This window comes from Lutjanus erythropterus, chromosome 15 (assembly GCF_056507025.1).
Source record: "Lutjanus erythropterus isolate fLutEry1 chromosome 15, fLutEry1.hap2, whole genome shotgun sequence".
Taxonomy (NCBI): domain Eukaryota; kingdom Metazoa; phylum Chordata; class Actinopteri; order Lutjaniformes; family Lutjanidae; genus Lutjanus; species Lutjanus erythropterus.
The window spans coordinates 29,872,427-30,009,607 of NC_139331.1; the positions used below are offsets into that span (position 1 = coordinate 29,872,427).

Sequence of the window (137,181 nt, forward strand, 5' to 3'; positions counted from 1 at the left end):
GGAATTATAAAAATAATTTTAATGAAATATTAATCTCTCAAGAAATTAATTTTAGCCATTAAAACATGAAACAATCAAAATCAAAGTATATCATGTAAAATGCAGTAATGAATATGTCCATTAATAATTTTAAAATCTATTGTTGAAAATGCAGTCAAGATTTCAGTCAGATGGAGACTGGAGATTATACTGTGTCATTTAGAAAAATCCTGCATAGTGGACCTTTAAAAAGTCAACTTCCAAGTGTTAGTTTTCGGTTTTCCCACAGACCATGAATGCAGCATCAGTCACCGTCATGAGTGTCATGTGATGCGGTGTCATGTGGGGCAGCCACTTCCTACTGATTTGGTCCAGAGCGGATAGAGTCTGCTGTATCATGTCGTCTTAGTCAGGCTCCTCAGACAGTCTCCACCACAGTAAACATGTTATTTCAGTATAAATCTCACAGTTTCTCTCCTCTGGAGCTGCTTGTCTGGTCGGTGTTGTGTCTGGGATGTTTGCTGGTCCGGTCCGGAGCGCAGGAGGACACCAGCAGCCTGTGGTACCAGGACCTCTGCGGGTAACAAACACACACACACACACACACACACACATACACACCTCCTCCTGCGTGTGGCCGAAAGGCACTGCAGCCACAAACACAACAAATAACGTTACATTTAACCGCATCTCATCCTGTCATGTGCAGAAATATTCGGGCTGAATTTAATGCAGAAATATGTCATTTGACGATTTATTAGCTTATATCCAGACATGCTCACCCGGTATCACACCACCCTTGACATTATGAGAAGGTCTGCTGTTAAATTTAGCTCATAAACAATCAGTCAGTCAGCTCTTTGTTAAAGCTACAATATCAACTTTTAGATTCAGTTTGCTTGCTAACAGTAACCGGTTTAAGCTAGCTAACATCGGTGAAAACAGTTGTTTTGTTTGGGGAAAAAAAAACGTGTTGCCTCATAAGTTTAAGTCAGCTAGCTAGTTAGCTAACTTACTGTTAAATTAAACGAGCTCGATAACTCATTTAAAGTGTCTCGAGCCCAGCCAGTTAACAGTTACAAAGCTAAAGTGTAGCTTAGCCAACTGCTAACGTTACATATTAGCTCTGTCATGTAACAGCTAACAGCTAATTGTTAGCAACGTCAAATGACATGTCAATGAAAGAGACAATGGCATGACAGTTTTCCATAACATTACCGTCACAAGAGAGAGCAACTTTAACGTTTTAAATATTGTAGTTTAAGTTAGGAGGTTTAACTACAAACTGAGCGACCTGATGTGTATTAAAAAAAACTGTGTTTTTCTCTTAAACTCGATCTCTGTTTAGGCAGCAGTTGTTCAAATATTGACACAGCAATAAGGCAGAAATGATATCTGGGTTAGTTAACTCCTGGTCAGGCGGGTTGCAGACTTGTTTTGGCAGCAGGTCACATTCATTGCAAGGCAGCAGAGCTGTTATAGTTTTGTACTTTTGCTTTGTTTTTGTTTTTTTGTTTTTTTTTAAATTATTTTTGTTTTCAATTCAGTTTAGTTTCAGTTTAGCTTTCAGAGCGAGTTTAACTGTTTCAGTTTAGATTTATTGTTGAAACATGTCCTAGATTTGGATGAGTTTTTATTAGTTTCAATATTAGTTGTAGTTTTTCGAGTTTCAGGGATAAGATTCAAGAGGGTCAGAATAGGGCTGGGTGAGATGACTCTTAAATAATATCTCTATTTTTAATGTCTTCCACTATGTATTAGAGCTGCAACCATAAATCAAGTAATCAATCATTAATTGATAATTAAATTAATCGCCAACTATTTTGATAATTCATTAATTGGTTTGAGTAATTTTTTAACAAAAGAAAAATCAGATTTTAGCTTCTTGAATGTGAGTCTTTTTTGGTTTCTTTACTCCTCTGTGACAGTAAACTGAATATCTTTGGTTTTGTCATTTTGGGCTTTGGTAAACACTGATCAACATTTTTCACCATTTTCTGATGTTTAATGGCAAACAACAATTGATTAACTGAGAAAATAATTGACGATTAATTGACAATGAAAATAATCATTAGTTGCAGCCCTAATATGAAATAGCTAAAATTAGCTAAAGCTTAAACATTTATAGCAGTGAAATGCTACATACCCATTAATACAGCAGTGATATTAATCCAAAAACATCAGATATAATAGTAAAATGCTGACAAGGACCATTTACTACACAATGAGTACTTTTTTTTGTTTATTTATTAAGGTTTAAAATGCAGAACTTTTACTTGTAGTGTAGTCAAGGCTGAGCAATATGGACAAAATTAAATGCCTCAATATTGTTGATATCCATATTGTGGAAATGTTGTAGGAATGACTATGCTTTCACAATATATTAACACAATGATGTTTTTTCAATAATGTGGATAGAACTAAGTGGATAAGTTCAGAAAATTACATAATATTACTGTATTGTAGCCTTTAAAACCAGGAAAAGGCAATATCATATAGTGTTATCTCATATTACAATATCAATACATCACCCAGCCCAGTTCAGATAGGTATTATAATACAAACAAAACACTGAAGGCACATGATTCACAGTCATGTTGACCAGGGAATTTGAAACTGTTGTCTGGGGACCAGCAGGCATCCTTGAGTGGCTTTTTGGAAGTTAGAACAGCAAGGGAAGAAATAAGGTTGGCTGCTTTGATTGATTGGAATTAATAGTGATCCTAGTTTGACTGTTGATAGAATATGAAGACTTTATTGTCTTCAAACCTTAAAATAAAACTCACTCAGAGGGGATTTGTTGAGGTAAAACCCTCTCAGATTGTACCTCTTTTATGAGGGTCATTGACATGAAAAGGTTTGGGCACCCCTGATGTAGACATCCTCATCTTAAACATATGCACCAGTGTCTCCTCATGCTTGTTGTGTTGACAATTTTGTCCAAATTGAGCAGATTATTATAAGATTATACAAACATTTCCTGAATATTTTTAGATTTGTGGCTTTTTTCTTTATTACATTACTCTATACTGAGAAAATAAGCAATCTGAAGACTCCTCTTTGGTATCAGGAAAATTGTGAGACATTTATTATTTAAAAAAAAAAGATGTAAATAGTTACTGATAAGGAAATAATCATGCAGCAGTCATAGGTTTCACTGACACCATTGTCGACAGCCCTGCTAATCAGAAGATCAACAAGAAGGAAAAAGTGTCTTGACTGAAATTGATCTGATGCTGCAGGGCTGAGACATGATGTGTGTGTGTTGCCTAGAAGTTTTTTCCTATCTCTACTCTTCTTTACTTCATTTCAAGTACTCCTTATGTTGCAGTTATGCATGGAAGGCCATAGACAAGGATAATAAAGTGAGCTACACGCTGAGACTCTGTGACTCTTCACCATCAACCAGCTGTGGCCCCAGCACTGCTGTCTGCGCGCGGGACCTCACCACCAACACAGAGCAGTCTGTCGGTGAGTACAGTCTACTGGTGCACACTGGGACACAGTTAAGGTTTTGCAATTATGTACGATACCTCTTATCTGCCAGGTGTGGTGACATCATGGCACTCTTTTTGAGAGATAATGGCTAAACATAATAAAGAAGCTAAATGTGGAGATAAGAAAGTTTGAATAAGATTTTGTCAGGTTCTCATGTTTGAATGTAGTCTTTACAATAATATAATGGATTTACTGTTATTTTATAACTGTTAATGTGTCTAGAAATGTTGGCTCATGCAGTGAACTAAGGACTGTTGCGGTGCTGTTTATTTTTCCTGCCTAAGTCTTAGCTTTTTTTTTTTTTTTTACTGTTCTGGGTTTGGCTTTGTACCTGTGTACTTATAAAAACGGTCAACATCTTGTCATCTTCTTCCTGAGAAACATTACAGTAGTTTTACTCTGGTTTTTGGCACACTTTACGATTTGTTTAAGCCTCAGATTTAGAGTTTGCCATCTTTGCTATAATTTTACCATCATTTCCTCTTATACAAGGATGAGAATTTATTGACACCAGTGACATTATCGTTTCTGTGTATCAGTCTGATTCTTTATTGACTCCTAATCAATTTTAGTAAAGCTGACTGTAGCCTGAGAGCTAGCTGTCTAAGAGCTAACAGTCTGTCAGTTTTTCTAAAATCTATTGGGATGCACGTTAAGTATCAGGGCCAATATTGGCCTATCGAGGTATATCAGACTATATTGATATTGCTGTATATAAGTCAATGAATATCAACTATACTGATTCCTGATTTAACAGATCATGTCAAGGCATTTGTTTTTTCTTAGGCACAATGCTCTCTAAAAGGTAGTTTGGTTTGGTTGTCATAGTGATGTCAGTTAGATTTGGTTCAGTCACAGCTGTGGAATATTGACCCATTGATTTTTGCTCACTTCATCTTAGTGTTTCACCTTCATGTGGATAAACTACAGGTTATATTAAATGAGGCAATATTTGTACAGTGTTCATTTTCATATCGGTTTTCTTAGTCAAAGAAAAAAAACAAAACAGTTCTTGATTCCCATCCCTACTGTTGTAGCTCCACAGGACAACAACCTGTGCTTGCAGATTAATTTTGCAGGAGTTATCAACAAGTCATCCAGCCCACTATTCTGCTTTGTTCAAATTTTGATTACTGTATGTAACTTAGGTTTATGTTTTTGAGTAGCAAGGTGCATGTGAGCCGACATACTGTTAGCACTCTTTGACTCTAATGTGTCCCATGTGTCTTATGACAACCACACAGCAGAACATTTCACAGCTCTTTAGTGGCACTGCAGGGAGAAATCTACATTCAAGAGCCTGTTGTGTTTATATAACTGTGGCGTCTTTGTTTTGGTCACAGTTTGGTAATTTTTGCTACACACCCCATCCAGTCTGTTTATCTGAATTATGTGGCTGAATGTTGGTAGCGGGTCTGTGATCGTGGGTGTTTTCAACTGTCAAGTGATCTAATTTGACCACTTTTCACTGGCTGCTCAGAGGAAAATGTCTGCCTTTTTTCAAAAGGAGCTGTCCTCGTCCCAAAAATACACGGACGAACAGAAAAATACGATGTGTTTGTGTGGAGATTTTCAAGTGAAATCTGTTTTTAATGCTTTTTGTCATGAATATTTAAATTCAAATAACGTGATAATTTTAATACATTTGATTCATTGTATTGCTCTGCACTCCTCCTGTTTGGGATAGATGCACTTTTAAATTATGTTTGAAATGTGTTTTGACTTTTTAGGGATTTTTTAGGGGCTTGAGGTGTTTATCACCGTGGGGCAGTGACATCCAATACACCCATGAAATATCAGACAATTGTGAAAAACGCCTGCTGTCATTTTCAACAACTCAAGATGATGTCCTCAGATGTCTTGTTTTGTCTGACCACTCCAAACCCCAGAAATATACAATTTTCTATCATTTTTGACAACAGAAAAACATCAAATCCTCACATTTGAGAAGCTGGAGCCATCAAATGTTTGAAATTGTTGCTTATAATGAATAACAAAAATGATTATACAATCATCAAAAGAGTTGCCGATTGACTAATTGATTAGTCAGCTAATAATTTTATCAAAGAGCCTTAAAGTCTGTCGTTGTAGTTGTGTAAGATGTGATGGAAAAGATCCAACTGGAAAGCAAATGTTATTCTTCTAAATAAATTTGTCATCCATGAAGGGAATACAACCGCCAGTATAAAATAAATGTCAATTATATTTATAGAAAAGCATAAATTAATGTAACTTTAGCCTGTTTTGAGTTACATGTAGTTTAAACAGATATAAATCAGCCTTTAAACAGTGATAAGCTATTTTGAGATTACTTATCATAGGTCCCTGCTGTATGTCTGAGGATAAACACTATCATTACTGTTGATTTTTTTACTGAAAGTCGGCATCAAACCTGCGCAGAACTCAGTCCTGTTGCCGACTGAATGCTAAGTGAAGTGATGCGGTATGGATCAGTCTTTCAGAGCTTTATCAGTACATTAGCAGATCTGATCTCTGTGCTGATGAGGCTGAATTTGCTGCTGGTGCTGCTGCTGCTGCTGTGTGTCAGCAAGATCCACATCTCAGTAACCCCTCACTGCAAGATGGGAGACCAGAAGGAGCTATACTTTAAGCACCACCCACCATTCATATTCATATTGTCAAACTGTGTTGAACCAGCGAGAACCCCAGTGAACAAGTATGGACATTACAATTACCAAATACCAAATAAAAATTACCAAATAAAGGCCAAGATTACTGCACAGGAAGTAAAATTTCAAAGTACCTTCATTGTGTTTGCTCACACCATTACAGCTTTGAGGATTTTTGACTTCTTGTAGACCAAATAGCCTATATGTTATATATTTCGTTAGTTATTTTCATAATTTAATTATAACCACACCAACAATAAACATGTTTTTTTTTTCTTTGGCAGGCCAGTGAGCAGTGTGAAAAGATAAGGGCATGTGTGAGTTTTGTTGCAACCTGAATTGACAGATAAGTTCTACTTCTTGAGATATTTCTAAGGAGGAAGTAGGTTGTAATGCCCTCAATGTGGTTTTTAGAGCTAAGGTCTGAGTCAAACATAACCACTAGACTTTTTACTACTGGCTTGACTTGTGAGGTGAGATTACCTAGATGATTTTCCTGTCATATCAGATTGTTTTAGAAGATTCTCAGCTTTATCTTTTTTCAACTTGGAGTTGTTGTTCATCAGGGTTATGACAGTCCGCAAACAGCTGGTTGGTAGTTTCAGGCAATGAGTCATCTGGCTGAAGGGAAATGTATAACTAGATGTCATCTGCATGATGACAGAAATTGATTTTATGTTTTCTGATGAGTGGCAGCACGTACAATGAGAATAGCAAAGGACACAGTAAAGAGCCCTGTGATACACCATACATTATCATATTTTTAGGAGGCATACTTCCCGATGCAAACAAAGAATATTATCACTTTTTTTTTTTTTTACATCTATGGTGTCTCAAAAAGGGGTTAGGGTAGATTTTAGCTAAATTTTGGGGTGGGTAAAGTACATCCAGTGCATAAATGTGTGATTCTGTTTAGTTATTTTATTACAAGACCATAAACTGAAGACGTTCTGACACATAATGTCACAGCTCATCACTAAAACTGATGTTCTAACAGAGCAGGTGAGATTCAACTAAACTACCTACCTAGCACTTAGCTGCTGACTGCCTTTACTCAAGACAGACAAGAATCATGGTTCCTAATTTCACTTGAACGTAAATTTATGATGCTTTCATTTTTTTGGGAAGAACTGTCTCTGTTAGGTTGCGAACCGTTTCACCACAGTATAAAACATGCAGGTGTTTGCTTATCTATTCTCATGTTTGTGTAACTTCTGTTGTACTGCTTCTTTTTTGAGTGATAAGCCAAACCACAGAGTCATGCTGTTCAGTTGTGGTGAACTTGCAAAGCTTTGACTCCCTGCCTCTCATTCAGACCTGACCTTCAGTGAACAGAGACGTCACTGATCTCTATTCAATCACACCAGGATAAATTGATTATTCTGAGGCAGCGGCTGTCATGTCATTTTGTCCTCTGTTTGGAAGCAGAAAAACAGTCTTACCCCTCTTCTTCTTCCTCCCCTGTAAACCAATTTAAATGTAATAATAATGGGAAAATGAACCGAGCTGAATCAATTAGTCAATCAACACAAAGTAATCTATATCAAATTTGTTTTATCTACTAAAATGCCAAATATTTGCTTCTTCGACCTTCTTTAATAGTTTTTTTTAATCTGTGTTTTATATCATTTTGAATTAAATACATTTGGATTGTGTTAATCAGACAAGACAAGATGTCAGCTTTGGCTATCAGAACTTGTGTTGGGATGATTAATCAAAAATATATAAATAGATTAATCAATAATGAAAATAATTGTTAGTTGCAGCTGTAAAAATGTATTCACCTTTACATGTGTTAACATTGTACAAATTAGTGCTGCAATGATTAGTTGACTGAAAGAATAATTATTTTGCTAATCAATTAGTCTAATCGTTTCAGGTATTTTTCAAGTGAAGTTGCCAACCATTTTCCTCTTGTAGCTCTTCAGATGTTGCTTCTTTTCTTTTTCTAATGATTAGGGATGTAATAATAGCAAAAAACGTAAGGTGTGACAATTACCATGATAAAATATATATATAGTGATATTACAAAACAAAGAAAATGACAACTTGAAAAAAGGTATTTTCTATTAACTTAAAGTGCTTCTGCTTTTCCTCTTTAATGTTAAATAAAGGTATCTATGACTTAAGTGTGTGCAAAAAAGTGGCATGAATTGTCTTTGGCAATGAATGCTTGAGTTATATTTGTACAATTACAAAAGAAAAACAATGCAACTGTCTGTAAAAGAAACCTGTTAACCATATCATGTCATGGAATATATATATACAAACATCAAGGCTTCTTGTCTGAAGGTTCTCTGTATATATTTACAGTCAACCCAAGAGTAAGATGGATTTTGTCTCAATTTCTTGACTTCATGCTTAACTGATCTGTCTTCACAATGATCATCGCCTGTTTTTTTTCTCTCTTCCTTGTCAAAAACCTTTTTCATTTTGCTGTCAGAATGAAACTTGCTAACTTCCCTTGCAAGCATGAAAGCACTCTGGCACGGTTCATTGTGCCCACATCAGTCAGATTCATTCAACTTTAGTTTTGCTCCATATTTTTCCACCCCAGGTCACAAGCACCCCCAGGCAATGGGCCCCCTGTGGGGAGGAACCCACAGTTTAAAAAATGTTAATTTAAGTTTTGGACCAGTGTGCTGCTTCTATTATCATTCATGAACAAACACATTTGTGATGAATCACCTGAAACTGTACTGTATCAGAATTAAAGCCTCTACCAGTATGACTTTGTTGAATCCAATACTCATTGTAGGGGAGAAAAATTCACTGTTTGCTGATATGGTGGCCGATATAGTGAATTTTTGACTATGTAAAAACACACAAAAGGCCTTTTTGTCTTAAACAAACTGTATTAAAGAAGATTACACATTTTATTTTCACTTTAAATAATTTAATACATTAACCAATTGGAGGGATGAGCACTAAGAAAATAAATAATCAATAAAAAGAAAATAAATAGCTTAATAAACATAAGCGCTGTTTAGTATCAGTCAGTATGTTAATAATGTCACTCAATTCGGGGCAGACTGTAGCGCCTCAGCATTTAGGGCTCCTCTCGTCCTCATATGTCCCCCATTGTGCAAAATCTAAATCAACCCTAGCACTGTTTTCTGCATGGTAGCTTCTGTAAAAATGCTTTCATATTGGTGCATATTGGTAAACATGTACGTCAGCAATATATTTGTAATAGGCATGTATCAGGCTGACGGACATATTGGCTGGGGTGTAATCATAGTCACACACTTCGTACACTGCAGCTGTATTAAACAGATAAATTTTACCTAACGATCTCATAAATATTGACACAGACTTTCTGTGACTATTTTGGGCTGTTCCTCAGTTTTAGTTACATTCAGTGTCTCCGATTCTGCCCATGACCTTTCTGAAGAAGACAGGCTGTCAGACAGAGTTATTTCAGAGTCCCACAACAACAACTTGTCCTGCAGTCTGAGGTCATGACCTTCCCCTTGTGACAAGTCTGTGTTTGATAGCTCTCAGCGAGCTCTCAGAGCATCGTCCGACTCGGATTTCTGAGGTTGACAAAGAGCCGTGTTGCTCACCAAAGCCCCTGGACCGAAGACTGCAGACTCATGTTGTTGTGAATTTATGTTGCCATCTTACGTTATTAAGATACCCTCTAGTTATTTTTCTAGAGGAAGATCAGGTATGGAAAGTGAAAGAGGTGAGAGGTAGTAAGCAAGAAGAAGTTTGGTCAGATGACTTGCAGTTAAATCATTCATGCTGACTAATCAATCACATGACCCAGGATCACATCATCGAGCATAAATGTCCTCCAACACAAATAGACGCACATCTCATGCTCTGCTCTCTCTCTCTCTCTCTGTCTGTTTGCTTGCCTCAGGCTTTATTCATGCTGTCTGGTTGCACTGAAACCACACAGGATCTATCCTCACGCTGTGACATTCACGTCTCTTGTGCTTCCTCAAATCAAAATCTTTGGAGGAACAAACCCTCACCTCACAGAAGAATTGAAAATTGCCTGTCAAAAGTTTGTTGTTGGCTGTTTCATGGAGATAAGAGGTTGTAGTCCGCTTGGATTCATGTCATGTACAATGGATCACATTTGTTCCCACTTTTTGTAGAGATGTAGTTTCTGTCAGTTCTGATCCGATTCCAGTACCTGAATTTGGATATCTGCTAGTACTGATACCATCATTCTTTTTTTCTTGATGTTATAATTATTAAGGATTGTTTCTTCTTCTTCTTATTATTATTAATAATAGCCGTAAAAGATTACATCAGCAGAAACTGAGCTTCACCCAGGAAAGCTTGTGTAGTTTGTGTAATGTAACTTTTATCATGCATCAGCTTCAACCATTGTGGGGCGCTGTAGGATTCTGGCTTGTGACATTCACATGTGCAGTTTATAGGCTGACAGCTCTCATTTGCATAATTATCCCATGATGCATTGCTGACAATTTTTGTGTAATGTAATGTATTTTGTGCTGGTGGTAGTACATTTCTACATTTCTGTTTCTAGAAAACATATTTCTTTTGGTACAGATCCTTGCAAAAAATCACACCGTGATCATTTTAATGTACTTTTCAATGAAAATGAAAATAATGATCCAAAAAAATGATAATTCCCTTTAATATTGTGCAATTGCAATATCAGTCAAAATAAATATAATTTCAAATCTTTCAACCTTAATTTAAATTAGAGGTACAACTAACAATTATTTTGTGTCATCTATAGTTTCCTGATTGCTTTTCAGACATAGCATCTTTCTGTTAACTGTTTGAAAATAGTTTAAAGTATCATAACAAAGTCCAAGGTGATGTCTTCAAATCGCTTGTTTTGTCTGACCACCAGTTCTAAACAGATAATCCCAACGGGAATCAATATCTACTATCAGTTAAGACAAAGGAAATAATCAAATCCTCATTTACAAGCTGACACTAGGAAATGTTTGCAGTGAACACTTTTTTCTTGTTAATTAACTTGATGGTTAATATGATTAAATATTTAAACAATTAAAGAAATCCTTCTGCATAATGAGTACTCTTACTATTAATACTTAAAGCTGGGGTAGATGGTTTTGTTTTAGGCTTCATCGGGGTGTTCAAATTAGATAATAATAGAAGAGGAAGCGAGAGAAAGCATGAGGCATGCTTTATCGATCCCCCTTGGGGAAATTACATATTTAGGCTTTGTTGTTATATTTATACACACAGTAACAAATAAGACCTATAGACATGCATCAGTGTCTGAGTGAAAGAGCACCTGAAGGGGGGTTTGGTGCCCTCCATATTATGGTCCGTGCTGGACTTGAACTGGCCACCCTCCAGTTCCCACTGCTGAGCCACTACCACCCAAAAGACTCACTGGAGATGCCGGGGATTGAACCCGGGGCCTCATACATGCAAAGCATGCGCTCTACCACTGAGCTACATCCCCATCTACGACCTTTGAGTGTGATGTAATTCAAGTGGTCTGAGTGACAACCAGACTTCTGCTCCTCCTTTTAGCTGTTAGTATTTGACGACTGAATGGAATAAGACTCAACAAGCCAAATAAATTTTGACGATAATACTTATGTACTTCTATTTAGGTACGCATGAAGTACACATTTGGCTTACAATTGCAAAATGACAAAGAAAAACAGTAAATCCTGAGTTGTGAGCTAGCCAAGAAATGTTACAGAAAATACTGATTATGAAAACAGGTAATCGTTTCAGCTTTATCTAATCAAAATGTCCAGAAGAATGTCTGTCAGTGAAACCACGCATCCTGCATAATCAACTTCTCAACTCCTTATCTGCTCTGCTCAGTGAAACAGTCATAACACTGCCACAATATGACAAATAAAAACTGTAGCTGAAAATTACAGGACAAGTTGAAGCAGTGCAACAGGCTGCCACATGAGCCGTGTTTCATCTGTGTGATACACAGTCATGCCTACAGTTGTTGTGTAATGGTGTTAGTAGGTCACACTGTTGTTCAGTTGCATTCCTTTATGGTCTCTTTGTGATAACAGGCCTGCCATAATCAGAGGGGCCAGAGAGCACTCACAGACACAAACACACTACAAAACCTCATGCAAGTTTCTCTCAGACTGACTACAGGAAGATCAGAAGAAAAGAAACTGAAATACAAAAACCAGAGGGTTAGGAAAAGGTCATCAACTAAACAAAGATAGATGCAAAAGTACAGTTCATTATAAATCGAATTGTAGTTTTAATGCTTCACTGAAAACAGTGTCAGTGTTTGTTCTATGTTCTACAAGTTTCTGTTCAGGCTAAATATCTGTTGGACTGTTTTCTGATTGTTGGACCTCCAGGAAGAAGGAAACTGATTATTCATTGACATTTTTTGTTTATATTCGATGCAGCAAAGACAGGTTTAGCTTGTCGTGGCTCTAAATTTGGTTATACATCCACAGACATCAGCTACTCTCTCAGTAACTCAGTTAAATTGAGTGCTGTGAGTTTAACTGCCCCAGTCTTAAAGGAATAGTTCAGATTATTTGAAGTGGGGTTATATGAGGTACTGTAGTCAGTGTATTAAGCACAGTAGATGGCGTTTTACCCGTCTGTAGTTTGGAGAAGCAGCAGGAGAACAGGGGTAGGAAGCTAAGCAATGTACTGCTGTGGACAGGGTCAGCAGGAAAACATATTCTAGCCACCTCAACAAAAGGCCCATCTAAAAATAACAATACAAATTTAAGTCCACACTATATTTTAGGGATGTCATGATTCTTTAAATCCAATCCATTTAAATCCATTTGATTTGACTTTCAAGGTCAGGATTTAATTAATATTTTTGTCTGTCATTGTTAGACTTAATGATTTTCGTATGATATGATTTGTAAGGATTGATTGATCCTGGCTTTATGTTCTGACAACTCTAATTTACACTTTCAAGTTCTTTAAAAAGACATTCTCTATGGTGTTAAGTGTGATATAAGCTGATAAACTGCGTTGTGTTATCCTTGAAGTGTTGCGTTTCTCTGGACATGTGCCGGATGCCACAAGTAAGCAGGAGTGGAGAGAAAAAAAAAATCCTAATGCTGCCTCGATTAGTCCATTTGTTTGTGTTACTGCATGACTTTGGTGAACTAACACTTTAAAATGCAGAATTTTCTCAAACTGGGTGAGTGCCGACTGCCATCTACTGTGGTTAATTCACTGACTATGGATAAGCACCTCATATTACCCCACTTCATAAAATCCAAACTCTCCTTTTAAAAGTTCGTCATGTGCAGAACGTTTCCCACTGCTGTCTGTTTCTGTTCACATGATAAATGAAGACTGCACTGACAGCAGGGTCAAGATATTGTGGTACAGAGGTTTATCTCGTGTTTACAGAACATTGGGTCAGTAAAGGTTGGTCAGTTAAGACATTATTCTGCCAGACACACTAACCTAGTCTGAGAATGTGTGTGTTGCACAAACTTTCATGATTCATTCATGCATACACTTTCCATTTCTGATACTTCAGAGCTCCACAAGAAGAGTGGTAGTGCATAAAACAAAAAGACAAGGATGGAATGTGAAGTCAGTATTTTCACCCTTTTGTGTTGTTATAGTCATTCTTGTTGACATATTTAAACAAAAAGTAACCGTAACTGACTGTGTCTTTACTGTGCAGGTGATCTGTCACTACGGAGGCTCTCTGGCACGGTGCTGGATTTCAACAACACGCAAAAATGTCCAGAAAGCAACAACAACATTCAGACCAGCATCAGCTTCCAGTGTGGGAAAACAATGGTAAGACTCAAACACACAAGGACGTGTATTTAAATGGATGATTTATGCTTTCCCAGTTGCTGTATTTAGTTTAGGGCAGTGGTGGCCTGAAGGTTAGAGAGGCAGACTTCAGATTCAGACAGGACCTTGAGATTAAAGGGGGAAGCGTCATGTTTTTCAACCTGGTCCAGTAATGAGTGAAACTGCTGCAGCCATGAAACAGGCTGCAATGCAGTCCTTATATGGGCAAGTGCAGCTGTCAAAGTACATTCACTAAAAGTGCTTGTTTTGCCATTGACAGCCTCTGATTGTTATAGTAAGTGTCTAGTCTGACTCACTGGCTGCACACTGCGGGTATAAATCCTATTGGTCGCTTGCTTCAAGTGGCATTGCAGCGTCCGCTAGGTATGTTTTCAAAGTCCCCGGGAAACTAGAACAACCTCCTAGTTGAAACCTACATGCTGAAAATGGCAAATATATGCCTGGGATGCTAATCGTACAAACGTAAACAAGCTAACAGCTTGTCTTTCCACTGTCACCAACTCTGGTTGTTTGATTGAAATAAACCCTTAATTCACCAAGGTAAATGTGAAAATATTCAGGCTTTACACACCGTTTCTTCCCGCTGCATTTCTGATGTCCAACCTCCCACTTACTCCTCTCCCAATATTTTCACATCTAACACCAAGAATTAAGAGTTTATTTTGACCAAACCAGAGCTGCTGATTGTTGGAACAGTGGGAAGATAAATCAGGATGGTTTTGGTGAGTTTTAGTTACAGTTACAGATATGAAATGACTCTTTCTGTAAATGGAGTCTGTTGGGTTTGGCAAGAATGACAAAACAGCTGTTTTTGGTCAAACAAAGGATCTTACACTTCATCTGTAGGGACACTTTCACCCTTAGAACAACAATCTTAGCCTGTCAGTGACAAAACAAGCACTTTTAGTGGACCTACACTAGACACAAAAACATGGGAAAATAGGGTGCAGGTTGAAAGTACCAAAGTTATCATTTAATGAATATTGGAATAAATGATGAGTTCTTGGTATTTGTGGCTTTTTTTCTGATATGCTAGTTAACACCTGGTCTTCTGAGTCCATTCTTCACATCAGAAGCTTGTGGAAAAAATTATTAGTTTATTTTTCAGTTTGTAACTGGAAGATCAGTACAAGCCAAAATCGGTTTTGGCCTGTTCAGAAACCTTTTTAATGATACATATGGCCATGTTATCATGTTTCAACTGCATAAATTCAGGTGTTTTGAGTTGTACTCTAGATGTAGTTTATTGCATGTCATCAGTGACCCTTATTTGAATGTGCTACAGAGGTGCAAACATTTCCACCATGAACACTTTGACTGTTGTGCAATATTGAGGAAATGTTAATGTGCCTTGCTTCTTTCTTGTCAGTTATTTCTTTTCAACATGTTATGACTTGCTCATGTGTTGGACTGATACAAAGATTATACCCCTCCCTATATTTTTGAGCTTTCACTTCATTCGTATTTCAGTGAGTTTAAATTAACATTAGTGTTCTTTTCCCTGAAACTCATAGAAAAAAGCTAAATGATATTTTTTGGATGTCAGACACATCTATCTGCTGTCAGCTGCAATGAAAGGAAGTGAATCTGTGACTGGAAATGATGCAGAACAATGACAGTCAGCTGCTAGGCTATATGTTTCTGCTCACTGAGTCAATAGTGTGTGTTTGTGGTTTCGGGACGGCTGAGTGGTGGGTTGACATTAATGTGTGTCATTTCCTGTCACAAAGACGAATTTTCCATTTCGACAGAAGTTGATTGATGCTTAATTTTCGGTTTAGAGAGTGTGAACTGGATAAATGAAAGTGGCTTTTCTGAAAAAGTCTATCAAATTGTGAAAAGAGAAAGTGCCAAATTTATATAATAGAATTGTAAAAACAATTCGACTCAGCAGAACTGTGCCACTGATGCCACTGAAGATTTAAAGTTTGTTTAGTTAGTTATTTTCAAGACTTTCAGACATGATTTATTTTTTGCTATAAATTGCTTATGTAAAAATGGTTTCACTCTTTGTCTTGGAGTGTTGTACCAATCAAACACAGACAGTTTTGAGGGAGTTGAAGTGGACAAACAAATTAATATGACTATATCAATTTAAAAGCTTTTTTATTTATGTTATTTACTAAAATATAGGCCGAACACTCTCAAATTGACTTTGATAGAGTAACCCAGTGGCTGTGGTATATTCTTTGTCTTTTTCTTAAAATGACTCTCTGTCAGTGGTAAGATTAACTACCAGACTTTCAGAGCTGAATAGTAAGGTTTAAAGTACGGTGATATTAGGTGTGGAAATCTGTTGGCACCTCATGATTTGATTGGATTCAGAGGCTTATGATGTGGTCATGAAACGATTATTGATGCATCTTGGTGTACCAGAATTAGATTTCTATATAGGATTTATTTTTTCTCACTTTGCAACTACTTGCTACTTTTAAAACGCAGAATATTTGTAATGGACCATTATTAGTTTAGTTACACACAACTTGCATACAGTGTGGCTCCTGTCCAGGTCACATTATTGCACAACTTCATAGAATCCAAAATGCTTCTGTACACTTGCTTTTTAACCAAGGGGTGCCGGTCAGATTGTATCCAACTGCAGTTGCTCACTCTCTGCCATCCTCACCAAAACTAAAGAAGTAGCCCAGTTAAGAATGTAAACATAATGTATATGTTAACATCTGTTATGATTCATCAACTAATTGTTTCATCCATAATGAACGTAAAGACAGGTCTTATATCTGTGACGTAATCTTTCAAGACAGAATTGTGATGCGTCTTAAGAATTGTTTTTCCACCCTCGGTGATATTATGGAAAACTGTGGCTTAATTTCATCAGTGATTTGTCTCAATATTTGATTTTAATTAGCCCATATCATTGCTTTTTGCTACATTTAGGGCTACTAATAAAGATTATTGGGCCAGAAATTAATCTGTCAGGTTTTTTGATTACTGAGTAGTTGTTGTTGTTTGCAAAGGTGAATTTTCTTAAAGGATTGCAGTGTTAGCATCAGGGTGTGAGACTTCAGGCCTTCCTGCAGGAAAAACTTGGATAAAGATACCTCATTTATTTAACTTGCTTAGTTTTGCTCAATTCATGGATGTCAATGAGACCTCATAGACATTTTTTAGATAACTTCAGACTACATCAAAAAAAAGGTCTGTTTTAATGCATTTATTTGTTTCTGACTCTGGGAAAGTGTGAAAAACCAATACCAAATCACATGCATTTAGGCTATTCTATGTGATCTTATAATGTTGCAAATATTACTAACATAATGTTTTTCAATTCCACTCACTGAGCGTTCTCTGAAATTCCCCGGGGAGGCCCACCTCCCACTTTGAAAACCTCTTTATGTTTATATATAGTAGCTTGTAGTTTTCTTTTTTGCCTTTGTTGATGCTTTTAGCTTGTCTTGGCGCATTACAATAACCACGTGTCGATCAGAGGAACAGAGTGAAACCGATGACAGAGATGTCAATGTCAAACCATTGCTTCATAGTGATACTAGGTTCAAAGGCTTCCTTCAATATATTTTATAACTTTCATCCTCTTAGTCTTGACAGCACTAAGTAAAAAGACCGAAACTCAAAATTCAGTTTGTCAGAAATAATAGTTCTGTTGTTCCTTCATAGTGTAGATCAGTGACACGCTTCAGCTGAATCGAAACACCCAGAATCACTGAACTTGGGTAAAAAGGTATATTATGACAGATGAACAGTAAAAGAGGTCTGTGACGAAGAAGTTGCTAGTTTCACTACCTGGAACAGCCAATAAAATGTGGACAAAGAGTGAGAATTAAAAAAAAAACACTCCTCTCTGTCAACAAGTGTTCTGGAGAAGCTCTTGAGGAAGCACTGAACCTTCAACGTGAACCTCCAGCAGCAGCAGACTGTGGTTGTAAATATGGGCCCTAATTACAAAGTTAAACATTTATATACATTTTAACTTCTCCTGACAATTTAAAAGAAACCCCCGCATCATTTGAGTACAAACAAAATAAGTGCTATATATTCTGTATTACAACAGAAACACTGACACGTAGCATAAAGCAGCACATACTAAACCCTTGCTCTTGTTTCTCTCTTTAGTGCAGAGCTGCTTGTTACACAGCTCTATAAAGTGTTAGTCACACATATAATCATGAAACTGTCTTACTCATATTCCTGTGTTTGTGTGCCGCAGGGGACCCCAGAGTTTGTTGCTGTGTCTCAGTGTGTGCATTACTTTGAGTGGAGGACATACGCCGCCTGCAAGAAGGATAAATTCAAGCCACACAAAGAGGTACGTGGTGGAACGTCTCATGGGGCGTCTGACTCACTGACAAGACGGTTTTAGATGTGGGAAGGAACAAAAGTGACAGCGTACCTGTCAAGGTGTGATATGCAAGAAACAATGAGGCAGAGAGGCGTTTCAGAGGAACAAAAAGTTGTCTTCCTACACTCATAAGGCTGTGCAGAGTTTACAGCATGTATTTATCAGTGCAGAGGACATGTCACATGAACTAAACATTGAATAATTCAAAGAATGCATGAAATTAATTAAACTTGCTCTTTTAGCAACAGATATCTGTTGCAAAAGAGCAACAGACCTGTATGTTTGTTGATCAGATGGAAATCAAACAAAATAATATAGTTTATCAACATTTTTTACTAATTTATGAATTAACAGATTGGGAAATCTTTTATACTTTTGTGCTTCTGTGAATCAGTTGTTGATTAAATTAACCAAAGACTGCACATTTATTAAAATGTTGTTGTATTGTTTAGAAATGTTCTAAATTCAAGCCCTGCAATAGTACGAATGACTTATGACACTTAGAAGTTAAAAGAAGGGTTGTACCAACAAGGATTCATTTTTAAACCAGATTAAATCATGGTTCAGCTTTAAATTATGTTTCACCAAACTATCTTAAAATGAATAAAGATTAACAAAATTCTCTTTAAACCCCAGTTTAGCTTTTAGTTGAAGCCTTGACTAAATTCAAACATTGTAGCACTAAAACTTTAAGCTGCAATTCAAACTGATTCAGTATTAAATTGAAACTTACACTTGAGTAAGCTTAACTTTTAAAATAGCTGCCTTTTTGAGACGGAGTGAGAAAAATCATTCTCTGCCTGAGACATTAGTAGGGTTACTAGATCAACCAACTTTTTAGCTAGCTAGTAAACGCTCTAACTTTTTTTGTTTACTTTTTTGGTAGTGAGTGAACTTTTTTTTAGCTAGCTAGCAAACAATGTGATGTTATATAGGTTTTTAGCCAGCTAGCTAACAATATAGCTTAACAAAAAAACCAAACAAACTCAAATGTACTTTTTATTTATCTATTTATTTTTATTTGGGTAAGTAAGCATGTCCATTTTTAACTCAATTTTTAACTAACATTTAATTTCACTGGAGCCTACATCACTAACCTTGGATTGGATTAACTAAACTGAGATTAGTTTTTAATCAACCCAGTAACCTAGTTTCAACCTAGTTTTGCTGAACTCTGACTAGAACTAATCTTAGGCTAAATTAATCTTTGTTGGTGCCACCCAATCTAACTGTGAGTTTATTACACTGACAGATAAATCAGTTTAGTGGAGATTTTTGTTGCATGTGGGCACATTAATAAGTTACAGTCATTATACTGTCAGATGCTTCAGACCTATACAATGATGTATAGAACCATGTTCACAATCAGGATGTCCAAACAAGCTGTTTCAAGGAGGGCTTTCTTTATTTTCAATGGCCTCTATAATTTAATTTTCCTCTATAAATGGAACTTCATGCAATTATGAAAAAATGTTGGTGCTGTAACATGAACCTGCCTTCTCTGTCTCCAGGTGCCGTGTTACGTGTTCGACTCGGACGGTAAGAAGCACGACCTCAGCCCTCTGATCAAAGTGAGCGATGGCTATCTCGTGGACGACGGTGACGACAGCATCGACTTTTACATCAACATCTGCAGAAGTCTCAGTGAGTATCTGAGGGAGGGTGGAGGGAGTATATAGTAATACTGAGCAAATTCTGTGTTTTTTTTTTTTTAATTAAGTTGCGAGAAATTCTTGAATTTGTTTCCTGATTGACTGCTATGAATAAATTCTAAATTGTACCCACCATGCCTATGAGCCTATCACTGCTGCAGTACTGTAGCTTGGACATTACTGCTAGTATCTGTATATTCTAAATTGATATTTGTTCAGTTTTTAATATTTCCAAACTTCCTTTTCTTTCCCATCATCTTCTGTCATTCCTCATAATCTCTCAGACCGTCCAAGCAGTCCCTGTCCAGAGGGCTCTGCAGCCTGTCTGGTCACCAGTCAGGGCTCCTTCAACATGGGTTCTCCCAAGAAAGAACTGGAGCTGCTGTCCAACGACAGGTATCTTCTTACTGTCATCTCATGTTGCGTCTGTTTGAGTTGCAGCCCCCCACATTTTAATTAAGAAATGAGCCTGTTTTCATGTTGTTTCTTGTCTCTTCTCCTCTAAAGACTGAGGTTACAGTATGAAGTCAGTGCTGATGTGACTCCTCCAGCCATGTGCAACGGACACATTCCTGGTGTCACCATCACTTTCATCTGTCCATCAAAAAGACATTCGGTAGGTTACACACACACAAACACACACACACACACACACACACTCAAAAGTTAGTGTTGACACATTTAGACATTTCAATCAATTAGAGTCAGACTTGATTCATACAACACTTTTCCTATAAAAAAAACATAAAATAAGAAGAGCGCTCATTAAAAACAGGAAGTAAAGAATCACTGTCATCAGAGAAGAAATACCAGAGGCAGGATAAAGACTCAAAATAACAAGATAAGGTAAATAATGTAAAATTAAAAATCAACAGTAGATAATTAATGCATGAAAGTATATAAAGAATAATAATACAGTGAATAAAATTATAGAAAAAGTAAGAATTTATATAGAGATTAATAAAACCCAAAATAAAAGGTCAAGTGGTGAAGGATAAACAATCCAAAAAATAAAAATAAATAAATAAGTAAATAATAATAAATAGATAGAATAAAACTAACAGCAAACAGACTTAAACGTATAAATAAACAGACAATAAATAAGTAGATGAAAAAATAAATGAAGTTTAAGGTCTTCAGGCAAGATGCCTCACCTTAAAATCGATTTAACGTGTGCTCTCTTTCTGTCCTTGTCAGCACACGTGCAGCTGAGTTTTGTAGTAACTGTAGTTGAGCTATTTTTTTCTCAGGGAGACCACAGAGTTGCACTCAAGCGATGTTCTTAAGATAATAAAATGCAGTTTTAGTTACATTTCTAATATGTGGTTCAAGACTAAGATCAGAATCAAAGATCTGATTTTTCACTTGTTGAGTTTTAGTGTCAGTGCTTCCAGTTTTGCATTGAGTTTCTCTCTGTGAGCCTCAGAACCAATAACTAAGGCTTCAGTTTTGCCCTGGTTGAGTTGTAGAGGTAGGTTTTCTGCATGACCACACTTAATCTAGAATGCAAAAAAAAAAAGCATCAGTTGCACCCGAGTCATCAGGAGACATGACAATGTACAGCTGTGTATCATCAGTATAACTGTGGACATTTATGCTGCGCCTCCTGATGACATTTACAACTGCCAGCACGTGGAGATAAAAAAAAACTCTGACCTAAAATTGAACTCTGAAACACCACAGTCCATTTTACGGCTTTTTGATGGCATGTTCTTTCATGCTTAAATAAAATTCTTCATCAGTAAGACATGGTTTAAAACACTTGGAAATAATTTGTTGCTTCTGTTTGTTTTATTTGATCCTGCTTTTCTTCTTCTAATGTACTTGGTAGAATTCTTGCTTCTCTAAAAGTGTGTTTTGGCCTCACAGGGCAGCCCTCCTAAGATGACCGCAGAGCTGAACTGTCGTTACGAGGTGGACTGGGTGACTGAATACGCCTGTCACAGAGACTATCTGGAGAGCCACACCTGCAAACTCACCAGTGAACAGCATGACATGTCCATAGACTTAACACCTCTCACTTTGAGCTGTAAGTAGTTCTTCCTCTAAACCACCATGGATCTCAAATTACCACCCCAGAGGGCAGTGCCCAGTTGCATAAACCACTTTAAGTTTCAAATCCTTATGCAAAATATTTCCCTAAGCTGAGGGGCTCATTTAGGAGCATTGCATAAAGTTTCTTTTGTCATCTCCTAGACTAAGGCTTTAATGGCAGTTAGTCTCACTGTAGTTCAGTTTCACTTTAATCATCATCCATTAATGGTAGGACTTGACAGCATTACTGTCAGTGTTAGCTAGCTTTTCCAAAGTGGCTACCGAAGAGAAAACAGCCAAACTGGACAGAAGAATAAGCAAAGCACAAGCACAAAATCCAAAGTAAATGCATCCCAGCCATAACACATACACACAAGTAGCAAAGAAATATGAAAAAAACTACTACGACAGCAAGAAACATCGACAGGAGTCGACTTCAGTAAAAACGATATAGCTAACGTTAATATATAAGAGAGTTACGTGAAACTCTTCATGTTAGTTAAATGTGACTGCTTCCTGTCTCAGTGTTGGGAATAGCTGCATACCATCTCAGCAGTGTTCCTGGAGAGCAGTAATGGAGGGAGAGTAGAGGGAGAGATGCTTTATCAAGCTTCAGAGTGTATGTACATTATGAAATTAATTATGTGAAAAAAAAAAGCAGAGGCATTTTGTCCTCCAGGAGAGAATAACCTGACCAGTGTGCTCTAAGTAATATGAATGTTAGAGCCATGCTCCAACCACATATTTTTATACAGTAATTAAATCCCTTAAGGAAGTGATTAAATGCTCAGTGAACTCAGTGAACATGTCTTCATTCCTTAAACTGGTTCTTACAAGGCAGAACTACAAGAGTGAACACACAGGCACAGAAAGTATTTCTGCCTCATGTAGGCATGAAAGTAACACGCTCGAAACTTCATTCCATCTCTCTTGAATTATCCACGATTGCTAATTTGACCTCTATGAATTACTGGCTGGTAGTGCTTTTTTAAAAATCCCAGATAGAGGAAGTAGCTTCATGAGCAAACTGTACTGACCTTCCTGTTTTTTTGCCAGCTCATTGTTAGAAATAGAAAAAGATTATTTCCACTTATTGTCACGCTTCATGCATGAGCTGTGTGCCATGATGTAGGCCACAGTTTACGGTCAAACTGGAAGTATCTCCTGACGTTAACACACGTGGTTGTATGACTTTTTAAAATCAGGTAAAACTTCTACTTGAAGCCATTTGCTGTCAGGGTTTTCCATATTCATTATCTCCAAGCAATAGTCCCTTTTTAGCACCTACTTCCCGAGACCTGGATAATAAGATTAATTAAAAAAAAAAAATACTCAACTTACTAGTAATGTTACGTCTGTGATATTAGTCGTAGTTTACTTAATCTTATGCTTAACCTAACACGGTTCATTAAAACTTACAGTAAGTATGATGTAGTATGATGATAATAATCAGTCATATTTGTCGGTTTAAACCCTCTCTGCCTTTTTGTGTGTTTAGCCACAGATTATCCATATTACGCACATTCTGGGCCCAGTGACGGAGATGAAAGCTACATCTACTACCTGAATGTTTGCGGAGAAATCCCCACCAAAGAATGTGGCGATGATAAGTTCATATCGTCCTGCCAGGTGAAGAAGACTGGAGACGTGAAGAAGGTGGCTGGGAAATATCACAACCAGACGCTACGGTAATGTGTGAATCAATGTCAGTGTGAGGAAAAAAAGAATTTGCAATAACGAATGAGCCCTTAAAATTTAAAGGCTTTGTTGCATTTGCAAGATTTCTTTTTTTTTGAAAGTATAATAAACGTTTTGAAATGCCTTGTAGATTATAGCTTAAGTGTAAACACAAAATTGCATTAAAGATCCTAATTTTAAAATAGTGATCAAAATTTGAGTTTAACCCAAGTTATAAACAGGAACCAAAAGATTTCATGATTTAAAAAATAACACTTTTCAAGCACTCACAACTCATTTGCCCACTCAGGGGTTTTGCTGCTACAGATTTACTTGGACTGGTGTGACCAGTAGCTTATGGTGGCTAACATTAGCTGATGTTAGGAAAGCTGTGTAACTGATATTACTGAGTCAGATCACTGACTTTATGAGTAATTTTTTATCAGTTCGCAGATCAACATTTGAATGGTTTTATCACAAAAGCAGTACGAGAAATAAAACCTTAATAAGACCTTTCCTCATCAGAAGGGATGTTCATCACTTCCTGTTTGTGATCTTGTTTCACTTGCTCTCAGTCACTAATGATGCTTGATATTTATATGTTATAACTGATGCAGAAGAATCTTGAGAAATGATCAGAAATTCAATGGGCCATTTTCCTATAATTATGATGTTGAGAGTTTTATAAATCCTAATTAATTGATGGATGCCATAAACCTTGAATCTGAAAATTTAAAGTCTAATGTGTCAGGTTTCTGGGGATGTATTTGCAGAATATGGCAAAAATTGAATATAATATTCATAAGATATTCATATTTTTTTCATGCGTCTATTATCGCCTCCATCAAAGTGGATTCAGGCAGCTAATGTTGAACCAGACTCCAGTCTAAAAGCAGATGTTTTATGGTAGGACCAAATTTTTTTCGCAGGAACTTTAGTTCCACCATCGCTGAGGCTCTTTTCTGTCTCACTTCAATCTACAGACACAATCAGCACACAGTGATGCCACTTACTAACGTCATTAACTAACCTGTGATAAAGGGTTTGCCACAGACACACATGCTGACAGGCCACTTTCACAGTGCTTCTTTTCACCCGAATGGGGGACATGGTTATGGGATGTGACGTGGCTTCTCATCCATCAGTTCTCCTCCACACAAGGTTTTTGCACTGCTAGATGCCACTAAATCCTAAATCCTAGTCCTTTAATTGACAGTTCCTTCATTGATTGTGACAATGTTACAATGTTTGGTTAACTGTCAACCAAATTTAAGTTTCTTTTTTTATCTGTTTGCCACCATGCTAAACGTTTTGTGCTGGTTTGATCACACAAGGATGTTGATTTAAGAAGTGCTGCTATGGCACGTTAAGTTGGGCAGACACTGTATGGATCTGGTCACCCCCAAATTTTAGAATCGGTCCAAATTTTGTCCAGATTTATTGTTGTTTTACTGATTGTCCACGAGCCAGATTGTTGCTTGTTCAGGCAATTAATCAGGCATTAGTCAGGTGGATTTCTGGCACAAATTTTGGCCAGATGTCCTACAATTTCCCTCATATCTGCTGTAAAAAAATCTATTTTAAACTGTAGTGAGCTTGTTTTAATATTTTTTGAGTGGTACTTCAAATGTTGTAGCTAACACTACAGACGTAAAACTGAACTTTGCTGCATAATAGACAGTTTCAACACGCGTGGCTGCCTGGCTCTAGAGAGTTCAACTCACTGGCAGCCAACCCCGCTCATTTGTGAGGCATCCAAAATTTTCTGTTTGGCCATTATCGTGCCAGGATGTTGAACAGCTTGTCTGTGTGTTGGCGCATGTAATGAAATCCACAAACAAACAGAAACAAGGACAAATGCGATCAGATGAATTCACAATACAACCTGCCACACGAACACTTGCAGAAACAACCTTCATGTGACTTTTGCAGAAACTTTTTCACAATTCCTCCAAATTTCAGGTTGCACAGGGTTAGTTCAGGTTAAACATATTAAACACTGGCTCATTGATGAAATGTCAAACGTTGGCAGTATATCAGTATTTTCTTAACTTTGTTCTTCTTCTCCCCCTGTGTTTATTTTTTCATCTTCAGTTATTCAGATGGAGATCTGACTCTGATCTACCCAGATGGTGCCAAATGCTCCACAGGCTTCCAGAGAATGACCATCATCAACTTTGAGTGCAACAAGAATGCATGTGAGACGGACAAGTCCCAACTTTTTTGCAATCATTTTATTTTTTCTCTTTGGCACCATCCAGTGGTAGTATCAAGAATTACACAGTGAGACCATGAGGCACACTGCTACCATGACATGGTCTTCCCGCTGTAAAGTCTGTACACACAATTTGTTCTATACCTGCACAATAGCTCAGTAAAATTAAGATTAATCACAAGGATATGTTTCAATTCGAACACAGGTCAAAATGCAGTGTGATTTATTATATTCTTCCTGTGCAAATTTTCCTCATTAATCTAATTTTACTGTCACCGTCTTATTGAGAATTGTTAAACATGTGGAATCATGTTAAATCTTTAACTTTATTTCTCCTTAATTCATGATTTGCCTTGTTTTTTGCAGCCAACGGTGGGCGAGGGGCTCCAGTTTTTACGGGGGAGACAGACTGCACTTATTACTTTGACTGGGAGACGGCCTTTGCCTGCGTCAAGGAGAAGGAGGATCTACTGTGTCAAGTTAGAGATGGACACAAACATTTTGACCTTACACCCCTCACAAGATACCCTGGTGAGTTTAAAAGCATAGTTTAAAAGCTATCACATCTGTCTGACTGGAGGACACAAACTTTTATTTTTTTGGTATCATATTTAATTTTATTTAGCTCAGTTTTATTTAAATTAAATTTTAAATTAAATTTAGGTGCTTAGTGGCCTGTGTGGCCAGTGCTTAAAAACATTTGTGTCTGTGCCTGAATGTCTGTATTTGTCTCTAAAAAGCAGCTGGTTGTGGCCATGTTCCCTCAATAAGAAACCTTTTCATGTTGTCTGTCATTACTGTGTATTTGCTGCTGAATTGTCACCATTCTCTTTGTCCCTCTATGTCGCTTCAGGGTCAGATAGCAGCGGGAACTGGGAAGTGGTGGATGCTCAATCTCCAAAGTCGGACTCACGTTTCTACCTGAATGTCTGTCACAAGGTCATCCAGTCGGGAGCTGCTGCTGGCTGCCCGCAGAGCGCCTCCATCTGTGGCGTGGGTAAGAGTCTCCCCAAGGATGTGGGTTTCCAAGGATGAAAGGAATGAGACTATTTCAGATCTTTTTCTGCTTGAATTTTGGATAAAGTGCTTGAAAACATAATTGCATTACTTTCATAATAAATTGACCTCTAACCAAAAAGTTCAGTTTTTAGATAAAGAAATGAAACAAATCTGAGAGGGTTAACTGCCAATTGCTTTTGCCTTTTGCTCAAAGTAAAGCTCTGTGAGCCCTCTGATAGAACAGTGAGTGACAACAGACGACAACATGCCAGGAGGTTACCTTTTCAATGAGTGTTGGTTTGAAAAATACAAAAAGCAAACAAATCAATGAAGAATCTGTATAGTCTGCAAAAAGCATGTGCATCTTTTCACCATGGGAAATTCTGCACATAAGTCACATTAGGGAATTTTAAATTAGCCTAACGTTATACTATAGCTGGCTAAAAGTTTGTGTCGCTGGCAATATCTACAGACCAAATGCCAGTCGATTTTTAGGAAGGACTGAGGATGATACAGTATGGTAGTACGAGTATTGTTTGTCAGTTGCAGTACATTCATTTATGGAATATGCAGCATAACAGCTAATATTACCTTTTAATTGACATAGCTCCCAATGTTAACATTAGTTCCTTTAAATGCATAGGTAGCGAGCTAGTGGCAACTTTGACTAAGCTAACGGATAGTTTGGAAATGTAAACCACAGACTGTGCTTCATTTCCCCCTGCACAATCATTCATTGACCGTGATGTGGGTGTTTTGGTTTCATCTCTGTGTGCATCATCTACTTACAGAAAACATTTTGAGACATGAAACTTTCTTGTGTTTTCCTTTAATTTGTCACCCCTCTGTAGAATTGTATCATGAATAAGTAAATAAATAATGATGAGTATATATACAGTATGAATATAAATTTGTAAGGTGCTAGAAAATGCTTGAAGAGTCCTTTTGACATGTAGGAACACTGATTCAAGGAAGTTATAAAAACCTTACATTTATTATTATTCAACTTGAGAGCCATATGTTTGCAAAGAATGACTTATTCCTTTGTTACAGCGAACAGGACCAGTGCAGGTTATTGATTGTGTCTCTCTGCTTCAGATAAGGATAATAAGGCCGTCAGTCTGGGCAGCTTCCTCTCGTCCCCTCAGAAGACTAAAATAGGAAATGACATCAGACTGGTGTATACAGATGGAGATTTCTGCATCGGTAAAAAGACGAGGATCCAAACTACGTTAACCCTGAAGTGCAAACCAGGTAGGCTGAAGAGAGAAAAGTAGTAATTAAATATATGTCTTGTTAACATTTTATTGCTTTTCTCCCTCATTTCCGTGTGGTTGTGATGTTGTTTCTACTCCTCTTACACTTTTCTTTTTGTCCCTTTGCTGTAGGAGATCTGGAGAGCGCTCCAATCCTTCGTCGAATTTCTTCTGATGGATGTGTGTATGAGTTGGAGTGGTACACTGCCGCCGCCTGCGTCCTCTCAAAGACGCAGGGGAGCGACTGCAAGGTGGAGGACCCTCAGGCTGGTACGACACAAACACACAAGTTGGATCAGTGTGGTTTCTGACTGATCGATATTTCACTCGAGTAGGAAGAACACAGCTGTGAAGGAAAGACGAGGAAAAAAGCAACAGGGCTCATGAGGACATGTATCAATGGGAGAAAAGGGATTTTAACACAATACAAACTGCTGGTTAAACCTTGAGAGCAGACAGGGAGAGATTCATCAATATTTAGTGTGTTCAGTCCTGATTTTGAATTCTGCTTGGAGATTTTTTCCAGCTGGTTTCTGAGATCTTCATTATGAAAGGGCTTTATTGTAAGTCTGCAACTTTCAATTATTTTTCAATTAACCCTATAATTGTCTCATAATTGTCTGGAATGGATAAATTGTTTGGCATTAGAAATGCCAGAAATTTTTTTTTTCCTAAAACCCATGGTGGCGTCAGCTGTCTGTATAATCTGACCATCAGTGCAAAATCCAGATATGTTGAACTGACTATCATATGCAACAGAGACAGGCAGCAAATTCCTCACATTTGTGAAGCTGGAACCAAAGGATGTTTGCCATTTTTACTTGAAAAAAAGTATGTAAACTATCAAATTAATGATCAAGGTAGTAAATAAAGGCACCCCTTATTTCATGTAGGGGTCACCCTGCCTTGCCTGAAGTGCCTCCGCTAACCTCTGAATAAGTTACGCTTTTATCAGATGTTTTTCAGGGAAAACAAACAGGAGCACAAACTCACATGGTAAAGGTCAGATATTGAACCAGAGTCTGCATAGAGTTGAAGGCAGTGCCGATGCATTGTTTCAGCTCCACTTTCTAGGTACCAAACTTCAATATGACACACCCACACTGGGTGTTAACCTGGTATAATGACTTTTTGACAGGGTTTGTATAAAGTCTTGAAAGTCTGGAAACAGTTTAAATTTAATTGTTACATTAGAAATGTGCTCGAATTCGAATATACTCCTTGAGAAATGATTGATTTTGAACATAATGTGGTGTTTCATCAAGACAGTCACTTACGTAAACCAAAAATTCTTGAATATTTGAAGTGAAGCCCTCTGTTGATCCCTTCCTCTGGAAATTAGCAGGCATGAAATAATTCTGATAAAAACATACAATCAAACTTGAGATGAACAGCAAAGTGACAATATACATTGATTGTTGTGGTCATAAAGAATTTACAGTTGGATTTATAGTAAGCATTTAGAATGGGGATGATAAATGCTTCCAGAGTCTGAAATTTTGTGGGTTACTTTCCTTAAAAGTGCTTGAAATTTTCTCTTTAAGATATGTACAAACCTGCAGTTGAAAAATCTCAGAGACCACGTTCAGAGTAGCCTGATGTGACCTTCATCAGGGGGATACAGGGTGCCAAAACTTAAAGCAAGAAACTTGCATGCTGCTCGCTTAAATTTATCAATTCCTCTTTTGCTTCTAAAAACATTCAGTACATTCAAAGAAAGTTCAGTCAACTGACCAAACCAGGGTTCCTCAGCTCCACCACCTGGTGGGGATTTCCAGGCATGTTAACCTCCACACCTTTGTGTCACATGAGAGTTGTTGAGCTCACATGAGAATCATTAAAAAGGCCGCTTGTGCTGCCATCTAGCTGCAGCCGCATGATCTGTCCTACCACAACAAACACTGCTTCCCTGAAATCCTTCTCCTTAACCAGCCTCTGTCGCCCCACAGATATCTCTTTCGACTTGTCGCCTCTCTCCAAAGCCAACGGGAGCTTCTACAACCTGACCAGCGGCAGGTACAACTACTACATCAACGTCTGTGGACCTGTCAGTGTTGGCACTTGTCCTGAAAAGGCCGGTGCGTGTCAGGTGGAAACAAGGTAAACAGGAGCCACACTCATTACTGTTGAATCAATATTATATATCTGTCTGCCATTATATAGTGACACGTGTGTTTAACCTGATGTTTTGATTGAAAAAAGACACCAAGATTCCTGGAAGAGTGCATTATTAAATAAAACAGAGAGCCAAGACTGTTTGGTATTTGAGACTTTGCACTATGTTGACCTATGATTGGAATCTTACCAGAATTTAGCTGCAGGATATTTTGTGACATCCACTTGTGTTATGCTCTGTCTCATGGAAATTTAAGACTCTGATCAAGTGAGAGGAAAGAGTAACTAACTGACACAAAAACAAAAGTATTTCAGGTCTGAATCTTTGAACCAGGAGGTCAGATTGTTGCAGTTTTATGAGCGTCACCTCAAGTTAAATGTGTACGCTGTGAAATGAGTGAAGGGATACGTGATGTGAATTGAGACCAACCACACGGATGATATGATGACTTGGGCCTTATTTTAATTTTATACCCTCCTTCGCTTCAGTTCTTGGAGTCTCGGGGAAGCGAACTCCCGTCTGTCGTACTACGACGGCCTGCTCCAGCTCACCTACAGTGACGGCTCCCAGTACAACAACAAGCAACACACTCTCAGATCCACACTCATCTCCTTCCTCTGTGACCCAGAAGCCGGAGCTGGCAACCCCGAATTCCAGGTCAACTCCTCCCTTCCTCTTTCCTTTCATTGTTTAAATTGTCTCTCTGCCTATTTTTTTATTTTTACAGTAAATGTCTACACTTTTGGACGTTTTTTTAATGTGTTCTGTTGACTTTTATTTAAGCCTGCATTCATCTCTACATTTTAATCTCTTCATTTTATGAATCCAGGCTGAGGACAATTACACCTACATCTTCCGCTGGTATACATCCTACGCATGTCCTGAAAGGCCTCATGAGTGTTTGGTGACAGATCCCAAAACTCTTGACCAGTACGACTTATCCAGGTAATGCATGGATACACGTTGTGCCACATTGTCTTAATCCATCAAGCAACCAGGATGTCGTAAAACAACATTTCATACTGTACATAAACAAATTCAGATTCACTCCAGCATGAGATGTGACTTTTGACCTTCTTCTGCCTCCAGCTTGTCACGCTCCACCTCCAGCAGCAACTGGCAGGCCATGGATTTGACAGACACCGCAAACCTGAAGAAGTACTACATCAACATATGTCGGCCTATCAACGCTGTACCAGGCTGCGACCGCCATGCGTCCGTCTGCCAGATGAAGTACATCACCGATAAGGTCTGTCATAGCGAGAAACACGATATGAAAAGCATAGTTGTAATTTTATTTTATTTCTGTAACCTTACTATGGTGTATTTTAATGTTGAAATGTTACACATTATAGTTTTAAATCTGCAAAAACTGTCGAGACTTTTCTCAAAGCTTGTACCTATGCTTCAATTTAAAGCTAGTATACAAAAATGTTTGAAAACCTGGACGCCTTAACAACTGTTTGTCCACCTCTTGAATATTCTCCAGTCGTACTCATTAAAAAAACAAATTTTAACAATTGTTAGCAGGCTGTTTTGTCTCTTAATTGATATTCAGGAGCTGTTTCTTCCTCTCTGTCCTCAGGGCTCTCCAAAGGAGGTTGTGTCAGTCAGTAACATGGGCATTTCCAAACGAGGGCCGATCATCGAAGGCCGCGACCGCCTGCTGCTGGAGTTCACAGACGGCTCTGTCTGTGAGTCGGACGGCCAGAAGCTCACGTACACAACGCGCATCCACCTGGTCTGCTCCAGAGGATCTGTGGTGAGTCGGGTGTGCAGTTCAGACTGTAAAGAGGAGTGCGGCACCGAGCGTTTTGCATGTGTCTGAGAGGTGACTCTGTTTGTGTTCCTGTGCAGTCAATGAGCCTGCGCTTCCTGATATACCAGAACTGCACTGCCAACTTCATTTGGGAGACTGCAGCAGCCTGTGCCATCACCACCATCAAGAACAATGTGAGTTCACGTACATACATTCATCTCACCCTATTTTTAGCTTATTAATGCACACTAAGGAGACAATTCAGAAGGTCATACAGCAGGAAATTGGTATGATTAAAGATATTATAAGGAGCTTTTAACTGTAATGAACGAGTCTCAATTTAATACTAATGCCTCCGTATGACCTACATAAACAAACGAGACCATCAGCGACAAGATTGACTATTCCTATATACCGGTAGTTATTCTTAATGCCTGTCATCACGAGTCTGTTTGAAATCAGATGAAATGAGTCTGCGTTTACATTTTTCGAGGCAAAGTCACAGTGACTAGTATGTTAGGCACTTAAAATCAAGCAGGAGGAGATTTCCATACTTTAATTTTTTACATTTTGTGATTATGGTGGTGGAAACATGACCACTTTTGTGCGTAGGTGCCTTTAAAATCAACAGAATAGACAAGTTCCTCGTAGTAAATTGAAGACGATAGAATATTTGGAAATACTGACAGCCTGAGTTGATGTCTTTGTGTCTCAGAGCTGTGCTGTGGTGGACCCCAACTCTGGCTTTGAGTTCAACCTACAGCCTTTGGCCTCTAAGATTGGATACAGAACAACTGCAAATGGAAAGGACTTCCTGGTAAGTGATGTAGCCAACACATCCATAAAGCCCAAGCTGATATCTTCTAATTGGTTCACACTTGTCATGTAAGATGAGCCAAAGCAACAAATATTTACATTTTAGAAACATTTTGATGTTGTTCTTGAAAAATGACTTGAAATATTACTTGAGTATCAAAATACTTGCTGAAAAGTATAACAATCCATCTTACTCACTGCCCTGCAGGTGAATATCTGCTCAGACGTGGCAGAATGTGGACAGGGCATGGCTGGCTGTGAGCTGGAAGACGGTCACCCCGTGAGCCCAGTGGGGGTAGAGAAGACCCTCCAGTTCACCGATGGCCTGCTCAAACTAACATATAAGGGACCCCTGGACAATCCCACAGGTACCAAAGATAGAAAAATCTGTTTTATGTTTACGGTAACTGAGTGTCATGTTTGATTAACTGTAGTGTGTTTGCATTTACTGTATTTAGAAGCATGTGCTGCAGCTGTAGGGTTTAAACAGGAAGTGATCGGTCGGTGTCCTGACTGTTTCACTGTTACAAGATTATATAGGGAAGTTACATGTGCAAATTAAGTTTGCATCATTTGATGCGAAATAGTTCAGCCCTGATGTCAGTAAAATGGTTGACTTAAATGTAGTGTCCTAATGATTGTACAATGCCAGCCTAACGGTAAGCAAAGCCGTGATTTTTACGTTTACAACACTTTATTAGATTTTTCTGCATGTTTTTGTGAAGAGAGATATACACATAATACAACATACACATGATGCTTTTTATTTTTTGCCGGAGGCATTATATTTTCTGGTTGTCCATCTGTACGTCCCTTTCTTTGTAGCAAGATATCGTAGGGATGCTTTGACAGAATTTGTTCAAACTTGGTATAAATGTCCACTTGGGCTCAAGGATGAACTGATTTGATGTTGATGGTCAAAGGACACTGAGGCAGAGAACCATGATGGGGTGGTTCTAGTTGCTTTTTGCAAATTTGACCAAAGAAGTACGCAAGTCAAAACAAACACAGGACACTGATGTCTAAGTAAAAATAGACTGTAATTTCGGTCGGATTTTCTGCACTGTTTCCCATCTTTTCCTTGAAAATCTCCTTTTTCTTCAGCAACACGGGACACATTCACCATTAATTTCGTGTGTGATCCAAACTCCCACCCTGGCTCAATAAAACTGTTGCGAGAGGACATGAGCTCTTTACCCAGCCATGTGGTCCACGACGCCTTCTTTGAGTTCTCCACTGCTCTGGCCTGCATCCCTGCTCCAGTTGACTGTCAGATTATTGGTATGAACACAAACACAATGAAATAATTTCTAAAAGTCCAGTCCAGTTCAAGGACCCTTACATGCCTCTTCTTTTTCTCATGTGTGTAAATACACTTTTCTCGTACCTTTAGATGCCCACGGTAACGAGTACGACCTGAGGCACCTGATCAGGGATGCGGACGACAGCCCCTGGATCCCCATAGATACAGATATGGTCAAGTCACGCAGCTTTTATATCAACGTCTGCAAACCCCTCCCCCCTGTTAAGGACTGTCCAGGTCAGTACGTTCATCCAAGTTTTTTCACACAATCCACCTTCAGATACACGCAGTAAACAACAGGCTTCAACTGAAATATGGGGACTTTCATATTAAAATGAAATATGGGACATTAAACACCAGTGGAGTAAGAGTTTGGCCTTTTCTTCTTTACATAACAGAAGTAGAACTCCTGGTACCTGTTTGACTCAATTTAACTACAGTTCGATCTTCCATTATATCTGTCATACTTTTGCCAATATTCCCATGAAATTGGCGATTAAATTTTATTATAAGTGGTATTAAAAAGGTCTTAAAAAGTCTTGAATTCAACTTGGAGAACCCTGGAGTAATGATTAAATACAGAGACATTTAAGTTTTAATTTTACACACGTAGAGCTGCAGTGGTTGGTTAAAGGGAAATAAATCAGTAACTATTTGGTCATTTTTCAAGCAAAAATGACAGATATTTGCTGGTTGTGGCTTCTCAAACATGAGGATTTGCTGCTTGGTTTTATCATATATGATAATAAATTAAAAACTTTTTGGTTTTAGACAGCTGGTCAGATAAAACAAGGAATTTAAGGACATCACTTAAGGCTCTGTTATGTTATGATGGATGTTTTTACTACATGATGGACTAATTAATTGTTTAATAATTGACAGATTTATCCATCCTGAAAAAAAGTTGCAGCCGTGATGTTGTGATGTTGCATACGCCGTAATGTGATGTTTCAATATCAGAATCTACTAATTTTGACTTATTTTTTAGTTCAGTTTACAAGGCTTCTACATTTAGGAATCATAGTGGGAACAATGAGGACACTTCGTAATACAACATCAAACATTATATTAAATCATAAAGTCAGATTGCAATTAAAATAAAAGTGAAATTGTCAAGATGTCACATTCTTCCTGTCAGTCTGTAGTTGAACACGTTCTTTTTGTCTTTCCAGTGGGTCCTTTGGGTGCTTGTGGCACAATTGATGGAAAGAGTTACAACCTGGGATACATCCAGTCCAGCCCGCAGGCGGCAGAGGACGGCTCCATCAGCATCGTGTACCAGAACGGAGACAGGTGTGGTGATGCATCCCGCTACTCGACGCGCATCATTCTCCAGTGTAATGACAACCCAGTGAGTATTAGAGCTCTGCTGTGACCGCCCACTCTGAGCCATTTGCCACTGTTAACAGGAGTAAATTATTTTCAGGAGAGTTTTGCTGCAGTGACTGATCAAGTCAAACTTTTGTATTTTTCATTAGTTTTTATTCTTTTTTTTTTTTTTTTAATTTCTGGTTTTTGATTCAGTTTAGTTTCAGTTAATTTCCAGACGACAAGGGTTTTCTCATCCACTTAGTTTTTATTGTTTACAAATGCTTAGATTTAATTGAGTTTTTTATTAGTTTCAGTATTAGTTTTAGTTTTTTATTTTAAATTATAATATGAGGGGTAATTCACAGTGGCAAGACTAAAGAAGTTCAAAATAGGTATTACAATACAAACACTCACTCCCACTTTCAATAAACTCTCCCACTTTCTGCACACAAAAGGAAGCATACACCTGCACTAAAGGAGCAGTCTAGTGGTAGTCATGCAGTGCTATAAATTATTTTTATGCCAACAAAAGTGAGTTGAATTAATTTAAAATTGACATTTTATCTTAAATTCATGCAGTGTTTGCATATATTGGTATTTAAGAGGGCAAGTAAGCACAGGGACTAATAGCCTGAACAAGTTGCACAACACGTACAAGTAACCGGGAGAATCACTGATAACGTGGCGCTTTAATTTTGTTTGTGTTTCTGCGTGCCTCTCTGTTTCTAGGGTTCGCCCATGTTTGACCGTCAAGATGGCTGTGAATATGTCTTCATCTGGAGGACATCTGAGGCCTGCCCTATCAGGAAGTCTCAAGGTAAAAACGTGCCTGTGTGTGTGACAAAGTGTGGAAGTCAATATTTTAAGATTAAAGCTGCTGCTACTGAATAATTTGTGCAGATAACAAATACTGATGTTTGGAATTTGATCAAAATACTGTGGTGATGATGTTCAGTCAGTCTGTAAGGAGTAATGGATTGGAAGGGATTGACCCCAACAGAGGCCATAATCAAGTTTCAATTGAACAATAGCACTGACATCCAATAATGATTAAACCTTTGAGAAGGGGAGATGAGAAAATGTGCCTCACTATTCGTCCAAACTTGACCTTCCAGGTGACAACTGTCGGGTTCGTGACCCCAGGAGTGGCTACGAGTTCAACCTGAGCTCTCTGAAGGGCAGAGACTATCCGGTCAGGAATGGGAAGTACACCTACCACCTGTCGGTCTGCGAGGGGCTCAAGAGAGGCATCTGCACCCACGTCGGCACCGGCCCCGACACCGTCGCCTCCTGCCAGGTGGATGGAACCAACCAGAAGATCGGAGGTACGGAAAACCCAACCAAAACCAGCTGAATATTCTGATATTTGATTCAACACTGCATGTATGAATGCATGTCATTATTCTTGTGTGTGTGTGTGTGTGTGCAGGACTGTCAAACCAGCTACTGAGTTACGTGGGAGACCAGCTCATCCTGAACTACACTAATGGAGAGACCTGTCATAAGATATACAAGAGATCCACAGAGATCTACTTCTCCTGTGACCCTACCAGGCATCCTGTGAGTTTGACACGTACAAAGACAGAAAAGAACTGATCTAAAATGATGCATGCAGTGCATCTAAAATGCATGTTTATTGCTTTCACTAATGCACTAATGCGGACATTAGAATGTTGCAATGTTGAGTATCATTGTTTGGTCCACGAATAGCGTGGAGTCTGAGATAATTCAGGCTGAGTTAGTCCCACTGGCAGTGAGATATCACTGTTGTGCTGTTTATCAAAGACATTAGCAAAATAACACACTACACACTTTGAAGGAGAGAATGAGGTGAGTGGCAGTTTGTTGCAACTTAAAACCTCACCATTAGATGCCAGTAAAACCTACACCGATCCTTTAAAAAACATAAATGACCCCATGCAATAAGTTCTGGCAAGGTTTATTTGTGACATGGACCTTTAGGAAAAAATTGCTTATTGAAGAAATCAATACACAGAAAAAGTTATGTTTTTGTTTGTTTCCACGTAAACACATCAGATGCTGCAAAGCCCAGTCAGCACTGTGCAGTTGTTTTGTTTGCTTTGAAAACAAAAAAACACACATTCTACCAGTATCAGTGTAATTTTTGGAGCTTTTGTGCTCTGGAGCTAATGGGGATGATTATTGGTGACTAACTTGATAACAAACAAGACAAAACATGTAAAGTAGACGGTTTTATGTGAAGCTGGAACCAGACTAGGAAAAAAGTGTCAGCATCAATATGCATCTTTTCTTCTGATTCTGATTTTGACAGCACATTTGAATTGAAAGAAATCCACCCCAGCTTGTTAGCAATGGTGACTAACTGTGTGTTGTGTTATTTCACTTTTTTAAGGGAGCACCAGAGTTTATCAAGGAGACTCCAGAATGCACCTACCTGTTCAGCTGGCCCACCGCTCTGGCCTGCATCCCAGTGAAAACAACCAGCTGTTCCTACAAGTAACAATCCTCTACCGCTTTCTATATGTGTCCTCTTCTTTTCTCCCTCTTCCTCCTTTTTATATACACTTTTACGCCTAAGTAGTGAGGAAGCACTATGCAGAATAGCTAAATTAATTCCCTAGATTAATCAAAATACTATGAGCAACATGTTATGAACAGTACAAGCACAGTAATAGGGCAAAGACATCGGTTATAAGCAGAGATGCTGTGTCTTTTTAAATGCGGCAATAACCGTTTAATTTTGAAAGAATAATGCTGCTTTCACACTCATATTCATATATGGGATACATCCAGTTCAGCCTGCAGGATTCAAACGGCAGGCGGCAAAGCAGGTAGTATCATTTTAGTGGACTGGTAACTGTAACAGTACACAGCATTGCTCTCCAAAGTTAAAATATTTGTAACCTTTTGCGGGCCTCTGCAACAGAATTTACACTTTATTTTTATACCTCCCACACACAAGGAGAGAACATGGACAACAAGAAGCAAATAGTCTGTTGGGTTTTTTTGTTGTCATCTCATTTTCAGGCATTTTCAGCAGTGCATTTCTCCTTTACATGTTGAAAATAATGAATGACCTCACGCTTTGGAGAGAATTTAACATTAATTTTAAATGTATAATGGAATATTAAGAGAAATCTGCATTTTGTAGCTGCAAAAATGACTAGAGTAATTATATACAGTAATAGACAGAAAATATTTTTATTTTATATATTTTATTCTATTGTTTCTAAACAATTTAACATTACCATAGCAACACATTGTCGTGTGTGTTGTTATGCCATCCTGCTGTTCTGCTGGATGATGACAGTTTGATTTTCCCGTGGCGTCCAGAAGCTGTGGTCCATCTGCCTCAATCCATATGAATGCAGCATAAATTCGATATTTTTGTGTGTATTTGTGAAAAAGTTTGTTATAAATGGAGGTCACAGATTTTCCCAGTTCTTACATCTGTGTGTGTTTTTCTCTGAGCGTGACTGACAGTTAAAATCCTTAAATCCTTAAAGGAGGTTTTTAAGAATCCGTTGACTAAAGAAAGAAACTCAGGAACAAAAAAAGCTTACGGAGTTCTACCAAAATAAATGCTTCCTGCTTTTGATTAGAAGTTATTTCTGCTCATCTCCTCGAGTGATTGCAGGCCCTTGGAAAAAGTGTAGTGTTGAGTAATAAATAGGACAAGTACTCGTAGGTCTGTGTTTTTTAGATGTCTTTATCTGCACCCAGCATCACGGTCACAGTACCATCTAAAGTAATTACTTTCCAACACTGCTGACCAGACGTCACTGACAATGTAATGACCAACCATAAAACTCAGCTCAGTTACTATAATATAATTAGCAGCTGTTCAAAATCTGCACAGACCTCAAACACACATGAAACTGAATTTTTACCCTCTGTTTGTCTGTTCTGTCCTCAGTGATGGTCAGGGCCTCTCGTACGACCTCTCCCCTCTGGCTATGGACTCTAGGAACTGGGAGGTGGAGCCCTCTACAGACGACACAACGAAACAATATTATATCAACGTCTGCAGGTCACTGGTGCAGCAGGGAGGTCAGTGAGTGTGCTTGTGAAACACAGCAGTCATACTGAAGCACCCAAAACTGAACTTTCTTTAGTAATTCCTCTGATTTAACTGCATATTACTCCTGTTGATGGTACACTGAAATTCAATTTTGATAGGAATTTACATCTTTGAAAATAAATACACTGAAAATCTAAAACTGTCCCTCTGCTCACCGTGCGACAGGTTCATGGAAGTGTCCCTCCAATGCTGCATCCTGTCTGAAGGTTGGAGATGAATACATCAGCCTGGGCCAGGTGGCATCCGGTCCTACATGGGACAAAAGTGTCTTGAAGCTTGAATACACCAGCGGACAGGCCTGTCCTAACGATAGAAGCCGGAACAGGAGCAGCATCATCCGCTTCAAGTGTGAGAAGGACCAAGTGGTGAGGAATATACTACACTACAACACTACAAATGATGATGTATATGATGCAAACATCCCTGAACCTCTTCAGACTGTATGGATGTCAGTCTGTAAAACATGCAGTTAAACCTGCCTCACACTGCAGAATAATCACAATAGTGCAGGTCTAAATGACATAAGTATGAAATATAATGTCACTAAGTTGCTCACCAGGTTTGATTGCCTGTCTGTGGTGTTTTTGTGTAATTGTACACACACAAGAAAAAGTCATATAACAGGTCTCCCTTTTGAGGAACTCAGGAACTAAATCTGAATTTTGAGAGGAGCAACTAGGGATTAAATTAAGTTCTTGTACGATGGTTCTGGATGACAAAAAATAAAAAGTAAATAAGTGGACGAAAGAGAGAAATCAGAAAAAGAGAACAAATCAAGTGAAGGAGAGAAATTAAAACTCTTTTTTATTCATAGTTTCATGACTGTTACAGTGAAAAAGCAGGAAAAAACATTGAACAGATCACAGATTGTATAATTTGAAGAGGGGCGCTCTGGAGTTTTCAGTCAGTTTCCTCATCCATTCATTAAATTTAACTCAGACATCAGAGTCATGCAACAAAAGAAGAACACAGATAAAAGCCACTCTGTTTTTCATCATGCATAAAAATCACATTTCAAATGCTGATGCTGTCATTCTTTATTCTGTCATGCATCTAATTTGCCTAATTTTCACAGTACAAAAAGGACTCTCAAGCCGTCTTTCCACTCAAAGTACCCAAAACTTTTTGAACAGTGAGCACACAAACTAGTTCGCTGGGCAGATTTGTAAAAATGGTGGCTGAAATAAAATGCTGCAAGCTCAGTGCTGCAAGCCCCACCCCCAAAGTTCCTGTACTTCTGTCAGGGGAGGTGGGGTAAAATAAAGTTCCTGAAACTTGGTTTAGACCCTGGTCCCTGCAGTGGACCTCCAAAGGTACGTAGTCCCTGGGGAAAGTTCTTGTAGTGGAAATGTGGCAAGCTTTTTTTAGTTGTTAATTAGGTTGTACTGCAAAAATGTCTGGCCAGTGCCAACTTTTAGCAGCGTATGCGCTGTTTTTTTTCTTTATTTGTGTTAAGAACACCAGGTAAATATAGTAAAGAAGAAGCAGGTGTTTATTCCAAATAAAAATATAAATAGCAAAACATATGTGTTCTTATCTCCCATCCAGGACTTACGGCCGACTCTAATCTCTGCCATTGAGGACTGTGTGTACACTTTCCTCTGGTTAACAGCTGCTGCCTGCCCTCTAAACAGCATCCAACACGACGACTGCAGGGTCACCAACCCTGCTACAGGTCAGACACCCACACAAATCAACAGTTCTCTACACATTGTGCATATGTACAGACCGGTTAGTAGTATGTCCTTATCATTTTATTGACTGGTAACAATAGAAACTGGAAAAATGTGTAAGTGTAGAAATGGCATGAAAGTTTACATAATAACCCACTTCTTCTTTACCAAACCTTGTTAATCCCCTCTGCTGCAGGTCATTTGTTTGATCTCAACTCCCTGACAAAGGAAGGAGGTTACACCGTGTACGATCATCAGGAACACAGGAAGATGTTCCGCATGAACATCTGTGGAAACGTGACCAACACTGGATGCAGCCCTGGAACTGGTACGTAGATCCGTCCAGTGACCGGGTCCAGTGACCGCTCTATTGTTTTTACACAGTATGGAGGTTATTGCAATGGGCCAAAAATCATTTGGCATATTTAATTGTTTAAACTGTGCATCACAGTTGCAAAGTCAGCATTGGAATTAGCTTATATCCTGTATGCTACGATGCACTTTATATCCTCTTTATTAAATATCTTATTAAAGGCGTTCTCAGTGGGAAACGATGGATTTGCAAAACCTGCAGACAGTTTCTCTCCATCACTGAAAGACTCAAAGGTCACTTGCTTATGTCATAAGCATCACCAGTGTGCGCACATAAAAATCCCTTAGCAGGCAATAAGATCATCCTTTAACCAGATTATAACTTTTTAGTTTTCAGAATGGGGCGCTGGGATGGAAACAACTATTACTTGACCTGACGTTACCATCTAAACTCCTTTCTCCTGTAGTTCATTGATAAGTCTCGGCCTGCAGCTCAGTTGATTTTCGGACACAGTTTCACAGACATCATAGTGACAACTCATGAGATTCAGGCCGTAAAATAAATCACTCCTGTATACGCATGCAGTGACATGTCATTCTTTTTCTATGAGTTACTTGATTTGGATGCAAATGAGCAGAAATATGTAAATATATTTAATTATTTTAAAGTTATCTAGTAGACTGAACATGAACTTATTCTACTTGTACAAAACTGATGAAAAGCATAAAGTTGAAAAAATAAGTTTTTGTGCACATAACAAACTTCCTAAACAAAATAAATACTTAAACTTGAGAGAAAGCTGCCTGAAAGAAGACAAAGAAAACAAAAGAGGTCTCCGGGTTTTGCAGCTCCTGCAGGCTGCACAATAATAGTGTAAGAAGTTGAACACTGAAACACCAGAGCTAAGCAAAAAAAAAAAGAGCTCTTTTCACTTTTATTAAACTGCATTTGCTTTGCAGATTCAAATAAACTGATTTATCCTGATTAAATCTGTTGTAACAACAAATGAAGAGAGAGACTGATCAAGAATTCATTCACCGCTCTCCTGGTTACTGTTTAGTCCCGCTCAGACGTCCGTATGGTTTATGTAACACTGAGAACATGCTGCGAGCGTAATAAGAGACCTGAAATTCCAGCACTTCTCAAATTATTGACTGATCTTTCACCAGGGGTTATAGTAAATACTCCACAGAGAGAGAACGCATGCCTCTGCCAGTGGGTCTGAAATGTTTAATCTGCATCAAAATACGTCATGATCGACAATTATGGGACTGTGTGCCAGATGTTTTTTCTTAAAGTGCGTGCAGTAGTTCATGAGAAAATATCAAAACTTCTCAATCATTAAAAAATAAATCATAATGACTTTTTCACGGCTTCTCGGTCTGAACTTCCACCAAATGTCACTGAAATTTGTGAGAAACTAAAAAAACAGCTGCTAAAAGAGAATTTATTGGACAATATAATAAAGCAAGCGGTTGGACAAATTAAGCGCTCATGTTGTCATTTTAAAACACTGCGATCCACCTAAAATAACTATCATTAGTGTATGTTTTTTCCATATGCATCTTTGGGACTAATAAAACTCTATGTATGCACTTAGGTACTAATTTGAAGTATCCTGCGCATATTGTGTTGCAGCTGTGTGTATTAAGGATCCCAGTACGGCAGTGAGCGGCGGTCAGGTGAGCAGAAAACTCTCATACAAGGATCAAGTTCTGGAGCTGACGTATGAAGGAGGAAGTTCCTGCGCAGCAAACCCCGAACTCAAACACAAAACCATCATCCACTTCATCTGCAGGTACTGCCCCCGTATTCTATGAGTTAGTCTTACAGGTGGAGCTTGAACTGGACCGTGAACCCGCTGTAACGCAACATCAGACAGTCTGCTAGCTCAACATGTCCTTTGATTCGATTTTAGTCTCAAGACACAGAAAAACAACACAACAAACTGTAATGTGTGTAAAGCCAAGATCCCAAGGGTTGAAAATTGTTTTATTGGTTATCAGCAGACATCGAAATTAAGGTGTCAGAATCTGATTGGAACTGAAAAAGTGTCTTGCTTTGGAAAGATCAGCAGGTCATTGGTTTTATGCCCTGACAACTGTCATTTACATTTTCAAATTCTTCTATAAAAAGATGTGTGATAGTGTGATGTGTGATATAGCGGCACATAAGCTACACTGCGTTGTCTTTCAAATGCCACAAGGCAAAGGAGAAGTGTTGAGAGCAGTATTGGGAGAACTGGAGAAATACTGCACAGTCCAGATTATTGCACTTGAAGGGCAATACATGGAGAAAATGTGAATATATTTTGTTTGCTGTGCTCTGAATATTTGCATTGCGTTTTTGTAGGCCACCTAACATGGGCTCGGCCCCTCCAGAGCCAGTTCTCATCGACTCAGTCGCTGAGACCTGCACGCACTTCTTCTCTTTCCACACACCCCTCGTCTGTGAACAGCCAGTAAGTATTGTTTTAGGGTGATAAATCAGAGCGCTGTGACTCTCAGTAAGCCTGGCCTGGTTCACAGAGTAAATATTTATCTGTTTCAAATTTCAGTAAACTTTTGTCTGAGAAGATTGTCCCGTCCATCACAGTAAAAAAAAATACAGGATGTGCAAAATCCTCAGTAGTGTTTCAGTAAACTAACTGTGTGGTCAGAAACGATTGAATCGTGCATCTAAACGCAGTCATACAGATGTGATTTTCAGTGCACAAGCTATTTCAACATATTGAAGTGAAAGAATATGGATGATTCCCCTACAAAATAAAACTAAATTGGCCTTTTTACAGAACAAATTGAATATCAGTTGAATGTAGTCTGCTGATGGCTTCTTCAGAGACCTCTCAAGGATAATCAAGTAGGCAAGAATGTAGCCTTAAATTCTGTGGTGCAGAATAACTCATGGGATTGTCTCCAACTCGCTTCTTCCAAAATAATTGTTAAAACTCAGGTGCATTCAAAAGACCAAAAGAATATTGTAAGAAAACTTTCTATAGACTTTGTAGAGTAGAATGGTTATTGGATTTTGGCTCTCTATGCTCTATAAAGCTGTAAAGTTGTACCACAAACAAGGTGAAGCAGCCTTTAGTTTCTATGCTCCCCACCTGTGGAACAAACTTCCAGAACACCTGAGGTCAGCTGAAACTGTCAGTTTATTTAAATCAGGTCTTAAAACATTACTGTTTACTGCAGCCTACCAGTGAAGTGGATACGTTACATATTTTTAGGATAATCTGTAGCTATTGTTTTCATATTTGTCTGCTGTCGCTTTTGTTTCATGTTTGCTTCTCTCTTTATATGCATTTCTGTAATGTTTTAAACTATTTATTGTCCTGCTTTTAGCTTTTGTTTTTAATTATCTCAAATGCAATTTTAATGCTCTTTTATTGTTTCTAATTTAATGCATTTTCAAGTTCTGTAAAGCACCTTGAATTGCCTTGTGTATGAATGGTGCTATACAAATAAAATTGCCTTGCCTTGCCTTGCCACTGACACCTTTTTTTCCTTTTTATTTAATTTTTCAGGTTAAGTGTTCAGTCCAGAATGGCTCTGGTCTCATTGATCTAACTCCTCTGATTCATGTCAGTGGATACTACACAGCCACAGGTACACGTGTCAGATGTCTGGCAGTATGCATCATGTCAAAGTATATTTTCAGTCATGTGCATCATTTCTGGGGCGCAACATTCGTCCATATTCACCATATGTCTGTTTCTATCCTCCAATGCTGTCCTCTCAGATGATGCAGTGGACCAAAGTGACGAGTCTCCAGACTTCTACATCAACATCTGTCAGCCTCTGAACCCCATCCCCGGGGTCACCTGCCCTCCTGGAGCTGCAGTCTGTATGGATCCTGATCATGGGCCTCCTGTGGTAAGATACGCAACACAATCATCCCAAACACAGACACACAGATTCTCAGATGGCACCTTTGATGCAACAGCATGATTTTAGCTATACAAAGTTTATAATAGTCTTGTAACTCTAACAGTTTGGGGAAACATCACTATTGAAGTGACTAATCCTCTCAGGTGCATAATAAATCTTGTGAAGGATTTTTTTAAGATTTAAATTTATTTTATTTGACATGGCCATAGCAACAGCATTGGATGTACAATTATGCACAAGCACCAGATGCTTTATTGAGTGTTTGTTGCGAAATGCAAATATACAACACCTGTCTGCAGGAGGCTTTTTCTAAAGTTAAAATAAAAAGAAGAAAAAAATGTCTGATGTTCATCAAATTGTTTGCTGTGACATTTGGAATCTCAGTCGAAATTCCAAGTCAAAGAATGCTGGATTCATACTTTGTCCAAAACACTTTCCTGAGTAAAAATATTGGCCGAAATGGCGACACATGACAACAAAGTTCAAGCTGCATGCACAGTTTATATCATGTTCATTCTGATACACATTAATGGCGTTCTTCTTCCTCAATAATTGTTGATATCTACACTAAAGCGGTCATATTACGGAGGTTCTCTTTGCATTTAGTGTTGCCGAAAATATGACTGGTGTGTTTTGACTGTAGCTGTGAGTTTTACATAAAAACCCAGCGCATTTCCCTGAATTATCCTCCAGGAAGGTCTGCTTCTGTTACTGGGATAGAAAATATTAATCCCAAGGACCAGCGTTCTGGTCTAATTTGAGTTAAATCTTTCCTTAATTTTTTTCTTTAGGGTCATTTTGATTCTCAGGATGAAAACTTGTGTATGGAGTTTCACTTAATAAAAACAGTGTGTTATGATGAGTGAGTTAGAGTGTTTATTGTCCAATCAGAAACAAGTGACCCACTCGGAGCTGCTGTTTCAAATTGGAGGAAAATCATGGTGGAAACACAACTGTATTAAAAAAAAAAGCTTCTTGTCTGTCTTTTTTTTCTTTATCTGATTTATTTTTCTTCCTGTCTCTTTCAATAATTTTGCCTTCATCCTGTTATCTCTTTTTAATTTTCCCCTGTTCTGTCTCTTGAAGGACATCGGGCGGACGACCAGCGGCCCGCAGATCAATCCTGCAACTGGGGAAGTGTCCATCACTTACAGCAGCTCCACAAAGTGCGCGTCTGATCCTGCACAGAACTACACTTCGACCATCATCTTTACCTGCCAGAGAGGCCTGGAGCTGGTCAGTCAGTGATGACAATACTGTTATTTTTTCTTAAAGAAACCTGAAATAAGATAAACTTTATTGATCCCACACTGGAGACGTTTACAGCAGCTCATGGATCGAAGGTAGACATGGGAAAAATAACTGATAAATAGAAATACAAATAATCAAGAATAAAAATAAAATAAAGTATAAAAAATAACAATGAATAATATAGAATAAAAATAAAAAACTCTATGCAAGAAGTATATAGATTATATATACCTTTCATGTTTTTTTTTTTTTTTTACAGATATCTAAATAATTGTACAGTATAATAGCATGTTGTAATACACGTTGTATAGTATTTTACTAAGAGAAAAATATAATATTGCCTTGTAAAATGGATAATTGCATATAGATGCAAATTGACAGGATGGTTTCATGCATAAATAGATTTATTTCATAGTGTAAATATAAATATACAGTATTTTTTGCAGGATAATTGCAAGTTAAAGATATGAAGGATATATGGTATGTACACTTAGACACTGATATGTGTTAAAAAGTATATAGTGTACAATATGATACAAATATAAAAAAGGATAATTGCACAGTATACATATGAATGAATAATATGAATAAATTTGAAATGCACAGCATGAAAATGTATAACATATATAATAATTTGCATGTATTGTGAGTGTACACAGTAGTGTGGTAGCATAATGTGCATAATGTCTGTATATCCAGGGTTCTCCACAAATGCTGAAGCTGCAGGGATGTGTCTATTTGTTTGAGTGGGCGACCCCTGTAGTCTGTTCAGACACCACCCACACCTTCGGCTGCAATCTCACCGACTCCAAGCTCCAGTTCACCTTTGACCTGTCGACCCTGTCCGGCGAAGTCCAGGTGAGCTCCGTAAGACAACAACATCTCGTCTTACAGATACTGAACACTTTTAAATATTGTGGTTTGTTTTACATTTCACCACAGCTGCAATGTTTTTGTCTAAAGTGAAGTTTCTGTCTGTCAGGTTCCAGCGGGAACCAGCACGTACCACATCAATGTCTGTGGCTCAGTGGCCGAGCCGATCTGTAAGAAGAGCGCAGTGTGCCGGGTGTCTGGTTCTGGTTCAGAGAAGTCAGCGTCATCGTTTGGCATCAACAGTGCTATGACAATGGACTTCAAACATGATGAGCAGGCCGTGCTGATGCAGTATGGTGGAGGAGATCCCTGCCCACCAGGTATCTCAGCTACAATGAGCTTAACTTATTTACAACCTCCTCAAGAGACTTATAATCAGGCTTTGGCTTAAAGGGACTGTTCACCCCAAAGTCAATATGGCATATTTTCCCTCTGGCCTTTAATGGTATCTATCTATCTAGATAGTTTTGGAGATATCGGCCATAGAGATGTCTGCCTTCTCTTGAATACAATAGGTCTGAATTACACTCGGCTTCTGATGCTCAAAGCACCAAATAATACATTTGAAAAATTCAACACTAGTGTCTCTTTCCAGAAATCATGACACAGTCACTTAAGATAATTCACAGACCTTGTTGTGAGCAGTTTCATGTAAGAATTATTTTCTTTCTAGTAAAAAGAGAATAGTTCTGGTAGGTTCTGTTCCTGAAAGAAAACAGTTCCTGCATGAAAGTGTGAATTATCTTGAGATTTGTAGAGGGGAAAGTTGGTCAAAAATCTACTTGCCAAGTAGTAGTAGGCAAGCGAGAAATTCAAAACAAAAAGTTGAACCCAGAATAATGTTTATTTGGGTATAATCACCTGAAAATGTGTTTTCATCACCTTAGAAAGTGTCATTTATATGTACAGAAGAAGTGGATCCTCTTCCACAGAGTCTGAGAGGTTCTTTTTAGTCTTTCACAACCTTCATACCCACTGTAGTTTCTCCTACATGCTTGGAAGGGGAGGGTGAGGTGAGTGGTATTCAGTTGGTTTCAATCAGACTCACCTATAGATGCCACTAAATGTTACACACTGGTCCTTTAAAAACAAGGGCTCGTTCTCCATACTTTAGCAGCTCAAGTCAGTTGGATTTAATTCTTTGACAAACACCTGGATTTTTAAGTTCTTTAAAAGCTTTTAATACAAAACCTGCAAAGTGCAGCTTATTCAGAGTTAGCTGGAGATTTCTTAGGTTTGACCCCATTTATAAACTAATTTTTACATTCAAACGAATTATTTTCTCAAAGGTAAGATAAAATATTGGGAGAGTTATTTTAAATGAGATGAAACCCAATTCACTCAACTAAAAGTTTTTATTAATAGGCCAGTGGAGCCAAAAACCACATGAGTTCAGGTCAGGGTTTAGGGTTTTCACAAGTTACACAAAGTAACTTCATCAAAAATAAAAATGAGAATTACCAGGAACATTTTAGATTATTTAGCAATATTTAAGTGTGGATTACTGAGGTCACACTTGAGGATCAGAGCCCAGGATACCTCCTGCTTTTAATTCACCCTGAAATGTCTGACTGGACCTTTTATTTAAGAAGAAAAGGTTAAAGTCTGATTCTGTATTTGATTGTATTTGTGAGTTAGCATAAATGTGTTTTTCTGATTACATTTACTGTTTTGCAATCATGTAGACATTAGCAGTCTTGATTCCCAGGAGGAAACTGGAGCATCATAATTAGCAAAGATCATTATTTTTTGGAAAGCAAGTAGTTCATGTGTTTGTTTGTGTGTTTTTTAGTGACAGATAAGGGTGAGGCGTGTGTGTTCCCCTTCACTCACATGAAGAAGACGTACACAGAGTGCACAAATGTGGGGATGACAGATGGCAGGAAGTGGTGCTCCACCACTGGTGACTACGATACAGACAGACAGTGGGGATTCTGCACTGAAGGTGACAGCTTTTCTGCAGGAAAGATGAAGCACATGAACAGACAGGCAGGAGATGTGATGTCCGGTCACTGAGATCACAACTGTTACAGACTGAAGCTGTGAGATCTGAAGCAGGCAGACAGAAAAGTAGACAGAAGAAATGGCTTTTTCAGAAATAAGCTAAGTTGAAAAATGTTGAATATCCAAGCAAATATCTATTTAAAACCAAAAAAAAGTATGTTACCTCCACTCAGAGTTGTTAAACTGTTTAGGAGGATTTGAGGAAAATGTATTTTTGTTGTTTATTTCTCTTGTGTTGATTCTGGAACCGCTGCAAGTGGGTGTGCATTTACTTTTAAAAATTCACATGAAACACTCTTCACTTCAGCATAAATTACATCAATGCAATCAGAAAAAAAGTTAAATCTAAGTAAATGGTGATTTACTTAGTTTGAAAAAAAAATTGTGTTGCATTTTATTACCAGCCATTGTTTCTCTCTTTTCTGAAAACAACCCCCCCCCCCCATGTCTTTTTTTCTCTCTTCCAGCCTCTGGTAAGCGTCAGTCCTCCATATTGTTCACCTGCGACCAGTCCGCGGGCCACGGCTCTCCACAGCTGCTCTCAGAGACGGCGGGTTGTTCGGCCACGTTTCAGTGGCGGACCAACGCCGTCTGTCCCCCGAGGAAGATGGAGTGTAAGCTGGTCAGCCGGCATCAGACCTTCGACCTCCGAACCCTGTCCTCCCTCACAGAGCCGTGGAAGTTCAGCCACCGAGGAGATTCGTAAGTCAGGCTTCAGTCCTTGTTTGCATGTCGAACACATTCTTATAATGTAAATGATAAAGTGGGTCTGTTATGCTTTCCCAGCTACAGTTGGCAGCAGTTAACAGTTACTTTGGCAACAAAATATGTATATGTGCATCAAGAAACTCTGAGTTATTTTATCCAGAAAATATGATCCAGTTTATCTAAAATAAGTGAATAAACTTGACCGTAGCTTAGCTGTCAGTACACCGCTCACATGCAGTGGGTGCTGCCCCTCGTAGGCCTCGGGAAGTTGGCCAATCAGAAGACAGTTTGCTTTTAGGGAGCCTCCTCTCGATTATCACGGCTTCTTTCCGTCAGAGGATGAACAGAGGGGGGCTGCATAAATAAGGAATTTCTTGAACTGAATTTGAAACGTTGCCATTTTTAAAACAGCTTTTACAGCTTTTATGAGCCAAATTCCATCACATCGATGTGTATGAGCCAGCTGTTGTGCCTAATTGAGCTAGAAATGTAATAAATAAATAGTCCAGTGCTCATGATGATTTTATCTGGAGGTGGTATCATGTTGGCTGTGCTCCACCTTTAGTTGAAGAATTAAGGGGACTGGCAGGTCTAAATCTATGCAGGATAAAATGAAATAATTTCCTCTGCTTCACAGTAGATACAAGAAAAAGAAGAAATACTTCTTTGCATAAGTCGTATTGGTGAAAGAATTCGCAAATATTTCTGCAAGGCCACCTGAAGCACTTCAGCCTTCATTTAATAAGTCTTGAGTTCATTCATACTGTTTTTTTTTATCTCCTCAGGTATTTCATCAACCTGTGTCAGAGCATCCACGGTGGATTACCAGGTTGTCCAGAAGGAGCAACTGTGTGCCGACGCTCAGCAGCAGGAAAGACTCAGGTCCTCGGCCGAGTTTACACTCAGAAAATGAGCTACACCGGTGGGTCATCAAGTCTTATACATCTCAGCGTGCTTTGCTTTTTGAGAACCAATGATATCTGCATTTTTTTTTTTTTCATTATTGTTCCACAGTGAAGTAATTAAAAATGGACACAGAATTAAAGTGAAAACAGTGCTGTCTTTGAGGCAAACGGAATCAGATAAAAATCAGTTTGCTGTTACCGGTGACTCTCATTCTCACTGGTGTGTGTTGAATTTGTGCATTATAGGTGTAAAGATCAGTGTCACTTACTCAGCGGGAGACAACGTCTGTGGTAACGGTGTGGAGGCCACGACTGAGATCCAGCTGAGCTGTGGCTCCACCGTGGGACATCCAGCGCTCATCAGGTAACACGCACACCCCAATAAAATCATCTGGTTTTAAAAAAGATCTTTTTTTTTCAATAAGTTTTAAATGTTTTGCTCCGCAAGAAATTAAATAAAAGCTTAGAGATAGTATTTTCACATGAAGACAAATTGAATAGTAAACCAAATGAGGCCAACAGTTCATGTGAGGAAGAATAAGTTAAACAAAGCAAACAACAGACTGAATTATTCTACATTGTTAAAATCTGCAGGTTTGCATCTGCTGTTGTGTCACAAACGTGATGCTGCCAATAACACTCATTTACTCTTACGTTCAGCGTGACTAACTGCTGGTTAATGACAGAACAGAGTGTTTGTATTTATAGTTAAACTTTTCCTGGTTACAACATCATTTGAGGAGTATTGTAAAACATTTCTTATTTCTCAGCAGACTTAAAGGGTTTTGATTATTTGTAGTGGGGTTATGTGAGATACTCATCCATAGTCGGTGTTTTACTTACAGTAGATGATGGTCAGGTTTCTGTAAAATATGCTTTTTTTAAAGGTTATTTACTTTACTAAACACGATAGAACTCATTTTGTTTTGTCCCTTAATCTTTAATTTGTCATCTGAGATAATTTGACTTAATCTGCACAAAAGATTCAGTAGTAAATCCTGTTCTCTGTTCTCCCCTCCATAACATAGAACCATATTTGGGACATGAGATCTTTTGGGATAGAAAGCAGGTTCAACAGTAGTGAAAGTCCACGTGAAAGTGGTATACATCCCCTGAAAACTGTATGTGACGGGTCTGGCATCATCACACATGAATGCAGTTGGGCTCACTAGAGTCTCAGCTTCCCAGTCATACCTAATTTATTACATTCCAATACTGTTTAGGGACCCCAGTATGCAGAAATATTCAAATAAAATGAAAATAACACATTTGTACTCAAAACAGTGTGGGATTAGCACAAGTGGGCATCCCTGTAAAGGTGAGACACTTCGGTACTCATAGAACCCATTTTCATTCAGATATCTTGAGACGTAAAGGGACTCCTTTAAAACTGGTCCTGCCACTTTTTCCCTCACCAAAATTTAGCCTAGTTTCCTAAAATGCGACAGCCTCTGAAAGAGAGTTATGTCTACAGGGATGTGAACGTTCTTGTGGAGTTGAAGAGGGTTTAAATTGGTCCTAGCAGTCTTAAATGTGGCTTTCTGAAATATTCAGTCTGCAACCAAAGACTTGACATGTCTGTCTGTGTCTGTGTGTGTGGGCAGTGTTGATCAGGCTTCATGCAAGTTTGTGATTGGCTGGGAGACTCGGTCGGCGTGTGCGGTGAAGCAGCGTGAGGTTGTAATAAACAATGGGACGATAGAGGTCCCTGACACCGGAGTCAGCCTCAGTCTGGGAGAGGTCTACTTCAGGTAACACAAGCACACTGTGCCTTAATCCCGCCTCCACTACACACTAATTCATGTTGCTTTGTTGCAAAAACATGATTAATTTAACTACAGAAGTCTGAAGAACTTGTATTTTCTACCTCTGATTGTTTGTCTGTTTAACATTTGCTTTTACCCTCCTTCTCCTCTCAGCCACCATCAGGCATCTGGAGACATCCGTCCCAACGGCGACCGCTACATCTACCACATCCAGCTGTCCGGCATCACCGACAACTCCCTGTCCAGCTGTGTCGGTGCCAACATCTGCCAGGTCAAACTGAACGCGACCTACAGACGCCAGATTGGCTACTCCAGCAAAGCCAAGTACTACATTAAAGGTAATTCACTACTAGATCTAGTGCACCATAATATGATTTGTTGGTCAGAACATCTCTGCTGAACAGTAATCTTTAATTTAAAATGGTATTTTGACACATTTCACCTGTAGCAAATATTGCACCTGTGATTTGAAAATTACAGTAGACCATATTGCAGTTTCAATAAAATTTCAAATAAATTTTCATCCTGCAACCACTGTGCTTTTCCATCAGGAGGAAACCTGGATGTGATGGTGCCCTCTCAGTCAACATGTGGGCGGGAAAAGTCCAAAATGGTGTCATCCACCATCATGTTCCACTGTAACCCCACAGCAGGCGTTGGCATCCCCGAGTTTATGCTGGAGACAGATGAATGCCAGTATCTGTTTGTGTGGCACACCGACGCTGTGTGTGGTCTCACGTGAGGAAACACTTTTACACTTCTCTCGTGGCCATAAGCCACCTGGAGCTCAATTTTTACTCCAGAAAAGTAGATTTAAGACACATCTAATATGTGAAATAAAGCTTTCTTCTAAATTGCCTTGCAGAACTGTTAAGACAAAGTCAGTCGATGATGACAGCAGTGAGAGTCTTTCCAGGCGGAGCCAGATGGTGGGAGTGATGCTGACTGTCCTATTGGTGGGTTTGACCCTCTGTCTGCTGGGGCTTCTGCTCCACAAGAGAGAGAGGAGGTGAGACCACGACCGTCCAACAAATGCAGAAGAAACTTTTATATATATATGTATTTTAGCAGGACATTTTTCTTGACTTGTTGATAGAACCTTGTTGAATTTTTATGCACGCTTTTCTGTCTTGCTCTCGTCTCTAAACAGAGAGCTGGTGATCCAGAAAGTTGCTGGCTGCTGCAGGAGAGGAAACCAAGTCTCCTATAAATATTCCAAGGTAGGCTGTTAGTTCTAATGAATGAATTGCAGTCAACAAAAAACATAAAATGAGAAGTGCTCACTGACACAGTTTGTAACATTTGAGAGAAATGTGCTTTTTGTGTGCACTGAAAAAGTCTTAGCTCTTTTACTTCAACTTGAGAAAAATGAGAACGAAAATTAAAGTCTTTCATTTATATATTTTTGTTGATATAATTTTAAATTTTTTGGAGACTCAGAATTCAGTCCTCCAGCTAATCGCCCTTTTCCAGCCAACTACTTTATTAATTGGAATTTTTACTTTTAAAGGAAGCTGCCTCTGATTCCAGTGGGACATATTGCCTCTCTGTATCTTTTCATCCAATCTTAGACCAACATTATGAAAGTAAAAGGGAAAGTTTCACTCCAGACACTGCAGAATTTATGCAGCTGTTTAGTTCATGTCGTCATTCGCATGGTTTTGATTTGTCTCGTGCATCTGCACACCTTTGTAATTATGTCATACAGGTGGCTCATAGATTTGTCTCTCAAAATTTGAAATATGGCAGTGAGTCAATCACTTCTTCAGCTACTTTTAAAAACACGTATTTGTAAATATCTGGTGAGGCACAGAATAGAAATACAGACCAAGTTATGTGTCCTTCATACAGTAAAACAGACTCACAAAGTATAATTTCAGTTTAAACTTGCTTAAAATCCTCAGGTCAACATGGATGAAGAAGGGGGTGAAGAGGAGATGGAGTGGCTGATGGAGGAGCTCGAAGCCCCTCCCACATCCTCCTCCTCATCCTCCCACCGGGGCAGAAGTAACCATGGCAATGGTCACATCACGACCAAGCCGGTGAACACAGACGGCCTGCGCTCGTTCTCGTTGGATGACCAGGACGACGACAGCGAGGACGAGGTGCTGAGCGTGCCGGGGGTGCGAGTGGTCAAATCCTCCGGACTCTCCAGGCAGTCTGTGGCCCATCGCAGCGCCTTCCTTCAGGTTAGTGTCAGTGTCTCCAACATCTGTCCAGGTGTTACTGTTACCTGTGCCTGAAGCCTCATGGACGTCTTTGATTTCAGGAGGAGAGTGACGAGGACCTGGTCGGCCTCCTGGAAGACTCAGACAGGAAGAGGAAGAGCAGCAGACCTCGCTCCTCAGGCCTTAACCACGGTAACAACACGGCAGCCAACAGGAAACGGGACGAGGATGACAGTGACGAGGACCTCCTCAGGGTGTGATGTCACTTCCTCCCTCCCGCTCCCTCCAATCTGAACTCTACTCTCTCAGTGAATGTCTCCATCATAGCAACAACGATGAAATACCAACAACATGAAAGCAGAAACCGTTCCTCTGTTTTGGGATCATTTTGTTTTTGTTGGACTGCACCTTTACTTGGCCTACTCAGACTCTATCCAGTCCACTGTCTACAGATGTTAGCACATGATTTCTTATTTATTGATAGCTGATTATTTAAAGTGTTCTGCAGAGTGTTTTTTGATCTGCGTCCTATTTTCTCAGATTTTCTGTCATAATAATGAAATTAAATAATGAAATTGCTTCACTAAAGTTACTTCAGTCTTGCCACATTTATCTAATACAGGCCAAACAGGCCAGTTGAGACTGTTTGCACCTGGTATTAACATGCGTCCTTGGTGATCCAATCACACGTGGGCAGCTCTGAGCGAATCAATTCACACCTCTCGACCGGTGTCCACTGGTGATCTCATCTCGCCTCCTTGCTTTATATGTAATTTCCACTTGCAAAGCCCAGATGCCTTCTTTTTTGGGATCCAACCAATACTGGATTTTTGGGGCTGATGTCCACAACGAAATCAGGGGGTAAAAAAATTCCAATATTAATGTATTGGCCAATAAGTCAACAATCCCTCAAATGTGGTCATCAAAAAGCAGGACATTTTACAGTTTAACAGTAAACTTTATTTCCCAACATGACATCAGGTCACTAAAACAGTAAACTTAAACTGTTATTTTTAATAATTATAAATAACTATAGATTAAAAAAAACACAGATACAAAATAAATAAATATATTTTCATGTAAACTCGTGCTGTGCAACAGATTTCTCTGAGGGGACAATAAAGAAACCTAATTAACCTTAAATTAAGAAAAATAGCCAAATATATTTAAAATGCTGCCTACAAAACTAAAAAAGCCAAAAAACTGCCAAAAAAAAGTTTGCATATCGGACAGTATGTATCCCAATACCGATATCGGCCGATACAGCTGCGCTTGGCCAGTATTGCATGACCAAATGTAAGTGTGTGTTCATCCCAGCAGAAGTAGCCAACACACTGGGACAAAAGGACACGTTTTTTTTGCACAAAGGAAGTAACAATTTAATGTGCAACATTTGCCATATTTAAAAGAAGACAAACGATAAATGACAAGAATTAGCTGTAGCCATTTTGCAAAGGTTATGAAGTTTCTCCGCGTTCAATGAAATAGTAGAATTTCTCCATGGAATCATTCTGCAGTTACTAGTTCACAAACATCTGTGAGGTAAGAGAGACCAAACACCTAATTTGCGTTACAGTAAACCAAATGTTGTATTTACCCTCCCTTGCATGCCTCCCAGGACACGTTCTTGCACGCACTCCTGAAAAAATGTGGTCTGAGCGATCGGATCTCAATCCATCTCGGGTGCGTTCGAACGTTTACTTAAAGCTGTCCGCTTGGATCAACCAAGACGAATGTTAATACCAGGAGTGAACAGGGCCTCAAAATCAACCCCAGAGGCACAGAAAGCGTCTTTTTCTCAGCGTGTTGTCTCTGCAATAAGGCATGTCAGTGAAAAGATGTAAATTTAAATTATATGATGTCTTTCTTTTCTTCTAGAGTTTTGAAATTAAGCTGTGCCATTGCTTTAGCACTTTATTGTAGCATCGATTAACGGACATCTGCATGCCTTATTGCAGACAGTGAGAGGAAAGACTTTGGTTGCCTTTAGAGTTGATTCTTTTTCTTGTCCACTGGCTCATTAGGACTGTATTTGATAGCTGTGGTGAGATGTGCATTTACGTAGCTGAAAGTGAAACAATTCAGCAGATTTTTTTGAGAGAAAAACAGCAGCTATCAAAGAAAGTAAAGGGGAGCCTGGTTCAGTCCCCTGGATGTAGACAGTGAAGGTGTCGGCTTGTTGTTTCTAAAGGGAATGAAGTCTTTTCTTGCTGTTTACAGTTGCTAATAAGAGCAGATCTTTTCTCTTTCTTTCCCCTTGAAAAGAAAGCGTGATGCCTTCCTGATGATGAAATTACTTTGCATTTTCATCGATGAATCATGTCCGGCGACAGATTTGATTTTTGTCTTGTTTTGATCAGAGACATTGTACATAGATGATAATGGTCTATAATATGGACGTTTTGTTTGTTTGTTTGTTTGTTTGTTGTCCTCACCGGTGAATTGCTCACACATTTGTTTTTATGATTATTTAAATGGTTGTCTGAGCTGATTATCTGTACGAATCTTTGTTCTGTGCGAAAAAAGAGGTGGCCTTACGTGTGAATGGACGGTCAACGAGGACGCGGGTTGAAAGCGATATGTTAGTTTAGGTTGTGTTGAAGCCCCCCCCCTCCCCCTCCCCCTCCCGCCAAAGCCATATTTCTACAGCCACTGGCACTAATGTATGGAAAGTTGGGAATTGGTTTTCCGCTTGCACGCTCTCTTACATTGAAGGCTCAGTTTTGGTATTCAGGTCTGTGATTGTCAATGTTGCTGCATCAAAAGTGAGATTTTATCTCGGCAAAGCCAAGTTTTTTGTGGTGCCGAAGTCAGCCCTTTTTCGCCAAATGCATGTAAGAAAGAAGTGAAGCATAAACGTCTGAAGAACGCAGGCAGTTGACTTACTTTTAACATATTTTCTGCTTAACAATGAAAGTAGTGTTTTCACAAAGGATGTCAGTAACGATGAGATACAGGGCAGACGTATTTCAGTTTAAAAAATGTTCACACTCCGACTGCAGTGTTCCCATATAATAGGGATATGAGAAAGCCCACACAGTATGAACAGAAGTATTTGGATGCCGTCCCACATTCAAGCTCCTTTCTTTGATTCTAGCCAAACAAGTTGTTGTGTAGTTGGTGGTGATTTTTTTTTTTATTTTTTATTTTTTATCATTTTATTCTTTTGGGTTTACTGAATTAGTTTGCAGACTTTAGGAATTTGCAAACTCACAAATAGCTGATTTTTTTACACAATATAATTCTCCATGGTTTCCTGAAACTTTCACCAAACATGGTGGACCCGTCTGTGTTCAGAATATTATGTTTTTTAAATCTGCAACTAACAGTTATTTTCATTACAGTGTAGAACGTCAGAAAGAATTTGAAAAGTGCCCATCACAAGTTTCCTTCACTCCAAGGTAACGACTGAACATCAGTCCAAAACCCAACTTAAAGCTGCCATATGAAACATATCCACATTAAAATATCTAAAAACACTAGACATATGTTATTTATTTTGTTAAGCTGTGTTTGTATATTATCCCAAATGTGTCCAGCAGCGTTCAAACAGAGGAAATCATAATTTTTTTCAAGTTAACTGTGCGTGTCCTGCTAACTGTAGCTAGCCAGCTGCTAATTGCTTCAGAGAATGTGAGAGACCCTCTTAGCGGCTGAATTTACATATTGTTCATTTAAACTGAGTTGGAAATTTATTTTGTCATGATTAAGTAACTGATTTTCCAATAGTTTAGCAATTTAAAATAGAGGTAGTGAAAATAATCTTAACTGAAGGTCCCTTTTCTGAAGTTTTTAACTTCTTCTGACAGCAGATTCGGCTTCTGACAATTGTTGTCAATTCGTTTTTTTGACAACTAAACCGTGTCTATCTGCTGATGACGGCTGTGAGATGAGGTTGAACGCTCGGGAAAACTGTAATAAGTCGGCCTCGCGTTCAGAGTTTCCTTTGTTAAAGTATTCGGTTCAGTTTTGAGGAGCTGCTGTCATTCAAGCTGAAACGTTTAGTCAGTTATCATGTTAGTCAGCAACAGCTTTTTATTGACAGTTAATCTTTTGAGTTGATTATCAAGAAAAAAAATCCAAATATTCTTTAGTTTCTTTACTTTGAACTGTAGCCTGTTGTTTGGTCAAAACAAGCAGTTTGAAAACATCACCTTGGTCTCCGGGAATCTGTGAGAGTTTTTCACTATTTGTTCTTCTAGACATATCTGATTAATGAAAGAAGTAATCAATAGATCAAGTAATAATGAAAATAATTATTAGTTGCAGACCTGCTACTAATACTTACTACGGGTGTTATTCTCACATGGTCAAACAAACTGAAAGAAGAAACAGATGGATTAAACCACTCCAAATAAACTTCCAGTGAACGCATCACCTTTGGAGAGCACTTGTAGGTTTGTTTCTTGTTTGTTTGTTTTTTAATATATATTTTGTATTGATTTGCAATCACAAGTATAGTGCACTTACACAGATTGTGAGTATTTATTGCAGTATGTACACTGATTACATGGTCTGCAGTATGAAGGGAAATGACGGTAGAAGAGCTTTTGGGATTTCTCAGTATTCAGTCCACAGAAACTAAAGTTATCAACAAAACAGGTGATGTCCTTGCTAAACTCTCTTATCAATCATTAAAGAAGTTTCACCATTCAGGGTATTTCTAAGACTTTGTACACTGCATTTGTTAAAGACGTTTTTGTAAGATGCCACCAAAAAAAAAAAATCACAAAAGGATTTCAAAAAAAAAAAACACCTTGAGCTGGAATTAGCATCAGAAACATCGGTATTTTATATGGAGGAGTTTAGGATGTGCCCTCATAATTAAGAAATAGAAAACATCTCCCTTTGCTGTGGGTTCTCAGTAACTCATTTTCCTGTGTTATTATCTCTCAGATCACGACTTAAAATGTAACTTTTCAGAAACATTTTTTGACATTTTTTGAGTGAAACTGTTAAGAAGAATTGAAAGTTTGTTCATATCTTGCTCTAAAATCTCACTTGTTATGCAAACTGTTAATTTTGGAAAGTTTTTGTTGGATAACCATATCATTAAATTACTGATCTGAAATTAAAGGTAGACAAAAACTTTGTTGAGAGCATAAAAATAGAGGTGATAGTACATAGTAGATGGGGCAAGTTTCCAAAGAACAATTACACATGGGTCCAGTGAAATGTCTAAAATCCATCTTTATTATTGAAATATCATTTCAGAAGCAGAAGTTCTGAAATCGAGCCTGTTGTTGGCAGACTTTACACACTTTGTTACGTTTAATTTGTTCTTGTGGACCTCAGCTGTTTACTTTAGATTCCTGACCCTGTTAGGAGGAGGTTTGAGCCGGGATAAAAAAAAATAAGCATCTTTGTACTCGACTCATCTCTGCTGAGGAGACGTAGCAGCTCTCCTCATTTCAGAGAAGCAGATGGAACCGTTCGGTATGTGAAGTCCTTTTCCATCGTCGCATTAATGTCTGTTTCTGCTGTATTTAGCACCAAAGTTTGTGTGTGGCTCATCTGCATGGTACTGTACTGAACCTTCTCTTTCCTGTGAAGATAATGACTGGACGTTCTTGTGCTTTTTTCGTCTACGCTCGAGCAGAGAACCGCTTTGGGGTTAAACGAAACTAATTCAGCCTACGAAATCAGACAAACAAGCTTGGAGAACATTGTGACTAAAAGAAGCACAAGAAATTTTCTGTGATGATTCGGTACTATGGGGGATCATTATTATGTTTTAGTTGGTGTAAGTTATGTTGTCTGATATGTTTTTCAGCTCTTTGCCTGTTTTCCTATTTAAAAAAAACATTGATGTAAAAAATATTGCATTATTTGAATAAATAAGATCCGCTGTTTATCAACGTTGTGGTTTAATCAGAAACATAAATCAAAAAAATGAAGACCTGACTTTGACTTAAAAGTACAGTTGAATGATGAGACATGACTTGGACTTGTGTGGAATGAACTGGACTTGTTCCTAATGACTTGAGACTTGACTTGTCTCGAGAGATATGACTTCAACTTATATTGAAGGGTGATACTTTGATCTGACCTGCTTTGAAGGATTTAAGACTTAAGTTGGACGTATTTTGGACTACTTGAAAATTGCCTTTGTCTGGAGTGACTTGAGACTAGACTTAGACTTGTCTCAAAGGACTTGAGACATGACTTGGATGCATCTTGAAGACTTCAGATTTGATTTGGACTTTTATGAAATTACTTGCAACTTGACTTGGATCTTTCTCAACAACTTTAGACTGTCTAAAAGTACTCGTGGCTTGTTGGACTTATTGAACAACACAAAAGTTGACCTCTCTTGAATGACACACAGTTTAGCTGGCTTGACTTAAATGACTTGAATTGGACCTGAGACTAGACTTGGACTTATTTAAATGACTTTCTGAGCCTTAAATTTAGTTTGACTTGTTCGGAATGACTCAACTCACTCCAAAAGACTCAAAGACGGACCAGGATCAAGACCAGATCCCATGAAGACAGCCAGCCAGCCAGTACGGACTGTACCTGGGACTTCAATGGACTTGTCTTTACCGTGTTCACGAGTCCATGTGAACAACGTCTGAAGTGGAAATTCTCTGGAATCTCCCAGGTTCACCTGTTATGACCAGTTTGGTGGGTTTTCCACAAATGGAGTTAATTTTTTGGAGGATAGGAAGTTAATGTATTGCCATTTCAGTTTTTCCCAACGGCCTCGTCTTTTCATCATGCTTTCCCCAAGTCATGTTCCACACCCGCTAGCTTGCTAAATTGTTAGCCTTGGTCTCTTCTAGATCAACCATTCTCACCCATTGGGGCTCAGAGCGCCGCCTTGTGGGCCCCGGAGGCAGTGGTGCAGCCAAATATTTGGATTAAAATTACATTTTCTTTTTGTAATTTTGCAAAAATAGTTATTTTGATATCAAAATATTGTCAATAATTCACACAAATAAAAAACACCAAATTAAAATGACTGGTTTCAATGACAGGAAGAGACAAATAGCTAGCTAACATTCATGACAGAAGATGGATCACTTGTGAAAGGAAAACGTGATGTGAGAGACCAGCTCCAAAGCGTGTTATAAGGACATATGACCCTGAATACATTAAATTTGGATTCATAATGTTAGCTAGTGATGCTGAGCCAAAAGCACATTGTGTTGAATGTGGTAAAATCCCGTCACAGCCCAGTTTGTTTTTTCTCCTTTTTTGTCATGTTGTATTTTTTCTCAGTTAATTAAAATGGTGGTCCTAGAATTTTTTTAAGAACTACAAGTGGGCCTTCAGTTACAAAAGGCTGAGTAACCTTGCTCTACATGGTTGTCTAGAAGAAGACTTGTTTCTTCAATGTCCACATTGTACAAACACGCAAAAAAAAGTGTTTTATTATGTGGCAATGCTTTGGTTGAATATGTTCTTGCATTTATATAATTTAAAAACCCATTCAACCACTCGCACATCGATGGAACAGCGATCGAGGGCAGTTTGGGGTTCAATATCTTGCCAAAGGCCACTTCGACATGTGGACTGAAGGAGCCGAGGATTGAGCTGCCAATCTTCTGACTGGTGGACGACCTCCAGAGACAAATGCAGAGACAAAAAAACACTAATCTAAGGTGAAAGAAAGATCACGGTTTGGGTTGAAATGATTACTCTCGCAAAATCTTCCATGGGTCTGCGGTCTGGGCTTCCCACCTCGTGCGTATCGTGTTCAGGACTTCTCATGTCGTGACCACAAGCTCACGAGTTCCAGTTAAAGGCAGCGTGCATGTGCTTCATATTATACACATGTTTGGTTAATAAAGCAGTGATGGTGGCTCCACTTCCTCTAAAAGGAAAAGTCCCCCAACTTTCTGACACTAAAAGTTTGAAGAAATACAAACCTGAGCAAAACTTATTACATACTGATCACAAACTACCTTCTACCTTCTAATTTAAGTGATTATATTGCATCTGTTGACTGATGTTTTTTTTTAAAACAGGTGCTGTGTTTATGTTTTTCTGTCAGATCTTTATGTCTAACTGACTTCCCGTAGCTATGATTAAATGTTAACTGATTGACAGCGATACTGTCTGTGTGCACATGTGCATGAGCTGCAGAAACAGGCTGCACACTCAGGCCCATGTGTCCATGTTGATGCATTTATGATAATAAACCCATGTGCAGCCCATGGAGGATTTCGGCCAGGTTAAAGTGGCACACGCTCGGTCTGACGTCTGAAAAATGTGATAGCAAACGTGTTGTTGTGCTTCACTGCACCAGCGTAAAGCATCGACGTCTTTCTGGGGACCTTTGCTCCTGCTGGTTCTCTTAAAAAGCCAAAGCACAGATGTCTCAGTGGTCAGTCTGCAGAGGGAGGATCAGCAGACACAGTGGAAAGGCTGTAGACACTGAGATTTAAATTTGTCAGTAGTTTTTTGCAGTTGTGAGGGAAAAAAAAAACAACACCTCTACAACCATGACCACTTTTGACGACATCCTCGAAGAAGCCGGGAAGTTCGGCCGCAGTCAGAAGAGAATCTTCGCCCTGCTGTGTATGGTGTCCATGCCCTGGGCCGGTGTGTACGTTGGCATTGTGTTCCAGGGTTTCACCCCAGATCACTGGTGTCGGGACTCCGCGGTGGTGGACAGGAGGCAGGCGTGCGGCTGGAGCCTGGTGGACAGTCGCAGGCTGACGGTGCCGCTGGTCAACAGCTCTGGAGTTGTGCAGCAGAGCACCTGTGAGCAGTACGAGGTGGACTGGAACGCCACATCGCTCACCTGTGACACTCAGGAACTGGACCTCAGCAGAATCCCCACAACTGGCTGCAAAGAGGGCTGGGAATACGACTACGAGGGAAGACAGTCCTTTGTTACCGAGGTGAGTAACGGGGAAAGAGTAAAATACAATCTTATCTATTTGGGGGCTACTGAAACTCAAGAAGTCAGAAATAAAATTCAATAAGATGCAGCTTGGAAAAACATGAATAAAAAAATATAGCAACAGGCCGTTATTAAAGGGATAGTTTGCATTACTCACAGTAGATGATGGTCAACACTCCTCCAGTTTGGAGAGGCAGCAGAAGTACAGGAAGCAAAGCATAATATGCAACATTTTCTTAAAAACAAAAACATAGTATAGACTCATATAAACATAGTCCCTTGTGTGGTGTCGGCTGTATCTGCAGAGACTCTGCCTGCTGCCTGTACTTCCTTATTTTCTCATTATTTTTGCTGAGCTCGGGACATTTTACCGACCCAAAACGTCTACATTTGATGTCCATGGAATGAGACTCAATAATCAAATATCTTTCTGGGGCGTTAACACTTCATAAATAATCATCATTAACAGACAGTGCTGGGAAAATTGCTCAACAAGTATAATTAGTTACTTTTTATTATTACTCCTTTAAAAAGGAATAATTTTAATTTACTTATTACTTGGTATTAAAACTAATTTCTTGTTATATGACTTTTGTGCCGATGTCGTTTGCGCCCCAGAGTTGAACTGCTGATCCAGTGAACTGTTAACACTCGGACAGCTTTTTTTTTCTTTTGTTGTTGTTGCTGTCCAGATGTTGGCTGTCGACCTCTCTGAGTGTGGCCTTCAAATTAGATTAATCACCACAGATTCTCTCCTGTGGAGGAGACAAACAAACTCAAAATAATGACAATACTTGTGGGAAGCAATGCCTCTCTCCATCTCTCTCGTCGTTCATTCAGCTTTTTGGCGAGCAGCCGACGTGACGTGACCCACCCTGACCTGCTGCACGCACATGTCATTATAAGATACTGTAGCTTACAGGTGAAAAAAGTTACCTAGATTAGTAACTGTAATATTATTACTGTTTCTGTCACCCCCTTACACTACTCTTTGCTTGAAAAAGTTAATTTTACAGTAATATACTACTGAGTATTTTTTATTTATTTTATTGTTTGTTATCAATGAAATAACTATTAACTAAAGTTTAATTAACTATCACTAAACCAGTGGTTAAAGATGGTTGTTATAAAGTGTTACCTCATTTGGAGAAAGTTTTACCATCTTTTTTTTTTTTTTTTTTTTTGAGGTTCAGAAATAATATAATAAGAGAAATGAATGTTATGATTGATTTGTTTGTGTGTTGGTCCAGTTTGACCTGGTGTGTCAAGATGCGTGGCTGGTGGACATGTACCAAGCCACTCTGAACGTCGGCTTCCTGGTTGGAAGTATCGCCATTGGCTACCTGGCTGACAGGTAAGTCTGTGATTGACTGGTTAGTCTGGTTTTATTGCTGGCGTGATGACAGTGCAGATTCACCGTTTTATTTGGTTAAACTGATTACTGACTGATGTTGTCTCTGTCTGCCTTGGGTCTTCTTCTGTCTTCAGGTTTGGCAGGAAAATGAGCTTCCTGATGTCCAACCTGCTGAACGGGATCGCAGGAATCCTGGTGGCCGTGGCTCCAAACTACGTGTCTTTACTGGTTTTCAGGACGCTCTACGGGTTCGGAGTGAAGGGAGGCTGGGTGGCCGGATACGTGCTGAGTAAGAACAACATTTCATCTCACAGCTGCGATTTAGAGAAACACCCCCCCCCCCCCCTTTGTCCTGTCACATCTGGAGCATTAATCGACATATTGAACTTCTCTCTCAGTCACAGAGATCGTGGGGGTGGAGTTCAGACGCACAGTGGGAGTCATCTATCAGATGTTCTTCAGTGTCGGCATCCTCATCCTCCCTCTGCTCGCCTACTTCATCACAGACTGGCGTTGGCTGCAGGTCGTCATCACCGTCCCCTACATCCTCTTCCTGTCCTACTACTGGTGAGAGACGCTGGTTACGCTTTGATTTTTATGCTTTGCTGAAGTATTTTTCTGCTGCTTTTATTTAAGTAGGAGAGCTTCATGAAAGTTTTGTATTTGCAGGTTTATCCCAGAATCTCCAAGATGGCTCCTTTCTCAGAACAAGAAGGCCAAGGCCGTGGAGATCACTGAGAACATGGCCAAAGAGAACAAGATGACTCTGTCCAAGAACATCGAGGTACAGCCGCTGGTTTGACACGAAGTATTAGAGGTAATACACCTTTTTGTATGTTAGCAACATTACTCAGAGTGTATGTTTGGTCCTGCAGACTCTGACAGATGATAACGCAGACTCCAGCACCGCCTCCTTCATGGACCTGATCAGAACTCCAAAAATGAGAAAACACACTTTCATTCTCAGCTACAACTGGTGAGTATGACTTCTTTTTTGTTATTAGAAGTGATTATTTATATGCTACTTGGATTGTTTTTTGTTTTTTTTTGTATAAGTAGCACACGTACAACTCTCCCTCTGTCTCGTCCAGGTTCACCAGCGCTGTGGTCTACCAGGGTCTGATCATGAGGCTGGGAATTCTGGGAGGAAATGTCTACATCGACTTCCTCATCTCTGGCCTGGTGGAGTTCCCCGCCGCCTTCCTCATCCTCTTCACCATCGAACGCATCGGCCGACGCATTCCCTTCGCCTCCGCCAACATCGTAGCTGGAGCCTCCTGCTTCATCACCGCCTTCATTCCTGACAGTGAGTCTGCAGACGTGGACCAAGCCACTCAGATGTCATCAGATATTATAATTTCTTGATTCTCTAAAACAAACATTTTCTTTGTACGCTCTTCTCTGCCCTTGCAGGCATGTTCTGGTTTAAGACGGTGGTGGCCTGCATCGGTCGGCTGGGTATCACCATGGCCTTTGAGATGGTGGTGTTCGTGAACACTGAGCTCTACCCAACATTTGTCAGGTAAAATGGACAAACGCTCTTAGCTGTTTGTTTGGGAGGGATGCACTCGCAATTTGCTGCTATCATGCAACATTCATGCTAAAAGTTAGCAAGTTAAAAAAAAAACATTTCTGCAACAAGCTATTTTAGCTACTGTACTACTTGGTATTTTAGCATGTGTACATCAGCATGTTAATGTTGGCGTTTAGTTCAAAGAAAATCTGAGTAATGAGTTGAACTTTCCAAACTGAGATTTCCTGAAAAGGCCCTGTCCACTGGTTACACCCTCAGGCCAACCTTTAAACTTTTTGCTGCACTAGAATAGGAAAGTTTTAAGTTTTCTCTGCAAGCATACGAGTTGGGATGACTTTAAGTTTATTCAATAGAATAATAAAAATGATAAATGCATCTCTTGAGTGTCAGAGGAGCTACCTGAGACTGTATGTGTGCAAGATTTGCAAGGATTTCTTGGCAAAACATGGCGGAAATGCAATATATTTATTCATAAGTATGTTTTCCTAAGTATATAGTCACCTGAAAATAAGAATAGCGTTTTTGTTATCTTAGAATAAGCTGTTTATGTCTACAGAGGGCGCAGGTCCTCTTGTGTTGAGGCCGCCACGTTGCATCGTCATGTTTTATCAGAGTTTCGTGGCCAGTGCAGGTTCTCCTACATGCTTGGAGAGCAGGATGAAGCAAGCAGTATTACTTTTGTTGCAATCTAGAACCTCTAAAGTATACAGAGAGAAATAAAGTATAAATAGTAATCAGTTGTTCTTCTCTGTACAGGAACCTGGGAGTGTCGGTGTGTTCGACTCTGTGTGACGTTGGAGGAATCGTAGCTCCGTTCCTGCTCTACAGACTGGCCGTCATCTGGCTGGAGCTGCCACTCATCATCTTTGGTGGGTTTGACATGAAACACGTTGATGTTATTCAGTGTGATTTACACTTCCTGAGGATGATATCATCTCCCATGTCCATCTTAAAGAAATACCAATAAATCCACTTAAAAGCATAGAGAATCATCACATTACAGTGACAATGTTTTATTCATCCATGAGTAGACTGCAGACAGGAACGACTAGTAGCTGATTCGGCATATTTTGAAAGGCACCGGTTCCCAAAATGTAACTAAATATGAGCCAGAAAAACACAGACTCATAAAAGGATACCAGTTCTGTTATTAACATGTTCCCAGATAAGCCAAAACATTTTTACTTACTCCATTTTCAAACAAAAGCCAAATTTTACACCGGGCTCATTAAAAGAGCTAATGTGTTATTGAAGTTAAGAAAATGTCGGACTGTGTGTTTTAGGCTCTCTGGCTTTCCTGGCTGGTGGTTTGGTGCTGCTGCTTCCTGAGACCAGGGGGGTGCCGCTGCCCGACACCATCGACGACATCGAGTTCCCAGAAAAGTGAGTTTCTGAATCCAGGCAGCATATAAAGAAATTAAAAGGTTCTTCATTAGACACATTTTGGCACAATCCATGCTGTGTATTTGTCTTTCTGTCTAGTGTAAGTATATATTTGTGTGTATATACACATTCTGGGTGCAGTTTCTTACATATTATGTTGATGATGCTGTCATATTTTTCTTAAAGATATATATGTTCAATCTGGGATGCAACTAAGGATTATTTTCATTATTGACTAACATACAGGTTATTTTCTTGATTAACTGTATTGTCGACAAAATGTAATATTGAAAAATGCCTGAATCTTTTTTGTAACAGAACAAAATTCAAACATATTCCGTTTATTATCATGTTCGACAAAGAAAAGCAGCAAATCCTCACATTTGAGCAGCGAGAACCAACAACATTTGTTCTTAAAAATGAATGAAATGATACTTCAATGTGCATCATGTCATTTTTTGTGTGTTTTCAGGGCAAAGGAGAAAGTTGCACTGAAGAACCAGCAGATGATCAATCTGCTGCCCGACAAAGACGTATCGACCAACAAAGAACCGGCGATGGTTTGATCTCGTTCTGTGGCCAAAGTATTTATTTATGTTGTTTAACAGTGCTGCTTGTGGATATATCAGGTACCTCTTTTGATTTTTGTTTTTGACTGTGAAGACAGCTCTGTCAAACGTCTCTCTGTTTGTCTGAAACTCTTATCACCTACAAAGAATTTAGTGATTAGATTAAACTGCTGTTTGTTTGTTTGTTAAGCTCTGGTGTTAGAATTTAAATATGTTTTGATTAAAACGGTTAGTTGAAAGAGAGTGGTGCGGGAACTCATGTGCCATGAGTTATTATATTGTTATAAATATTATAGAATTATATTATTAAATTATTAAAGAATTTTCTTTTAACACAACTTGGACTCTGTGTTTTTGTTAAAAATCCCTGGTTTAACATCAGACACTTTTCAAGCAGCTACTTTGTCAGAAAGAGCAAACAAACCCTTATCTCCAGCAGTGTGTGTGTGTGTGTGTGTGTGTGTGTGTGTGTGTGTGTGTGTGTGTGTGTGTGTGTGTGTCCGCAGCAAATCTCTCACACTGGTGCACGCATTAGCCTAATATCTTTTGTGCACATTTATGACTGTGTGCTCAAGAATCTCTGGTGGTTGCAGTGATTCACAATTTTCAAAAAACCTTGCAAATAACATTTTATTGACTGTTCTGTTCTTTTAATTATGCTAAACTGCTATGCTAAAAAACAAGGCTGACTTGGTCTGTCGCAGGCCACCTTCATGCCTCAAAAACTAACCTTGATAGAAAAATTGTTTCATCTTAAAACGGAGCATCTGTAGATTAATTCCATACCCAATATGTTATGATCGTCCATGTATTAAATTAAGGGTTTTTGTAGGTAACTGGACTTGTTTAGGTTCTTTAAGATGTTTCGCCACTGATCTAAGAGGCTTTTTTCAATTCTAACTGACCATTTTTGTTAAACTGGAACGACCATCCTTCTTCTTATAGGCTGGAATATTTCCAATTAGTACAAATCAAAATATGGATGAGAGGCTCTGATCGGTTATGAACTGAAGACAAGATTGTATGCCATAACATGTTTACCCACATGAAGGCGCTATTACACAAGGAAACTACATTATACAAGTGAAAATCTAACCTGTACTTCACTTGAGTGAGCCTTTTTTCCGAGCTCGCTGCTGCCAGGCTCTGAAACTCCTTCAATAACAAACCAGGTTACACAAACACTCTGATATGCAACAGGTCTGCTGCCTGTCTTACGTTCATGTTCCTGAATACGCTTAATGTCTAATCGTCCATGCTGCATGTTTTAGATCTTGGAACAGTTATTGACTGACTGAAGCAAACTGTGAAACTGTGTTTGAAGAAACCTGTTGCCACATTGACAAAACCATGATGTAACACATTTTTCATCTACAGTAACTACATCTGCATTTTTAACAGCATAATGGTAAAGAAGGTTCTGAGGGTAGTTTGTGGCTGAGGCAGGACCTCTCTGTGCAGAATTTCATGTTCTCTTTGTGTCCATGTGGGTTTTCTACAGGTACTCCAGCCCCCCCCCCCCCCAGTCCAAAGACATGCAGCATAGCTGCGATGGGCTCCAGCCCCCCCGTGACCCCGCAAGGATAAGCCGTTACGGATGATGGATGGACGGATGAAAATAAAAGTGGACATAAGCAACTCCCTTGTGGAACACCGTCAGATGTTCTGCCATATTCTTTTGGAATATCCAGGAAAATGTCTTTTCTAATTTGTGAGAATTTGAAAAAAAATCTGCGTAACTAGGTTGATTTTTTCAGTTAGTTGTTGGAAGTTGGCAAATGTATTATTAATGTATAAATCAGCATCTGGTCTGCTGGAGGGCACATATTGTGCATTATGATTTATATTGTATTCTAAGCAGCAGTATCAAAATAAAAGTACTGCATACAGTCTGAGAGCTAAATCTGCGTGTCTGTGCTGGGGGAACTCAGGGAGGTAGGAAAACAGCTACAGTGGCACTTGGCCATATTGTGATTTTGATGATATTTTGATTAATTGTCCAGGCCTACTCTGCACTATTTACTTGTCCACAGCAGCATCTCAGATTCTTTAAATTTACTTAGTGCTGTGTGATTACAGCTTCTATGATAAGTTGAAGTGATAAGTTCACTGCAGCGCTGCAGAGTTTTTCAAATGTTACACACATCTACTAAAAACCAAAAGATAACTGTCTGTGTCTCAGTCACATAGCGATTGCACATAAATTTGTGTTGTTTTGTAACTCTAGTAGCACACTTCAGGCATACTAAGAGAATTTGTTTTGGCTCGAGCTCAGCTCAGGTCCATTCAATGATTACATAATTGCTCTGCCATTCTGTTGAACTCCATTAAACAGTAACATGTCTGCTGCAGATTTAATGTTTTTAACAGGCTTTTTGGACTTTAGCTCCAGATCCAACTGGTCAGAGAGCAGGAGTGGAAGTCTGTCAATGTCTCCAAAGCAGACAACTGGGATTTGCAACTGATCTGTGTTGCATTCACCAGTGCTAAATATAACTTGTTCTTATAGTTCAACCACAGAGAACTTGGCTCGCAGCCGTGATGGCGACATTTGATGACCTCCTGGAAGAAGCTGGGAGCTTTGGCCGCTATCAGAAGCGTCTCTTCGCCCTGCTCTGTCTGTTGTCGATACCTTTTTCAGGTGTGTACGTCGGCATCGTCTACCAGGGCTTCACCCCAGATCACTGGTGTCGGGACTCTGCGGTGGTGGAGAGGAGGCAGGCGTGCGGCTGGAGCCCGACGGACGGTCGCAGGCTGACGGCGCCGCTGGTCAACAGCTCTGGAGTTCTGCAAAGGAGCAGCTGTGAGCAGTACGAGGTGGACTGGAACGCCACATCGCTCACCTGTGACACTCAGGAACTGAACCTGACTGACGTTCCAGTCACCACGTGTAAGGTGAGATCTCTGACAGTGATCCAAGCAGATGCTGTGGGATTATTTGGTTCTACAGTAAAGCTGCGGCGTGTTTCCGTGGTTGGTTTCGTCCTAATTTATGTTTCCCAGGATGAGAGTTCAGATAAGATGCTGATCATGATTACAGTTTTCTAGACCAAATGTGTCGGATTTAGGGGGAAAATTGTAAGTATAATGCTTTCCTTGGTGTATAATCACCTGAAAATAAGATTTTTTGTGTTTTTGTTACTTGAATGAGCCACTTCTCTCTTCTTACATGGAGGCCACCATGTTTCTACTGTAGCTCAGAGTGGACAAACCAAACACTGGCTCTGGATACAGCCTTTCACGTTTTTGCGGCCACTGTAGCCTCTCTTACTCACTGGGCACAGGAATAGTCTATATTTATTTATATTTATCATATTTTGGGAAATACTTAGGGCTGCCCCCTGATAGTCGAAGAATCGAATCATTAGTTGGAAAACCTTCAGTCGACTGAGATTCTTCCGGTCGATGATTTGTTTTATTTTTTCCTTTTTCAATCAGTGTACATTACAGTTACGGGATAAGAGTAGCTCACAAAAACGCACAGGGAATGTTTTAATGAGGAATTTAGGGGAATCACAATTATATTTTTATATTAGATTGCACACTTATTAAAAAAAATCATGTCAACATGTTCTGTTTGTTAGCTGATGAGAGAAAGAGAGATGAACTGCCAGTAAATAAGTTTTTTAGCTGCAATATTGTACACAGGGCATTGCATGACAGCATGACGCTGGCTCGCTTTTTCCACCGACGGACTCAGATTGTTATTCTAAGTGTCTGACAACATTAAGGATCCACACCGTGAGAGACCTTTTGTTACAGAGTAAGATACGTTTTCTCATCTGAAACTCATCCAAACTCCCTTTACAGAAACTAATTTTAACTTTGTTAACATAAAACACACGTCATTTAAATTACACACGGCAAGTTTTTGTATAGCACATTTCAACAACAGGGCAGTTCAAAGTGCTTGAAATAAAACAGAAATCATCAAGATAGACTGTCAAAGGAACATAAGGTAATATAAACAGAAAATTAAAATAAAGACAGGAACAAAATAAAACTTACCAAAGACGTCAGAGGAGAGTGTCTTAGCAAAACAAACATTAAATTCACCTTTTTATATTAAAGACAGTGAACAAATCTGATTGGTTCTCCGCCCAAAGGACTCTCAGCCTATCATGAAGAGCCATTTAGAAAGCATGATCTTGTTCATACTCCGACATACCCTCATATGTCCTACATAAACCTCACTGTGTAACTTTGTTATACAACCTTGAACACCTGCTTATCACTGAACATTTCCACAGCCTTCACATCACATGAACTTCAACAGCAGATTTACTTTTAAAGGGACAGTTTACCCCAAAATCAAAACTACATATCTCAGAGTTTTGGAGATACTAGCCAAAGAGATATCTGCCTTCTTTCTTTTTCTTCTTCTTCTTCTTTTTTTTTTACATATTAAGCAATTTTTATTACATTATACACAAAGTCAGATATAGTTACAAAAGTTGTAAACACTATTGCTACAACAACAGCGCCATAGGCTTTCAGGATAGCAAATTTTCACAAGATCTTTTTGGATTCATATTAAAGTTCATGGTATCTCTTATGTTTGTTCTTGTTTTTCTTTTCACTTCTTTAAGAGTAATGTCTATTCCAGCGACCCTGAAGTTATGTTAAGATGTGCTTGTTGCCATGTAGCCCTTTCAAGTGGTAAAATACTGTATTTGTTGGCCCTGAGAGACGTACAGAGCTGTCAGGCAGTGGTGCGCACAGACTCTCAGGGGCAAACAGCGCATAAATCAATAGGGGACCTCTTTAGTTTACAGAGTTAAGTTTTTTGTTTTGTTTTTAATAAATGAGTCACAGCAGCGAAGGAGTGTTAAGTATGATTAGAAGAGCTCCTTTCTGTGCCTGATGTGTTTGGATGAGCAAAGTTTGGTCCTTTTACCACCTGTATTAAATTAAATGATTTGTTTTTGTCTGTAAGGATGGCTGGGAGTATGACTATGAGGGCAGGAGGTCATTTGTCACAGAGGTGAGAACAGAAATTTCAACATAGGATTTTTTTTTGTTTTGTTTTTTGTTACTAAATAAATCACTAAGCATTTCTCCTCATTTAAGTCAAATTGTACACATATTGTTGGTCAAATCACAGCATCTACAGAAATTGCAACCAAAGTAACTTTTTCCTTTTGGTCTCAGTTCAACCTGGTGTGTTCAGATGCATGGTTGGTGGACATGTACCAGTCCACTCTCAATGCGGGCTTCCTCATCGGCAGCTTTGCTTTTGGTTACTTTGCTGACAGGTGAGGCCTCGAACTGTTTTTGTAACTAACCGTTTCGTCCTCAAACTTCGCCACAATTAGACCTTCCTCACAAGCAGTGGTGGAAAGAGTTCTGAAAATCTGCACTCAAATACTGTTACATTGCTAAAAAGTTTACTCAATTACAAGTAGAAGTACTGGTGCTAGAAAAATACTTAAAAGTAAAAGTAAAAAGTATTAGTTTCAAAAATTACTCAGAGTATTAGTTACTTTTTATGCACTGATCTATAATGCATTATGAAGCGTTTGCAAATTTTGTGTATTTTCCTTAACCAATAGTTGTAAACACTAACAAGTGATTTATAAGATACAAAACATGTTTTGTTTTGTTTTTTCTCATTTTAAGTTTAAGTTTCCTCATTCAACAAATGACTCTGCCAGAAAAAACAACATCAAATAAGGTGCAATTACAGCCACAACTATTGATTAAATATTGATTAATAAATTTTTAATTGGTTAAGTTCTTAACAACAATTAATTGATTAATGATTAGTCATCAACATCCTTACTCCAGCCCTGTGCTGTTGCAGCATTTTATCTTGTTTTCTGTTTGTATGTTCTGGATTTCATTGCCTTGTTTGTGATCAGATCATCTTATTGGCTACCGAAGTAAAGATGGAATTTTCAGAAATTAATTTAAATTGCACTCAGTACTCAACAATGCATACTTAAGTACAAGTAAAAGTACAGACTTGAAAATCTACTCAAAAGCACAAGTATCTCAAAAGACTACTTAATTACAGTAACTTGAGCGTTTGTAGTGAGTTACTTCCACCTCTGCTCACAAGTAATATGAAAGGGGTTGTTCGCATGTTTTGAAGTGGGGTTGTGTGAGGTGCTCATCTAAAGTCAGTGTGTTACCTGCAGTAGATGGCGGTCAACACGCCTCAAATTTGGAGAAGTTGTAGCGGTCAAAAGAAAAACGTATTTTAGCAACCTGAAAAAATCACTATCAGTTGAAATATATGCTACATTTTGAATATGTTCACCACTTCACCTTACCACAATGAAAAACTGCCATTATAAAAGAAAAATATAGCTCTCTCACTCAACCAGACTCCTTAAAGAAAAATAGTAATTTTAACATATACTGCCTCAGTCGGTTAGTTTGTTTGTGTGGCTTCAGTGTTTCATTTCAGATTCACCAAAGTCACACAATAACACAAACAAATGCAAATGATTGAGGCAGCAGGAGATCAGCAACTCAATGTTCTGATTGTTTTCCTTAAGGAATCTGGTTGCTTTGGAGAGGGTGATATTTGGCTTATGTGACAGCCGTTTGCCATCGGAAAAGGCTGTCTGATATCGAGATAAAGCGGTGAAAATGTTCTGAATATAGTGCTACAACTTAGTCAAGACTAGGGGTTTTACTTAAAGGTGTGTAGTCCTAACCTGGAGTGTGTCGAAGAGAGAAAGTGGACTGGTTCTAAAGAGCAGAGAAGCAGCCGGGGTCTGGGTTAGCTGACCAAGAAGCAGGCTGGTAGTTAGCAGGTGCCTCGGCCCAGGCTTCACCAGCGCTGGTCTCTGCTCCTGTGAGCAGTGTTGGATGGATCCCAAAATTAAAGAGCTGCTTTTCAAACAAAAGTCTTTGAGTTGAAAGGTGGTGAAGCTGTAGCGTGTCCTTTTCCACTGGTTTCTATAACACACATGTCTGAATAAAAAACAGTTCAGAAAGTTTTACTCATATCAGTAGAGTGCAGTTAAACTGATGTTAATTTTTTTAGGTGGCTAACATATGAATTTGATGCTGATCCTGTCCATAGCTTACGTTCCTATGTCTGCTGCCTCTTCAAACTGTGGGCACGTCGACCGCCAGCTACTGTAGGTTATACACTGACTTTCGATAAGTACCTCTTACATTTTTCAAGAAAAAGCATAAACATCCCTGACATTCCTCTTCTTTCTGTTTCGTATAAAAGCATCATATATTAGAAAGAAATCTAATGCAAAACAGCAAGAAGTTACCACAGTAGAATGTGACAACATGAGTCGTGACCCGCTGTAATGATTAATGTCTAACGTTCCCTGCAGGTTTGGCAGGAGGATCAGTTTCCTGATGTCCAACCTGATGAATCTGATCGGAGGGATCGTGCTGGCTGTGGCTCCAAACTACATCGCCATCCTGGTGGTCAGGAGCATCTTTGGCTTCGGAATCAAAGGAGGCTGGATGTCCGCATATGTGCTGCGTAATGACGACTTTCCATGTTTACTGAGAAAGGTGATCAGCGATTACCAGTGTTGGAATGTCATTAAGTACATTTACACAAGCACTGTACTGTATAACTTTGAGGTACTTGTACACTACTTGGGTACTTGCACCTACTTTTTGCTCCCACCAAACTCGCCAGACTCCATTTACAGAAACAGAAATTTTATCATTGTGAAACATTGACTTCAGACACGGCAGAAACAAAATAAAACTAACCAAAGCCATACCTGTCATGCTGTAAGTAAAACACAGTCAAATGGTCAAAAAATGCTCCTGCTTTCCTGTCTTTTTGTCAGTCACAGAGATCGTTGGGGTGGAGTACAGACGGACGGTGGGCATATTGTACCAGATGTTCTTCAGTGTCGGCAACCTCCTCCTGCCTCTGATCGCCTACTTCATCACTGACTGGCGCTGGATACAGGTCGTTTTCACCGCACCTTACCTGTTCTTCCTGTCCTATTACTGGTGAGAAACTTGAAATTTTTGTTAATCATCCTTTCGTCTTTAATGTCTGTAGATTGTAAGACCACCATCTTCGGTCTTGTGTCAGCAATAATTGAGAAAAGAAGATTCTGTTCTTTGTTATACCACACAAACTAAAAAAAATTGGATTACTACTTGTAATTAAACAGGTTTCCTGGCCACACTTGTCCCTGAAGCACAGAACAAAATATCAAATGTCTGTTTGTCCTTTACAGCAAGTACAATGTCCCTGGTTGCACATCTGCTAGTGACTTTTGTTGCATGTTATTTCCCATCTCCTTCCATCTCCTTGTTAAATGAAAATACCCAACAGATTTCTTGATGCTTGTTTAGCATCAAGAAAGACAGAGAACAGGTTCAGATTGTCCATTACAAGCAGGTGTATTTCTGGATAGCCGCTGTAATTTTTGTGTGCGTAAAATTGTTTGTGTCACAGGTTTGTCCCAGAGTCTCCGAGGTGGCTCATCTCTCAGAAGAATCCTTCAAAAGCTTTAGAGATCACTGAAGCCATAGCAAAGGAGAACAAGATGAAACTCTCCAAGAACTTTGAGGTAAACTGACTCGGCAGTTTACTCATCGAGTACTCAAAGAGCCTAACTTAATGTCACAACTGTATCATGATAACTTGTTTCAGACACTGACTGAAGATGAGGGTGACTCCCCCTCTGCCTCTTTGCTGGACCTGGTCAGAACCCCAAATATGAGAAAACACACTTTCATCCTCATGTTCAACTGGTGAGACTTTACCTAAAGTCACAGATTAGTAGGCTAAACAAGCCCCTAAACGTTCTTGTTTCCACCCCTGCAGGTTCACCAGTGCTGTGGTCTATCAGGGCCTCATCATGCGGGTGGGGATTGCAGGAGGAAACATCTACATCGACTTTTTCATCGCTGGCCTGGTGGAGTTTCCTGCTGTCTTCTTCATCCTCTTCACCATTGAACACATTGGTCGACGCCTTCCCTTTGCCACTGCCAACATCGTAGCTGGAGCCTCCTGCTTGATCACTGCCTTCATTCCTGACAGTAAGAAGAACTTCTTATCCCCAGACCGTATTAGGCGTTGACGCTGGCCCCATACTAGAGGATAACTGACCTACCCCCACACCTTTTGTGGTCCAGTAACAGTTGAGCAAACATGGTACCTTGGTCAACTTTGCCAAATAGGGTCCTATCTTAAGCTAGCTAATGTTAGCAAAATACAAAATAAATATTTAGTTAATGTTGTTTAAGTACTAGCTTACTAGCTAGTTAATGGTTGATGTAAATGAGCTACTACCTAGTTAGCATTTTGCTAACATTAGCTAACTTAAGATGTGACTATATGTTGCTTTTACATGTCCCCTAGTAACATCTTTTAACCATCTTCAAAATTGGTTTTCTTTTTAAAATAGACAAGCCTAGCACATAGCATATCTTTGTACAGGAAACAGGAAAGGCAAAAGTTGACTGAGGTTCTCTGTGCCCCAGGTCTGTATTGGTTGAAGACGGTGGTGGCCTGTATCGGTCGGTTAGGGATCACCATGGCCTTTGAGATGGTGGTGTTTGTCAACACCGAGCTCTACCCAACATTTGTGAGGTGAGGTCCGACTGATCAACTTTGCTTTCACATTCGTCACACATTAACCCTTAAATATGCAGTATCAGTGCAAAATGTATTGATTAATGGTTAATACAGGAACCTGGGCGTGTCGGTGTGTTCGACTCTGTGTGATGTTGGAGGCATCGTAGCTCCGTTCCTGCTCTACAGACTGGCTGTCATCTGGTTGGAGCTGCCACTCATCATCTTTGGTGGGTTTCTGACCTGACTGTCTAAGTGCATATAAGTTGATGTCTATGTGTGTGAGGTATGCAGAAATCCCTGTAAGCTGATAGAACAGGAGAGAATGTGTGTGTGTAGTTTCTGTGACACCTCCCACCCCCCGGCCCTGTGCTAGATAAGATATCAGTCTGCAGTGCCACTGTGCAAAAAGTCCATCTATCCATCCCTCCATACAGACACAAGGCATTCCCAAGCCACATGCAATATTGTAGAAATGTTTTCTTCTTAATGTTCACCTAAAGTTCATATTTACTCATGTATAAACATTGTTCTGCACTTAGGTAAGTTCTATATGACCTCATGTCCCCGTTAGACAGCGGTGTCCTCATATGCAGGTGTGAAATCAGGCCTGTGGTCCCCATAAACCATGACTCCACTTACATGTCCCCCTGCGAGATCAGTGTCCTTAAATGCAGGTGTAGGGTCAAGTCTACGATCCCTATAATCCTTGACTCCAGTTATGTTGTATCCTTGTGTGATGTTGTTAGTGGAGAAAATCTGAGGAGATTTTGTGAGACTGAGAGCTCATCAGGAACCTTGAGAAACAGTTTGGATCTTGTTCTCAGGACACAGTGTCTGGGTGCCATCACAGCTGCAAGTGCTTGAGCAATGAAGCCTTGGAACATTTTTTAAAGGCTCAACTCAATTCTCTCCTATTGTGATAGGAGGAGCCTCATTGAGAGAAAAAAGGCTCCCAAGGGTTTCTATTCTTGGCGTTGCTGGTCAGACCGGCCCTTGGTTTGCTGTATCTGTCTATGTAAATCTCTTTCTCGCTGAATTCTTTTGGACTGTCTGTGTTTTCTTGCTTTTTGTGAAAATTGGAACTTCAAGAAATAGAGTGTTTTGGAGGTCCTGACAGCTTTTGGCCCACCTGAATGTTTTTTCCGACAACAATATAATCTCTCCAGCTCTCTCTGGGTCTATTTAAGGATGGGTATTGATTAGATTTTCTTACTATATTTCTGTAACCACATGGTGATACTTGTTCCCCCTTTCTTTGCTCATTCTTCCTCCCTGTGCAGTGAGCGTGAAAGGTTTTTGCTGCCTGGGACCTGATGGGCGAGTCGAGCTGGATATAACCTGAAAATTAGCTGTAGCAAGAGTCTTTCATCACCTAAAACGGATGGAATAAGAGAACATTGGTACAGCATTTGTTTTCATTTAGGTTTTCATAGTCAAAATAAAAATGCTGCAAAGCCTGCTTGTGTTGCGCTAATATTAATATAGCATAGGATATTTACCTGGATGTGCTGCTTTAAGCCAATGCTGCATTGAAAAAAGTTTCAGTATCCTGCTGGTGTTTCCACCCATGCTTCAAATCATCATTTTACAGACATCACAACTGTTAGCACCTTTCTTGGTGAAATGAAGCCACGTTTTGGACCGGTTTCTCCTCCTTCACTCTTTCTTGTTAAACAGTTGCAGTAATGTAGATGCATCAGTTTGATGTCGTTGTTTTACAGTGTACAATTGTCATAAAAACACACCGGTATTGATAAAAGGAACCGGTGAGCTCAGATGCATACAGTTCTGATGGATTGGACAATTTGGAGCTGCTTCTTAACTGGAGCCAGTTTTCAATTCCCATTCCCTGGTCTACTCCTCCCTGTTGGATGTGCCTAGAAAACTTTCTATGGAAGGTGTCCAGTAGGATCCCGATCAGACACCACATCTGGAGCAGTGACCCCAAGCTACCTCCAGATGTCTAAGCTCTTTACCCTGTCTTTAGGGGTGAGTTCAGCCCTCTTATGGAGGAAATTAATTTGTGATCTCATTCTTGTAGTCACTACCCAAGGGTTATGACTATAGGTGAGGTTTGGACCATGGGTGCCATGCCATTGTTCTAACAGCTCATTATTCCAAAACCCCAATAGCCCCAAAAATGTCCCATTGAACTAAAGGCCCAACAGCTCATCATCCTGAAAACAAATGCCCATTAAACTGATACTTCAGGATAACAGGCTGTCAGACAAAGGGTATTAGGTCCAATGGGACATTTTTCAGACTACTGGGTTTTCAGAATAATGGGCTATTGGAACAATTGGCAATCCCTGAACACAGATTGGAAAATCGCTGCGGCTTATTAGAACACCCCTGTGCAAAAATAATTTAAAATCAACCATAAACTTAAGCTGATATTTTTTTTTTCTCTCTCGAATAGACTTAAATTTATTACTGATTGCAACAGATGACTTTTATTTTTTTACTAACCTGTGATGCTGCAGTTGCTGGGCTCGCTGCCATGCTCTTGATTTTAGTTGAGTTTCAAATGTTTACCTTTTGTGTGAAGCATCTGTACAGCATCTTAAAGTGTGAGGATGGGACACGCTTACCTGTTGGAGTCCTTCATATTGCTGGAATGCAGCTAGATCTTCATGTTATAATATTTTCTCTTGAGATCCTAAGTTTGTAGTAGCTCTGTGATGACGTTTTAATATCTGTAACCAGAGTTTTAAATCTCCATGCTGTATTTCCTACAGGAGTCGTTGCGTTTGTAGCTGGAGGTCTGGTGTTGTTGCTGCCTGAAACCCGAGGAGTTCCTCTCCCCGACACCATTGATGACATTGAGTTTCCAAATAGGTGAGATATTTCCCAACTCTCCCAAAAAGTTTAATGAAATTCATCGCACAGTATTCATTCTCATTCTTCCTCATCAGCGGTGGGTAATAGGAAAGAAATGGCAAATCTAAAAAATGTACCTTAATATCTTACATCTGTTATTATATTTAATTATCGTTATTGATGCATTGACATCTAAGCAGCAATAATATGTTAATTTGAACTAGTTTAGTGTTCGGTAGTTTCATATAGAGCAGTCAGACGTGGAAGTAACAGATTACAACTATTCAAATTGCTGTAAGTAAATAATTTTTTGGGTACTTGTATGAGTAGTTTTTCAAATCTTATAGCAGTACACCGTATTAACTAAACATTCGGTGTAAGCTGTTAAATAAATGTTAGAGCAGAAGGTGAACTTAGCAGAAAATAGAAATACTCAAGTAGAAGTACCTCAAAATTGTACTTCAGTACATGTATGTGTAAATGTATTTAAGGCCCAGTGTTATTTATCAAATGGAATATAATATTCATAAGTATGAGGGTCCTCTTCCACAGAGGCCACCGTGTTGCTCTGTCATGATATGGCCTTTTGCATTTTTTGCAAGTTTTGTGGCCACCATGGGTTCTCTGTTCCCTGCTTGGAAGGGGAGGGTGAGGCGGGTGGTATTCAGTTGGTTGTTATTTACACCCTCAACACTAGATGTCACTAAGTCTTACACACTGGTTCTTTAAGTTACTTTCACTTCCTTCCACGTGTTTATTATAGCTGTCATTTAACAAAGCAATCGATGCCTTTTGAAGCAAAATTGCAAAGAAATTACATGTCAGTTACTCTGTGAAGTTTACGAACAAGTTACAAGTATGAGAAAGATTATCTGAATATAACAAAATCTAACGACTGTATCAAATGAATGCAATTGCTGTAGGAAATTAATGCAGTAGGTGTTTTCTATCTACCATTAATGGAATATGTGTGTTTTTGTTTTCAGGAAAAAGGAGGATGTTGTGGAAAACCAACAGATGAAAAAACTTTTAAAATCAGACCTGACCAACAACAAGGAAACAACAACTGTGTGACTGTCTTTGTGTGCATGTATGTATGTGTAGATTTTCTTCACTCTAATACAGGACTGTAAATTGACCACTGCTAAAAACCAGGAAGTAGGTTTTTATACATTTTCTATAAAGCATGGCTTCCCCATCTCCTTCATATCAAGTTTTATTTTTCAGCTCCTACAGAAAACACACATTTACATCCCAAAATCTGAAACATATTCTTCTTTATTGTGTTTTACACCACAGGAAACAAAACACTTGATATCATATAATACCAGGCAAGTATCACAATAAACAGAGAGTCTCTGCAACTCATTTGAAGCTACTGTATGTGTAAAGATGAATCATAAAAATCATTAAAAAATCATAAATCATTAAAAACATTCCCATGGCAGTTTGTCCAGTTTTCCTGTGAGACGACTTTGGACAGATGATCCGCTGTTGTGACCCCTTAAATGGGGTGCAGCCAACAGAAGTATTCGGTAAAGACTGATAGTTTCTAATTGGCTTTGATGGTTCTGTCGATCCAATCCACAAACTTGGAGACTCGAGCGTAGACGCCGGGTTTCATGGCATTGGCGCATCCCAGACCCCATGATGTCACACCCTGCAGGATAAACCTGTTGTGGGCATTACACACCAGAGGACCACCGCTGTCACCCTGCAGCGAGAAAAAAACACAAACATACATGTAGAAGAATGTAGGGAGTCATTTATAAAAACAATATCAGATCACTGTTTTTTTGTCATGACAGCTGTCATTAACGTTTACAAATTCATTACATTGAGTCGCTGCAAGTAGGCAGGGTGGAGAGAGAAAAAAAAACTAGGAGAACCGCCAATCCTGGCTTTGATTTCCATTATTGAAACTGAAAGCTCATTTTGATCAATTTTAGATTTAATATTGAAATTGTGACACACCTACTCTGACTTGCTTAATGGTGTGAGGAACTGAAAACAAACCATGCTGCCTGCTGCTAAATTAAATTGACATTTTCGTTGATTTCGTTTTTTTAATTTCCATAAAAATTGATTTTGATATTGGTAATGCTAATACTAATACAGAGGTTTGTATTTTCATACCTGACAGCTGTCTGTTCCTCCCTCGATGTTCCCAGCACACATCTCGTGGTCTCTGACTCTGCCGTTCAAGTAGGACGGACGATTGCAGACCTTGTTCTCGATCACAGGGAAACCGGTTTCCTTCAGGATGCCTTCACCTCCCGTACCTGCAACACACCACCCCCCCTGCAGTTATCCACCATCCTCCTCTTCCTCATCAATCAACATCACCGTCATCCTTGCAGGATTCCCCTAAAGTGGGGAATTTTTAGGAGGTGCTGACAGTTTCGGATCATCAGGGAATTCTCCAGATGGGTTGTTTTACAGGAGTAAAGATAAACTTGTTCTACAAATTCAGTGTATTAGATCCAGCACGTATCAAATATTCTATTATGCTAAAACATATTTAACTTGTAATTGTCTCAGTTTAAGGCACACTCCATGATTTTTTATGTCACGCAGCTTGCTGTGTCTTTAATTTTAAAAGCTACAACCATGATAAGCAACATTAATTTTAAATGGGATCATCATCAGCAATGTCACCTTTTGCATTTCACATTCCTCTACAAAATTAATAAATAAATTCCTAGAAAAAGATCTGTCACCAGTCTTTGCCTCACAAAAAATCTGCAGAACAATCTGAGTCACTAGAGTTTTTTGTAACCAAAACAAAGAGGAGAAAAATACCTTTTTTTTTTTGGCTGTAGGCAAAACAATAGCAATTATAAATGAGAAAGCCTCAGTGACTGACCAAAATGTCCTCATTTTTAACACAACACATGAGCTACTGTACCTTGAGTTTCACCCCATCCAGTAACGTAACACTCTGTTCCACTGGGAACAATGAAGTCCTTATCTGGCAGACAAGCTGGCAGGACTTTGTCATTTATTAGTGCGGGACTGAAAAACACAGAAACACAAAAACACATGCATACATGTCAGTTTCAGTGGTAATTCTTATACCATTATTATTACCGCAATGTAGAAATACTTGATTACAAGTAAATATCGTGCATTTAAAATTTTGGTAACGCTTTAGATTAACACCTGCAACGTACTGCATAATCACTCCAGAGTTATAATGTTATTTTTTGTAATAACACTGTATCAGCACAGTACCTACCAAAGCATATATGTAGGTACTGCATAACAGGATGGAAACGGGGGTAACAATTCAGGATTTTGCAAAGAATTTACTCAGTACTCAGTACAGTACTTACCCTGTAATAACAGAACAGATATCCAGAAGTTAAAAATAACTTCTGTATAATTTCCTTGTAAAATCCCCAATTGTTACCTTGTTATTCCATCATACAGCATTACTAAAAAAAAAATATATATCTCTATATTTAACTGTGGAGTACTTACACCACACATTGTGGGCTGTAGTCTACTTTTAATGAAGCCTACCAAAAGTAAAAGTACTTTCATGCAGTATGGCCCTTTTCAGTATAATGTACAATTATTGTTGTATTATAATACTGATGTAATAAGTTTACATCATGTTAATGTTGCAGCTGGTAAAGGTGGCGCTCATTGTAATTACTGTAGATACTTTTTGGTAGCTTGTGAATAACTGTACTAGTGTGAAAATTACTATATTCGCTTCTGATTTGGAGCAGAACTTTGCACTTAAGTACAGCACTTGAGTAAATGTATTTTACACATTACCTTCCACCACTCAGTAGCAATAGTAAGTAACTAGTACCTAGTTGTACTTATGATATCAGCAAATAACTTGTAGTGGTAGGAGGATGATCAGTCCAGTACTCACCTCTGCAGTTTGAGCAGAGCGATGTCGGCTCCGTTGGGTCCCAGAACCAGTTTCTCCAGGTTCTTCTCTTGTTTAGACAGTTCAGAGGCTCTCTCTGTGTGGATACCCAGGACTACCTTGTAGGCTCCAGGCCGTTTAGACCTACAGGACAAAACGCATTTATAAACATATACATTACTTATACAGTGGTTTTGTTATTAGAGGAATATGTCTTTATATGTTTTTTGTCTCTGACCTCTCCAGGCAGTGTGCAGCAGTAAGGACCCACTGAGGATCAATCAGAGTTCCTCCACAGAAATGAGTTCCCGTACTGGTGGAAAGAGACGGACAGAAATGTATTTAAGAAAGACAGAATAAACACCCCAGGAAGAGATTATAGCACCTTTTTTAATATCAGACAGTTTTTGTATCCCCCTTAATTTTTTTAGAGCAGACATTAAAAGAAAAGGGTTCTAAGGGTATTTCCAGTGTCCTCAAAGACTTTTTTAACCATCTGGATGAAAAAGTATTCCATCTTCTGCGTGATATAAATGAATTTTAATCTGGGAACATTGGCAGTTTTTATTATGTTTTAAGGAAACTGATCATTACCTCCGTGCCTCAAATATGTGAGCATTTTCTTTTAAAAACCTTATAACACTTAAACCTTTGTTTAACATGTTTTGCAGATGCACTAAATAAAAGTCCACTGTAATCATTTAGTAATGTTTTACTCACTTGGTCCGGAGGCTGATTTGCCAGGGCCAGGAGTGAGGTTTTGATACACAGCCTCCAACAATACGACCAAAACAACGCTTTGGTTTGGTGACGGGCGTCCCGCACTTCAGTCCGGCTAAAAAGAAAGTTCACAGTCATGAATTCTCACAAAAGAAAAGAAACACAAACATTGAATTTGACTAAATGTTTACAACCTTGCAAGCAGCCTGTGAAGCTTTTGTTGATACACAAGAAAAAACAAACTTTTTGGACAGACAGACTGGATTCTATTATGATTATGATGATGTTAAAAACTTTAAAGTTTGACCTGAAAGCAGTGCTAGAAAGGCCATGTTAAAACAAGATATTATGTGAATGAAAATTTACGGCTTTAATAAGACTAAGTTGTACTTTGCCACAATCTGGTGTACTTATAGAGTCAGTTCAGTACTACTGCTGTGTGGAGGGCTAATAAAATAAGCAAATACAAGAGTCTGAAAGCAGCGATGTTATGGCACTGTTGCACAAAAAATATATCAAAATAAAAATATCAAAATAGTCAGTGATTAATTTTCTGTCGATCAACTAATCAATTTTACAGCAATTGTTTCAGCTTCATAGTGTATTATAACAACTTGAATGTTAACATGCTTATAGTTAGCATATTAGCATAGCTAGCGTTTACTATAAAGGGTTTAGTATGTTTCCTTTATAGTGTGTTAACTGTTCTCTATCTCAGAATGCTAACATTATCATGACATCATGCGGTCAATCGCATGTTGTCACTGCTAGCATGCTAACATTAGCATCCATTTCTAAGTGGGGACTGTCAATTGTTGTAATGGTGCATTATTCCAAAATCCAAACAGTTTGAAAAATATTATATAGAAGGCTGACAGCCTTTAATCCTGAAAAAAAGCTCATTACTCTGAAGAGTCATTGCTCCAAAAAATACCAGCCTGGTATAACTTGCATTAAGTATTGAACCTACGTCATGTACGTAACATAACTGGCTTAACTAATGATCTTCTCCTAAACTTAACCAAGTACTTCTGTTCTAATCTAATTAACCTGGGACCGTTTAACAACTTTACCCACATGTGAATTGTTGTTACCATAACGAAGGTCACCCCACTATGCCAATAATGGTCATCTGAACCATTGTAACCATGACAGCAAAGGTCACCTGATGGACATCATCTGATGTTTGCAAGCTGTTAAGATCAAAAACTCCAGGGAGAGTCAGAGTGTCCAGTTTCAATGGACTTTCGGAGCAGCAGGCTTTTGTTTGAGGGATAGCAGACTGTCAGACAAATGGACTTTTGATCCACTGGAACATTTGGGTTTCAGAACATAATTGGCCGTTGAAACAATGGGCGGTCCCCACTTTGAGATGGATGCTAATGTTAGCATGCTAGCAAAAAATTAACAGCTCACTATTAGCATTCCTAATGGGACATTTTTGGACTATTAAATGAAATTATAATTAAGTAATTAACTGTATTGCCCTACAAACAAATAGTGCTCACATACCACAGTCTGGGATCTGACAGTAGTCCCATTTCTTGTTCCTGTCAGTCGTGTAGCACCACGGTCCGTTCACGTCGTTATCTGGGTTTCTGCAGCTCTGACAGTGACACACAAAAATTCTCATTAAATCCAGAGCAAACTATCATCACTCCAATGTACAAATGGTTCCTAAAGGAGCATACACACTTACATTGCCCTCCAGCCCCTTGGTGGGGTGAGTTTGTGGGGTGAAGCTGTTGTGTTGGTGAGGGCTCTGAGCGCTCCAGGCCTGGCAGGTCACGCCCAGAATGGTGATGGAGGTTGGACCCCGGTACGTATCTCCATTTCCAACCTTACAGTCTTTTGCAGCAACAGAGAGAAGAAGATAAATTAAACTGACAAGCTAGCTCAAAATCATTTTAAAAGTTGAATGATGTACCTTTCTGTGGTGGGGTCTGGGTGGCGGTGGAGGGGGTCTGGGGCTGAGGAGGTCTGGTGGGTGAGCCTCCTGAGGAGGTTGTAGGGCATTTCTGCAGGTTGCAGTACTCCCAGCGGACACTGGGGTCTGTAGTGTAACACCAGGGAGCTCGGTCTCCGTCAGGGTTCCTGCACAGGTTCCTCCTGAGGTCCCTGTTGAAGGAGAAATCCTGGAACTTCAGGACAGCAATATCTTAAAAGGTTTTGTATTTTACTCTTAGAATAAAACTGGGAAAGTAACATGATCTCTATTGGCTTTTTTTTGTTTGCATCTCTAGTCTGACACTGCTTCCACTAATTTCCATAGAGGGGAGGGTTAGTCGGTAGTCATCATCGGATCGATTGGTTTTTCAGCCAAGAAACCGCTGTTTAATATCATGATGCCTGATGAATCAGTCAACTCCATTAAGTGGGCAGATTCAAAGGTCTGGCCCCAGGCAACTACAATGCACGATTTGTCTCTGAATCTGAAGTCGCTATAACTTGTGGAGAAGAAGTGGAGGTGTCATGCCATACTTCCTGTGATCTCCTCGTCTCCTCCACTCGCTTCCTCTCCTCGCGTCTTAGCTCGACCCAGCGAGGAAGTGAGAGAGAGATGCGAGGAGGAGGCTGAATATCCACAGAAACACTTACAACTTCAGCACCTGACAGCATTCATTTAGATCTGTGAACTTTTTAAATTAGGTGATTATTAGTACTATTCTTTCTGATCTTGATTTTAATCATCATCAGTGATCACCTCACCTGTCCAGTGTCATTCATCACCACTGCTAAAAAAAATCCCTGCTCTACAACCAGTCATCGCTGCATCTCTGCTTCATGTGGTAATATAGATTACATCAAGTTTAAGAGCTACCTGTTTTTTGTTGCTGTGTTTCTGTTGATTCTTCTGTGCCAGTGGCTAAAAGTGGCTTTTCCCCTGCCTGCTTGCCGGCTGCCTTCCTGTGCCTCAGCCACACATCAACCCCATTTCAACCCTGATGGGTTTTTTTTTTTTTTTGCATTTTGCATGTTTTCAAACCATAGCAATATATTCCTCTGTTGAGCAGTCAAGGAGCAAGGTTCCCAAAATGTCCACCCTTGTTAAATCAGGCATTATAATGTTCTATTTCCAATGCAAACTCTGGTTTCTATCAATTTGCTGCACCTGAAATCTGCATTTTTAAATATAAACTGTATTAATAGACGCTATCTAATGCTCACGCTGTAGGGAAGATCTGTGGAGTTTTCTGGTGGCGGTGAGGAGTCATGGAGCTCCAGGCTTGACATCTTTTCCCACTGATCGTCTCTGATGTTACGCCACGGTAATTCGACCCGTTGTCCTGATAACAGTCTTCCTCTTCGGGGGGGATCACTGGCTCATCTGCAGCAAGACAGAAGAGATAAAGCTGATTTGTTCATGCAATTCATAAAGTCTGGGCCTGGCTGCAGCGTTTTCCTCTCTTCTGTTTTCATCAGCACTGTCAATAACATAATTCTAACTCAATCAACAATCACAGCTTTGTCCATCCTTTGCAAATTTCCTGTTTCTTCAAACATTAACAGAAAACGCAACGCTACTCAGCAGCTATAATAAACCATCTTGCAATTGTTCTAAATCTAAAAGCTGAATATTTTCTAAATTTTGTAAATTAAGTGAAGCTGTTTTCCAATTGAACATCATCATCGTCATTGTTCATGGTTATACCTGGTCCGGCTGCATCCCCACAGGTCGGCACCTTGCAGTACTCCCAGCGTGTGTTGGAGTCGGTGGTGTAACACCAGGGCATCCTCTCGTTGTCAGGGTTACGGCAGTAGTTGTTATCCAGGCCTCTGTCAAACAATAGACAGTAATAATGATGATTAACACGGGTAAACATAATGATAAAGGCATGTTCTTCTGGTGGTACCTCATGGATTTTTTTTTTTTTGTGGTTGATGTGACTTTTTTTTTTGCCAGTTGCAGTTGGTTTCAGTTAAACATTCTGTTGCTATAGCAACCACTACTGACACAGTTCCATGGCAACTGCCGTTTAATTGACATTTTTACATTTACTACAAGACATCCAAGGTTTATGGATCCTGCAGATGTTCTGTGTCACGCTGGTCATCTGAGCATTTAGTTCCTTTTAGCTCTGTTTTGGTCTCCACAACCTCTTGAGAAATATATCTGGTTCTTTGGCAGCTAAATGTTCCACATTTTGGTGCTAGACAGTTAGAATGAACTGAACAGCGTATGTTACAGCCTGTGTTGAATGAATAAATCCCCCTTTTATGTAAAAAATAATTTTTCTTCTACAGTAACTCTTACTTGCAGGGGTAGTTGTCTGGCGTGCGGTTGTGTTTGTGTGGCACCTGAGCCGACCAGCTCTGACACGTTTTGCCGGTCTCTGTCACGGCGACCGTGCCTCGGTACGAGCTGCCTTCGCCGGTGGCACAGGTCAGCTCCGGTACGATGGTGGGAGCCTCGGATGCTGAGTGCAGAGGATGAGATGGATTTGTTGTAGAAGTCGCCGTTACAGAGTCGAGTAGCAGCAATGTTTTACATAATTTCAAAAGTAAAACTGAAAAGCAGCTGAAACAACCACTCAAGAAAATAAAAGAATAGTGCATGGTGTGGTTGTTTGTCTTGTCTTTTTTACACATTTCTACTCAAAACTCTTTCATTTACATAACATATAGTACATATTTTTGTAATAATATTTTCTTTTTTTTCCTATTTTTTACTGAAGCACCCTGAATTGCAGTACTTGCTTTTAATCTTTATGTTTGTCCTCTTACTATGTTTGTTGTTATACACCAAAACACCAATTACTCATACCTGAAAACCTACTTAATATATGTAAAAGTGAAAGTAGCTTGATAAGTTACAATTTATATTGATATCATGACATTTATTTTCTATTTCTACTGGTGCTGGAGTATATATATAGTATATATATACAGTCTACAGTTGAAATGACCTAATAACTTTCGAATTCTTGTAAATAATCATGTTGTAACACTAATTAATAATATAATTTTAACATGGTATTCTCTTTTGTTCTTCAGGTCAGTTTTCCACTTCAGTGGTCCTGTAGCAGGAAGTGCTTAAACGTCTTGCTCAAGGGTACCTCGGCGGGTATAATCACACGTGGGACCAAACTCACACCTGCAGTCATCGGGTGAGTGCACACGATTTTCTACAGTTCTTACAAGCTGCACTGAAAAATCTGAAAAAAAAAATCTGCTGGAGGCTTCGGCAGGTCTAATGTGTTTCATAAGGAGAAACAGTGCAGAAGTAAAATAAATCTATTAAAATATGAGGACTCACTGCAGCGAGGTATAGAGCAGAAGTCCCATCGTTTAGACGGGTTGGTGGTGAAGCACCAGGGTCGGGGGTCTCCATCAGGGTTTCTGCAGAAATTCCCCTCAAGATACTTCTCTGGAAGACTAGACAAAACAAAAACAGGACAAAAAAACAAAAAAAAAAAACAACGTTTAACCCCTGGAAAATTCTATTTATTTTAAGATTGCACTTATTAAATATTAAATCCTGCCTGACACTGATAGACTGGTGTGCTGTTGTGTTGTCTTACGCGCTGGGGTTGTAGCCGTGATTGTGAGGTTTCTGGGAGTCCCAGTTTTGGCAGGTGAAGCCGTTTTCTGTATTGGACATTTTCCCTCTGTAGTCCTCGCCGCTGCAGTGTATGCAGTCCTCTGTAAAGGCACAGGCACAGACAAATCACACCATCCTCTTAATGGTTCCTCTGTTACTTCACCTGTATATGAATGTATTTGCTGTGCAGATCTCCCTGATTCAATAGGTACAAAATTAAACGTAACACACCGATGCCCCTAAGTCAGAACATGTTTTTTAGGGATCCTGGATTTCACTATATTAATCCGTGCTCCTGTAACTGTGTCCTCTCATGTATTTTCCTATTCATTAACCATTTGCGTGTTGTGTGCCCGCTACACATTCTCGTTGATTTGCATTGGGACATCATGTCACTTTCAAAGTACCCCAGCAAGTTTTTTATTAACCTAATCTTCACCTTACCCAGAAGCTTAAACGTACAAGAGACGTCACACCTCATTGATTGACATTTTCTTTTTTTTTGAGATCATAAATTTGCATATATACACTTTGCTGCAACCATGACTAGACTTGTTGATGAATTCTCAAACTGTAAAGTCATACTGGAAATATGTATAACTAAATACTGCTAAAAACATTGATAGTTAGATGGACTAAATCAGTGGTTTCCAAACTTTTTCTGGCATGCCAACCTCAGAAGACAAAAAAAGTTCATGCGCCCTGCCCCACAATTATTATTAATCATTAACAGTAGTCGTGGAAGCGGCCGATAAAGATTAAATAAACCGATTGTATTTGTGTACTGCACTATGCAAGCACGAGCTGAGGAGGTTGCAGAGCTCACTGAAGCGTGCACTGCTACGTCCTGCAAAACCACGCCTGTCTGGATGAAATGCAATCTAATTTCATTTCATTTTATGTTATAAGGACTCCTACTGGCTGCTGCATTGATTTTATTTTGCAGCTGTACACACATAATTCAAACATTCATTGCCACAAACAAGTCAAAATGCTGATTTATTATTTACATTATTTTTCTTTGTTTTATGATATTGCGATGAATGACGTATTATAGACTTTTTAACCGTGTGTTTTTGGTATTGTTACATACCTAATAAACACACAAATGTGTAAATGAGTTTTTACCAGTGCAGCTGGGTACGTTGCAGTGCTCCCAGCGGGTGTTGACGTCGGTGGTGTAACACCAGGGTCCCCCAGGGTCTCCATCTGGGTTTCTGCAGAAGTTAGACTCCAGGTCTGCTCGGGGATATTCCTCTGGTGTGTAGCTGCGGCAGACGCATTCAGATAAATGTTATGAAAAAATGAGACAGTGTGTGATGTAACAAGCACATTTACATTATAATTCGTGAATACATACTTGGGCCTGTGTGGGAACTTTGCTGTCCATTTCTGACATGTCTTTCCAGTTTTTGTTCTGGCCTTCGTTCCTCTGTAATCTGATCCTATTCCGTTTACACACTCCAGGAGGTATACTAGATAAAACAAAACAAAAAAAAACAAAAAAACCCACAAAGGACACACTATCAGCATGTTTGATTATTCTGTATAATCAGCCTGCTACATAGGAGGGATGATTGTGGACAAGTTCACTGCACAGAGCACTGCAGAAGAAAAAAAAACTTAACTATCATCTGTAGGACAAATGTATCAGATATTTTTTTTTTTGAGTGAATCTTTTATCTGATCCCACTGAAGTGGTGTTTCATTCCCAAAGTTTGAGTCGCAGTTCGTGTTCACCGTGTGTCACCTCCTCACAGTGTTTGCAGTCCAAACATCACCGATCGTGCAACACAGGCTAAACATTAACCACAATGTAATGGAAGCTAAAAAAATATCTTTAACCCAGGGTAATATGTGCACTCTTGCAGACCTCTCAGTTTGTGTCAACATTTGAGCAACTTTGTCATAAATCAAGCAAGAATGGGACATAATTTTGCTTTAAAAACTTCAACAGTTAGTGTCCTCAGTTTCCAAACACTTGCTGAGTGTTGCTTGAACAAAAGGTAATGTAAGACAATGGTAAACAGGCTCCTGTCTCGACTTTTTTGGAATGTGTTGCAGGCAGAATGTATATGTGTTGAAGTTAATCACTTTGAACATTGCCTTTGTACTGTTTTCGATTGAATATAGGCAGAAAAGTATTTGCAAATCAGTGCATTATGTATTTATATATATTTAACACAGCGTCCCAACTTTTATGGAATTGGGTTTTGTATAATAAAAAGAGACTTGGGCTACTTATATAACTCAGAATGAAAAGAGAAATGCTCTTGCCTCTTTTTTCATATAAAGCTGTGCTGCTTCTGCGCAGGATGGTCTCTATTTTTGAGTTTGCTGCTGCTGTCCAACAGTCTTGGTCCTTTTCAATATATATGAAAGCCCTGTGGACAAAAAACCCCCCATGAAAACGCAAGTGTCAGAGCATTAAATAAAAATCGCTGTGGTGCAAGTATAAATGTAAAAGTCAAATTTTTGAAAGTGTGAACCTACCTGCATGTGAAGGTTGTCTCAATGTCACATTTGGTGGCACAGTCGGCCACCGTGTTCACTGAGTACAGTCTTCTGTGCAGCGGGAGGATCCACGCTCCTTCAGTTTTGGCGTAGCCGTCCACCTCAGTACCACTTACTGAAACCAGAGACAAAAAACATTAATTAATTATGAAATATACAGTGCATTAATTATTAATGTTATCCAAGCTTAAATCTGGTTTCAGGTTTTACGGTTTTATGTCAAAACTGGAGTTTGAGTCACGTGTGAGGCTACAAGTCAGTGTTAACTTTTCATTTTCAGACATTCATTAGTTTTCAGTGGCAGTTTGGTTAGGTTAAGGAAAATAGTGCGGCTTGTCTTTACCATCTGGGTGTAAATAGCCAGTGTGGCTATGAAGGTGCAAATAACATTGTTGGCACCTGGGTGCTTGTTTCTGGCCTGCTATGCTATATGACCTAGGATGTAAATAGCCACATTTGCCATCCCACCCTGGAGACAAATAGCATTGTTGTTTACTGACACCTGGGTGCAAATAACATCTGCCAAAAAGAAAACCCTCCCCTCAACATTCATTTTAGATAATAAATAAAAGTAACACAGCATAGTTTCAAATGATTAAGGGGAAATAATCAAGTACAATAATGAATACTTAACAATGAAAGTGCTGTTAAAATTTCCTAAGTAAAGTAACAGAGGGTTACATGTGTAACTGTAGTTCTCTGAGTGTAACTATCTTGAGCTGTAGAGTCACCACGCTATTTATTGACAGGACATTTTAAAATTAGATAAGGGGTAAATAAAGTTGTAAAAACAATGTAAAACAACAAATGGGTATACACAGGGTACCAACATGTTCTGATTCCCAACTTGTCAAATACAGCTTGATTAGTGGCCCTACACTTCAAGCTGTGTAGGTATCTGCCTAGCCTTAGTTTTGCACGTGCAGGGCTCCGTTGTCTGGATAGACATAAAGGTACAAAAAGTACTTAGGTTATGGAAACATAACTACTTTGTTAGGTTTGGAAAAAGATCGTGGTTTAGTAACTTTATTACATTAGTTCAAGATGCATGTCCATCATGAAACCAAAAGTAAACCTACATAAGTTAGGTAAAGTGTTACAGAACATGGAACTTACTCACCAAAAGGCAACGTTGATTTCTTTTTAAGTTAGTCAACACTGAAGTTACACAACAGTACATTTTGTACATAAGTTACGCAACATGTGTATTAAGTACATACCTCACACACCTACTGAACTTACATCACAGAATTTACAAATAAATTTACACTGACTTTTGATTTTACGTATGAAGCTCGGTCTCCTGTGTGGAAGTCTTGTGTTTGGCTGATCCATCCACCCACCCAACCTCCTCCATGCACTGACTTTCTCACTCTTTACGCTGCATCACCCGACTCTGACAGCACAACAAAATATAATGCTTGAGAGGTGCTTCTCAGGGGCACCGACCAAATTGATGCGTTGGAAGTGACCTTACAGTTTTTCAACTTTATATGGAAGCAATAATAAAATTTTAATGTTGACTTTCCTTATGTTCAGTAATTTAATCTGCCGTTCTGACCTAATTAGCATGAATTAACAGTGAATTAAAGACCATTATTAATAAAACGTCAGTGTTTGCATTTTAAGTTCTGATTAAAATAATTAATGGTTTTATAGGCTTCAGAGATGTGAGCATCAGTTGTTAGGTACATGAATGAAAATTAAGCAAGAGTGAGAATTTGTACCAGTGTGTGGGGAAACCACAGTGACTAACCTGACTGAAATAACAAATATTTTCATTGCAACCTTGAACTGCCCACTCACAGTTGAGTCATAGATAACAAATACACAACACGGTAAGAAAACAAGCACTTTGCTGTATGTTTCAGAATATTTACTGTTCTCAAACTGCTACTCGGACTCCATAACAATGTCTAAGTTTTATCCTCATTTAGCTTTATAGAAATTAATGACTTAAAAAAAAAGTCATTTGACTTTAGGTTAGGTAACTGGGACAGAAGTTTTATAACGTGCAAGTCTGGACTGAAGTGCATCAGTCTGGGTCGTGGATCGTGGACTTTGAATTGTGTTGGAGAATTCAATGAAATGTTTTTCATCCTGATGGCTGATCAAACCAGCACAGAGGCTGACGTAGCAACAAAGGATACAGTTATGTAACAGTGGCATTGGTTGTTGGACTTTTAAAATTACACAGTATGACACACAAAACAGAATATTTGTCCATGAATTAGCCTAGCAAAAAAATCTGATTAAAAAGGACATTGAGGATGAGTTACAAAGAATAGTCATATATTTTGGGAACTATGCTTGTACGCTTTCTTGTCGAGAGTTAGATGAGAGGATAAATTTTATTCTAATGTCAGAATGCTACATATAAAGCTACAACCAGCAGCTAGTTAGCTTTATCTTAGCTTATAAGCTTGAACCAGGAAGAAACAGCTATCCAAACCCTGGCTAAAGGTAAAACAAATCTGCCTACCAGGACCTCTAAAGCTCACTAATAAACATGTTGTGTCTTATTTGTTTAATAGATAAAAAAAAAAAAAAAAAAACATAAGTGCAATAGGATAGCTGTTTCCCCTTGCAGCTTCGCTTAGCTTAGCATTAAGAGTGGTGTCAGTCTTCTTCATTAACTCTTGGTTGTCTGCAAACTTCACAAAACATTTAACTATTCCTTCAAGTTTTGATTCATGCCACAAACATTTTTATGGAACTTTAAAGATGGCTCAAGTGGCTCAATGTAGAACCTGCTTTTACAAAGTTATTCAAGTTTTTTGTAACTAAGTAAAAGTGTGTAGCATCTGCATAACAATTAATGAGACATCATACTGTATTTTCTTATTGCAGAGTCAAGTGAAGGCATAAAAAATAATAGGACCTAAGATTGAACCCTGAGGTACACCAACATGATATTTGTGAAGAGGACCACTGTAAAAATAAGTTTAGGCTGCCTTAAACCTTTATGTTGACTGATTTGAAATACTAAGTGTTAGTAATTAATCTTGTAATGATTCAAAACAAGTTAAGTTGAACACTGACACTGACAGACATTACAGATTTTATTTCCTTTTACATTTTCTTGGTTAGAACAGTTTTTTTTTTTCATTTCATACAAAGAACTTACAACTGCAGCCGCTCCCTTTGAAGCTACTGAAATTTTGAGTGTACGTGGGTAGGGACTGAATTAAAAACTAAACTTCATTGTCGTTTGCTGTGAGACAGTGAGTTTATATCATATAAGTTTTCTGTAAAAAATAAGGATCTCAGGAGAGTTTTAACTCTCAAACAATGCATGCTGGGAAGTCTGTTGATGTGCCGATCATGCTTGTTTGCAAATTTAATGGGTCGACTGAACTCTGTACAGTACAGTCATTCAACTCATCATTTCAGGTCAAAAGACATGAAAAAGAAGTTTGACTAACTTGAATAATTAATGAGGAAAGATCAGTTAATTCAATTTTGGCAGTGGTGGCAGCAGCAGTTACATGGACTCTGAAGGTGGCCTATGGCATTGATGAGGGTGTCAAAAGCCATACGATGACCCAATAAACTATCAGGCATTTGATAAGAGAACTTCATCGTGACTTGACAGGAAGATTAAAATAGCACTGGAAGAACATATTTAATCAACTTGGACAGGATTATCCTGATGTGGTGCCGTGACGGTGAAGCAAAGTATCGTCAGTCTTACTTTTTTTGTATTTTATAGCAGTTATATACTTGTATGATTATTCATTATTATTATTCAAAGATGCCATAATGTCTTACCAGTGCAGAGCAGGGCTCCCAGGAGGAGAGCTAGTGTGTTCAGGTCCATGGCGAGGCCCTAGCAGCTCATAGTCGACTAGTTCAGCGAGGTCCCTCCTGGTATATTATTGGGCTCCTTTTAGCATGTCGGCAAGACAAACAGGACATCATTAGTCAATCATTGGCCTGACAAGGACGTCAAAGGAGCTGCAGGTCAAAAACCTTGTTCATGGGAGATTTCAGAACACTAAATGTTGCATCGAGGTATCACAGAGTTTCATCCTTTATGTTCTGTGTCGCATATCAAAACCCCCCTTTTTTTTAAATGTACCATGTGTTGTTTAATTCTCACCTTGTTCCAGTTTTGAAACACCCTCAGCTGGAGAGCAGGGAGAGGACTGGGAGGCTTGTGTCTGTGTTGAGACGCACCCACGGGCTTCTTGATCTAATCTGTTGCTTTTGTGCGGCTACAACAGATTTACTATAGGAGCCTGCTCACGAGCTTTGACCTCTTTTGATATCATGTGACATTTTGTTTCTAATCAACATGCCAATTCTTGCTCTCTATCACATCACTGGAATTTGCATCAATCCTAAAAACTCATGTGTGTCCCATGCAGAATAAAAATCTGCATTATAACGTAAATGAATAGTTGCACGTCGACAGGGTAGCTTTAATGATGATGTATGTTGTGTTTTATACTGTAACACAGACTTGATTCTCATTCTGCTGGTGAATACTATGTGATCCAGATCAAATGAGATCAATAGATAAAGTTAATCTTCAGCTAAAAGGGACCAATGTCCTCAACTGCAAACATGTGATTACAAAATAACCTACTTTAGACTCTTCAGTGGACAGTAGGACAGAATAATACTGTTCTGGCAAACTGTGTCACTGTCTTTCTACTAAACTTTAGCAATTTTCGGTCAAACTTTTGACTAAATTAATGATAAGATAGTTTTCTTTTTATGTAAGGGCGGTAAGAAGGCTGTTTGATTGATTTTTCTGCAAAATAAGTGCTGTTGTCTATGTTTGGTGCTGGAGAGATAGTGTACAGTGGATTTTTAGAACTATGAAAGAACTACACTATGAAAGAAAGTGAACCAGAACAGTAAAGTTGTGGAGTAGTGTTGGATGATAATTCTTGCTAATCGCCCCCCTGGTGCCCCCATGTTCAAGAGAACAACACAAGAATTCCCCTTTTGGAGGCCCATATGTTAGATAAAACATGATAACTGTCCTTTAGAGTGCCTTTCCAATGAACAAAACGTGCCTATTAAGATGCTCTTCCAGGAGGCAAAATTTGGTAAAATGCCCTCCAAGGTGCCCTTCAGTGGAAATAAATGTAGTAAAATGCCCTCCAAGGTGCCCTTCAGTGGAAATAAATGTAGTAAAGTGTCCTCTAAGGTGTCCTTCCAGTGGTCAAAACATTATAAAGTGTCCTCTAAGGTGTCCAGTGGACCAAATGCAGTGCAGTGCCATATAGGCTTCCCTTCATGCTGGAATATGATTTGGTCTCTACGTGACTTTAAATAGTTTAATGTGTGTTTTTTTCAGAGTTGTAGTTGTTAATGAAATGATCATGGTTTGGGTTAAAATAAATGTTATGTTACTTAAGTCATGTGATGTATGTAAAGTTATGCACCATGTATCCCTGACCTCCTGGGTTTTGTTTGATCCATCCACCCACCGTCCTCTGTGTGCAGACTTTCTCACTCTTTATACTACACTGCCTTATAGTTTATGAGAAGAATTGGTATAACCTGGACAAAAAAAATTGTGTCACATGCACTACGTGTTAGTCAAAGGTATACATTTTCATTATTTACATGGAGATTGAAGAAACTGGGCTGAATAATTAGAGGGGTGTGAAGCTCACAGGGGAACTGCTGGAAAGATCCGGAGCAGTGGAAGGTAATCTTTACTCTCAAAAGAGCCATTTCTTTCCAAACAAGAAAGGAGGAGGAGCCACAACTATTAAATTCTGTTTTCCTTGCAAAGTTTTTCTTTTTTGGATTCGGCTATGATGCACATTTTAGTTGACAAAATATCAAAACATTTTTTAATTTTTTTTTTTTTTTTTTACAAATGATGGATGCAAGAATCACTTTAAAACCTACAACAGTGACAAATAATAATTAAAACATCAAAACACAGACAGTCACACTTTTTATTATATATAATATTAGGGCCTTTTTTTAACAAATTGAGGGGATTTTGAGTAATTATTGTGCTGGAAAACGTCAAACAAATCTGGCAGCACTGATCCCATTTAAACACACCTCTGTCTCACATCTTCTTTTGAGTTATTAGTGCCATTATTTACAGCACTTGGAGCATAAATCAGCCATTTTCTTCCTTTCCTTCTTTCAACCTTTCATGATTTATATTTTTATAATGAAGAAATACTTTCCTTTCTATCTGTCATACTCATCTACTATCTCTTCTGCTAACAAGCTAAGCACCACATCAATAGAAGATTCTCAGCTTCTGTTTTGCACTCATGCCCTCTCCTCTCTTTGTCTTTGCTTATATCTCTCTGTATGTTCTGTCACTTCAACTACAAAGCAGAATTTAAAAAGACCCAGCAGTGCTCTGTTTTGGTTTCCTTGAACCGAGTCTGAACAAATGACAATCCCTGTAATACCTAATAATGTCCTGCAGAGGGCGCTATTGATCACCAACCTTGAAGAGCTGCACGCCTGAAAACTGTATATCATCTCTCCAACTTCACCTGAGTTAACAATGGGAGAGAGGTGGATAATACTGACAAAAGACACCTCATTGTTACTGTGCATGAAAAGGAACGGAGTACAAATGGACGGACTGTTAATGTTGATAAGATGGTGTCAAGGATGGGAAGCATAATAGAGCTATTGATGATGATATCCACAACAATTGCAATAAACTTTTCTTCATCGGCAGATGATTGGTGTTTCTTAGGCCATAGAGATGAATGGGTATCATACAGCATGACATGATTTGAGTAGTTCTGACGGGTCAGATGGTTCAAGGGATCCAGGAGTACCTCTACAGTTTTCAATGTTAATGCGCTGAAAGCAAAATCATATTTTATCATTTTGTTCAGCCTTCTTCAAAGGTCGGCTCCGGACGATTTATCTATTCAAAATGAAAATCACAGTTTGATTAAAAAATACAAGAAAGAAAAAGAAAAAAAAATTGTGCATGCATGATAGAGCTTGGCATTGGCCCATTTTATTTAAAAGATGTTCAAAGCATTTACATTTTAGTCCTTGGGAGATAAAATGATACATCAAGAAACTTTAATCAAAGGTTTAGAGCGTAAAGTATTTGAGGGACTAACAAGCACTTTAATACACTTTAACATTAAACTGCAAATTGAACTTTGAGTCTTGTCACAAGTCAGAGGTTGTAAATGTCTGCTGTATGCCGGAAAATGAAACGCACACTTTAGTTTGAAATCACAGACACATCCTGTGTCGACCAGAACTGCATTTCAATCTGGAAGTTATTGTAGGGTTACCTTCTCACCTCTGTGCAGTAACTCGTCTCACCCTGGAGAAAGCTTGTTAAGAAGGGAAAAGTTACACTACTGATATAGTTTGAGTACCTCAGCTTAGTGCATGGAGGCTACAGATCTTTAGTCACGCTTGCAAATGTCTGTCAGTTGGTTCGCCCACCATTGGTTGGTCCAGACAGATGATGAACTTGCGATGAAAACTGGCGTACATTTCATACCCTTTTTGCACCTAGTATTAAAATAGTGCTCTTAGCAGGACTGTTACTATCATCACCCACTGCTGCAATGTTTGTCTGGGCAAAGTTTAACCTGCCCGCTCCCGTAAGTTTTGTTGGGTCCTGACCTCAGTACAGTCCTCTAATGCAGTGGTTCCTGTACCTTTTCTGTCACGCCCCCCTTCAGAAGCTGAAAAGGTTCACACTTCTGAAACCCTCAGTTATTACAGAACGGACCAAAAAAAGGACTCAGGATACATTTTAGAGAAATGAAGGTCGGCATGATAGCATCGGCAAATTTACTTCCCCTACATAAATCTCATTTATTTAAATTTGTTTCACTTTACATTTCTCCCCGGTCTTCTGTGCCCACAGCTCATACGGTCTTCATACGGTCCTGTACTTAAAAAGCAAAATTACATTCTCCTCCTTTGCATTTAAACATAACACTTTGCTTTGTTTTCTGCAGATCATTTGGCTAAATTATTATGCTCTGCCCTTTAGTGGTGTTTTGCATTAACACGCGTGGTCAAGCGGCCGCGTCGTGAACAGTTTGCTTCACTATCCAGCCTGTTGTCTACACGAACGCATGGTCAAACAGCATTTGGCCTTAGACAGACACCATCATCCACCCCGACCTCTTCCATACACAGACTCTCGCTCTTTTTATGTCACCTGACACTCTTTCCTTTATTTGTGCGAAAAATCCATATGCAAATGCATATCAATGTAGTGTACAGACTACATGATGTGAAATGACACATGAAACGAAAAAGTTGTTGTGATAACATGTGAAATGACTTCAGACACTGGTGAGACCAGACTGCAGTCGGGTATCAAGAAGAACATCTCTTAGTAACTTAGTGATCCTCTGACTTTTCCTTCAGCCCCAACATGAGAATCACATTTTTGTTTTTTAGTGACATGTCAATAGATATCAGATAGATTACCATGAACTATTCATGGAGGATTAATGTTAATTACTTTGCTGATACTTTTTTATTGCGACAAACAGGTTATAATTTTAATTTGTCCAATACTTTGACTTATGATCAAAAACGACATTCCCATCAGCCTCATCTGTAGCTACCTTGGCCATCCTGTAGCTTTCTGCAGATATAGATTTAGTTCATATGTGTTGTTAAACTCAGATGAGACAGTTTTACTGAAAATATAATCCTTCAAACGGACTTTTAACAGACTCCTCAGATTAAATAACATTTTAGGTAATCATTTTACCTCCCATTCCCTTGTTCCTTTTCCAAACAAAAGCAGAGGGATTTTCTGAGAAATAATCATTCATTTTTTCTTTGAAGCTCCCACTTTCATCTATAATAACACGTCTTATTGTTTCACTGAGAGACTAAGTGTATTGGTTTTATTCTGTGTTCCTGCAAGTTGAAGGTCAGTCTCCTCCATAAAGTGGGACCACCACAATGCTTCACACAGAGATGGTGCGTGAGAGGTGTGGGCTCTGTGGTGGTGTCCAAGGTTAGCTGCTCAATCAATATCCCTCTGTCAGACCTCAATTTAGAGATGTCCCTCTCTCCTTAAAAAGGGAAGAATGGCTGCTTTCTATGGCTACATCATTCAGGGTTTCAAGTCATTTTTCTTTGTGTGACCAAAAAACAAAAATCTAATTTTTCTTAATCATGCACACATCATATTACAGCTAGATTTCTATTTCCTTTAAAAAAAAAATAATCTTTTACCTTCCGTGACTGTTGGTTTTATGTTAATTTGTGTAATCAAGCTGACACGTTGACCAGAATTACCTTGAAAAACACATTTCAATTTCCAGAGACTGTCCTTTTTAAAGAAAGGTCAAACAAAAATTCAATGCACTGAATCTGCAGTCTGTATTACTGCAACCAATAATACACCAACTGGTGCCCACATTTTAATACTGTAGTTTTTTTTAATTTATTACAGGATTGAATAATTTTATTAAAGCTCTTGCCCTTTTTTTCCTCTTCCGTCCTTCACACTGGCAGAGACACAAAAGACACTAAAACATAGGAAGATTACTTAACATCCTTTTTTGTTCAAAGCTCCTGCATCTCTACGCCACGTAACCTCTTGGATTAAGTACAGAAACAACTCCTGCACAAATTTAGATTACTTATATTTGAGGGTGCGTGCACGCAAGAACAGTATATAATTGGGTGGATCAGGGCAGGAAATTGTTTTAAGAATGGCCTTCATATTGGAAATTATAATTATTATTCTAAAATGGTAGCAGGTTGCAGGTCGCCTTAAAGGTCAAACAAGGACTGATCTATTTATAAATCCAAACATCATATTGTGATTTGGATAATATTGGATAATTAAACCTGTTCTGACTGACTGTTCTGACTGACTGGTGCATTATGGCCAAAATACATGGGACACAGACTCAGCGTGACCCGACTGCTGCAGGATTCCCGCAGCAGAGCGCAGCCATTACCATCAACTGAATCTGCTCCACCAACCATGCAGCTGCACGGTGCTCGAACAGGTAAAAACGAGGCATTCACGTGTAATAAAACGTGTAAAAAAATCGATACCTCATTGTACCAGAGGCAATGCCATGCAGCAAAGCACCGCCATGGCTGTTTTTACATCAATTTAGTCATTGTGTATCCATGATACTGTAAAACGATCCAGTTAAGTAATATACCACCAGTTAAGATACACTTCCAAACCCTTCATAACCATACTAAATCGCAGTGACAGTATGCACACAGTGAATCATCTGGCCTACTTTAAATCTCCTCAGAAAACACAGCTGGCTCCCAGCCACACGCTACAGAGCTCAGTGCAGCAGTTATAAAGCACTGCTCTGCCTACGTGACATGTCGTCTCCATGTGCCGTGTATGTCAGCTGTTACTCTAAAAGAGGGGACAGCACTCAGAAATACATCATTCAAACAGTTTATTCCAATAATTTGATAGGCAGCACACAAAACATGACAAATGGAGGGATACAAACGCTACTTAAAGGTGCAGGGTTCCTCTATAAACACGAGTCACTGCAATGTGACGATAATTAAACCTGTCAAACCTGATGGTTTCCATTTGTAATACTCACAATGCTACCTTCAAAGTCTAACAACTACAGATCTTACACACAGGTCCTAGTGGTAGCTACTGAGCAGAGCAACCTATCTGGGTATTTTGCTCCAGCGTCGTGATTCACGATACTGAGTGTTATACCTGTGGATGATGGAACAGAGGAGGATACAAAGGCAAGAACTGGAAAAGCAAGAACAGCATTTCACATCCTAAACAAGAACATTTCACTCGGGACCAAGCTCAAAATTTTCAACTCCAGTGTGAAGATCTATATGGATCAGAAACCTAGATTGGTCACACCCTTTGCCCTTTTCCATACACAGAGCTGGCCTGGCTCGGCCCGGTTTGCATCTCATTTTGCCCTGTCCCACTTGACTCCTCCAGAATGTAGTGTGAAAGCAGCGATGTTGATGAGCACAGGGATGTTTTGAATATGAGGTGAGGTGTTTTAACACACTATAGGGCTGTTAGACCATTTCAAGTTTGTCCACTGCAGCACTGTTATCCTGCACTTAATACCTGGATCTTACTTTGCCCTGTTCCACTTGACTCTACCTGCCATTGCTGTCCTCTTGACTGTAGTGAGAGCAACAGTGTTGATGAGTGCAGAGATGACTTAAATGTGAACCACTGAGGTATGTTTTTCTGGCTCACATGTAATCCCTGCTGTGAGATTTTAACGACAGAGGTTTGTTGTTCACTCTGTCACAGCAGCTGCAGCACGGCCGTATCAGAAGTTGTAACTTAGCTTGGGCAGAAACTGTGATACAGACGTGCAACATGGGAAATTTTAAATACAGCCTCTGATAATACGGATCAATGGGCGTCATGCAAGAACCGCCAGAAAGGAAGTTTCTGTGTCTTGCTTCCCAGCTCCTTGGTAAGCTTGGTTAGTGAGCTGCTCTCTGCACATTTTCAGCGCCTTTTATTTTTTTTTACTCGTCACCAGCCTCGCTTTATGAGCTTATTGTCGAAAAATAGCATCTGACTAGCTTGTGATTGAGTGTCATTCCAGAGACAGCACTTGTGACCATACCAGTTATGAGGTTGAATGACATCCCTTTCTTCTGGATCTCTGGATATCAGAAGAATATAGTATTGTCAGGTTTAACAGCCGTGTTGCCCCCCCCCCCCCCACACACACACACACTCTGTCAGAGAATGAGTTCTTACTTTTCTGGATGTTATTTACATGGAGTTATTGTGAATATGGCTCAGAGTAGATGAGGCACTGAAGGGTGGTGAAGGTGGATTCACATCCGCTGTGCTCATCCTTGATATTTAGTGTTCAATAGCTATATACTGTATATGTTTGTATATACAGCTCCTCCTGTCTCTCCTCCTGTCTCTCCTCCTGTCTCTCTCCTTGTGCTTGCATTCTTCTGACAGGGCAAATGATAATAACAAGGACAGCGTTACTGTCCATGAAAATGCTTGGTGTACACTTAGACTAGTCTTCCTTTTGAAAAATTGCAATAGGCCTTCAGACTCATTCTCATGTTTTTCTTTTGTTTGGCACAACCTAATGTTAGTTGAAGTGAACACAGTATATTGGTGGCTAATGGCAACTTTGGGTCTTTTCAGCTGGTGATGCTGCTGAAAGATCTTTACCAGCAAAACCTTGAATCGATAATACAGTTTTCACTAATATCTCTTCACAGGCCAACTATCCCTTACTTTAGACTAATATTTTTATTTCCACAATAAAGTTGCCTGCTTTGCTTTTATTTTAAATATAATTGCAATGCAATAATAATTTGAACAGTGAGTGATGCGTTTGCCCACTTGCTCTATTGCTCATGCACACACATCCCTGTCCTTGGGAACGTGTCTTTGATAAAAATTTCTAAAGTCGAAACTCACTCGATTTTTACACAGTTTTTGACTTTTGATGCCTGATTAAAAAGCTCCACAAAAGGCTGGTTCAGTAGGAGAAACTTGTGTTTAGAATGATGATGTTTGTACTCTGTTTATGGCCTGCAGTTTTAACCAATAGGCATTAAATGCATTTATATCCATATATATTAGCTCTGTGTAGGAGTTTCCACTGTTAGTTTTCACTGTTGAAGATATGACAGAAAAGCGGGTAGAGAGAGGGGATGACATGCAGCGAATGGGCCGCAGGTGGGAGTCGAACCGGCAGCCGCTGCAGAGGACCAACAGCCTTAGTACATGGGGCGCATGCTTTATCGAGTGCCCCTGCTGCTGCTTTTAAAAACAATATTTACAAGGTACCAGATGTTATTTATGTTACATACTTTATCAGTATCTCGTTGGATCTATCAAAGTTACAGCGTATAACAAAAACTTCCACAAAGCTCTCCTCAGAGGCTCGCTACTCCCCCCCGACCAATCCCGTGGCGGCAATCAAGCTGGATTGGCCAATCGCTGGACCCCACCTGTTCACAATTTCACAGGCGGTCCTCTCCTGATGGGAGGAGAGAAAAAAAAATGCATTTCAAATGATGCAGGGTGATAACAGCAGTTTTTAATGTTTGTCCTCGTCACTTGCACAGATTTCCCTGAATCCTCTGAATCTTTTCGGATTGTAGATGATGAAATCCCTAAAGTCCTGCAGTTTTTTGTTAAGACATGTTGTTCTTAAACTGTTTGTAGACTATTTGCCCACACAGCGTTTCACAAAGCGGTGAATCTCATCCCGTCCTTGCTTGTAAACAACTGAGCCTTTCAAGGATGCCCCTTTAATACCCGGTCATGACACTCTCACCTGTTACCAATTAACCTATTTACCTCTGACATGTTTCAAACAGGTGCTTTTTGAGCATTACACAACTTTCCCAGTATTTTGTTGCCCCTGTCCCACGTTTTTTTTGAAATATGTTGCAGACATCAAATTCAGAATCACTGTATGTTTACAAAAAGCAGTAAAGTTGATCAGTTCTAACAATAAATATCTTGTCTTTGTACTGTATTCAACTGGATGTTTTTAGTTGCTTTTTACGCAACAATTTACACAATATTTTATCCACTTTTATGGAGTTGGAATCATAAAAACACCCACAAGGTTGCTCTGCTGCATTGCAGTGTCTCTGGTACAATGAGGTTATTTATTTTAATCGTTTTCTTCATAAGCCGCTCATAGGAAAAAATATATATAGACCATGCCCGTGTAGGTGCCCGCAGCTTTCTGTGCGTGTGTATGTGTTCATGTGTATATCTGCTTTAATATTGCAGCTTTTTTCTGTGTGCTGCCAACGTCTTGACAAAGTGGTGTCGATCTTCATTTTTCTTAATTTGCTTGTGTTTTGCCTCGGGCTCTTCTTGATCATGACCAAGAACTCTCACAACCTGACTTTGTCATCAACTTGTGTTCCTCCTCTGACCAACAGCCCGATCAAGCCCCAGAAATATGTCACGGCCGTTTTGTATTAAGGACAAGAAGAAAAAAAAACCTCATACATTGCTCCTTCAGAATGTCAGCTCTTTGTGTCTTTTCAATTACAGCCTCGTTGGACAGAAGGTCCCGGCAAACAGATATAGAGCGTTAGTACATTAGAACCGACTATGGTAAACTGTGCAACACTTTCTTTTAAACATTGTTCCTTAAATTGAATGCATTTTTCCTTTGATTAAAGCGTTGCTTAAGTGACTTGCCCTTGACTGGGCCATTGTACAGCACTGTGGTTTTGAAGGATGTGTGATTAAACACACAGCTCTAAAACTACACACAGCGCAGGTATTTTATGCTCTGTGTACCCATGGATTTTACAACTGTTGCACATGGACGTGAAAAATAGAGTGAAACCGTGCTTTCAGCCCTCCACATCTGGTTCATGTCTTCACTACTTTGTCTGCTGGATAAAAAAAAATTAAATGAAAAACACTAACTAGGATTGGCATCATTGTGTCAAACTTACACTTGTTATTGTCAAATACGAGATTCTCCCCTTAGTCCTCTTAACTGAAAATGAAAATATTTCCACTTTGGGTAAGTGCTTGTTAAAGAAATCTCTTTGTCCACTTGTCAGTGTTGGCGTTCATGCCAGACAAATGAGACAAAATTACAGCTGCATCTTATTTTTAGTTGCACTTTAAATGCCTGGATTTTTTTAAAGGGAGTAAATCAATATAAATTGAGGTTCAAAAAATGTTTTAGGCAACGCAAGTTTATTTATGTATCACCTTTCAACAACACAGCAAATCAAAGACAGAAAGGCATTAAAGAAATACAAAGGTATATTAAAAATGCAATATAAAAAGGCACATGCTGCAAGGATTTTTTTTAAAAAAGTGAGCAAAATAAAATAAAAGATAGGAAATAAGCAACCCAGTTTAAGACAAACCATGCAGACTACCCTGATAAAATGCAGCGACTTCTTCTCTGAGAGTTTGAGAAAATCCCAAATTTTCTTCTTTCTTTGTTCCTGATAAATGGTGCATAACGAGTTGAGTGAAGCTCCAGGTTTCTTACAGGTGCTGGAAATCCCTGAAAATGCTTGAATGTTAATGTAATGTTTTCAAGGTTTGAAAAGTGGAAAGTGGTTGGATTTTGGATGACGTACTTGAAACTGCTCGAAATTGTAGTTGTATTACTTTCACAACAGCTGAAATTGGAGAATTTGGTCTTGTTTTCTTTAAAAAAAAGTCTCAAAAAGAAATCAATTAACTAATTAAGCCTGTCACAAACAGACACCACAGACACCTATTAATTCTGTTTATACTCCACACAAAGGCACTAGATAAGCAGATGGTGAAAACTCTGGCTTGGAAGGGGAGGGTGAGGTGTATGTAATCTGCAGACTTGCCTCTAGATGCCACTAAAGCCTGGATTATACTCCCAAACAGACACCTACTAGTTCTAGTCATGTTTATACTCCTCCACACATGGGTAGAGGAATCAGCATTGTGGCCATGTGAAGTCGGCACTTTAACAGCAATTTGGGGGAACATGGACGTCTTCACAGTCATACTCGCTCTAATGATGAAATTTACGTCACACGGACCCTCACACTCTCACTGATGCAAAAAGTTTATCAGCTTAAATCCTAGAAACTAGTCATTTTAGTCTCAAAAAACTAACTTTTATTTGTGTGCCTTAATCTTTCTTAATTTATTCTTCTTAAATGGGATGGCATTCACATCTGCCAAAAAATCTTGCAATCCAAAAGTTTAATGAAAGCTCAACAAAGCATGGTAGGTTTTCTAGACTGTTTCCAATAATTAATAAAAAAAAAACTAAAAATGTTTAACTGAATCTGTATTCTTGTTCACTCAGCAGCCTCGCTGTCTCTTCTTGCTTCATATCTTCTGTTGTTTCAGGAGGAACACAATGAATCTCCATATAGACGAGCACATACACAGTGCTGCACAAATATGCACACATGCACACACAGAGTCCAATGTACAGAGTCCAGCTGTCTCCGTCTCTGCCATTACTGTAAGAGAATACCCCCGGCCGGCGCTCTAACCCACTCCATCAATCTCTCTCTGTTTGACAGAAACTATGTCCACCTGTTCTCCCACAGTCCACACGCAGACACTCAGGGACTGAAGCTCAACGTGCGACTTCAAGCTTCAGGTTTGGGTTGATGGAGGCTGAATGTGGTCAGTGTTGTGTTCACGTTTGACATAACTGTCATATCGTTGTCAGTGATTAAAGCATCGACTACAGGGTTAAATTTCATTTTTGACTGATGTACGATTCTTTGATTTTCTGTATACGCCACATGGGTATTTCAGTTTAAAGGAATTTATATTACTTTGTACTTATCTTCTGCTACATTTCGGAAAATAAAGTTGCCTACTTTTTACTACCACGGCCCTTGTTATTAGTTGATTAGGATTTTTATTAAGATTATAATAAAGTCAATCAATATATTACATTTAATTTGTAATAAATAATAAAATGACAAGGATATGTCAATCAGAGATTAGGGAATACATGTTAAGTTGAAATACAACAACACTACAGCTGTGGTGTCCTCTAAAATTTATTTTCTGGCCTGTTATTGTTTGCCCCTTTCACATTAAATAGAGTTTAAATTAATGCCGAATGTTTGCCAAATGAGTGACTATGTGTTTATGAGTCACACAGAAATCATTAATAATATTTAAGGAGGAGGAGATGTTTGTAACGGTTAAATTGAGCAATATGTCAATGGAGTCTGGCAGGCAGTCACTGAACTGAAGCTCCTAAAATGTGTAGTCTTGGAGCAGTGGGCTTTTGTTTTCAGTGTTACAGGCTTAGCTTTACATTGACAGACATCTGACAGTTATAGACTGCTGATCAACTTACAGTGTTGCTTTTTATTGTCAAATTACAAAGTGCCACTCGTCTTGTACTCCTGAAGTGTTAATGCAGCCTGCCTAAGCTTCCTCACATCAGGAGGACTCGCTTCAACCACAAGACTGAATATTAAATAGGATTTCAGCTAATCTAATATACTAATATACTGCTACATATTGCTCCTTCAAGTAATGTCGCCTCAAAGCATGGTGGTCTTGTGTTAGGCTGTACTTCTTCTCCTCTCTGTGGGGAGGTAGAATGAGAGGCCGGCACGAAACAGGAATGTTATTGTGTACTTTTGTCAGGATCAGAATGGAAAAACCAACAAAGGTCTTTTCACAGCAGACATTTTGACTTGTCATAATAGAAAAAGGTGTTACTAACAACATTAACAATAGCTACTTTCTATTCAAGAGTCACAGTAAGCCTTGAGAGTGAGACAGCTTGCACCCTAAGACTGCATGCAGCTAAATGAAATGCAGCCATCATTAATTTTTATTATTTACAGCTGTGCTTTTCCTACTGTGACAAATCCAAATGTTTCCTTTAAAAAAGACCTACTGCCCAGCATACTTTAAATTTAGAGAATTTGGTTCTGAAGTAGCCAGAACAGGATCCAGTGTGGAGGCTTTATTAATGCCCAGGAAGGGAAACTGAATGTCACCAACACAGGACATACAAAAGCGTACACATCTCAAGGAGAGCACAAGACAAGCGGAGAACACAGCAGCAAAATAAAGTAATCATCAGTGAAAGTGCACCAGTATATGTTAGTGGTTTTATGTAACATCAACATCAGCATCAGATCATCAACAGTGACAGTCAGCAACAATTACATCTAATTAAATGAAAAAACTTCACTGCAGCAGGTACAAAGGATTTCCTGAATCTTTCTGAGAAGCACCTGGGCATAAAGAGTCTGTCGCCAAAAGGGATCCTCACATACGCAGCAGATCATTGTCTGTTGTGGCGGCACGTAATGATGCAATCACAACAAATGGGCCGTTACGCACATCTCTGCACAGAACCTACGTGTACACCCTCTTGATGATATTTACACAGACTGCTGCAGAGTCTTGCACACTCACACATGTAGAGAGCACAATACCAGCCCAAGAAGAGAAAAAGTCAGTGATCAAGCAAGAGGTCATCGGACACGAGTAGATGCTGGACTGGCTTTTAGTCGTTGATGAGAGCTTAATATTAGCTTTCTTGCTGTGCCTTGTGTTGCACTTGTTGACTAGCTAGTTTTCGATCATAAGTAATGCATTGAAAGAAACGCTGGAAAAGTGGTGCAGTGGTTAGTGCTGTCACCTCACAGCATGAAGGTTCTGATTTTGAATCCCCGAGCCAGTTGGGTGCTGATGCAGGGCCACGCTGTGCAGAGTTTGCATGTACTCTGTGCATGTGTGTGGGTTTTGTCCAAAAACTTGCATGTTAAGTTACCTGGTGACTTTAAATTGCTTGTGGGTTTGAATGTGAGTGTCTCGATGTGTCAGCCCCGTGATGAACTGGCGATCTATCCAGGGCGTACCCCTCCTCTTGCACAATGCCAGCTGGGATAGGCCCTTCAAGGATAATCAGTTATAGATAATAGATGGATGGAACAAATGCACGTGTACAGCTGTCCATACTTCAACAGCGGCATGTAAGTGAACTGCCCTCCGCAACAGGGGGTGCCAAATCGCAAAAAATACAAAATCTTACATAATTTTACTGTAAACCATATTTAGACTGACCCACATTCACTTTAGAAATAATTTAATGTAATAATTTTATGTTGATCAACTGGGCTAATCACGCAGAGTGCTCTGTGGCGTGCAGCTCTGTGCCCAGCTCGCTACTTGCAGCAATATTTTATTTTCATCATCTGCTCTGCTGTAAGAAAAAAATAAAACAAAGAAACCCGAGAAGCACTGTCAGTCTGACTGACGCAAGGAATGCTCTTTATCACAATTCATTTTCTATTTGTTTGTGTTTTTGTTTTTTTGCATAAAAATCTAAACTAGTGCACCTTAAAAATCTAAAATTTCCACAGCTGTGATTTCTTTAAAGATTAAAGGTCTTTAATTCCTAACTCAAACATTCCTTGCAGGTTGTGGGATTTGCAGGACTTGAGCCAATGATCCTCTGATCTAACCTTTAGGCTACAGCTGCCCCCGTCTAACTTAGACAAAAGAGAGACCAAATCCTTTTAAACTCTTCTTTTACTAAACTTTTTTTCCCCTTCTTGTGGTCATAGATCACCTGTCCAACCAGATTTGCTCATCTTCACACCTCACCAATCACTCTTCATCCCCTCCTCTTTTCCCTCCTTTCCCTCGACTCCTTTTCTCTACCTGTTTGGTCCTCAGCTCCATCAAGAAAACACACACACACACACACACACACACAAACACACCCTGAGGCCCCATGGTGCTTGCTAATGCTTGTGAGACACAAGCAGGAAACGGTGTGGTGGTGTTGGGGGAGGAAAGGGGGTTCAAGGTGGGTCTCCTCTCAGGTTACCTGCCCAGGTAAGTCTGTGTTTGTTTAGTGTTACCTCCCAGTAGTCCGGAGGTCCAGGCTGAGACACGGAGAGCTCTCTGTTCAAGTGTGTGCGTGGTTTTATTGTGTGAGGCGCTGTTGATGTTTGAGAGGGGTGATACTTAATCCGACTATTATGGAGGATCCTCCTCACACACTCACACACACAGCAGCAGCAGCAGTGTCTTGTTATATTCTCTCAGCTCAGAAAATAACCAGGCAGTCAGGCGGTGCAGCAGACAGAAGGACGTCTGCCTTCTTAAAAATAAGATTATAGCAATTGAAGGGATTCAGCCGTCCCAGATAAGACTTGTCACTGTCATGTTGGCAGAGGTTCAGGCGCAGCAGAGGCCAAGCTTTCACTGCCTCTGAGAAATATACAAACAGCTGAGCTGGTAGATGAATGCCTGTCTGCTTTTATGTGGAGATGAAAATACTTTTAGTACTGGTCAGCAAGGAAATCAGGGAAGCTCTTGTTTATGTTTAGCGTGTGTTGGATTTGGGTAGAAAACACTGTTGAACGGTAACATTAGCGTCTCTTCGTTTGTAGCTGTAAACCCCAGTGTTAACAAAGACAGGTGACAGGCGCAGTTCTACGATGGTGCTTCTGCATCTTCGGTGTAAGATTTTGCACCAGCAGCTGAAATTTTAAAAATAAATGTGAAGTGGTAGGTCCAAATATGAGCTCGTTTGGTAACATATTCATTCCTTGTGCACCGTCATGAACGTGCAGCAGTGCAGCATGCTGAGGGCTGGGTAAAGGTGAATATAGATCAACAGGTGTGGTGATTATTAACAGAAAGCTTTTACTTTATGCTTTAGAAACGCTGTCAGTGTGGATTCACAGGTGTGTGAGCTGCAGCAGGTCAGTGAGGTAGCTGTCACAGGTTCACGCAGCCAATTTGGCCCGAGCATCAGAGTCCAGTTCTGTGAAGCAAGTTCAATGTACCCTTGATATTTGGCAAGAAGTCAACTACCATTGTAACACTGAAGATCCAGGGTTAAACCTGAAGTTACCTGCAGTTAGCGCTAACCTGAAGTAACTTATTCAAAGTTTGAGTCACAGAGAACCATCGCAGTACCCCTGAATTTTATCCTGGCAGTCCAACAATATACATGATATAATGAGGTATGAGACAGTGTGAAATGTGTTGCAGCACTATAGTTTTTGTCCGCAAGGAGCCCTTTTGGCTTTTTGTGAGCCTGTCCGCACTGTTACAGTTTCCACTTCTACTCCAGTTGAAATCGATGGAAATCAGGCATGTGGGAGGTAAACAAACTCCAATAAAAGTCAGTCAGTGTGTGTTCAGCAGCAGGATTTGTTTTACCCCACAGCTGACAGTTCTGGCAGTCACAGCCTGGATAACAAGAACCACAGCTGTGTTTCCAGTCGACTCCGGCCCTCCACTTAAACCGAGAGCACATTTGGTTGTTTCATTGTGGGTTCGTGACAAGCAGATCAGCCATTTCAATGATTTTTCAGTGCAGCCCATCGCCGTGTTTGTTGATGCAAGATGTGGTCCAAAGTGTTTGTGTTGTCATCTCACATTCTGAGACTCCGTGTCACTGACGTTTGGATAGTTTTTCTTCATAATGACATTTCAATATGCACACAATCAAAACATATGTCTGCTGGTGTTGGGTTGACATACTGGATGTTGAAGCTGCTGTTGACTGACATTTTGCAATTTGTAGTGTGTGTTTCCAGAATTTCCCTCTGACTGTTGAGCTGAAAAATTATGTGAACCTGTGATTAGACTTAACTGAACCTATGTTTAGATCAGTAGAAAACCTGCATAATTCTTAATCATTAGATTAAGTATCATCAGAAAGACACAATCGAATGATGAAAGTGACGGTTGCTGTTTTTTGGCTACTTTGTTAGCAGCGCAAAACTACTGCATGGCCTAATACTAAATTGTACTACGAAGCCAAAAAGATGTCAGTAAGATTTGTCCCAGCTGTTTGTAAATGTGCCAGAAAGATAGATGATTGTTGAGTCTCATTCTCAAGAACCAACATTTTGCAGATACAGACACCGCCACACACTTCTAGTGGGTCAAAAGTGATGATTGACAGGGATTATGTTTAAATTAGTCTACAGTTGTTTTTTTTTTAGGAATTTTGCATATTATGACTTTAAGTGAAATATGACAACAACAACAATACTACTACTACGACTAATAATAATGATGATGAAAATAATGTCAAGGGGTTGCTCTTAGTGATGAACTTACAGTGAATTATCACCTGATTCTGCAGCATCATGCGAGTTTAAGTACATTGCCGTCCCACAACTTTATTGCTTTAGTTTGGGATGATTTTGGTTTCGACAGACTGACACCCATTTACTGATTAACCACTGGTTAATAAAAAAAAAAAAACAAAACACAAAATTATATGAAATGCAAGAGGCGCCTGATGTCCCCACGTCTATGCTTTTTCGGTTTTCAGACAACCTCCAGTGAATGGAGAACACACACACTACACTTTCTTCCCCTGGCTATGCAGCGACTGATCCTGATATGTGAGTCATCCTCAGACATGTATTTGTGTGCTTGTTTTTAATGTGTAGCACTAATACTAACCTGAAGAGTAGCATTGCACTTTCACCTTTGACTTTAAACAGCTTCATTTTGTGTGCATTCATTCATAGACCAACATGTATAACCAGTTAAAAAATAAAAAAGATTAACCGTTGACATCCAAAATCTTGGTTCAGTCTCACTGCTCTTAGTTTCATTTTCAGCCACTGCAGAAAGATTTCTTTCAGAGAAAAAGCTCCAAAAACCCACCGTAACAACAGACAGACACAACTAGTGATTCGCTGCTGAACACAGTGGAGCATTCAGCAGCTAAAGAGAAATATTTCTCTCAGGAGTTGGTGGAGACCAAAAACAGAGCTTAAAGAGAGTGATTATTGGACTTGGATTCATCACGTGGCCAGGAACACCACTACAAATTAATAATAATGTTATTTCAGAACTGCTGCATGTGTAATTAACATGCCGTTTTCTGCCTCCAAGTGGCCAAAAAAGTTACAGCAGTTTTCTTTTAAATATATTTTGTGGCTTTTTGTAATTTATTTGATATGACAGCTGAAGTGACAACAGGAAAGAGGAAGAGAGAGTCGGGGGATGACATGCAGCAATGCTAGGTTTAACCAAAAGGACCATGAGATATTTCACAGCGGAACAAAGTTCTTACTTATTATTAAATTTGCTGGAAGTTCACCAAGGAGGTTATGTTTTTGTGGCATTTGTGTGTTTGTCAGCAGGATTATGGAAAAACTACAGGCCTGATTTTCATGAAACTTGGTCTAAAAGTGTAGCATGCACCAAGAAAAAATCCATTAGCTTTTGGAGCTGATCTGAATCACGGGTCAGATACACAAATTATTTTTCACTTTCGTTATTGTAAGATGAGGCATTGAAGGAGGTCTGCTCTGCCTGAGTGTCCTTCTAGTTAACCAACCCTTCTGTTGACAAAAAGGAAACATACTTAAAATTTCACTGTTTACTTGCAACTTCAAGACAAAAAGAAAAAAATAGTTTTAAGTTTTACTTTTGTGCTTGTCAAAGGTTCAGTGGTGTAAATCGTTTTTTTTTCTCCCTCTCAGTGTGTCATCCTCTTTGTCACTCTGTTCATGAGTTGTTTGAAGCAAAACGTCCATCATTCTTTCCCTCTTCGCCTCGTGTCTTTCTTCTCGCCACAGGAACTGTAGCAAACCGAGGTAGAAATGCGGAGAATGTTGCAGAACAGAGCAGGAGGATTCACTCTGCATTGTTAAAGGGCTGTTCCGCTCCATCTCTCCTGTAAACAGCCGTCAGCGGAGGAGAAACCTGATAGCTTCACTTAGCTCTGATCTGCTCTAACTGCAGAGATCACAGACTGAGGGATGGAGCGCAAGCAGGAGGGAGGTATAGGGTTAGACTGAAGACTACAAGTACATGCTTTTCTTTTACCTTGAAGAGATGTTGAGCATTTTCTCTTGTCGTGTGAAGATAAAACGAATGTTATGTACATACCAGGTTTGCTGCAAGGCAAAGAAGATGCATCAAGTAGTAACATAAACTTTAAGTGCTCTGCAAGTACCTCTGCTGCGTTTACACACATCCATATTTTCAGTATTTTTCAAACTGAAATATGTTCATCCTTCATCTTTTTTAATAATACAAATATACTGATAGAGAAAGAAAGAGGAGTGGATGTTGATTTTAGAGATGAAAAATGACGATGGACGCTACATGTTTATTGAATCCTCAAAAATAAACTTGTTTAATGTCTCTTTAACACATTCACACTCTAAATAGTGTTTTATATTATTTATATGTAATTAATAAATCTTTTATTTTCTATGTTAACCTAGAAACAACCATTCAAATTCTACACTCTTAGAAATAAGGGTTCCAAAGGGGTTCTTTCTGAAGGGCTGAGGTTCTATGTAGATACAACTGCTTCAGAAGAACTCTTTTTCAAGAAATGGTTTGTCAAGGGTTCCATTAAGAACCATTTTTATCCAAAGAACCCCTGGTAGAACCCCCTTGGTTGCTTCTAGAAAAAAAACCTTGAAAAGTGAAAAGGTTTTTGGTAGAACCTTGTTGGTGGGTTCTAGATAAAACCCTTGGAATATTAAAAGGTTCTCGGTAGGGCCACTTTATTGGTTCTAAATAAAACCCTTGGAATATCAAAAGGTTCTTGGTAGATCCGCTTTGTTGGTTCTAGATAAAACCCTTGTAATGTAAAATGTTCTCAGTAGAAACCCCTGGTTGGTTCTAGGTTAAAAAAAAAACCTTGGAATGTGAAAAGGTTCTCAGTAGAACTCCTTTGTTGGTTCTAGATTAAAAAAAAAAATAACCTTGGAATATAAAAAGGTTCTAGATAGAACCTGACACCTTGAGAAGGTGGAAGGGTTCTGGATGAAACCCACATAGAAGATTCTGAATGGAAACATTACACCATCAAAGGGTTCTCTGTAGAACCTCTTATTGGGGTTTCTGGGTGAAACCTTTCACAGATGGTTCTAGGTATACCCCTATGTTTTGTTTTGTTTTTCTAAGTAGAACTTTCTGAAAGGGTTCCAAGTGGAATTTTTATGCAGGGTTCTCCCAGGAACCAAAAAGGGTTCTCCAATATGGACAAGAGAAAGAACCTTTATGGTTGTAGTTGGCACCTTTAGTTCTAAGAGTGTAGAATGAAGGCTGGCAGTTCATTTGGTTCCACAGCTGGATCTTCAAACAGATATTCCAGGAGAATGTTGTGATAAAATGTTGTAATTATATATTTTTTTTGTATCCGCTCTCCTTTCTGCTCGGATCCACAGAGAACACCACAGAACGTGCCTGGACGTGTCGCATCAAGCCAAAGCGCTTTTAAGACAAGAAGGAGAGCTTTTTTTCTGAAAACATCTGCCTGCCGCTGCTGGAAACACGGCTGATGAGAGCGGTGAGAGTGATTCGTAAAGTAAATGTGGCGTAAAAACCAAAACAATGAATGAAAAGAGGCTAAAAAAAAAAAAAAGTCAGAACTGACCGCAGACTTTTGAACACCTGAAGTCGTACATCAAGAATTTCACTTTCAACAGTTAGTGTCCTCAATTCCTAAATACTTACTGAATGTTGAGCAGTACAGAAAATCTGTACTCAAATACTGTTACATTGTTAAAATATATTAGTAAATTGAACTCAGTAGTCAACTATGATTTTTAAAGTAACTATGTAGGTTACATGTTGTAATGCATACTTAAGTATGAGTAAAAGTACAGACTTGAAAATTTTCTCATAAAAGTACAAGTACCCCAGAAAACTACAGTAATTTGAATATTTGTAATTAGTTACTTCCACCTCTGGTGGTGAGTGGTGTATATTTACAAAAAACACTAAAGTTAATACGTTTGAATGTTAAATATGGGTTAGGGTTAGCACCATCTTTGCACTGTATTCGATTGAATATAGGTTTCATATGTTTTTTTGCAAATCGCTGCATTATGTTTTAACTTAAGTTTTACTCGTCTCATTTTTCTAGTTTTGAATTGGTTTTAGTTACTTTTCTGATGAATAATTAAGTTAAGTAAAGAAAAGTAAGGAGCGTAGAGAAAAGTGAAGTTTGGAAGCAGAACCTGTGGCGTCATCAAGTACTGTGGATCTTTAATAAAATCAATAAAATCAAATCAGCTTGTCTTGATTAGACAGAATAGATGTTCATTGTTTTATTGATGCAGAAAAGACACTAAACTCAATCATTTACACTGTTTGTTGCTCAAGAAGTAGAACAAGATAATCAGTAATTAATGGTGATGTTATTTCTTATTTCTTATTATTTATTTTATTATTTATTATATTAGGATATACTGTGGCATGAAAATGAATGATTTCACAAACGTAAAATAAATATAAAGAAAGAAAAAATGAATTAAAATGAAACCATGATCACTGTGGACCACAAATAGCCCTCCTCTATTTGATCACAGACTGAACATCCACCGATTCCTAGAAGTACAAATATTAAAATGCACAAAGAACAGCACTTCAGATATTCAGATGTATTCACTATGAACAATTTACTGAAATAAAGTGATGAATCAGCGCACTCCTTCCCTCTGTGTGCTTTGATTAAAGGGCCACTCTTGTCCTTAACCTCAGCCCTGTGTTTAGCACAATTAGCACGGCTTCATATCCTCCTATTCTGCCGCTGGAGAGCTGAATTAACTCGCGTCTTTGTGAACAGAAGCGTTTGTTGTTGTTGTTCTAATTGCTCCGTAGAGGAAAACGAGGAAAGAAAGATCGGGGGGGGGCGGGGAGGAGGGGAGGGGAGCCAGAAGGGTTTGTGATTATTGACAGCGATAAAGAGACACAGCGTCTGTCCACCCTTCTCTTGTCTGTCATCGCTCAAGTCAGAAGCCAGTATTAATCTACAGCTGTCTCGCTCTCAGCTGAATCAAATTCACACACACGCCACGGAGCTTCTGAGAAACACAACATATGTCTGAAATTGACGGTCTTTTGTTTGTCTGTATGGTTTCGCTCCACCTCTCTTAGCACCTTCTGTCTTTCTCTCTTCCTATGGGCCTCATACGAGAACCAATCATATACATAGATGTATTCTTAAGTGGTGTGTGCAAGTGATTTAGGAGAACTTGTCGCATTCACCATTTAGAGTTTTTTCACTGACGGTATATTCCAATAGTTTTAAGACATGTTGAGTTTGAACAGTCAGGTGTATTTCTTCACATGCTGGTTCATTAAGTCGCTGTCCAGGGGATTATCCTCACTCATCCTGTCCTCCTGTCCTCCACGTCCCCTTGGCCCCCTCCTCCCGTTGCAGTCGTCAATCGCCTTCCTGTGGCTTTTTCTTTGAAGCCATTGTCACATGGAGACATTTCTTTATTCCAGTGACGGTCCACCCTCATCAGTATCATGGCATTAACAGCATTTGTTTTCCCTGTTTCTTTGCTTTAGCAGGTCCTTTAATTCTACTGCCGACGCTGTTAAAATGACGGACTTTTCTTTATGGATCTCTGAAAGCAGAACTTCAGTCTTCATGAATGAACACTTCCTGACATATGGGACAGGAAGCATAGCCTTATATGGTATTATTTATACTAACTTACACGTCTCATGCACATGTACTCAAATGCCGCATTAAAAATAAGTAAGGGAAATTTAAGGATTGGAAAATGTTCTTACATGAGGCCCAGTGAATTTTAGACTAAAAATATTAACTGTGAAAGATTCCCACTTCATTTAAGCTGATTTTGGCTCAGAACTGGTTGATAGTTACAATTGAAGAATTGTGACACAGTCACATATATGCAAATACGTGTCTTTGCTTTGTGAGGAGTTGAAGTGGTGAACGACATCCTGGTTCTTTAAATGTGGATTTTGAAAATGGCAGTTTGTTATAGATGGTGTTTATTATCCTTGCCAGGGGATCATCCAACCGCTTCCATCTTTGTGTGAGTGTGTGTGTGTGTGTGTACACGTGTGATCAGTGGACCTGCGGCTTGTCTGCAGCTAGTCTCAAATACTACTGGTCCGATCAGCTTAATTTTGTTTGTACACATTCATGACTTTATGCTGAAGGACCTCTGTGATTCACAATTTTTGAAAAACCTTGAACCCCCCCCCCCCCCGTTTTGTTTCTGGTTCCACACCGGCTGCAGGCATTATGGGTTCAAATCGTCCCAATCTTGTGAAAGATCTCAAGAACGCCTTGAGAGAATTTCTTCAAACTTAACGCAAATGACCACTTGGACCCAAGGATGAATTTGGTGATCAGAGGTCAAAGGTCATGGTGACCTCACTAAACACATTTTTGACCATAACTCAAGAATTCATTCACTAATCATGATAAAATATCAAATAGGATCAAATGGTGACATGATGACATTTTATATCCAAAAGGTCGAAGGTCAACTTCACTGTGACATCATAATGTTCAGCTCTCTATCAGACTCTAAGTAGAGACAACATGTTTCTCACTGGAACCATACATGTGATTACTATTACTATTATTACTACTATGATGTGATTCCTTCCATTTTCCCAAATTAATACTTTTTATTACATTTCTCCAAAGTTACAGGTCAATATAGATTTAAGTTCCATGTTAAATTCCTTCAAAGTCCTCACTACATACATTATATCAACTGGAAAGACGGATGGATGGATGTAAAATGTAACTTGACCAGTTGGTAGAGACAAACAACTGTGAGGCAGTAATTCTATTTTTTAACTCCTCTGTTTTATATGACCTCTAGAGGCCACAAGTGATCAACAACTGCTTCAGTTTGAAATCTTGGTTCAGTTTCAGAGACAACGTACATGGAGGTCATGTTAATGTTGGCGGAAATTTGCAAATCTCCACCGGTTGCTTCTGGCAGTTGTGAGGACGTTGCAGTAGGTGCTTCACAATCTGTCGCCTGGTAGGGATCTGCACTCTACTGAGTGCACTCTTCTAGTTGATGATGTTTTAAGAGTTACAGATGCTCCACTTTACCATGGATAGATGTTTTGCAGTTAGTGTCGCCATTTCTTTCACTTTAAAGTCTTATATGTCAGATTTAAACTGAACTTGAAATTGAAAAGTACAAGTTCAGTCACCATAATTCCCTCTAACTGAAAGTGTTTTTCTTATGTCAAGGGAAAACACTTTTCCAGGCCATTCTTATTAGTTCTGGTCTGATCATCAAGACTAATTTGGGGCTTGGTGTCTTGATCAAGGACACCTCCACATGTGGACAGAAATTTCCAAGACCTAAACCACCAACCTTGGAAATAATGAACCAGAGCCCATTTTCCAATCTGAACAACACTGCTTTATGCACTTAAATTAAATAAATATCCATTGTGCATATGGTAATACTCAAGGTTGATGGTGGAAAGTAACTAAGTAACTAGTGACGTGGCTAGTTCCAAGTTAAAACAAGTGGTGTTGGACCTTTTTGGCTTGGAACTCCTTTGCACCAGCATTGTGTATATCCCTGAAGTTTGACAAATGTAGAATGCACTTGCTTCTCCAAAGAAACTATGCAAGAATTGGCCGCCTGTCAAATTCATACTCCAAACTAGCAGAGCAAAATGTCACCATAAACTTTGGGTGTCCACCCCTATCATAACAAGGAAACAGCTAACATATTAACACTGTCAGTAATGTCATATAGTAGGTTACCTTTATAGCCAATTTTAGCATTAACAGCTGTTTACTTACCTGTCTAGAAGCTATGTTGTGAGTTCAGCATCAAACTCTAGCCCTTTACTCACCAAAACCTGTGTCCAAGTGACACCAGTGTTAACTCTTCTTTCTTCTTCATTTCTTCCAACGCTGCGCCTCTCTTGAAAGACTGAAGACAGACTGGACGCCTCTTCAGGTGCAAAGTGGTATTTCAGGACAAGACGGGCCGTAGCTGGTTAGCATGCTAACTTCAGTAAATATCTCTGCAACATCTTTGACGTAACCTCGAAATTATTATTTCTTCAACTCCTGTTGATGATTTTAGTTAACCCTCTATGGTACACATTATGATGCCAGTGAGGGAAAAAATGTTTGGAGTGTTTTTATGTCTCAAAATAGACTAAATAAACATAATCTGAAGAAATTTTATTTTTATTTTTATTTTTGGAAGTTTTTGGGGTTCGTTGCCTGTAGGCAACATTGTACCATAATGGTGCATAAGTGAAAAAGAACGTTCCTTTTCCAATTTGAACATTGTTTATTTCATAAACATATGCAAAAATATTCAATAACATCAAGAAGTCACAATTCATTTTAAATTTTTAATTAAAAAGAATTATGAAAAGAATTTAAATATATATGTATGTATGTATGTATGTATGTATGTATGTATGTATGTATGTATGGTCATATATATGTATGTATGTATGTATGTATGTATGTATGTATGGTCATATGTATGTATGTATGTATGTATGTATGTATGGTCATATGTATGTATGTATGGTCATATGTATGTATGTATGTATGTATGTATGGTCATATGTATGTATGTATGTATGGTCATATGTATGTATGCATGGTCATATGTATGTATGTATTCTCATATGTATGTATGTATGTATGTATGTATGGTCATATGTATATATGTTTGTATGCATGTATGCTCATATGTATGTATGTATGTATGCTCATATGTATGTATGCTCATATGTATGTATGTATGACCATATGTATGTATATATGTATGTATGTATATATGTATGGTTATATGTATGTATGTATGCATGGTCATATGTATGTATGGTCATATGTATGTATGTATGTATGTATGTATGTATGTATGGTCATATGTATGTATGTTTGTATGCATGGTCATATGTTTGGCCATATGTATGAATGTATGCTCATATGTATGTATGCTCATATGTATGTACGTATGTATGTATGTATGCTCATATGTATGTATGCTCATATGTATGTATGTATGTATGTATGCTCATATGTATGTATGTATGTATGTATGTATGTATGTATGCATGCATGTATGGTCATATGTATGTATGTATGTATGCTCATATGTATGTATGTATGTATGTGTATGTATGTATGGTCATATGTATGTATGTATGTATGTATGTATGTATGGTCATATCCCTCTATGGTACACATTATGATGCCAGTGAGGGAAATGTGTTTTATGTCTCAAAATAGACTAAATAAACATAATCTGAAGAAATTTTATTTTTATTTTTATTTTTGGAAGTTTTTGGGGTTCACTGCCTGTAGGCAACATTGTACCATAATGGTGCATAAGTGAATAAGAACGTTCCTTTTCCAATTTGAACATTGTTTATTCATATGTATGTATGTATGTATGAATGTATGCTCATATGTATGTATGTTTGTATGTATGTATGTATGCATGCTATGGTTTTACCTCTTTTTAAAGTATCGCATCATTTAAAGGAATGCATTGTGGAGATGTGACAGGGCAAAAATGGGTTTGTTGCCTGAGGGCAACATGGTACCATAGAGAGATATGCTCATATGTATGTATGTATGTATGGTCATATGTATGGCCACATATATATGTATGTATACTCATATGTATGTATGTATGCATGGTCATATGTATGGCCATATGTATGAATGGTCATATGTATGTATGTATGCATGGTCATAAGTATGTATGTATGCATGTTCATATGTATGTATGTATGCATGGTCATATATATGTATGTATGGTCATATGTATGTATGGTCATATGTATGTATGTATGTATGGTCAAATGTATGTATTTATAGTCATAAGTATATATGTATGTATTTATACTCATATGTTTGTATGTATGCATGGTCATAGGTATATATGTATGTATGTATGTATGTATGTATGTATGTATGTATGTATGGTCATATGTATGTATGGTCACGTATGTATGTATGTATGTATGTTCATATGTATGTATGCATGGTCATATGTATGGCCATATGTATGTATGTATGTATTTATGTATGTATGTATGTATGGTTGCATGGTCATATGTGTGTATGTATGTATGCTCATATGTATGTATGCTTATATGTATGTATGTATGTATGGTCATATGTATGTATGTATGTATGTATGTATGGTCATATGTATGTATGTATGTATGGTCATATGTATGTATGCATGGTCATATGTATGTATGTATTCTCATATGTATGTATGTATGTATGTATGTATGGTCATATGTATGTATGTATGCATGGTCATATGTATATATGGTCATATGTATGTATGTATGGTCATATGTATGTATGTTTGTATGCATGTATGCTCATATGTATGTATGTATGTATGCTCATATGTATGTATGCTCATATGTATGTATGTATGACCATATGTATGTATATATGTATGTATGTATGTATGTATGTATGTATATATGTATGGTTATATGTATGTATGTATGCATGGTCATATGTATGTATGGTCATATGTATGTATGTATGTATGTATGTATGTATGGTCATATGTATGTATGTTTGTATGCATGGTCATATGTTTGGCCATATGTATGAATGTATGCTCATATGTATGTATGCTCATATGTATGTACGTATGTATGTATGTATGCTCATATGTATGTATGCTCATATGTATGTATGTATGTATGTATGTATGCTCATATGTATGTATGTATGTATGTATGTATGTATGCATGCATGTATGGTCATATGTATGTATGTATGTATGCTCATATGTATGTATGTATGTATGTGTATGTATGTATGGTCATATGTATGTATGTATGTATGTATGTATGTATGGTCATATCCCTCTATGGTACACATTATGATGCCAGTGAGGGAAATGTGTTTTATGTCTCAAAATAGACTAAATAAACATAATCTGAAGAAATTTTATTTTTATTTTTATTTTTGGAAGTTTTTGGGGTTCACTGCCTGTAGGCAACATTGTACCATAATGGTGCATAAGTGAATAAGAACGTTCCTTTTCCAATTTGAACATTGTTTATTCATATGTATGTATGTATGTATGAATGTATGCTCATATGTATGTATGTTTGTATGTATGTATGTATGCATGCTATGGTTTTACCTCTTTTTAAAGTATCGCATCATTTAAAGGAATGCATTGTGGAGATGTGACAGGGCAAAAATGGGTTTGTTGCCTGAGGGCAACATGGTACCATAGAGAGATATGCTCATATGTATGTATGTATGTATGGTCATATGTATGGCCACATATATATGTATGTATACTCATATGTATGTATGTATGCATGGTCATATGTATGGCCATATGTATGTATGGTCATATGTATGTATGTATGCATGGTCATAAGTATGTATGTATGCATGTTCATATGTATGTATGTATGCATGGTCATATATATGTATGTATGGTCATATGTATGTATGGTCATATGTATGTATGTATGTATGGTCAAATGTATGTATTTATAGTCATAAGTATATATGTATGTATTTATACTCATATGTATGTATGTATGCATGGTCATAGGTATATATGTATGTATGTATGTATGTATGTATGGTCATATGTATGTATGGTCACGTATGTATGTATGTATGTATGTTCATATGTATGTATGCATGGTCATCTGTATGGCCATATGTATGTATGTATGTATTTATGTATGTATGTATGTATGTATGGTTGCATGGTCATATGTGTGTATGTATGTATGCTCATATGTATGTATGCTTATATGTATGTATGTATGTATGGTCATATGTATGTATGCATGGTTGTATGTATGTATGTATGCTCATATGTATGTATGTATGCATGGTCTTATGTATGGCCATATTTATTTATGTATGTACGTATTCTCATATGTATGTATGTATGTATGGTCACATGTATGTATGTATGTATGTATGTATACATGGTCATATGTATGTATGCTCATATGTATGTATGTATGTATGTATGTATGTATGCATGGTCATATGTATGTATGTATGTATGTATGTATGTATGTATGGTCACATGTATGTATGTATGTATGTATGCATGGTCATATGTATGTATGCTCATATGTATGTATGTATGTATGTATGCATGGTCATATGTATGTATGTATGCTTATATGTATGTATGTATGTATGTATGTATGTATGCATGGTCATATGTATGTATGTATATATGTATGTATGTGTGTATGTATGTTTGGTCATTTGAATGTATGCATAGTCATATGTATGTATGCACATATGTATGTATGTATGTATGTATGTATGTATGTATGTATGGTCATATGTATATATGTATGTATGTATGCTCATTTGTATGTATGTATGTATGTATGCTCATATGTATGTATGTATGCATGGTCACATTTATGTATGTATGTATACATGTATGGTCATATGTATGTATGTATGTATGGTCAAATGTATGTATTTATAGTCATAAGTATATATGTATGTATTTATACTCATATGTATGTATGTATGCATGGTCATAGGTATGTATGTATGTATGTATGTATGTATGTATGTATGTATGGTCATATGTATGTATGGTCATATATATGCATGTATGGTCATAAGTATGTATGTATGTATGTATGTATGTATGTATGTATGTATGTATGTATGGTCATATGTATGTATGTATGCATGGTCATATGTATATATGGTCATATGTATGTATGTATGGTCATATGTATGTATGTTTGTATGCATGGTCATATGTTTGGCCATATGTATGTATGTATGTATGCTCATATGTATGTATGTATGTATTTATGCTCATGTGTATGTATGTATGTATGTATGCTTATATGTATGTATGTATGTATGCATGTATGCTCATATGTATGTATGTATGTATGTATGTATGTATGCATGGTCATATGTATAAAAATATGTATGTATGTATGTGTGTATGTATGTATGATCATATGAATGTATGCATGGTCATATGTATGTATGGTCATATGTATTTATGTATGTATGTATGTATGTATGTATGTATGTATGTATGTATGTATGTATGGTCACATGTATGTATGTATGTATGTATGCATGGTCATATGTATGTATGCTCATATGTATGTATGTATGCATGGTCATATGTATGTATGTATGCTTATATGTATGTATGTATGTATGTATGCATGGTCATATGTATGTATGTATATATGTATGTATGTGTGTATGTATGTTTGGTCATTTGAATGTATGCATAGTCATATGTATGTATGCACATATGTATGTATGTATGTATGTATGTATGTATGTATGTATGTATGGTCATATGTATATATGTATGTATGTATGCTCATTTGTATGTATGTATGTATGTATGTATGTATGCTCATATGTATGTATGTATGCATGGTCACATTTATGTATGTATGTATACATGTATGGTCATATGTATGTATGTATGTATGGTCAAATGTATGTATTTATAGTCATAAGTACATATGTATGTATTTATACTCATATGTATGTATGTATGCATGGTCATAGGTATGTATGTATGTATGTATGTATGTATGTATGTATGTATGTATGTATGGTCATATGTATGTATGGTCATATATATGCATGTATGGTCATAAGTATGTATGTATGTATGTATGTATGTATGTATGTATGTATGGTCATATGTATGTATGTATGCATGGTCATATGTATATATGGTCATATGTATGTATGTATGGTCATATGTATGTATGTTTGTATGCATGGTCATATGTTTGGCCATATGTATGTATGTATGTATGCTCATATGTATGTATGTATGTATTTATGCTCATGTGTATGTATGTATGTATGTATGTATGCTTATATGTATGTATGTATGTATGCATGTATGCTCATATGTATGTATGTATGTATGTATGTATGTATGCATGGTCATATGTATAACCATATGTATGTATGTATGTGTGTATGTATGTATGATCATATGAATGTATGCATGATCATATGTATGTATGGTCATATGTATTTATGTATGTATGTATGTATGTATGTATGTATGGTCATAAGTATGTATGTATATATGTATGTATGTATGGTCATATATATGTATGTATGCATGGTCATACGTATGTATGTATGGTCATATGTATGTATGTATGTATGTATGCTCATATGTATGTATGTATGTATGTATGTATGTATGTATATATGTATGTATGTATGTATGCTCATATGTATGTATGTATGTATGTATGTATGTATGCTCATATGTATGTATGTATGTATGTATATGTATGTATGTATGTACGGTCATATGTATGTATGTATGTATGTATGTATGTATGTATGTATGTATGTATGTATGTATGGTCATATCCCTCTATGGTACACATTATGATGCCAGTGAGGGAAATGTGTTTTTATGTCTCAAAATAGACTAAATAAACATAATCTGAAGAAATTTTATTTGTATTTTTATTTTTGGAAGTTTTTGGGGTTTGTTGCCTGTAGGCAACATTGTACCATAATGGTGCATAAGTGAAAAAGAATGTTCCTTTTCCAATTTTAACATTGTTTATTTGATAAACATATGCAAAAATATTCAATAACATCAAGAACTCACAATTCATTTTAAATTTTAAATGAAAAAGAATTATAAAAAGAATTTATATATATATGTATGTGTGTATGTATATATGTATGTATGTATGTATGGTCATATGTATGTATGTATGTATGTATGTATGTATTTATGTATAGTCATATGTATGTATGTATGCTCATATGTATGTATGCATGGTCATATGTATGTATGTATGCTCATATGTATGTATGTATTCTCATATGTAGGTATGTATGTATGTATGTATGTATGTATGGTCATATGTATGTATGTATATATGCTCATATGTATGTATGGTCATATGTATGTATGTATGTATGGTCACATGTATTTATGTATGCATGGTCATATGTATGTAGGTATGTATGCATGTATACTCATATGTATGTATGTATGTATGCATGGTCATATGTATGACCATATGTATGTATGTATGTATGTGTGTATGTATGTATGGTCATATGAATGTATGCATGGTCATATGTATGTATGGTCATATGTATGTATGTATGGTCATATGTGTGTATGTATGTATGTATGTATGGTCATAAGTATGTATGTATGTATGTATGTATGTATGTATGTATGTATGTATGCTCATATGTATGTATGTATGCATGGTCATATGTATATATGGTCATATGTATGTATGTATGGATGCATGTATGGTCATATGTATGTATGTTTGTATGCATGGTCATATGTTTGGCCATATGTATGAATGTATGCTCATATGTATGTATGCTCATATGTATGTACGTATGTATGTATGTATGTATGTATGTATGCTCATATGTATGTATGTATCTATGTATGTATGTATGTATGTATGTACATATGTATGTATGTATGCTCATATGTATGTATGTATGTATGTATGCTCATATGTATGTATGTATGTATGTATGGTCATATGAATGTATGTATGGTCATATGTATGTATGCATGGTCATATGTATGTATGTATGTATTCTCATATGTATGTATGTATGTATGTATGGTCAATGTATGTATGTATATATGGTCATATGTATGTATGGTCATATGTATGTATGTATGTATGTATGTATGCATGTATGCTCATATGTATGTATGTATGTATGTATGTATGTATGTATGGTCATATGTATGGATGTATGTATGTGTGTATGTATGTATTTATGGTCATATGTATACATGTATGGTCATAAGTATGTATGTATGTATGTATGTATGTATGGTCATATGTATGTATGTATGTATGCATGGTCATATGTATGTATGGTCATATGTATGTATGTATGTATGTATGTATGTATGGTCATATGTATGTATGTATGTATGGTCATATGTATGTATGTATGTATGTATGTATGTATGTATGTATGTATGCTCATATGTATGTATGTATGCATGGTCACATGTATGTATGTATGCATGTATGGGCATATGTATGTATGTATGTATGTATGAATGTATGTATGTATGTATGATCATATGTATGTATGTATGGTCATATGTATGTATGCATGGTCATATGTATGTATGTATGCTCATATGAATGTATGCATGGTCATATGTATGTATGTATTCTCATATGTATGTATGTATGTATGTATGTATGTATGTATGTATGGTCATATATATGTATGTATAGATGCTCATATGTATGTATGCTCATATGTATGTATGTATGTATGTATGTATGTATGTATGTATGTATGGTCACATGTATGTATGTATGCATGGTCATATGTATGTATGTATGTATGCATGTATGCTCATATGTATGTATGTATGTATGTATGCATGGTCATATGTATGACCATATGTATGTATGTATGTGTATACGTATGTATGGTCATATGAATGTATGCATGGTCATATGTATGTATGGTCATATGTATGCATGTATGATCATAAGTATGTATGTATGTATGTATGGTCATATGTATGTATGTATGTATGGTCATATGTATGTATGTATTCTCATATGTATGTATGGCCATATGTATGTATGTATATATGGTCATATGTATGTATGGTCATATGTATGTATGTATGTATGTATGCATGTATGCTCATATGTATGTATGTATGTATGTATGTATGTATGTATGTATGTATGTATGTATGTATGCATGGTCATATGTATGACCATATGTATGTATGTATGTGTGTATGTATGTATGGTCATATGAATGTATGCATGGTCATATGTATTTATGGTCATATATATGTATGTATGTATGTATTTATGGTCATATGTATACATGTATGGTCATAAGTATGTATGTATGTATGTATATATGTATGTATGTATGTATGTATGGTCATATGTATGTATGTATGCATGGTCATATGTATGTATGGTCATATGTATGTATGTATGTATGTATGGTCATATGTATGTATGTATGTACGTATGTATGTATGCTCATATATATGTATGTATGTATGTATGTATGTATGTATGCTCATATGTATGTATGTATGCATGGTCACATGTATGTATGTATGCATGTATGGTCATATGTATGTATGTATGTATGTATGTATGCATGTATGGTCATATGTATGTATGTATGTATGTATGTACGTATGCATGTATGCTCATATGTATGTATGTATGTATGTATGTATGTATGTATGAGCATATGTATGTATGTATGGTCATATGTATGTATGTATGGTCATATGTATGTATGTATGCTCATATGTATGTATGCATGGTCATATGTATGTATGTATTCTCATATGTATGTATGTATGTATGTATGCATGTATGCTCATATGTATGTATGTATGTATGTATGTATGTATGTATGTATGTATGTATGTATGTATGCATGGTCATATGTATGACCATATGTATGTATGTATGTGTATATGTATGTATGGTCATATGAATGTATGCATGGTCATATGTATATATGGTCATATGTATGCATGTATGGTCATAAGTATGTATGTATGTATGTATGTATGTATGTATGTGTGTATGTATGTATGGTCATATGTATGTATGTATGTATGGTCATATGTATGTATGCTCATATGTATGTATGTATGTATGTATGCTCATATGTATGTATGTATGTATGTATGTATGTATGTATGCTCATATGTATGTATGCATGGTCACATGTATGTATGTATGGTCATGTGTATATATGTATGTATGTATGGTCATATGTATGTATGTATGTATGTATGGTCATATGCATGTATGTATGCTCATATGTATGTATGCATGGTCATATGTATGTATGTATGTATGTATGTATGTATGTATTTATGCTCATATGTATGTATGTATGTATGTATGTATGTATGTATGGTCACATGTATGTATGTATGCATGGTCATATTTATGACCGTATGTATGTATGTGTATATGTATGTATGGTCATATGAATGTATACATGGTCATATGTATGTATGGTCATATGTATGCATGTATGATCATAAGAATGTATGTATGTATGTATGTATGTATGGTCATATGTATGTATGTATGCATGGTCATATGTATGTATGTATAAATCCTCATATGTATGTATGCTCATATGTATGTATGTATGTATGTATGGCCACATGTATGTATGTATGCATGGTCATATGTATGTATGTATGTATGCTCATATGTATGTATGTATGTATGTATGTATGTATGTAAGTATGTATGTATGCATGGTCATATGTATGACCATATGTATGTATGTATGTGTATATGTATGTAAGGTCATATGAATGTATGAATGGTCATATGTATATATGGTCATATGTATGCATGTATGGTCATAAGTATGTATGTATGTATGTATGTATGTATGGTCATATGTATGTATGTATGTGTATATGTATGTAAGGTCATATGAATGTATGCATGGTCATATGTATATATGGTCATATGTATGCATGTATGGTCATAAGTATGTATGTATGTATGTATGGTCATATGTATGTATGTATGCATGGTCATATGTATGTATGCTCATATGTACGTATGTATGTATGTAAGTATGCTCATATGTATGTATGTATGTATGTATGTATGTATGCCCATATGTATGTATGCATGGTCACATGTATGTATGTATGTATGCATGTATGGTCATGTGTATATATGTATGTATGTATGGTCATATGTATGTATGTATGTATGTATGTATGTATGTATGTATGTATGTATGGTCATATGCATGTAGGTATGCTCATATGTATGTATGCATGGTCATATGTATGTATGTATTTTCATATGTATGTATGCATGGTCATATGTATGTATGTATTCTCATATGTTTGTATGTATGTATGTATGCATGGTCATATGTGTGTACGTATTTATGCTCATATGTATGTATGCTCATATGTATGTATGTATGGTCACATGTATGTATGTATGCATGGTCATATGTATGTATGTATGTATGTATGCATGTATGCTCATATGTATGTATTTATGCATGGTCATATGTATGACCGTATGTATGTATGTGTATATGTATGTATGGTCATATGAATGTATGCATGGTCATATGTATGTATGGTCATATGTATGCATGTATGATCATAAGTATGTATGTATGTATGTATGTATGTATGTATGGTCATATGTATGTATGTATGCATGGTCATATGTATTTATGTATATATGCTCATATGTATGTATGCTCATATGTATGTATGTATGTATGTATGGTCACATGTATGTATGTATGCATGGTCATATGTATGTATGTCTGTATGCATGCATGCTCATATGTATGTATGTATGTATGTATGCATGGTCATATGTATGACCATATGTATGTATGTATGTGTATATGTATGTATGGTCATATGAATGTATGCATGGTCATATGTATATATGGTCATATGTATGCATGTATGGTCATAAGTATGTATGTATGTATGTATGTATGTATGTATGTATGTATGTATGTATGTATGTATGTATGGTCATATGTATGTATGTATGTATGGTCATATGTATGTATGCTCATATGTATGTATGTATGTATGTATGCTCATATGTATGTATGTATGTATGTATATATGTATGCTCATATGTGTGTGCGCATGGTCACATGTATGTATGTATGTATGTATGCATCTATGGTCATGTGTATATATATGTATGTCTGTATGGTCATATGTATGTATGGTCATATGCATGTATGTATGGTCATATGTATGTATGCATGGTTATATGTATGTATGCATGGTCATATGTATGTATGTATGCTCATATGTATGCATGCATGGTCATATGTATGTATGTATTGTCATATGTATGTATGTATGTATGTATGTATGTATGTATGTATGTATGTATGGTCATATGTGTGTATGTATCTATGCTTATATGTATGTATGCTCATATGTATGTATGTATGGTCACATGTATGTATGTATGCATGGTCTTATGTATGTATGTATGTATGTATGCATGTATGCTCATATGTATGTATGTATGTATGCATGGTCATATGTATGACCATATGTATGTATGTATGTGTATATGTATGTATGGTCATATGAATGTATGCATGGTCATATGTATGTATGGTCATATGTATGCATGTATGATCATAAGTATGTATGTATGTATGTATGTATGTATGTATGTATGTATGGTCATATGTATTTATGCATATATGCTCATATGTATGTATGCTCATATGTATGTATGTATGTATGTATGGTCACATGTATGTATGTATGCATGGTCATATGTATGTATGTATGTATGCATGCATGCTCATATGTTTGTATGTATGTATGTATGTATGTATGTATGTATGTATGCCTGGTCATATGTATGACCATATGTATGTATGTATGTGTCTATGTATGTATGGTCATATGAATGTATGCATGGTCATATGTATATATGGTCATATGTATGCATGTATGGTCATAAGTATGTATGTATGTATGTATGTATATATGGTCATATGTATGTATGTATGCATGGTCATATGTATGTACGCTCATATGTATGTATGTATGTATGTATGCTCATATGTATGTATGTATGTATGTATGTATGTATGTATGTATGTATGCTCATATGTATGTATGCATGGTCACATGTATGTATGTATGTATGTATGCATGTATGGTCATGTATATATATGTATGTCTGTATGGTCATATGTATGTATGTTTGTATGTATGTATGTATGTATGGTCATATGCATGTATGTATGGTCATATGTATGTATGCATGGTTATATGTATGTATGCATGGTCATATGTATGTATGTTTGCTCATATGTATGTATGCATGGTCATATGTATGTATGTATTGTCATATGTATGTATGTATGTATGTATGTATGGTCATATGTGTGTATGTATCTATGCTTATATGTATGTATGCTCATATGTATGTATGTATGGTCACATGTATGTATGTATTTATGTATGCATGTATGCTCATATGTATGTATGTATGTATGCATGGTCATATGTATGACCATATGCATGTATGTATGTGTATATGTATGTATGGTCATATGAATGTATGCATGGTCATATGTATGTATGGTCATATGTATGCATGTATGATCATAAGTATGTATGTATGTATGTATGTATGTATATATGTACGGTCATATGTATGTATGTATGCATGGTCATATGTATATATGGTCAAATGTATGTATGTATGTATGTATGGTCATATGTATGTATGTTTGTATGCATGGTCATATGTTTGGCCATATGTATGAATGTATGCTCATATATATGTATGCTCATTTCAATCAGGAGAGACTAAAAGAGAAATGGTTTATTGGCACATGCATGATATATGAAACATGAACAGTCTTTGGCGGTTAGACCCCAATGAGGTGAAACAATATGTATATATAAATGGGGGTGATGAAGCTGTAGTGAAGAGAACCCCCCCGGGGTCTAGACACTGGTGGTGGTGGTGATGATGAGGTGCAAAGCAGAGACTGGTGAGGTGAAGTGGCTCTGGACTCCTGCTGCCTGGACCTGAAGGCTGGAGGAGAGGGCGTCAGGGAGGATCGAGGTGAACATCTTCTGCTACCTGGGTCCAGTGACTGGAGGAGAGAGGGGTGGAGGAGGGTCGCGCGATTCACTGAATGACAACTGATGGAGCAAAGACAGAGGCGATTTAAAGATTTGGCAAATTGGCTATCGCGACCGTGGCAAAATCTGAATGGATGGTAAAGACGAAGGTGAACGCCCACAAACAGCTGATTACAGGGAATAGGAGGAGAGAGGCGGAGTAAAGGAATGTTGTGAATGAAGGCAGCGTAATAGAAGGTCTTGGTCCTGATTGAACTTACGCTGAGCTACATATTTATGTACGTATGTATGTATGTATGCTCATATGTATGTATGCTCATATGTATGTATGTATGTATGTATTTTTCCAATTTTAACATTGTTTATTTGATAAACATATGCAAAATTTTTCAATAACATCAAGAGGTCACAATTCATTTTAAATTTTAAATTAAAAAAATTATTAAAAGAATTTATATATATATATATGTATGTATGTATGTATGTATGTATGGTCATATATATGTATGTATGTATGGTCATATGTATGTATGTATGCTCATATGTATGAATGCATGGTCTTATGTATGTATGTATGCTCATATGTATGTATGCATGGTCATATGTATGTATGTATTCTCATATGTATGTATGTATGTATGTATGTA

At 38.2% G+C, this 137,181-nt stretch overlaps 4 protein-coding genes and 1 non-coding gene across 5 annotated transcripts; 3 read left to right on the top strand and 2 right to left on the bottom strand.

The window, feature by feature from the left end:
* Positions 1 to 315: 315 nt before the first annotated feature.
* igf2r (insulin-like growth factor 2 receptor) lies at positions 316 to 56,348 on the top strand. Its single transcript, XM_084737998.1, has 51 exons — positions 316 to 559; positions 3,311 to 3,450; positions 13,726 to 13,844; positions 18,052 to 18,150; positions 19,695 to 19,827; positions 20,120 to 20,231; positions 20,343 to 20,451; positions 21,705 to 21,864; positions 23,368 to 23,557; positions 25,641 to 25,744; positions 26,128 to 26,292; positions 26,615 to 26,758; positions 27,859 to 28,014; positions 28,149 to 28,286; positions 29,966 to 30,116; positions 30,621 to 30,789; positions 30,962 to 31,077; positions 31,222 to 31,381; positions 31,718 to 31,894; positions 31,990 to 32,085; positions 32,607 to 32,708; positions 32,916 to 33,075; positions 33,812 to 33,988; positions 34,101 to 34,247; positions 35,183 to 35,361; positions 36,051 to 36,138; positions 36,437 to 36,646; positions 36,751 to 36,881; positions 37,696 to 37,799; positions 39,220 to 39,353; positions 39,550 to 39,749; positions 40,933 to 41,059; positions 41,254 to 41,385; positions 43,009 to 43,168; positions 43,723 to 43,831; positions 44,897 to 44,978; positions 45,112 to 45,245; positions 46,347 to 46,496; positions 47,211 to 47,369; positions 47,494 to 47,704; positions 49,177 to 49,329; positions 49,856 to 50,090; positions 50,882 to 51,018; positions 51,248 to 51,365; positions 52,606 to 52,752; positions 52,921 to 53,105; positions 53,319 to 53,505; positions 53,633 to 53,776; positions 53,918 to 53,987; positions 54,672 to 54,956; positions 55,037 to 56,348. Exons 1-51 carry the CDS (start codon positions 423 to 425, stop codon positions 55,193 to 55,195), a joined length of 7,491 nt encoding a protein of 2,496 aa, XP_084594124.1. The 5' UTR covers positions 316 to 422; the 3' UTR covers positions 55,196 to 56,348.
* Positions 11,461 to 11,532, bottom strand: trnaa-ugc (transfer RNA alanine (anticodon UGC)). Its single transcript has one exon. It is a non-coding gene; the product is annotated as a tRNA-Ala (tRNA).
* A 6,581-nt stretch (positions 56,349 to 62,929) lies between the features above and the next one.
* LOC146314629 (solute carrier family 22 member 2-like) lies at positions 62,930 to 68,795 on the top strand. Its single transcript, XM_084738121.1, has 11 exons — positions 62,930 to 63,787; positions 65,040 to 65,143; positions 65,278 to 65,432; positions 65,542 to 65,710; positions 65,813 to 65,927; positions 66,019 to 66,119; positions 66,235 to 66,449; positions 66,557 to 66,665; positions 67,434 to 67,546; positions 67,961 to 68,060; positions 68,533 to 68,795. Exons 1-11 carry the CDS (start codon positions 63,386 to 63,388, stop codon positions 68,624 to 68,626), a joined length of 1,677 nt encoding a protein of 558 aa, XP_084594247.1. The 5' UTR covers positions 62,930 to 63,385; the 3' UTR covers positions 68,627 to 68,795.
* A 2,205-nt stretch (positions 68,796 to 71,000) lies between these two features.
* LOC146314630 (solute carrier family 22 member 2-like) lies at positions 71,001 to 82,413 on the top strand. The gene is made up of 12 exons (XM_084738122.1): positions 71,001 to 71,524; positions 73,566 to 73,613; positions 73,781 to 73,884; positions 75,934 to 76,088; positions 76,408 to 76,576; positions 77,031 to 77,145; positions 77,229 to 77,329; positions 77,403 to 77,617; positions 78,062 to 78,170; positions 78,270 to 78,382; positions 80,894 to 80,993; positions 81,962 to 82,413. Exons 1-12 carry the CDS (start codon positions 71,171 to 71,173, stop codon positions 82,047 to 82,049), a joined length of 1,671 nt encoding a protein of 556 aa, XP_084594248.1. The 5' UTR covers positions 71,001 to 71,170; the 3' UTR covers positions 82,050 to 82,413.
* plg (plasminogen) lies at positions 82,236 to 97,460 on the bottom strand. The gene is made up of 19 exons (XM_084738123.1): positions 97,409 to 97,460; positions 93,617 to 93,752; positions 93,401 to 93,507; positions 92,484 to 92,598; positions 92,252 to 92,391; positions 91,104 to 91,224; positions 90,839 to 90,957; positions 89,837 to 89,999; positions 89,234 to 89,358; positions 88,750 to 88,909; positions 87,509 to 87,699; positions 87,281 to 87,429; positions 87,094 to 87,187; positions 85,582 to 85,696; positions 85,100 to 85,174; positions 84,865 to 85,005; positions 83,884 to 83,990; positions 83,112 to 83,257; positions 82,236 to 82,689 (listed from the first exon to the last, which is right to left on the bottom strand). The coding sequence occupies exons 1-19, from the start codon at positions 97,455 to 97,457 to the stop codon at positions 82,528 to 82,530; spliced, it is 2,415 nt and encodes an 804-aa protein (XP_084594249.1). The 5' UTR covers positions 97,458 to 97,460; the 3' UTR covers positions 82,236 to 82,527.
* Positions 97,461 to 137,181: the final 39,721 nt, after the last annotated feature.

Coding starts and splice junctions, on each gene's coding strand:
- igf2r (XM_084737998.1), top strand. CDS start 423: ATGTTATTTCAGTATAAATCTCACAGTTTCTCTCCTCTGGAGCTGCTT. Junction 32,086..32,606: donor TCACCACCATCAAGAACAAT/GTGAGTTCACGT, acceptor TTTGTGTCTCAG/AGCTGTGCTGTGGTGGACCC. Junction 52,753..52,920: donor CTGGGAGAGGTCTACTTCAG/GTAACACAAGCA, acceptor TTCTCCTCTCAG/CCACCATCAGGCATCTGGAG.
- LOC146314629 (XM_084738121.1), top strand. CDS start 63,386: ATGACCACTTTTGACGACATCCTCGAAGAAGCCGGGAAGTTCGGCCGC. Junction 65,144..65,277: donor ATTGGCTACCTGGCTGACAG/GTAAGTCTGTGA, acceptor TTCTGTCTTCAG/GTTTGGCAGGAAAATGAGCT. Junction 66,120..66,234: donor TTCATTCTCAGCTACAACTG/GTGAGTATGACT, acceptor TGTCTCGTCCAG/GTTCACCAGCGCTGTGGTCT.
- LOC146314630 (XM_084738122.1), top strand. CDS start 71,171: ATGGCGACATTTGATGACCTCCTGGAAGAAGCTGGGAGCTTTGGCCGC. Junction 71,525..73,565: donor TTCCAGTCACCACGTGTAAG/GTGAGATCTCTG, acceptor TTTGTCTGTAAG/GATGGCTGGGAGTATGACTA. Junction 78,171..78,269: donor CTCTACCCAACATTTGTGAG/GTGAGGTCCGAC, acceptor TGGTTAATACAG/GAACCTGGGCGTGTCGGTGT.
- plg (XM_084738123.1), bottom strand. CDS start 97,457: ATGGACCTGAACACACTAGCTCTCCTCCTGGGAGCCCTGCTCTGCACT. Junction 87,430..87,508: donor CCAGACCCCACCACAGAAAG/GTACATCATTCA, acceptor TTGCTGCAAAAG/ACTGTAAGGTTGGAAATGGA. Junction 87,188..87,280: donor CCAAGGGGCTGGAGGGCAAT/GTAAGTGTGTAT, acceptor TGTCACTGTCAG/AGCTGCAGAAACCCAGATAA.